This window comes from Macaca fascicularis, chromosome 5, assembly GCF_037993035.2.
Source record: "Macaca fascicularis isolate 582-1 chromosome 5, T2T-MFA8v1.1".
NCBI classification, from domain to species: domain Eukaryota; kingdom Metazoa; phylum Chordata; class Mammalia; order Primates; family Cercopithecidae; genus Macaca; species Macaca fascicularis.
In genome coordinates this window covers 135,630,277-135,774,455 of record NC_088379.1, presented here as the reverse complement: position 1 = coordinate 135,774,455, position 144,179 = coordinate 135,630,277, and the positions used below count along the sequence as shown (strand labels likewise).

Below are 144,179 nucleotides of genomic sequence, written 5' to 3'. Positions count from 1 at the left end.
TAGCCTTTATAAGCATTTACTGCAGAAGCAGGTAAAACATCAATGTTAATTATCCATTCTTCAGTGGAAGCCACAATGCTGTCACAGGATCCTTAGAGTTTCACTTCACCAGCCAGAAACCTCTGTGGCTTGTGACACCTCTGCTTGGATTTTGTTTTTTCCTGCTGCACTTGTTCTGCCCACTAGGCCTGGAAGGCTGCACTTGGCTTATGCTACCAGCCCGGATCCCATGCCTGCCAAGGGAGAGCCAGGCACAGAGCAGTGAGGCGGGTGTGAACCAAGCCAAAGACAACCTTAAGCCTGAAAACCTAACAACCAGTTCTGGATAGGGTCCACAATCAGAGTGAGAACTTCTATCCCCATCTCATGCACCCTCTCTTGATTAGTTCCTTCTGGATGATGCCTTTTAACCAATCAAATGGTTATATCTTTTGATTGGTTATATCTTTTATCCAGACCACCAAGGGGACAAACGGCATGCATTCCCCAATTCTAAACCCATAAAACCTCTAAACTCAGCCATAAAGATGGCTACCCTCTTCAGGTTCCCAGGTTGGCCACTCACTGTCGAGTTTGGGGTCTGGCCACTGCACAGAGCCAGACACTCTAGCTGATGGGATTGAGTGGGCAGCTTCACACATTGTCACAATTGCTGACTCCATGCAAGGTTGTGGCTAGACGGGGCATACCACAAATGGTTTCCACTACAGGCAATGGGGAACACAGTGACTCCTGAAAGCTCAGAGGCACCAGAAACTGCAGAAACCCAAAGAGGGTGTAACAGCATGTCACAGCCCTGGGAAGCACTGAGGTCTGAACTCTCAGAAGGGCCACAGCTCTTCTCTCCTCCTCATCACCCTCAGCATTGTGAACAAGAGGCTGCATGTCAGTCTGTTTTTGTTACAGCTCTTTCAGTCCTTCCACCCACTGTGGCCCACAGCTCCTTAACTGGCCTGGCCCTAATACTGCTTCCCATTGTTTGGGGCAGCCACCCAGCACAGATGGAGAGTGGGAGGGCTATAGTGTTACAAAAGCTCTGGCTCAGGGAACCTTGAAGTCTGGGCCTCCAAAAAGGTTGCCACTTCACTCCTGCAGTTTGAGAGCATGTCACTGCCCACAGCTCAGCAAGCCAACCAAGAGGATGTTAGAGTTCCATTCGCTCTGTTTGTTTGATGGGTCCTAAGTTCTTGTTCTGAACCCAGGAAGAATGAGGTTAGGCGAACAACTGGAGGGTGAGCAAGTCATAGAGTAGCTTTATTGAGTGACAGAACAGCTCTCAGGAGACCCAAAGTGTGTAGCTCCTTTCTGCAGGCAGCTCGTCTTGACAAGTGTAGAAAACACAGAAAGAGGGTGGCTCCCATCCATAGGCAGGTAGTCCTGATGCATGTAGAGGAGACCCAAGGTAAGTAGCTCCTATTTGCAGGCACAAAATGTCTGAGCCTGGCTTAGCCTGGGGTTTTTATGTGCACTGAAGGAAGGAAGTGAGTGCTGATTGGTCTATGGGTGGCCACAGTTGTGCCTGAAAGAAGCACCATTCAGTTGGCCAAAAGTCATCAATGAAGTATTTAATCTGGGTCATGGACTCCACCTGCCAGTTCCAGGCTCAGGCCATCCCTGGCTTGAAGGTGGGGTCTCACTAGGGACCCATCCCTTCCTGTCAAAGAATCTGTCTGACTCCTGCCACTATTAACATGCCCTCCGTGGCACCCAGGCTGTCTGTACTGTGGGGAAAATGCAGGCCCACCCTGAACCATCCTTAGCCCCTTGGTCTTCCTTCTGTGCTTGTTGTTGTCCAAAGTCCAGAGGGGACTGAGGCGGCAGGGGGCTGGCATGTCAGCCCCATGCTGAGTGTGTACACACCTGGCAGTGCTGCAACAGCAACCAGGCTCAGCCACAGCTTTGTTCTGCACTGGAGCACTTGCAGGGAATGGGGAGAGGCCAGGGAGCAGGAGCAGGTGCTTCCAAGCCTGCGGGTTCAAGGGGCTTCCTGCATCCCTGAGAGCACAGGGATTTCTGGGTTTTGAGGCACAACTGGATGGCAACAGCTGTGCCTGGGAGCACAGGCTTTCATTCTACCAACTCAGTAAGAGGTGGGGCTTCCACTGGGATCACCTGTTCCTGACCCCTGCCAGATCCACAGAGCATGCAGCCCTGGCCGTGCTTCCCCCACTGCTGCAGCTGGCATCCTCACAGTGGCCACTCCAGATGGCTACTGTGCCATCAATATTGTATTGGATTAGCCCGATGAACCCCACATACAGTCTGACATCACTTTCTTTTTCAACTGCAATGCCTACTCAAAACCAACAAGTTGAATTCAGGAGTCTGCTCCCCTGATGTGACCAGGCACAAGATAATTTGGGCACCTGCTCCTGATAAAACTATAAAAGATTGAGTTAATTATCTTCTCAACATTTTCCAGAATATTCAAAAACTACTGTATAAGCTTCAGTTATTTAAGAGACAGAGAAATTTCAGATCTATGTCTAAACACCTTTCTCCTTGAAACTTCTGAGACTAGGGAACGAGAGAATGTGGGATCAAAGAGCATGGAGAGAGACTTTACAGATTCAAGCAATTTACTTTTGACCATAATTAGTGAAGTAGTAACTCAACCAATAATCTTCTTATTTCCAGCATCCCTCTCCTCTCTCCAACTCCAATGATGCTCTATATATCCAGAAGTGAGGTTATCATGGTTGACCCAATGAAAGTTTTAGGACGTTCTAGAATCAGCAGTTTTAGATGTCTTGTACTCTAGCTGGCACCTTTGGTTTTGAGTACTTTGCTTTCTCACTCTTGCACAATGGTATATTTCTTAAAAGAGCTCACCTTATCCTGGTTCATCTGCTGCTCTTTGCCAATACAAGAGCTCTAATTCTTGGCCAGAGACGGTGGCTCACGCCTGTAATCCCAGCACTGTGGGAGCCTGAGGCGGGCGGATCACGAGGTCAGGCTAACACGGTGAAACTCTGCCTCTACTGAAAAAAAAAAAAATACAACAACAACAAAAAAAATACAAAAAAAAAAAAAAAAAATTAGCCCGATGTGGTGGCGGGCGCCTGTAGACCCAGCTACTCGGGAGGCTGAGGGAGGAGAATGGCGTAAACTTGGGAGGCGGAGCTTGCAGTGAGTCGAGATGGCGCCACCGCACTCCAGCCTGGGTGACAGTGTGAAACTCTGGCTCAAAAAAAAAAAAAAAAAAAAAAAAAAATACAACTCTAATTCTCATCTGGCTATAATATAAAAGTAAGGGACGTTTTTGAGTGTGTAATGATTTATCTAGATTAATCTAGATCTCTTTTGTTGAAACTGTTTTCCAGATTATCATTTTTATTAGCATTTTAAATCAAATTCAGGGCAAAAAAGCCCCAATACTATTCAATGCTTTATCTATGTTTTTTTCCATAAGGTTATCTGTCACAAGGATATCTTCCTGCAAAAGGCATTTTTTAAATAATTTCAATTTTTATATTTTGGATTCAGAGGATACATGTGAAGTTTGCTACATGGGTATATTGTGTGATGCAGAGGTTTGGGATATGAATGATCCTGTCACCCAGATACTGAGCATAGCTCTCAATAGTTAGTTTTTTCAAACTTTCCCTCCCTCCTTCCTCCCCACCCTAGTAATCCCCAGTATCTATTTGTCATCATGTCATGAGTACCCAATATTTAGCTCCCACTTATAAGTGAAAACATGTAGTATTTGGTGTTCTGTTCCTCTATTAATTCACTGAGGATAATGGATGGTCTCCAGATGCATGTATACTCTTGCAAAGGATGAGTTTTTGTTTTCTTACTACTGTTTACTACTTTTTGGTGTGTATGTACCACATTTCTTTATCCAGTATACCATTGATGGGCACCTAGGTTGATTCCATATTTTTGCTACTATGAATAGTGCTGGGATAAACACACACGTGCATGTGTCTTTTGGTAGAATGAACTATTTTATTTTAGATATACACCCAGTATTGGGATTGCTAGGTCAAATCTCCAAACTGCTTTCCACAGTTTGGAGATTTCTTAAATAACTTAAAATAGCTGAACCAATTTATACTTCCACCAGTAGAGTGTAAACATTTCCTTTTATCTGCAGTCTCTCCATTCTCTGTTGTTTTTGGACTTTGCAATAATAGCCATTCTCACTGGTGTGAAATGGTATCTCATTGTGATTTTGATTTGCATTTCTCTGATGATGAGTGATGCTGAGCATTTTTACACAAGTTTGTTGCCCACTTATGTGTCTTCTTTTTGGAAGTGTCTATTTATATATTTTACCCACTTTTAAATGATGTTATTTGTTTTTTTGCTTGTTGAATTGTTTGACTCTATAGATTATGGATATTAAACCTTTGTTAGACGCATAGTTTGCAAACATTTTCTACCATCTGTTTACTCTCTTGATAATTTATTTTGCTGTGCAGAAGCTTTTTAGTTTAAGTCTCACTTGTCAAATTTTGTTTTTTTTAAATTGCATTTATTTATTTATTTTATTTTTCTTATTGTTGTTTTGAGGCAGGGTCTCACTCTGTTGACCGGGATGGAGTGCAACCTCCCAGGCTCAGGCAATCCTCCCACCTCAGCCTCCCAGGTAGCTGAGACTACAGGCACACATCACTACAACTGGCTATTATACACACACACACACACACACACACACACACACACACACATATATAGTAGTCATGTGGTCTCATTGTATTTCCCAGGCTCGAATTCCTGGGTTCAACTGATCTTCCCATCTCGGCCTCCCAATGTGCTGAGATTACAGGCATGAGCTATCATGCCTGGCCTGCAATAGCTTTTGAGTATTCATCTATAAATTCTTTCCCAGGGAAGAGGCAAAATTATTTCTAGTAGTCAGCACACACTAAAAACGACTCAGATCTCTAGCTATAAGTTTTGAAGGTTTTTAACCGTATGTGATGAACTGTAACAGGGGTTGACCTATTATATCTTTCAAATATTGCTTCATTCTTCATAAACATTGCTCTCTCTGAGAGAGACCTCATCTGCAAAACAACCTAGTTAAAGTTCTAGTGATTTACCTAGTTTCTGAATATGGTAGTCACTAGTCACATATTTCTTTCTTTTAATACTTCATATAAGTGTGTGTCTTTGTAACTGGCATCTAAAAGAGATGGAATCTTGCCCATTCAGGACAACTTCTTATAAAATTCTATTTATTATAATGGGGTCAACCTGAGACATTCCACAGATCGGTGAAAAAAAAAAATGCCCAAATCTAGAACAGTTTTAGTAACACTCATGACATTTGTGCAGCTGTTTTTGAACCTATATCCCAGCACTCTCCTTATAACCACCCTGAATTCCTTGTCATTATTATGCAATAAAATGGAGATTCACTTACTGCCTAGGTAACCATATAATTAGTTCAATAGATTGCTACTGATTCTCATAGAATTCTCCCAAATCTCATTAATTAGTCCATGAGGACTTCATCCTCCCACTCCTCGAAAGCCATGTTTTTTTCAACATTCTATCTATGCATAAATTGTGTGGTTGTGCTGTGTCCTCCCCAAAGTCACTGACCAAGGTGTGGGGATTAGAGAATGAAATGTAACCAGTGCCACTACTCAAGGCACATCCTGGGAGGCTGCATGGTCCTGGAGAAAGGCACATCTGTTTATGATTGCTCTACTTGGAGGGGCATTTATTTTCAGTTACTTATTCGCAGGGTATAAGAAAGAGTCTCCATTTTTGATGTGCTGGTACAAGGCCCTGCTAACAGAGAACCTTTGCTTCAACCCCACACCCTAGCCATCATAAAACCCCCACATCATTCTGATTTCCGGGCTCTCTCAATCCATTTTTAGTTGCGCCTGGGAGATACCATACTCTTCCCGGAAGCCTCATTGTGTGAGTTTTAATGAATATGTTCTCATTCTAGTGGGGCATATATGGTGTCATAAGTCTCAATATGCAAACCAAATTTTGGGTAAAGGTTCATTTTGTTTCTGCAAAGTGTTCACAACATAGGGGGAGCTTTTCTTCATTTCCCACAAATGCCCAGTATATATGCTGCAAATATATTGTGTGGTTGTTCAAGAGAAAATGACTGCGAGAAGTAGAAGCAGAAAATTACAAAAAGGACACAGAAGAGTAGGCAAGAGCAGCAGAAGGTAAAAGCAAGTGTAACTTAAGACAAGAAACCTGTGTTGAGCAAAGAAAGAATCCAGCAATGCTTGCAATACAGGAGTTGCGACAGGTGTAGTAGTTGTTCTGACTGTTGCCAGAGAGAAATTATCACTCACTCTCACATGTCCCTGTAGTGAACAGAAGACATTGAACTCAAGGGGAGGTAAAGCTGATACCACTGATTATGTTGTCGCCATGAGGATTCGTAAGTTTTTCTGAAGACTTTTCCAGAATTTGGTCAGGTGTAAACTATTATATGACTATAAAACTTTTTAGACGTTTTAAGTATTAGACTTAAATGCATTTTTTTCAGTTTTCAGTCTAAGCCCTAAAGGTATGTAATGAGGATTTTTATTTTACCTTTTACTAGATATTTTTTTCCTTATTGCATATCTTTCTATTAAAGAATAAATCTTGTTAAAAGACTGACATAAAAGCCTGTAGGTTTTATTGTAGAAGCAAATTTATTTTCTGGTTCATTTAATGATAATCAAATTATAGGAACAGTTAAAAAGTGAAAGTCAAGTCATTCAATCTAGCACAACCCAGGCAGCCACAATCATGACCTGAGGATACAAATTACTTCTCTTGAAGCTATTGTATGAAGTATCCCTTCCTTTTAGAGATGAAATTGTATTTGTACAAACGAACTTTTAAAAAACCGATCTTCATCCATATATAGATGAAAGAGTTAGATTATTTAGATAAATCAATGAAAGTTAAATGTAATGTTTGGCACTTTATAAACAAAATGACTAAATATTCATTTTTCAACTAGGGAGTGTATTATACGTGTAATCAATGTCTTTTCTATCAGTGGCTATCTACCAATTTTTCATATACCTGAATAGAAATTGGTAATTTACTACATTTCATAATCATGAGATAACAATTTTAAAACATTCAAAGCTGTGACATTTGTGTACCTCTCAATTACTGGAACAGTAAAATTATATTCTAATAAATATAAAGATGTATATTTATACGTCTCTTAGTCAAATTTAGTTGTGCTTTAATTTCCATATTAGTTTTCAACTTAGTTTAGTCATCTATTATGCTCAATGAATGCTGTTATTATTGTGTAGTATGTTGTAAGTTTTTTTTTTTTTTTTTTTTTTTTTTGTGAAGGAGTCTCACTCTGTTGCCCAGACTGGATTGCAGTGCCACGATCTTGGCTCACTACAACCTCCGCCTCCCAGAATCAAACAATTCTCCTGTCTCAGCCACTCAAGTAGCTGGGATTACAGGTGCCTGCCACCATGCCTGGACAATTTTTGTATTTTTAGTAGAGACAGAGTTTCATCAAGTTGGCCAGGCTGGTCATGAACTCCTGACCTTAAGTGATCCACCCACCTTGACCTCCCAAAATGCTGGAATTACACTGTGCCCAGCCTGTTATAGTATTTTTTTTTTAAAGTTAGTCTCATCTGTGGCTTGCAATAATCATTATCCTCATCCTCATCATCATCATCACCATCACTTGCAGGTAAAAAAGTTTTTTATATAGAAAATATTGCTAGTTTAAGATTACCAGACCAGGCATCAAAATATATGATTTCTAGTCGGGTACAAACCCTTCTATAATGTATACTGTAGGTAAAGAGTAAAAATCTCCCACAGTATATAGAAAAATTGGGGTGGGAATTATCTGCCCTAGATAACTATTATGTGCTATTTGTATTGATACTCTTTCTTTACTGGCTTTCCATCTAGTAATTGCTACATTTTGTAACATGAACCTAACTTTAAAAGAGATGCTTTACATGAATACTATTTAAATATGTTTACATCAGAAGATGCATGCTTTATTACACTTAGCTATTTGCAATTCAGCACTATATCCTGCAATATATTAATGATAAGTTTTAAAAGTTGGCAGAGGCAATAATGGATAGAATGTTGAATATAATAAGTGGCCTCTCTCCGAATGATTTAAATCAATACCGACAATCAAGAGAAAGAAATTGCAATGAGAAGTTCTTTGAATTTTATAACTTGGCCTAAAACAATAGATTTAAACAAGATTCAATGACTGATAATAAAAAAGAATCACTCTTCATATAAAATTTATAAATGTATATGGAAATTTATAGCCTATTATATTTTATTGCATTGAATTTTTTTCTCTTACATTTGTGATTTATGAAAAATCCTTCAGCTTAAAATTAAAACCATTACATCTATTTAGTAAGAACATTTCTATGAACCCAGTCATCTCAATTATTACGTGAAAGCTAGAAACTGATATCTTAATTTGTTTTTTGTAGTTGAATTACTTCTTTTGTGTTCAGTTATCTTTCCTGGATGGAGGATGGGTGGAGAACTCAACATTCCTAGATCTGGTTGATCATATTTTCAATTCAGGTGCGTGTGATCGAACTCAGTTAGAAACAACAGAATGTTCCATCACTCTTCTCTCCTTCAGGTTAGCCTCCCTTCCCCCATGGTCTCTAACACAGCAAATTTAAGTCTTTTGGGAATTTAGGGTAGAAACAAATGCTAATTTTACAAATATACCTTAAGAACTGTGAAATATAGCTTTTATGCAATGAAATAAAAATAACTTCTTGAAAGTTTTAATTCATTTTTAGATATCAGAAATATAATTTTAATAATATACAGTTTTAATATGTTTATTCAAGTGTTTCTGATTTTCTGATTTTTCCCCTTCTAATTATTTTAATTTCATCTTTTCAGTCCATTTCTACAGATATACCATGTTATGTCTTCTCTATGTTACTGTTACTTTCCAAAGACATTGTCCTCTACAAATTGTTCTTCTTGCAACCTAGATCTTTGTAGCAATTATATTTCAAAAAAATAATGAATATAATTCTAGATCATCTGCATTTTATGTCTGCAGCATTTCCTCTGAGGCACCGTAAAAGGGTACATCTGCATCATTATAACTTAAAATGATGAATGATAAATCTTTTTATTTCAGGTGTTGCACAACAGAGCTTTCTGAGAAATCATTTGTTTTTCATTCATCAAAAATTTGTTTTATTTACAAAGGATAATACATACTCCATCACTACATTTTGGCCTGAAAAGATGGTTTATATATTCTACTCTAGCACTATTTAGTGTGATGGCAAAAAAGTAATATTTCAGGACACCTAAGATTGTTAAAGCTGTTTATCTACAATTATATTTTATTTAGACATGAATACGTAAAAAGTATATGATTTATATGTAAACTGGTGAGTTCAAGAATAGTATTTATTTACAGTGACTATAATTAAAATAATTGCTACAGGTGGATTTACTTGGTCAAAATACTCATGCTTTACTACTTAATATAAACAATCAATTTTCAATCAAGTAGGACTATTTGCTTAAAGGTGCATTTCTTCTAAACACTATCCAGTAATAATAATAATTTTAACAACTATTCTAATCATGAATCAGCCACCAGGCTAAGCATCATGCATGTATTATAACTTCTTTTATTTTTATAGTCATCTGACATACCGACTACTACTCCCCCTATTTTTCCCAAGGGACAACTGAAGCTGAAAGAAGTGATGTAACTTTCTTAAAGTCACACAACTGAAATGGTTAAAAAGCTTATTCATGGTATGTTTAATACCATTAATATCTAACTCTCACATTCTACATACACATCTGAATCTTACCATTTAAACTAAGAATTCCATTTTATGATTTTGAGCACTGTTTATATGTTAATTTATCCTTTTAAAAACACATACACATATATAGCTTAATTTTAATTTTATTTCTGATCTTTAAAAATATTTAAATAGTAAATTGATTAATTCTTATTTTATTCTTTTTTACCAATAAAGTATATAAATATTAAACAATATTATTTTATGTATATTTTGTTTTCTCAATTGTTTAAACTATTTAAGATATGTTTTCGCCTACATAACTGTGAGATAAAACACAGTGATGTAGAAGCATTGCAGCATTAAAGAGGTATCAATTTCTTCCTCACTTATCCATAAGGCCAAAATTTGAATGTAAAGCAATATTGATATTAAAAATATCTTTTGAGATATCAGTTAATCAACATTGAAAACATCTTTTGAGATATTATCACCTATTCTGGTACTATATGAAACAAAGATCATAAAGTGAATATCATATGGTTTCTCAGAAATAAAGAGCTATATACAAATTATATTTAGTATCGCAGTGTATATTCTTTAAAATTATCATTCCATTAGATAATTTTATTTTCATTAATTTGAAATATCTAGCTTCTTCATTGTGGAAATTTTCTGGGAATATTGGTTGTAATGCCATTTTAAAATAAAAGTTTAAATTCTATTTACATATACCTTGGTACATACTTGTTGGTTTTAAATCAGACACTACTAATCTTTTGACCCACTCTCCAGCCCAAGTAACTACATTATTTTTTATTTAATTGTGAATCATTTTCTGTATTTCCCCAGCATTATTTTTACAAGCTCTCAGAAATAAAATGTATGTTATTAAGTTCTTATATCACTTTCTTCCTTTGACCCTGCCACAATTCTCATTCATCATGCATTCATTTATTCCTTTAGAGCTTTATGAGTGCAATATAAGTGCCAAACACTGTACTGGGAACTAGTAAGACAAAGAGTAATAAGACGCACTCCTTCCCTTAATAATTATAAGTTTCTGAAGAAGACAGACTTAGCAAGTAATAAGTAAAAAGAATTTGAAATTTACTGAAATACAAGCATGTACAAAATTCTACTATATCACAGAAAACATTTCTATATGTAGAGAAATCAGGAAATGTTTCCAAAATAAGTAACATTTTAGTGAGATCTGAACAATTTTCCAGGTGAAGAAGAGGAAAGACATTTCAAGCAAAATAAACAGTAGGTACATATGTAGGGATGAAACCCTGCTCCTTACTGGAAATATGAAATAGTATCTCAGTATAGGAATGAAGGAAACAAGAGAAAATATATACAGATGCCTAAACAGTAAACACTATGCATGAGACACTCAATTATTTAAATAGATTTTATAGTATTGTTAATAATAAACTGCTTAGATAGTATAAGGTGAAAATAATTAGCATAATTAGGAAAAATATAGAGAGGAGTAAGAATTGTTATATAGCTATTACAGTAGTTCAGGTAAGAGATGATGAAGCCTGATTTAATACTTTATCAATGCATATAAATAAAGTGAGTAGAATCTAATGATAATGAAGTGACCAATTTTACAACATTTAGTGACCAATTAATAAGATGATGAGACAGAAATAAAGAATAAAAATGAGTAATACACTATCTCGAGCTAAAATAACCCTAAATTTAGTTTGGCATATCAAATAATGAAGTCACTTGAGATGGAAAACTCAGTAACTCAGAAAATGAAAACACTAGCTAAGATTTGTACATAATCAGTTTTACAGTTATTTGGAGCTTTCAGATGTTTGAGAATGTGAATTTGTCAATTTGGAGTGATTTTTAGGTTTTAATGCCCACTAATTTATTCTTTAATAAATAGTTACTGAGTGCTTACTATACGTGCTAAATTCAGTGATAAATAAGATGGATAGAAAAATGAGATAGATTCGCTACTTTCCATCTGGTAGCTTATATTCTATCTGGAGGGGAAATGAATAATACATAAAGAAGCAAGCAAAGTAATTTCAGACATAGAGATATGCATTTAGAAAAAAGGGAAATTTTCAATATGGTGGAATATAAAAAAAACACAATGATAGGAAGAATTTATTTCAGGCTGGTCTCTCTGTGGAGGTGGCATTCATGCTGAGACCAAAATGACAAACATGAAGGGAAGCACCTTCCAGGACAATCAAGGGCAAATTAAAATATTCTTGCTAATTCAAGAAAATAAAGAACTGTATAGTAAGACGGGTATAATTGTCTTGTGATGTGCAGCCTCGGAACAGTTGCTTTAGTTCGGGTTCCCAGGAAACAGGGATTAGAATTCAGGACTCTACTGGGGAGCTGATCTCAAGTACAGCATCTAAAAGGGAGTGAAACAAGTAGAATTGTGTACAGAGAGAATCTTTATGAATCTTTCAAGAAGATTTTGTCCAAATTTGATTTATAGTTTTAAGAAAGTTGCCCCTGCTACTGTGTTTAGGAATTGAAGGAAGAATTTATGTGGAATATGGAAGATGAATGAGAAGTTGAATATTTGAGCAATCCAGTTGATTTGAGTGATGACTGTTTGGGTGAGGGAGAAGTGACAAAATGGAGGAAGGTGAACAAGATGGCACAGTCCCGATTGCTTCCAGGTTCTTCATCACCAACTTTCCCGCCCCCGGAAAGTGCAGGACAACCGAGCATGCACCAGGTGACGTCAATCCGAAGAGATGGAAACTTACCCGGCCACACCTATGGAAATGCCCCTATCATGCCCTTATCCCGCCCACTGCCCTCCCCCTTCCAGTACCAATGCATAAAAGTCAGCTGCCAGCAGGAGCCAGAGTGACTTCTTCTGCCCCTCCTACTTGTGGATGTGAGAACCTCACCGGTGAGCGCCAGGGGCGACTTCCCTGGCCCCATACCTGGGTACCAGAGAATCTCTCCCGAGAGTGTGTGCATATTTGCAATAAAAGACTGCCGCTTTCTTATGTACTTTGGCCTCATGTTTAATTATTTAGCTCTCCTAAATTAAGTATTAAATTAAGACAATTATTCAATTAAATTAAGTTAAGACAATGACAATGGTTAAGTCAAGGGTAACAGGAGTTGACAGACAATAATAGAAGCTAAGACTAAGGGTTGGAGAAATTGTAAAGGCAAGGAAGCTAAGGTTGGATTTCTAAAGAACAATATTACTCAAAGCAAAACAGAAGTAATAAAAAATAAAAAGACACTAAGAGCTACAAAGTAAACTAGGGCAGAATGGTAAGAGAGTGGAATCATGTAACTATAAGAAGTTTTATGTTTCAACAAAGAGAAAACGATTGACCGTTATCAAATGCCATAGAGAAATCTAACAAGATAAAAGACAGGGTTTTCCACTTGATTAGTTTATCTATGCTAGACTCATGTGTGTGATGGGATGGAAGACACTGTAATCGACAGAAAAGGAAAAGGGAGGTGAGGAAAGGAGTAGCACAAAGTAATTGACTAGCTGTAGGTAAACAAAGGAATGTTTTTTATTTTATTTATTTTTTTAAAGTGGTATAAAGTGTAGTAAGGAATTTTTTAGTTTGTTTTCATAGGTTTGTTTATAAAGAGAAAGTTATCAAAGAGGATTTTAGAAGCACACACAGACACAAATATATACACTAAAAAACCAGTACACAAAGTTGATAAAGGACAGGTTGAAGACAAAAGAATATGTTTCTATAATCAATCCCCCATCATAAATGTTAGCTTTGCTTAGATATATGTGGAGGTAGAAAGGGCTGTAAGTAAAAAAGCTCAAATCAAATTAATTCCATTTCCATGGGGAACTGTAAGACAAAATTGAAAGGGAAAAACGCATTATGAAATGGTTACATCATGACATAACTTGCAGATGGATTTTTCAAAAATACTAATGTGCACATTAAAGATGATTTCAGTTACCTTACACTAAGATTTACAATAAAACATCTTTATAAAACACTCAACCACAAATGAACTCAAAGTTGTGATCCTTACTCTGAAAGTACTTGGTAGCAGAGAGACAGTGCAGATAAAACCTGCGTTTACATACATCAGCTGCCTTGGTTCTTTACTTATTAAACTATTTGAGACATTGAAAAAATTTGTCAAAATTTGCATTCTTTGTCGATGGAGCCTCATTTTTCTATTGCTTGATTACTTTCTCAGTAGTCAACATTGGTTTTCCATGGTCATAACACAAATAAACTAAGAAATAAGAGCTTCTACATGTAACTGTTCATCTGTAATTACCATAGTCATTGTACAATTGCATAATTGGGATTTAGGATAAATAGTAAGATCAATATATGCTTACCCGACTTGGAGTAGTATCCCCAGCTCAAAAAATAGAATTATATCATATTTGTGAATTCCATTTAAATACCTAAAAGTTTACTTATAATAAGAGATATGTACTCATTTTAGTATGGCTTTTTAGTTTGTAATTTTTTAATAGAATCACATTTTTTTCTCAGGCGTATAGCATATTAAAATACGAATCATGAATTGTTATAAAAAAGAAAGTTTATTTAAAATAACTTATGCAAAAACTATATTCATCTAGTTTGGCTTTTATAACCTGGGTAAGCTATCAGTCATGACTGAAATTTTAACTATTTTTCTTCCAATCATTTCTGAGGTTTAAAAACAATTTATATTGTATAATTTATAACATAAAGACTACGACATTCTAAAAGTTTCTTTAACATCAGATATAAAATGCATGGAAGAATGACAGAAAGACCATTACAAATTCTATTTTGGGTATTATAATGGAGATAATATGCTGCAATTTAGTTTAATGAGTTGCAATTAAGAAACTGTTTCAAGAGTTGCATGTGATTTCTTTTAATTATTAGTTATTAGTTGTTCCTGCATAAGTATATTTAAAACTCACATTATTTTAACTGTAGTAAAGGAAAAAATCTTCCATATATTAATATTTCTCATATACTATAGATCATCAAAATTTAAAAAGGAAATACAGTACTTTTTAACTTCTGGCACTTATCAGAAAATAATTTTTAGGAGGGCTATTACTTGTGAAATGGGAAGAACACATACCTATGTATGCAATTTGTGCATATTTTGATAAAAATCTAAAGGACTTAATAATGAATATTTATCTGTCCAAAAAGTACTGCCATTTTGCATAACTAATCGAATATTTAAGATAACTGATTAAATACATGACTTATTCTATTATTTGGCCGGGGCTGCCATAACAGAATACCACAGACTGGGTGGCTTATACAGCAAAAAACAATCTATTTTCTCACAACTCTGGAAGCTACAAATCTAAGAACAAGAGACTAGAAAATGTGGTTTCTGGTAAATCCTCTATTGCTGGCTTGCAAATAGCCTTTCCTCTGCTAGTGCAGGTGGAGGGAAGAGGATATTTCTTTTTTATAAGGACAACAGTCCTATTGGATTATTGCCCCACCTTTATGACCTCATTTAGTATTAACTACCTCTTTAAAAGCCCGATTTCCCAATACAATCACACTAGGGATTACGGCTTTAACATATGAATGTTGGGAGTTGGGGGGGGAGATACTCTTCAGTTTATAACACTATGCTAAATAATCTTTCAGTTTTAGAATGAGAAAATATTCTAAGACACTACAACAATCAAAATAGATACTTCATTTTATCTTGGAGAAAGATGAAAATTCACTGAAATTAGTTTTGATTTTGGAATTTCTAAAAGAAAACATTTTCTACCCTGATTCTGTAGTACACATGCCAGATTGCTTTGAAAATTTTGAAAATATAGAAAATACAAAAACAGTACTACTATATTTCATTTTCTGTTTATATGTATACAAATCATGAATTAACCAATTGCAAAAGAGAATATAAAGTTTTGCAAAATGTGGAAATATCTTAAAGTTTGAATGACTAAAAATAAAATCTTGATTAATCCTCATATGAAAAACTATGTGTAATTTCATAACTAAGAGTAGTTTGGTCACAGATATTACTAAGAAATATGAAATGCCACAATAAAATATTCAATATTCTTAATATTGTAAATATATGTATATATTATTGTCAATCACACTGTATTTATAGTATGAATAACATATGTTATGTAGAAATACTTAAAAATTCACTAGGCAAATTATCATATGACATCTTTTTTCCCTTATATGCATCATCATTACGTGAAAAATTGTGTAAATAGCTGTTAAAATTCTTTCCCCAAAGCTCTACTTGTTTATTGCAGCGTCATCAGCACATAATATTCATGTTATGCATAGTGGGAATTCAGTGAAAAGATAGATGAATGCATGTTTTTATTAAAAGTTTAATTAGAAGATCATAACATTTTTATATGTAAATTCTAGACCCTTTTAGGAATTATTTATTGCACTTTTCATGTTCCTTGATTTTCTAAACTGAGCATTATGTAAAATTTGAGGTGAAAGTACTTGCCCAAGAGACTGTGGGAGGGCCTCACCTAGTAATAGCAGGACAAGCCCGTCAGACACAGCTCCATATCCTAGGATTTCTCCAGAAAGATAAAATTGATATTTACTTCCCTTCCCATATTCTGACTGAGATTTTCAAGTATTTTGTTCACCTTTTGTTTATAATTACCATTTGAGTTAAGCAGTATGTTTGGATGAGTTTTATTCTATCAATACAGGAAACAAACGATGCCATGACAGATGACTTTGCTTAATGTCATGTATACCAACATAATTGGCTCATCTATAACATTTTCTGGTTCCTCAGGACTTATGTCATGAGAAATATATTTGGATAAAAACGTGTACAACAAGCAGCTCTCAAGAGCTTTCATGAATTAAGGCTTGAGAAGAATAATGGAAATGGAAATATGGAAGAAGAATAATCTGCTGAACATAATAGAATAATATTAAATTAGGCCTTTAGGGCTATATAATATTCAATTTAAGCAAAAACAGCTTTAAGCAAATTGTTCTTTAGGATAGAGAAAAATTCAGGGTAGTCCACTGCATAAACTAACCTCAGAAATTCAGAATCTGAAGGGGACAGGGGCTTTCTCAATGATAAAACGTCATAATACTTCTAATAATATGTAATTTCTTGATTTACTTCATTCTCAAAATATGAAAAATATTCAAATGGTAAACAGATTGAATTAGGGAGAAATACAAATAAAAAGCAAGACGACGCATTTTACGCTGAATTAAACAATCAGGTTTGCTACATCAAGTATGTAAACATCGGCCAGGCATGGTGGCTCACGCCTGTAATTCCAGCACTTTGGGAGGCCGAGGCGGGTGGATCACAAGGTCAGGAAATTGAAACCACCCTGACTAACACAGTGAAACACTGTCTGTACTAAAAATACAAAAAATTAGCCATACATGGTGACACACACCTGTGGTCCCAGCTACTCGGGAGGCTGAGGTAAGAGAATCGCTTGAACCCGGGAGGTGGAGGTTGCAGTCAGCCGAGATCACACCACTGCACTCCAGCCTGGGAGACAGAGCAAGATTCCAACTCAAAAAAAAAAAAAAAAAAAAAAGTATATGAACATCATGGTAAATTATCTGCAAACTAAAAACACAAAAACAAAAACAAAAAAGAAATACCCAAAACCAACAATGGTTTTTGTTTTTCACTTCATGCATTAGACCAACAATAAAGGTATGAACCAATAGCTGCATTTTATGATAGTTGTGATGGGAGCAAAGAAATAACACAATCAGGTTTCAGTTTTTAAGAGATTCACTCTGGCTGCTCTGGGAGAATCAACTCACAGAAGTTGGTGGTAAAATAATACAAAGCACATAATGAGTTACGAAGCTAAGTAATTCTCCGTGGGAGACTGAATGTTTCCTTGGAATAGGATGTTACTGACAGAGGTAAAAGTGGGGAGGAAGTGCGTATTTGGTCTGTATTTTAACATCAAACCATCAGTATTTTCTGATAGTTGATGCAAAACATAAGCGAAAATATGAGTTAAGTTCATGCCTTTTCAAAGGAATAACTGGATGAAGAGAAGGGCCATTTACTTAAATAGGGAATTCTGGTGAGGAGTAGATTTTGGAGAAAAAAATCAAGATTATTTCATAGTGAATTACGTTGGAGATGCCTCTTGGGAGTTCTAGTCAACTAAACAGTGAGTCAGTGAGTTTATAATACATGGTAAAGCTGACAGACATGTATTATTACAGTTCTTAAGAGTAATTATTGCAAATGCGGATTTAAAAAATTAGTTCTAAACACAGCTATAGGAAAGCAAACATTTGGTTATAAAGAAAGAAAAAAGCCAGCAAAAGAACATTTTGATGTGCAATAAGAATTGGTGTAATATATTCATTCACTCTATAAATGTGGATACTATGGGTTTTGTATTATTAACTCTTGGTAATTCAAACACAGGCAGGACTGATCAAGAATCTTCCCTTAGATTTCACAGTATAGTGATAAAGATGAATATTTATTATATTCATTGATGAAAACATATAGGGCTCTAAAATAACCAATAATAGAACAGTTCTTCCCTGGGTGAAAGATGAAGATCTTGCTGAGGAAATACGAATAATTTGGAGTTGATCAGTTAGTATAGGAAGAGTAAGGGGGAGGTAGAATTTCTGGGAGGATTTCATGGAGCAAAGCAAGAGTTTATTTATCACCCACGGAATTAGAAAAGTTCGAGTATAAAGTAGAATTTCTTGATACTGAATAAGGTAGAAGTATTTTAGCAGCATGTAACTAGTTTTGCTAAAATGATCTGCATTGTAACTAGGTGGTAAAGTGTCTGAAGATAGTTTCACAGGAGAGGGAATCAGAGCGTTTGATAAATGTGGAAGAAGAATGCCAGTGGAAAGGTTATTGCTGCAGTTTTGCCTGAAGTGCAACATGTTCCTTACTTCCTTATGGGTGAAAATGTAATGCTTGTTTTCGTTCTCATTGCAGAGTTAAAACTCAGAATATGATGACAGGGGCCCCTTAATATTTCTTTTTAAAAGTGTATTCCCTGGGTCCTTGAAATGCTGCTATAAAATTACTAATTAATATTTGGCAAGGAATTTGTAAAAGTGTGTATTCCCAGACATGTCATAAAACACCTTGGTTGGAATGTAAAATCAAGGCTACAGTATGCCTATTAAAAGGATTTATAACTATATTTTAACTTAGAGTGGAGATGGAAAGAACACCAGACAACTGTTAAGAGGTTGAAAGTCGGAAACACGCTCTACTATTTATCAAAAAGAAAGCACTAGGGATATAGAATTTATTTTAAGCTGCTTAAAGATGTTAAAGAATTAAACAAGCTTGGAAATGATATTTTGAAACTGGACCATACTTTGTAATTCAATGAATAATCTAATATGATGAAACTCTATTTGCAATAGAGATGACTATTTATGAAACAATGATAGCATTATATTTGGTAATTTTAATATTACACTAAATTTGGAAGGAAGGAAGTTTCCAAAACAAACAAACAAACAAACAAACAAACAAAAAAACACACAGAAGCACTCATTACTATCAGGATAGACACATACAGCCTGAAGCCTCAGTAGGTAATCTAAATGTCAGTTTTCAACTTCAATGATTACTTATAAATTAAAGTGCTTGGTATAGGAATAAAAATACTTATTACAAAACAAGGCAACAAATATATAACAAAATTTTACCTGGGAATTTGTCATCTATGGCAGGGGTCCCTAGCCCCCAGGCCACCATAGCCTGTTAGGAACTGGGCCTCACAGCAGGATGTGAATGGCGGGTGAGGGAGTATTACTGCCTGATCACCACCTCCTGTCAGATCAATGGTGGCATTAGATTCTCATAGGAGTGAGAACCGTATTGTGAACTGTGCATGCAAGGAATCTAGGCTGCACATTCCGTATGAGAATCTAATGCCTGATGATCTGAGGTGGAACAATTTCATCCTGAACACCCTCCCCCACTGCTCGGCCATGAAAAAATTGTTTTCCATGAAACTGGTCCCTGGTGCCAAAAAGGTTGGTAACTGCTGATCTATAGGATTGAGAATGTTACCATAAATGTTTAAGTAGAATTAAATTATATGTATTTCTATGTACACAAAATAAAAATATACATTTTGTTTAAATTTTGTGCAAGTTTTATTTCTGCCAATTAAAATATCACATTCATCCAGAATTTAAGTTATCAGATGTAAATGGTTATCATAAATTGGATACAATGGAGACTTTAATTCCATAACTAAGTAGAAAAGTGTCACTTTACAAGGAATTTCCTAGTTCATGGTCATGATCTTCTAAGTGTGAAGGAATTCTCATAATGTTGCTACTACTAATACTACTAACACTATTACCATTACCATTACTGCTGCTACCACCACTACTATCACTGATACTATTTTTACCCTAGTAAAATAGTAATTACAATAGCAAACATTGCTGAATGTTTGCAGTGTCTTCAGTACTGTGCTGAACATTTACAAAATGTTGTCTAAATTATTTTTCATCTTAATCATAGCAGGTAGGTATTATTATTACCCTCATTGTACAGCTAATGAAATGTACTCAATTTCATATAGTTAGTGAAGAGCAGACAGTATCTGAACACAAAACTATGTGTTGCTATAATCTACCATCTTCACTATAAGTCTTAACCCTCTTTGATTGGCTGCTGCTGAAAAGACTCAAATCTACTTCATAATGAAAATTTTAAGATGTGTTAGTGGAATTAAATCACAGTGACAAAACAGAGGAGGCCAGTTCAAATCATTGCTAACAAAGTAAATTGAGAGTTTCGTTTTTAAGTAAGCTTTGCTGAAATATTTATTTTGACAATTGGAGTTATTATTTATCAAAAATATGTGTTACTCTCTCTGTATTAAAATGACAAGGACTGCTAGAGAAAGGCTAATGTATATACTAAGACCCAACTACAGAAATTTATAGAGTTTGCTTCAATAGCTCAGCCAATTATACGTGGAAGGTATCAAAACTGATACTGCTGAGTTATCTCTCTTACTCAGAGAGTTATCCATGATGAAGCAGTAATAAGGACACTACAATAGGTATGGTATTTTGAGACTTCCTACAAATTCTCATGAGGATTTATTTCAGACCTTATAATCAAACATATAGAAAATTTTGGAAAATCAAAGGTGAATGGTGTTTCCATGTGAAAGAATGGCCCAAATAACTCTACAGAATTTTTTCGCATATGCTTTGCCACATTCACAGTATCTGAGTTAGAATCATGTATGCTAACTGGTTCCTATGAACACAGTGGAGGTTTATTTCTCCTACAAAGGAATGTATCCTTGGAACTCAGTCCTTTAAACAACCACTGTAAATTATCTTCAGACAAAGTTACAGTCATCCTCCCACTCATGTCAAATTTCTGAAAATTATATTATTTTCTCAAGTAATATATTACTTGAAATGTGTATGTATTCATGGATAAATAACATATGGCTGACATATATTTTAAGAAAATGCTTGTTCATCAAATATCTTTGGCAAAAATAACACTGAAGTTGAATGGTATGCAAATTTTAAAAATGTTCTTCTTTATGAATAGTTAGAAGAAGAAAAAGAGGGGGAGGAGGAAGAGAAGGAGGAAAGAGAGAAAGAGAGGGAGAGAGAAAGAGGGAGGGAGAAAAGAAGGGAGGAAGGAAGGGAGGGAGGGAGGTAGGGAGGGAGGGAAAGAAAGAGAAAAAGACAGAAAACTTGAGACTTTTAGTGAGGTTATAAATGTCCTAGTTCCTCACGCTAATTGATTGAAGGCAAGTCAAGGCAAAGAGTGGAAATCAATTATGTTTTAAAAAGTGTGCTAAAATTCAAATTTAGTCTTACTAAAATTAATATATAATCCAATAATGTAAAATTATAAGAAATATCTATTAATGGAAATATGCCTCATTGATAATAATAAAATTTAAAAAGAAAAATTAAGTAAATATGTAACATCTTAATTAGCTTTTCAAAGTACAGGTAAAAAAAAAATAAACTGACTTAGCACATTTATTTGCTAAGCATTCTACCTTCAAGAAAAGATAGGAAAAGTTGTCATTTTTCTGGAATTAACCTAAAGTAACATGAAAGAATTAGTTACCAACATGTAAATGATGGGTACTTTTAATTTTAATTCAGCTTTTGATGAATTAAATGTTTTTATGTTTTTACTTATCACCCTATGTCCTTTTTAATTAACTGCGGTTAATATCAACATTTCAAGGCATTTACCCTTTCATCCTTCACAGTATTTAGTCAGATGTCTTGTTCAGGCAAGAAAAGAAAAAAAGGATTTTAAATGTGCCTATTAATTTGCTTGTTCAGAACTACATGAATAATATTATCTGTTCTTGTGTATACCAGATCCTTGAGTAAGCAGTCTTCTACAGAGTGCTCTATAGGTTTTTTGCTATATTTGTCTTTAAAGACAATCTAAATCTCATTATTTGCAACTAGAACCATCAGTTATGGGGTCTTGGGTTTAAGCTTGGAGTTCCTTCGTAGGTACAGATCACAGGATATGAACACAGAGTAGGTGCTCAAAGAATGCTGAGAGATCATGTCTCACTTTGGTAGACACTAATATTTTATGTCTTTAATCCATTTCCTAATTTTCAAAGTAATAAAAATTTAAGAACATCATATGATTCCCTTAGCATTGAAGAATATATTCCACAACCTCCTTTGCAGCCAGTGTGAGCATGTTAGAAGGAATTTTGTGGCAGCTTCAGGCACATATACTAAAAAACAGTTGAGGCTATTCCTGGTCCCTCTCCTTCATTTCTTCATCTATCCACTGATTGTAGTATTTGCCACCTTGGATTATGAAGATAAGAAAGTACATAATAAATATGGGAATAGAAAGATTGTGAGTCAGTCCAACCTCGAAATGCATATTGGAAATTTTATAGAAAAAGGAAATAAATGTTTATCTTGTTTGGCATCTTTTATTCAATTTTTAAAAGTTTTTTGTTATTTTGAGTCAAACTAAATACTAACTACTACTCCATTTTTAGTAGCATTATATATCTTCCCCTGAAAGGAAATCAGCAATAATTTGGGGCCCTTATATTTGCTATTTTCATTAACCATTTGTTTCCTGTACTAAAAAAAAAAAATCCTGTAAATTATTTTCACTATCAAATCTATCTAATATCTCCCCTACTGTCCAAAACTCATGTCTAAAACATTTTATTCACGTCTTTTGACACAGTTCCCTATACAGTCGGGGCCTACATTTGAATTACATTGCCTAGTTATATCCAGGTTTTCCTTTTTAACTTTGTGCATCTATCTTGAAATATTTTGAAAAGTGCTCACCATCAACAGTATTTTCTATTAGAAGCATAACAGAATAATAACAGATAACATTCACAAATATTTTCCACATTGATGTCCTTGAATTAAAGTTATCTTATTTAATCTCCACAATAACTCAATAAGGGAAGCAGCGTTTTTATACTGACAATGAAACAGACTTAAAAAACATTAAGTGACTTGCCAAAGATCATATACTTATTAGAATTCAGCAGCACAATAATATATTAATTAAATAACAGTTTATCTTTCCAAAAATTTATATTCAACAGAAAATGGTTCCTAGTACCATTTACACTTTATGGGATCTGATTTTAAGCCAAGACAGTGGCAATAGAACTAGACATGAGAAAGTTTCTTGACCCATGTGTGATTTATAGGGTGACTAAGCTCCTACAGATTTATGATGATAAAAACAGGGTTGGTAAGTATAAGGGAGTAAATGATGAATTGTGAAACTCATAAAAATAGTCCTCTGCAGGTGAAATTATTATTCAAGGAGCTAGAACATGACACATTTTTTAGTTCTATATGTTGATGCCTGAGCATGGAATACTCCAATACTAAGGAGTCAATCTATGCTATAGTTAGATTCTTTAGATACTTTCATTAATACTGTCAAGTGATGATTAAATAGATAATGCAGTGTGATCTAAAACACACTGGCTGATTTGTTCCAATGCTGCTTGTATCTTCACAACAAAAACTGAAACTTGACTTCAATTGTGATTTATTTGTTAGCAGCAAACAGGACTATAGTTATCTGGCATCTTATACTTAAGTAATCAAACTAATTGTTTTTCAGTAATTCATTCTTTTTTTATTATACTTTATGTTCTAGGGTACATGTGCACAACGTGCAGGTTTGTTACATATGTATACATGTGCCATGTTGGTGTGCTGCACCCATTAACTCGTCATTTACATTATGTATGTCTCCTAATGCTATCCCTCCCCCCTCCCCCCATCCCACAACAGGCCCCGGTGTGTGATGTTCCCCTTCCTGTGTTCAAGTGTTCTCATTGTTCAATTTCCACCTATGAGTGAGTACATGCGGTGTTTGGTTTTCTGTTCTTGTGATAGTTTGCTGAGAATGATGGTTTTCAGCTGCATCCATGTCCCTACAAAGGACATGAACTCATCCTTTTTTATGGCTGCATAGTATTCCATGGTGTATATGTGCCAAGTTTTCTTAATCCAGTCTGTCATTGATGGACATTTGGGTTGGTTCCAAGTCGTTGCTATTGTGAATAGTACCTCAGTAAACATACGTGAGCATGTGTGTTTATAGCAGCATGATTTATAATCCTTTGGGTATATATCCAGTAATGGGATGACTGGGTCAAATGGTATGTCTAGTTCTAGATCCTTGAGGAATCGCCACACTGTCTTCCACAATTCATTCTTTAAGTATTGCCAGATTCATCACTTCTTTCTTACACTGACATGCATGATATGAACAACTAACTTTTGGGTAGGGAGATTAAGGAAGGTTTTGAAAGGACTGAAGCTAATGTCATTTCAGGGTGTGGAGGGTAACTCTTTAAGAAAAACTATGTGTAATTAAAACTGTAATATGAGTTGTAGGGACTTGAATGGAGTCTGTTAAGTGAGGGTCCCTGAATCTTGTTCTTCACCAGTTTCTGCACATTCACTTTCTTAGAATATCATACATGTACACATTTATATATGTATATCCTATGATATTGTTTGGATGTATTGAATGCAATTTAAAAACAAGTTGAGACATAAAGTTTATTTTAACCTTAAAATAAGTTCAGTAAGTAGATAGTACTCAAAGTAGTAATGCCCCAAATTTGGTAAGAAACACAAACCTCTAATAGGAAAAAAAGGCTTTTAAAATATATTTTTTAAGCTGACCTCCTCCCCTGAAAGGAAAGAAGGAAGGCAGGAAGGGAGGAGGAGAAGGGAAGGGTGAGTAAGTATGTGTATATGTGTATATATATATATATATATATATATGTATATATATATATATATATATATATGTATATATATATATAGGCTTTGTCAGTGCATTTTCACACTGACTTCTAGAAATATTTTAACGGTATACATGATGTAAATTAAAACTACAATTATGTCATACCAAGCTCATCAATATTGTTCAAACATTCCTTTGAACACACACAGACACAAGCACATACACACATATACACACACACTCCTTGATAGTCAAAAAGTAAAAAGTGGCTTATTTCATTTTTTTTAAAGACAGATTCTTGTTCTGTCACCAGGCTAGAGTACAGTGACACGATCTCGGCTCACTGCAACCACTAACTCCCTGGTTCAAGCCATTCTCCTGCCTCAGCCTCCCAAGTAGCTGGGATTACAGACATGGGCCACCATGTCCAGCTGATTTTTATATTTTTAGTTGAGATGAGGTTTCACCACATTGGCCAGGATGGTCTCAATCTCCTGACCTTGTGATCTCCCCACCTTGGTCTCCCAAATGCTAGGATTGCAGGTGTGAGCCACACTGCTTTTACTAAATCACTTGTTATTAAATTTGAAAATATAATATAGATTTGTTGGTTGTCTCATCTATAAGCTATACTTTCATTATTCTTTCTCAGTGTTCTAAAATGTAATAGATTTTTAAAAATTATTTGTTAAAATATGTATCTTGATATTGTTTGACAGAGGAAGTCATATATGTTGAATTTATTTTCTTTTTTATATTATTGACTCCTTTTATTTACAGTATTTTATGGAACAACATATCCATATCTTTCAGTATTTCTACTATAATTTTGAACTGGATATAATGGTTAAAGAAACATTCAACATCCTAATATGTGAATATTACTTATGTTTCATTTAATAATTTTATAGCCTATTGTAGATTTGGCAAATATAGACTTTATCAGTGATTGGATTAGAGTTATAGTTTTCTTTTTTCAAATTTTTTTTAGTTAACAAAATTGAATCATGTTATGTTCAGATAGACACTACATATACATACGCATATTTCAGCTTCTAATAATTATTCCATTGATTAGATCTCTTTCTAATTCCTATTAGCATTACATTATTAATTTTAACATCATACACAAAACGACCACACACATACATTATTTTTTTCCAAAAAACTGTGGCCTTTTTAGTTATATATTCTTTAAATTCTCTTATTAATAGAGAATCGGGAATTTGACATTAGAAAGCTTAAATTTCTATGTGACTAAATGAAATTAATAGAATGAGTTCAGAAAGAATATCATTTTGTCCATATGAACTATAAATTAACTCAGTTGTGATATAATATACTGTGTTTTGCATGTAATCAAACGCTCTATTAAAAGGATTACTTTCAAGAGGTGATATGTCTCCACACAAGAGGGTATCTATGACAATGTGAATAACAGATACTTTGAAAGGAATGTTAAATCTGAGATTCAAGTCTGTCACCTGCCTAAAAAAGTATCCATTCTTACCTTTGGAATCAGATAAGAGTCATTGTGCTCAGCGAAGCATGAATTTCAAATAATCTATTTTAATTTCCTGAAATTCACACCTTTATGTGTGCTCCCCGATACTTGAGTAACAAGGGCAATTCCACTAAGTCCAGGAGTGTCAATTCTCACAAATTCATAACTCCAAGCGAGCCTTAGAATAAACAGATCAAGTTCTAGTAAGAATTCAGTTGAGATGTTTATTAAAATTGCATTAAATTAAAAGAATACGTCTGGAAGAAGTATTTATAGGGAGATATTTCTTTCCATTTCCTTGGATTTGTCTTCACCTTCTTCATTGACGAGAGGTTATGTTCCCCATGCAAGTCTATCCTAACATTTCTTTTCAAATTTTAAAAATAATTAATAATCTTGCTATACAACAATACTTTTTTATGATATGTTTCCTATATATGAGAGCTTGTGATTTATATATACCTATATTATGCTTACAAATATGTACACTCATAAATTTTAGAATTTACATGTATAAATACATTCATTTGCATATATTTATTTATATATGTGAAACAAAACTTTATTTTAACTCTAATATTTTTTCAGTCTTACAAATATTATACAAAATTAATACAACTTTTTGATCACCTATGCGATTTTCTACTTCAGGTTTTCTTTTTTTTTCTTTTCTTACTTGGCTTGCACTTCCAGAGTAACAGCAAAATAAATTTGTGGCTCCTGGGAAAATGTGAAATGTATGTGTTGGGAGAGATGATCTGCCACAAACCCAGAGCATCCTTGACAACATGTATGCCAAGATTGCAAGGCTTGACCACTTTTTTAAACTGGACCATATTTCATGATTATATTTGGGGTAAACAACTTTGAGAGATGAGATAATATCACCTCTTGAAACCAAAAGCAGGCTTCCTATTGATTAGTCTGAAAGTGGTAGATTTCCCAGGTCTGTGTCCCTCAGCTGTGATGTAAACCCACTGAATGTGCAATATTGATCTAGCCCCTATATTGTTTCTTTGGGACTTGGACGAAAAGGGAATTGAGGTAAATGCCAATGGTTATGTTACTTAAAGTGCTGTCTTTTAAATCTAATCTGGAAGTCTCACATATTCTGTTTACAGGAATATTAAAACAAGAATAGGTTAATGATATGGTTTGACCATGTATCCACCTAAAATATCATCTTGAATTGTAATCCCCACATTCCCCATATGTCAAGGGTGGGACCAGGTGGAGCTAGTTGGATCATGGGGACAGCTTCCTCCATGCTGCTCTCCTGGTAATGAGTGAGTCTCATGAGATCTGATGGTGTTATAGGTGTCTGGCATTTCCCCTACTTGCACTCAATCCATCCTGCTGCCCTGTGAGGAAGGTACCTGCTTCTCCTTTGCCTTTTACCATTATTGTAAGTTTCCTGAGGCCTCCCAAAACATGTGGAACAGTGAGTCAATTAAACCTCTTTCCTTTGTAAATCACCCAGTCTTGGGTATTTCTTAATAGCAGCATGAGAATGAACTAACACAGTAAGTTGGTACCAAGGTAGTGGGGCACTGCTATAAGGATACTCCAAAATGTGGAAGTGACTTTGAAACTGGGTAACAGGCAGAGGTTGGAACAGTTTGGAGAGTTTAGAAGAAGGCAGAAAAATGTGGGAAAGTTTGGAACTTACTGGAGACTTGTTGGATGGTTTTGACCAAAATGCTGTTAGTGATATAAACAATTACATCCAGGCAAAGGTGGTCTCAGATGGAGATGAAGAATTTGTTGGGAATTGGAGCAAAGGTCACTCTTGCTGTGCTTTAGCAAAGAGACTGATGGCATTTTGTCTCTGCCTTAGAGAGCTGTGGAACTTTGAACTTGAGAGAGATGATTTAGGGTTTCTGGTGGAAGTGGTAGAGCATTCAAAAAAAAAGCAGAACATAAAAGTTTGGAAAATTTGCAGCCTGATGATGTTATAGAAAAGAAAAGCCCATTTTCTGGGGGGAAATTTAAGCTGACTGCATAAATTTGCATAAGTAATGAGCAGGCAAATGTTAATCACTAAGACAATAGGAAAAATGTCTTCAGGCCATGTCAAAGATCTACATGGCAGCCCCTCCCATTACATGTCTGGAGGCCTAGGAGAGAAAAATAGTTTTTTTGGGCCAGGCCCAGACCCCCCTGCGCTGTGCAGCCTCAGGACAATGGTGCTCTGTGCCCCAGCTGCCTCAACTCCCGCAGTAGCTAAAAGGGGCCAAGGTACAACTTGGGTCATGGCTTCAGAGGGTGAAAGCCCCAAGCCTTGGTGGCTTCCACATGGTGTTCAGCTTGTGGGTGCACAGGAGTCAAAAATTGAGGTTGAGGAACCTCTGTCTAGATTTCAGAGAATGTATAGAAACACCTGTATGTCTAGGTAGAAGTTTGCTGCAGGGACAGAGCCCTCATGCAGAACCTCTGCTAGGGCAGAGCCAAAAGGAAATGTGGAGTTAGAGTCTCCACACAGAGTCCCCACTGGGGCATTGCCTTAGTGGAGCTGTGAGACGAGGGTCACCCTCCAGACCCCAGAATGGCAGATCCATCAACAGCTTGCACTGTGCACTGGAAAAGCCACAGAGAGTCAACACTAGCCCTGAAAGCAGCCATGAGGGGGGGGGGCTGTACCCTGCAAAGCCACAGGGATGGAGTTGCTCAAGGCTGTGAGAACCCAAGTCTTGCATAACTATGATCTGCATGTGAGACATGGAGTCAAAGGATATCATTTTGGAACTTTAAAGTTTAATGACTGCCCTATTGGATTTTGGAGTTGCATGGGTCCTGTAGCCCCTTTCTTTTGGCCAATTTCTCCCATTTGGAATAGGTACATTTACCCAATACCTGTACCCCCATTGTATCTAGGAAGTAACTAACTTGCTTTTGATTATACAGGCTCATAGGCAAAAGGAACTTGTCTTCTTTCAGATGAGACTTTGAACTTGGATTTTTGGGTTAATGCTGGAATGAGCTGAGACTTTGGGGGACTGTTGGAAAGGCATGATTGTGTTTTAAATGTGAGGACATGAGATTTGGGAGCTGCCAGGGATAATAATATGGTTTGGCTGTGTCCCCAACCAGAATCTCATCTTGAACTATATTCCCCAAGGTACTGACATCTTGGCTGAGAATACTGCTCAATAGATCCCTCTAGATTGCCCCTCTCAAACCAAGGTGAAGGATGTAATGAGGCTCAAAAAATTGTATAGAAGTGTACTGTTCCACTTGAAGCTGACCTTCTGTGACAAAAGGTTCTGAATGTCAAAAGGAAATGATAGAGAATAAAAGTAAACTTTTAGCTTCTGTAATGGGACACATTGATTTTGTGTCTATTGAAAGAGAGCAAGAACCTTGACACATAGGGAGGAAACATCTTAGAGCAGGAGGTGTGGAGATAGAGGTACTATTAATGTTTCTTTATCTGCTGGATCTAGCACCACAGTCTAGTAAAACAATTATATGGTTTCCATAAATAAAGCAGCTGCTGCAGCTGACAATCTGATTTTCTGTGGGGGTTGTTATCTCAGTTCACACCTGTTCCAGTATTTGGTGCTCCCTTGTTTGTGACTGTATCCCTCCAGTATTGAAGGCCAGCTTTTAAAATCTGTTTCATCTTCACGTTGTCTTCCTTTCTGTATTTGCTTCAAGTCTCTTTCTCCTCCCTAGAATGATACATATGATGGCACTTTGAGCCTGACCCTGCTTAGAACAGCAGCACAAAAGCCTAGATACATGAAACTCCATCCTATTTTCCAATTCAACAGCATATCCAGGTTCCAAACAATATTGGGGCCAAGCAGTATTACAAGAGAATATCAGTTTACCGAATTCTAATTTTCCATGACAAACACACATGGTTACCAAAAACAAATCCAACTGCTGCCACAACAAACAAGCCCCAAGAGTGTCAAAACTAAAACAGGGTGTTTCCTCTCTTCATTGGTTGGGCTTGATCAACCTGCAAACAAAAATTCCTTCAGCATTTCTCACATTGAGAGGAGCCAATCCCATTGTCTGGTACTCACAGAAGACATCCACTTGCCCAGACACACAAAAAATATCCCAAGGAAGGTCCATACTGAAGCAGTCAGGATACTTTCTTCTTTCAGTCATTTCAGTTTTTCCAACATGCAAATGGAAATTTATTTAAAAATTTCCCTAATTGAGAGGAGTAGATCCTGCTGTCTGGGCCCACAAAGGACACTCACCTACCCGGATGTAGATATCAAATCTCAAAGGCATTTATTTTGAGGCAATCGGGAACGTGGTTGGGACCTATTGTGGCAGGGCCAGAGAGAGATGGAAAATCACCTCCAGGTAAAATTGGGTAAGCAACTGCTTAGGAGGGATCCTGAGACTCCTGACCCATGACAGGCAAGTCACGAGGAACTTGTTCCTGGCCAAGGAATTAAAATCTGTTATGAAAACACCAGGGGTTCAGTCTAGAACTTACTGCTTATTGCACAGAAAGTCAACCACTGAGACAACAAGCGCTGCCAAGGAGGAAGGCTTTAATTGAGTGTTGTCATCGAGGAAATTGGAGCTCAGTCTCAAATCCATCTTCCCGACTAAAACTAGAAATTTATATAGGATCGAAGAAATGTAAGGATGTGTAAAGAAAACAGGAACTAGAGAGGGGTAAAGAGCAACGCTGATGATTTGGGCAGTCAGCGTCTGATGCAGTGATCTGGTAATTTTCAGTTATTTGATACTTTTTTTGAGAAGCCTGAAGGTCATTCCCTGAGGAAGGAACTCAGATAAAACAAATATAAGTTTTAAGCTTTAAGACCAGAAGTGTCTTCTATGTTAATAACAATAAAAAACTGTCTATGGGACTATTAACTAGGTTTCACAGAGATTAGGAACTGATAATTTGGGGGTTCATTATTCAGGCTACCACAGCTAATGACTCTTTTGCAGATTTTTATTGGTGACTTAATAGCCAATCAGAGAGTTTTCTATCAAGAAGTAAAACAAATGTTCAATTAAAGTTTAAATGATGACTACTAATTAGCCATTTCTTAATTTTCATGTTCTCTAAAGAAGAAGCAAAAACAGGGTTACTCTGTTGTCTGGGCTGATAGGATTAATTATTGTTGGTACAGCTTGATCAATGTGCTTTATCATATACATTTGTGGATATATATACACACACACATATTTACATATACACATATTTGTGTGTGTATATATACACATTTGTACATATACATACATATACACATTTGGATGTATGTATACCAATTTAAAGCCCCTGGTTCAAGAGGATCTATAGTGGATAAGGACTAACACAATCTCAGCTATTCTACTGTACTCAGCCAAATATTGATCACAGCTAACTTTGTCCTTGTTTCTAATAATTTCTGAATCCATAATGTTGACTTTGCCAAAACCAAATGAAATATAGTTGATCAACACAGTGCTGTGCTAGGGGGATTAATGTAGTACCGTGCAAGGGTACAAGACACAGCAGGTAACAACCAGCCCAAGCTGGTCAACAATTTTTATAGATATGTATAGAATATATACAATTTATAGTATATGTATCAGGTTTCTTCTGGTTTCTGTTAATGATCCAGGTTCCCCTGCCTGATTCTGGCTATGTAATCAAATGTACATTTTAAAAAAATTATTTATAATTTCACTGAATACTTGCTGTTCAAGATCTGACTTCAGGTTGCTTTCTCCACTGGGTCACTGCATTCCATCCTCTCCTGCTCAGGACAAACATGTATTTATTTCTTATGTCTGACAAAATAAAGCAATAAACAATGAAAAAATGTCTTTTTGCCATACTTTTTCTTCAAGTTTTTGCCATCTTATTTGGTCCTCTTCACAATGAAACTCATGGATAGAAGTGCCTATAGGCGTTGCTTCTAATTTTCCTCTTATCACTTTTGAATCAACTCCAATAGGATTTCAAAATCTCCCTTCCCCATACCCATTGGCTCTCTGGCTTCATCCCTTTCCCTCTGTCCTTCAGCCTCACTCACAACTTTCTTATTCCTGGTACACAATAAGCATGATTTACCTCAGGACATTTGCTAGCACTTCTGTCTAACTTGTTTTTTTATACATAAACTGCTCTGTCATTTTGTAAGTCCTTGCTCAAGTATTAACTTCTTACTGAGGTGTACTACAAGTAATTTAGCAGATCAATGTTTTTCATCCTTTTCAGTAAGTTGGTTTGCTTAATATTCTGTCTGTTTTTAAATAGTTGTATTTAGATCACCTACTCTGATTGTGATTTTATCAATTTCTTTAATGCTGACAGATTTTGTTTTTTTTTTACTGTATTTTTTCATGTTACATTGTTTCATTAATAGATTTCTATGGTTATTATTATCTTCTATGTGGCATCTTCATTTGTTATTCGTTGTCTCATATTTACCTATTATAATGAATTTGGCTAAATTTTTGTGTGCGTGTGAGTGTGTGTGTGTGTGTGTTTCTTTTAGTTATAATTTGCCCGGTCTATTTTTATGATCCCTTTATTTTTCACCAGTCCACATGTGTATGTTTATGTGTGTGTTCTGTTGTGCTGCTTATAAGCAGTATATCAGAGGATCTTTAGAATTTTTTTTACTCTAATCAGGACTTACAATTAATTAATTTACATTTAGTGGGAACATTATATATATATATAACAAATTATTTATTTTTTGTTCCCTTTTTGTCAATTTTTTAATCTTCTCTTTTATCCCCTTATCTGCCTTTTTCTTTCTGCTTCATCGATGATTTCTAAATTTTCCCCTCAGGTTTACATTTCTTATTAAATTTACAGTCTTTTATTGTACTTAGTGAACATCTCCTAGTGTCATCATTTGACCACATGCCAATATGTATTTTTATTATAAAATGTATACATACTTTACACATTCATTAAGACACTAAATACAAATTTACACATGGTTATAGAGAGTAGAATAATAAACATTGGAGACTCAGAAGGGTGGGAGGGTAAGGGGGAGTGAAGGATGAGAAATTACTTAATGGGTACAGTGTACACTCTTCGGGTGACGATTACACTGAAAACTCAGTCTTCACTACTATGCATTATATCCATGTAACAAAACTGTACTTCTTTCCCCTATATCTATAAAAATAAATAAAGGAAGAAAAAAATGCATCATACCAATTTAAAGCAATTGCTTGTTCTTTACCTATTTGTAGTTTATTAATATACAATTTAACATTGCTTCATGTGTTGTGTTTAATTTTATCCAGAATTGTTTCATCATTTAATTGTGAATTTGGCTGACTATCTTTATCAGGGTTATATGTCACTTTGCAATGTGGTTCTACAGGTTCATTTGGTGTATCCTCCTTAAATCAAAAATAAAATTCTGAGTCCCTCAACAAATTGAACAGATGCCCTCTTGGCCAAGGGAATTTAAAAGTAAACCTGAAAAACTAGTTCAGGCCACAATGGGAAGTGGGAATGGGGTTCAGACAGACCTTATAATGCCCTTTGGAATTCAGGTACAGCTGAGCAGCATTCACATTAAAACAGAGATCTTAACACTGACCAAAACAATTCTTTGTAGCTATAAGATGTATCACAAGATAACAGATAGCAGACTTTGATAAAAATGGAAATATTTTACCGCAAAATATATTTCTTCGATGTATTCCAAAAGGGTCCTGCAAAGCTGTCTCCTGGTGGGAAGATATCTACATTTGATAGAGAATCCCCTTCCCTTTCCAGGACTTATCTTGATCCAGGAGAGATTAGCTATGGGTCTGGCACCTTTTTAAGTCTAAGAAATATTTACCATCTATTGTCTCTCAAGCATGCTACCCAGAGGCTTCATCTGTGTAATAAGAACCTTGGTCTCTACAACCCCTTATATTACACCCTACATTCGTTTCTATTGATCCTAGGTTTTAGGTAATAACTAACTCATTCAACCAACTGCCAATTCAAAAAAATCTTTGAATCCACCTTTACCAAGCAAACCAATGTACACCTTATGTACTCCTTACATATATTAACATGTACATGTCAGACATTACATATCTGTTTGTAACTCTGGCTCCCTAAAATGTTGAAAATCAAGCTGTAATGCAACCATCTTGGGCACATGTTCTCAGGACCTCTTTAGGCTGTGTCATGGGCACATTCTTAACCATGGCAAAATCAACTCCTCAATTAATTGAGATTTGTCCCAGATACGTTTTGGCTTACATCTCTCACACCCTCTTTTCTCAGTCACTCTCTTCAGCTCCTGCATATATTATGATCCTCCTTTCTTGTGGGTGTCTCCCTTCTAAACCTAGGCTCATTTAAGTTGGTTAGAACCACTGCCACATTAAGATATTGGATATATTTCATAGTGAGTACACAGATAGTGGGTAACACAGCTTAGTATGTATTGTACCCATGCCTTTAGGCCTTATTTGCATAAGGCACGACCTCTAGTAGTCATTTACTATAATGACTCATTTCACTCATTTACTATAATGACCCATTTAATGAGAATATAGTAGTGAGACTAAATCTTGCACTTGAATTTGCATTTGGGGTATTTGTGCTACACATTTCTTATATGAGCAAACTCTTAGACATCTCTACCTATTGCCACACACAGATGACTCCAATATGTAATGCGACATTACATTTCTTGTCCATGAAGATTTACTTTTGTGCTTGAGTTTCTTTTTCTTTTATTTGTTTAAAAAATGCAGTTTTTCATTTCAATTCCTTAATGCACTAATATAAAATAACTCCCATTTTGAAGGAGCCCAAATAAGTTTCTAAATTTTGTGTCACCTTATTTAATTTTAATTTATTACAGTGTGTATAACAGAAGAGTGCATGTTCTGTGTTCAAATTAGAAAATATTCCCAATCAACTGTGGTATCTACATCTTTCTGCTTTGCAATGCATAAAATAAGAAGATTAGTAAGACATGACACTGCTATTCTGAGAAACCACAATCCAATATTTGGAATTAAATAAAAACAAATTACTATAATGCAAGGGAGAGCCATATAATAGTCACAAACAAAATTTAATAGATAAGATTGTAATAGATTAGGGTGTTGGTTGGAATATCAGCAAGAATGTTTTTGGAAGGGATAATAATTCACATAGGAAAATAGAGTAACGCATTTCATAAAAATGAAACAACATGCATAAAAGCAAAAGCTTGGACAGGCATTCTGTTTGCATTGGCAGTAGTCAAGCCATATAAATTATAGGAGTATCAGAAGAAGAAGCTTAATGTTAACTTGGAGACTTGAGCGCTAGACTGAGAAATCGATTCTCAAAATTGTTGACAAATGGTATTGTCTGATAGGATATGAGATAATGAGAATAATTGTAATGAGAATAAAAAATCATTTAATCTGGTAGTGTAGGATGTAGGAAGACACTAAAATAGCTGGAATTTTAAGTTTGTAAGGCTGGGAAATGTCCACTGACATTTAAAAACAATAATATTCAGGTTTTGGAAATATGTAATTTGTTGTTTGAGAGTTTTTCCTCAAACTTTGTTAAACATTACTGTATGAAAATAAAACTTAACTAAGTATTTTACATAAATTTTATTATTTACTGTTTACAATAACCCTATTAATTCTACTACTGCCCACAAAGTAAACACAAGTAAGGTTTAGAAATTTTATATGTCTACTAATGACAGAACGGTGACTAGAAGTGCTCAGAGTACAAAATCCTTACACTTAAATGCTTTTTCCAGTGCCCCTCTAGAGTATTTGGGGATAGAAAAAGTTATGGTTACGTGTCTTTTATTTGTTCATTTTATTTTTTTTAAACATATAGTCCTTCATTTTGGGATTATAACAATCTCAGTCTTTGAAACTATATTAAATTTAATGATGAATTTGAAGTCTGGATAAATATGCTTAGCAAACAGGTTCTTGGTGGAAAACTATCTAGTAATGATTATGAATCAAAACTATTCTTGAAAATTATTAACATATATAAATATTATTATAATATATATAGTATATATAGATATAAGTATTAGTATTGTTAGTATTAAAATAGAATAATAATGAAATGATAATAACAACCACATTTCTATAATTGAGATAACCCATATTCTGTAGTATCCCAGGTTAATTTGTAAAATTAGAATGAAATCATAAATGAATTCAAAGTTATTGTGCTAGTAAGCAACGTTAAATTTGTTGATGTAATGTTCAATTTAGTGATTCTAACTGGCATTTACTTTCTTTAGAATTTTCTTCTTTTCTGATGTATAGATTATAAAATGAAATGATGTTTAAAAGGTAATCAAAGCCTGCGTTCTTAATGTAACGTGTTTTTATATGTGGTTAGATTCGTTCTATTTTATTTTATATCATATACATTCACTATGCATACTTTGATTCTACATTTGATGAGTATCATAATATAGATTATATTTTATGAAATAGCTTATTCTTCTAATTTAAGTTTTTTATATTTAAGTAATATGATATTTTAATCTAAATAAAATGATTTCACATCATATTGATTTTAATTATAAGAATTTTTATGCATGGCCAAATAGCTGTCACACTGTCAGTATAAAAACATATACATTGAATGAATGGGCTTAAATAATAAATGAGGATTTAAATATGTACAAAAGATCACTTTACAAAAACATTAATTTTACTATTATTATATACTCTATTTTTATATTTATCATTTTAAATAAATTCAAAGCAGAGTCAATTTTCTATGACTATCTCACCACTGAGCTGTAGAGGTAGTTTATTTATATCTCTCTACTCATTGACAGAAACTATGTTTTCTGATAAAATGTATACATTCTTTGAATGTTTTAAACTACTTACATTTACATTTTGAAAAAATACATATTAAAACCTTCATATCTCTGGCATCCTATGGTGTATCCATATATCTTACAGGGGATCAATATTTCTTGACCGATGAATACTGTTTAGAGAATTATATTTATCACTTTGCTTAATCAAGTTCACCCACAATTGTATCATTTTCATAGAACTTATATTTAATAATTAATCTTGCCAAAAAAGATTTGCTATGAATCTATATGTGTTAGAAATTTGAGTAGACAATGTACAAACAAATAGATTGAGGTTTTAATGGAATACAATACATTAATTGAATATTTTGAACATTTAGAGAACTTTGGGTACAAATTACCAATGTGCTTTTAAAATTATTTTGTTTAATTTTCATTCTCTTTTGAGAGTCTATTATAGCTACTACTTCAGTTCAAAATTTGCACAAGTTAGCTTTTATTATGAGAAACAGAATTTAGGAGGTTAACCCAATGTTCTCTTTTTTTAATACAGATTACATGCGATCAGAAGAAAAAAATTGCGGAAGTCCAGCACAAATGTTCACTTTCTAAATTAGATACATCACTGAAAATGTCTGATTTTATTGATTCAACAAACATTTAGAAATGTAAATATAGGAAAGTATACTTTGTCATTAAGAAGGTCTGAAAATTAATGCGGCAAAACATGCTCATAATGATAATATAAGTTTATCAGTGCAATTATAGATGTATCTCAAAATGCTGTAGGAGAACAAAGGACTGAATTGACTAACTTTCTTTGGGTGGAACATAGAGAAAGACAAAGCAGAAAAATTTCATGGAGAGGGTAGAATTTATGGAGCCTAGAGAGTTTATCCAAGGGTAAGGGTGTTAGATAAATTTCTGTGGGTTCTGAAATATAATATGTTTAGACACCAAATTAGTCCACTCTTATAATTTCTTAATTTTTATTGAAGGCAGTTAGGAGCAAAGGTTAGAAAAACATTGTATTTAAACCATTATCACAGTGTTACTATTGAAAGAAAAATAAAATAACATATAAACAATATGGAACCTATGCACAATAAACAATAACTATTATCAGTCACTCGTTAATTTACTCAATAGTCATATATTGAATGCCACTGTGTTCTTGGCAACATTCTTGGTGTTGCAAATATGGTTTCTGGAATAGGCAACATTCTCTGCACTGGGAAAACTTATTTTTATGGGTGAGGAGAAAAAAATAAGAAATCGTAATAAATTACACAAGAAGAAAATAAAAACCAGAAAAACAGTTATGGAAGACAAGAAGTGGAGGGGGCTTTTATTTTTAAACAGGGTAGTCAGAGAAGTTCTCATTAAAAAAGTAGCATTTGAGGAAAGAACTAAAGAAGGTGATAGATAAATGCAGATACTTGGGAGGTGAACATTCCATTCCAGGCAGAAGTAAAAGCAGTGAACACCTATAATACTCAGGAGTGATTGGCATATAAAAGTAACAGCAAGGATGTCAGCATGCGTTTGCAGCAGAATGAACGATGAGGATAACTATGAAATAAAGTTAGAAAGATAATAGTATGAAGAAGCAGATGGTACAGAATTTCGGGGGTCATTTTAAGAGCCTGGTGTCTTACTTGGATGATTTTGGTAAGCTGTGGCAGCATTTTGACTAGAAGAAAAATGATACGATTTTTATTTTAAATGAATTATCCTGGCTGCCACACTAAAAGTAGAATGTAGGTGCACTTTGGGGGAGTGGGCCAAAGTTGGAACTAAGATTGGAAACAGTAAGAAGAGAAAATATTTCAACGAGAATGAAGGTGGCTTAGGCCAGTGTTACCAGTGGAGGTAATGAGAACTTGTCAGAATCTGGATCTTTTGAAAGTAAAGTCTATTGAGAAAGAAAGACAGAAAATGATTTAAGTGTTTTAAATTAGGGAGAAAAATTGAATTGCCATTAACTGAAATTGGGAAAATTGTGAATGTATAGAATTTAAGGAGAGGCTGAGGATTTCAGTTTTGAACAGATTAGATTTGAGTTTTGTAACAGAAAACAAACATTAAAAATAAGAGGCTTAATCCTTCCTGTTGAAACTAAAAAAAAAAAAAAAAGATATCTCACCTCCATTCTCTTGGAGTACTTGCTTCAGAAAATATGCACATTCTCTCTTTCTTTAAAATGTATATTAAACTATTTTAAAAGTTAAATAAGTCTCTTGCCAGCTTCAGGACTCAAGATTGCCTTTCCTAAGGACCCAGGAACCATTTTTTTGAATATAATCACCAAGGAATATAGTGCTCCTGTCTTCTACTATGTGTGAGAGTGTAGGGGCCTAAATTCGGAGGGCTTTTCACTCCAAGTTGTGAAACTACCTCTTACCATAAAGATATAAGCTTTTTTTTTTTTCAGATAAAGTGAATAACCTAACACAGATGCTCAACCCAATTACCAAGTGAAATTAGTGTAAACTATGTATGACAAATGGTGCATTTAAGTCCACTCACTTGAACACTAGTTATTGTTTATCTTGAGAGCACGTATGTAATGGGTAGTATCTTCTTGGCTAGACAGAAGGATGTAATTTCTTTCTGTTTTTGAGATCTCTTAGTGGATTGCCTGTGGTGCACATCACATTGTGGCTTAATGATTATTCAATAACAAAACTGTTTTCTTTCTCTTTTTATGATTATGGAAATGCAACAATTCCAGAAAGCAATATGGGTTGTTGAGTAGTGCCTGAGTTGAGTAGACTGAAGGTCTGTGGCTATGCAACAGTCAGGTAAAAGGCCCTGGATTATAAAAGTTTCATTTTTAGGTATCTACTCTTCTGGAATATTAACGGAATGGACCACCCTCTTCAAATTCAAATTTTACTTACCAATAAATATGGATATTGTGGGGTCTAAATCCCATCAGGATCACCATATGCTTAGAAAATAGGGAATTTCAGAAATGTTGCCTTCAGATCTTCTGCTTAAAGGGTATTATCTTCTCTCTGTTGCATTTGGAATAGATACATGAGAATCTGGTCTTGCAATGACCTAAGAATGGTTCTTTGGATTTGAATAAATTTATATATTTGCCAGGGCCCTGAGACAGGCCTCATCCCAAGCAAATGAATTACTAGTATTTACATAATGACTATCATTCTAATAAAAAAATAAATAATTTAGATAGCCAAAATAAAATACTTCAAAAAGTGAAAGAGAAAATGTGAGAATGAAAGTCATTTCGCTTTTTGGACAATCCTCCTCCTTTTTTCTCAGATATCCTTGCTCCCTCTACTTTTGCTGTTTATCTGTATCCCTCCTTGCCTTAAACTGACTCAGGGAACAGGGAAGTGATCATTCCCATAAGTATAGAAAAACTATGAATATTAGAGATGCATGGAGAGACCCATTGAGAAGGGTTGCTAGTGGACATACTTGAAGCCTTTCCATTAAAGAAAAGCTAAGAGAAGTTGCAGTGGTATACCCAAACAGCATGGGAGTTCCTCACTGATATCCACCCCCAGTATGTTTAGGTTTCCTCACAATTCACTGGCTCAGACAGGGGCATAAGTTGAAATCACATTCTAGTCTCAGCAACTAGAATTATATCTTAGCTCTCTTGCCAACTGTCGAAATCCAAGAACATGTATTCTAAGGAATAGGTACTAGCATGGCCAGGACAAACTATTACTCAAATATTATATTTATCTACTCAGTTTTGGGACAATCTAAAGAAAATAATGAAATAAAATAAAAAATAAAGACTGTTATATTCGGCTGTTAAGTTACAATTTTACTCAAGAGAATAATTCCTACAGTATCCTACCTATAAAAGGAATACAGAAAGAAGAAAAACTGTATGCCATTATTGCAAGAAGCCAGGATGTTGAAAGACGGGTTGTAGAAAGAGACTATGGAAGATGCAATATTTTCAGGGATAAAATAATTAGAAATTCCTAGAACAAAACTTTTAGCTAAAAAATGGGTCATAACAGACAAATTGAGGGAATGTCACAGGTGGGAACTAGTGAGCCACATATGTCAGTTACTTTTCCTCAGGCTAATCTAGCATTGCTCTTTCAGATAAATACTGATGCTATATATTTTGCAATTTTCTCAGAACTTTCTTCCCTTTTGTTTGGTAATAGACCAACACAGATTGTTGGTATTTTGAGTCAGCCTTTGACTTTTTCCTTTACCTCTGCAGTTCTCACACAGACAGAGCATCTGACTGAAGAACTGGGGTTCTTACATTCTCCTAATTCTTTCACAAATCAATTGAAAAAGACCTGCTGTGAAATTTAAAGTCTGCCATATTCTCTACTCCAGATGGAGTAGTTCTGGAGCTCCTTTGGGAAATGGCAGCTGATTTGATCACTATGCACTTGACTTCTGATAGAAAAGGGGTATTGAAGAAAGTAGCAGTCTGATACTCTTCTGAAAAAGTACCCCAACTGAAACACACTGGTGCATTGCTTTGATGTAGGGAATATTCATACCGGCTTTATTAGAGATATATAACAAACAAAAACGGTATACCAGAAGAATAATCTATGGCTATATGTAAAACAATATCTTTTGTTGAGAGCTTAAAGATAATAAATTGGTTATAAAAACTTATGAAACCAAAGAATAATTTATAAAGACAGTATCTACCTTAAAATATCCCCATACTTCTAATAAAAAGACATTTGATAAAAATAGTTGACCACCATATATATTTGTACATTAGTCATTAATCCCTATGGTTACTAACTCTGTAACTATTCTGACTTCTCACTTTGATATCTTTGTCTGCAAAATTTTCTTTGTAATTGATTTCTGTTCTGAAATGTTTTTCTTTCCTTACTTCAGCAGAACAGTCTAAATTATTGTTTGTATTTGCTTGTGAAGGAGTTTAGGAGCTCAGTATTTATGGCAAATAATTCCTCAAGAGTTTCAAGACTCTCCTACTATATTCTCTAGTCATTAACCAGAGAGAGATAGAGAGACAGAGAGAGAGAAAGAGAGAAGAGAGAGAAAGAGAGAGAGAAAGAGAGAGAGAAAGAGAGAGAGAAAGAGAGAGAGAAAGAGGGTTGTCCCACCAGAATGATCTATACAAATTCAAAATTTAGATGATTTATTGTCAGAAATGAGAGAGGAATGCAAAACTGATATATTGAGACTTTTGGCTTTGTTAGAATTCTTTACTTCACAGGAGCATAAAGCCATCCTAAACAAATTGTAATACTGCCCAACCCAAGTAAAATATTTCAGTCATCTGTTGTCAGCTGTATGCCACACAGTGTTATGACCTAGGAATCAACTCATTTTGCAGAAAAAAATGGACTACTACTTAAAAAAAAACCCTAGACAATTTTTGTGACTAGTGAAGAATTGTAGGCAGTAGATTTCACCTTTCGTAGCCTGGCCAAACCTCTAACAAAGCAATTGCAAGATCTCTCCTGATCTTTCAGTTTTAGCTCTAGAGTCTGAAAAGCCTTTTGAAAGACTAAAGTTAGTTATAACCTCTGTCCTAGCTTTTGAGATTCCAAATACAGAAAAACTCAGTATGATTTATCTGCTATTCCTAAATATATTGCATATCTGGTAACGTTTACTGATGGGTCGGGTACTCAGGATAAAAGTGGCCCATGTAAGGCTTCCTCCACTGTGCTGACTTATAAAACCTTGAAAGAACATGTTTTGTCTGCAATTAAGTCTACACAAAAAGATGAGCGAATAGCAGTAACTAGAGTTGTAATTCTTGGTTCTGGATTTTATACACACACACATACACACAGATAGTGTCTGTCATGCAACAGAACAACATTTTTAATATGACTTTTTTTACTTCAAGGATAACTAATGTATTTCATGTAAAACTGATAGCTGAATTGTCAGTGGATTTACAATTGCCTTCTCGGATATCAGCAATGCATTGGAGAGCTCACAGAGGACAGAAGGATAAAGTTTCTAAAGGTAATAATTTCTTGGGATAGAGCTGCAAAAGCTTCTGTTAAGATATGGTAGAATTTAGAAGTTCCCTATTTAATCTAATAATATACTTCTGTCCATTAAAAAATGCTTCAAAAAATAAAATGAAAAAATTGATTATAAAAGGAGCTTCAATAATTTGACTAGAGGACTGGCCCAGTGGCTCACACCTGTAATTCCAGCACTTTGGGAGGCTGAGAGAGGAGGATAGCTTGAGCCCAGCACATCGAGACCGCCTAGGCAACATGACGAGACCCTGCCTCTACAAAAAAATTGAAAAAATTAGTCAGGTGTGGTGGCATGAGCCTGGAGTTCCTGCTAATCAAGAGGCTATGGTAAAAATAAGCAAACAAACAAACAACTGACCAGACTATGGGAACTGCCTAAAAATATTTCCCATACCTTCATCTCTATTTACTTCACTAGTATTTTATCATCAACAAATCAACTGAATAAAAGAAAGATTTTAAGAGCAATAGACTCTTACTATGCCTACCAAAAAATAACAAAAATTATTCAAGATATATTAAAGAGACATGCTATTTGTCAACAGCATTTTTTTGCAGGTCATTCCCAGGATAACCACAGGAAATTCTCACTGATCAATGTTACCTGATGATACCTGTATGACAGTCGGGTTTTATAGAGCTGTAGATCCAATTTTGGATAACATAGAGCTAAACTTGTTTTCATAGAGCCAAATTATCAAATTTGATTGTGTGTGATTTTTAGATGATATAAAGTCTTGTTCTCTTTAAAAGACAGTTTTTTCTTTTCTTTTTTTTTTTTTTTTTTTTTTAGACAGAGTCTTGTTTGGTCACCCAGGTTGGAGAGCAATGGCGCAATCTTGGCTCACTGAAACCTCCGCCTCCTGGGATCAAGCAATTCTTCTGCCTCAGCCTCCTTAGTAGCTGGGACAACAGGCACGTGACACCATTCCTGACTAATTTTTTTTTTTTTTTTTTTTTTTTTTTACTTTTTAGTAGAGACGGGGTTTCACCATGTTGGCCAGGCTGGTCTCAAACTCCCGACCTCAGGTGATCCGTCCACATCAACCTCCCAAAGTGCTGGGATTATAGGCATGACTCACCATGCCCAGCCAAAAGACAGTTTTAAGACAAAATAAATGCTCTCTTAATAAACATAATTAATGCTTTTGAGATACCAGAACACACTGACTAGAGCAGAGGAAGACATTTTATTTCTACCGTTTTGTAACAATTTTTCAAAAATTTGCAAATTGCTATAAATTTCAGCCTTCTGGACAATTAAAGTAGTGAATCAAACTCTTAAAAACTGAGTGGCTAGGAAAAAATAATCGTTTCAACAAACGATGCTAGACAACTGGACATCCATTTTAGGAAATGCATCTAGACACAAGCCTGACACTTTTCACAAAAATTAACAAAGATCATAAACCTAAATGTAAATGTAAAATTATAAAACTCCTAGAAGATAACATAGAAGTAAATCTGGAGAAACTTGTGTGTGAAGTGACTTATGAGATATAAGACCAAAGCCATGATCAGTGAAATAAATAACTGAGAAGCTGAATTTTGTTAAAATTATTAATAATTATTATAATATAACTTTTGATATACAAAAAGTACTGTCGAGAGTATGAGATGACAAACTACAGACTGGGCAAAAATATTTTTCAAAGACATATCTCATGGAGGATGGCTATCCAAAATATACATAGAACTCTTAAAAGTCAAAGATAAAAAAAATGAACAAATCTATTAAAAAGTGAGCCAAAGACCTAAACAGACACCTCACCAAAAGAGATATACTAGTGGAAATAAGCATATGAAAAGATGTTGCACATCATATGTCTTTAGAGAACTGCAAATTAAGAGGACAATGAAACACCACTACATACCTGTTAGAATGGCCCAAACCCGCAACATTAACAATACCAAATGCTAGCAAGGATGTGCAGCAACAGGTTCTCTCTTCTTTGCTAGTGGGAATGTAAATGGCACTGTTACTTTGGAAGATAGCTTGATAGTTTTAAAACATGTTAACATACTCTTACCATCTGATCCAGTGATCATGTGCTCTTGGTATTACTCAGATAAGTCAAAAACATGTCCACACAAAAAACATGTATATGAATGTTTATTGTAGCTTTATTCAGAATTACCCAAACTTGGAAGCAACCAAGAAGCCCTTCAGTTGGTTTAAGAATAAACTGTGGTGCATCCAGATTATCAAATATTATTCAGCACTAAAAATAAATGAGCTAACCAGATGTGAAGACATGGAAAAAATTTAAATGCATATTACTGAGTGAATGAAATTGATCTGTAAAAGCATTATACTATGTGATTCCAACAATATGACATTCTGGAAAAGTCAAAACTATGAATCATCAAGAACGTCAGTGGTTCACTGGGGTAAGCAGGAGGGATGAGTAAATATACGGAGAAAAAGGAATTTTTAGGGCAATAAAACTATTTTGTGTGATACTGCAATGAAGAATTTCTATTCAAATGTTATTATACATTTGTCAAAATCCATAGAATCTACAACACCAAGAGCAAACTCTAATGTAAACTATAGAATTGAGGTGCCAATGATGTATCAATGTAGTTTACAGATTGTAACAAATGTGCCACACTGACGTGGGATGTTGACTGAGGAAAGAAGCTGTACATGAAAGGGGTGGGTATATGAAAACTCTGTACTTTCCACTTAATTTTGCTGAACTTAAAAATGCTCTAATAAATAAAATCTACTAAAAATGTCACTAATATTATATAACACACTGTTAAGATGGCCTAGAACTTCACCACTAACCTTGTTAAAAAATGGACTGATACCAGCAAACAAACAAAAATCTTTCCTTTTAAGTTTATGTGTGGACAGCCCATGGGTTTGGGACTCAGACCATGTACTGTGCCTAGTTTAACTGAATCTATTAATAATCCTGTTAAACACTTGGAGTGGCTTATTTTTCCCCATAGAAACCCTAAGGTAAGTCATAAGCACATGAGACGACAAGCTGTAAGAAGTCTGCCACATTGGTCGCCCAGGAGATGTCATCTACATAAGTGTGTTCTGCATGAAAGATCAGTTGTCACTACAATAGAAGACATTCTTCAATGTGTTGCTGATCACTCAAAACAAGAAAACACAACAAGACAGCTAGATTTGGGCTTCCCATGGGAAGCAAGCTTCTCAGGAGTACTGGACTATCGTTCCCAGTTCCCCAAAAGTATTTAACATTTAAGTTCCCTATGGTAACTGGTACTGGTACCAAACTTAACTGAAAGGATGTATTCCAGCAACCCTCTTACTATTCTCAAAGACTACTTTGCTGTCCTATTTACAGTAGAGTTATTTAAACTAGTTTAAGAATCACACTTTACTAGAAAATAAATACGTCATTTGTTACATTACTCCTTTCTGTATCCCAGTAATAATCCAACAGTCTCATTTCTGGTCAGTTATAAATTGCACTCCCATTATAAACACTGTCTGGGCTTATTGTCTTAGACTTTTTTTTCTGTTACATTAACAATATACTCTAGATTGGGTAATTTATAAAAGAAAAGATATTTCTTTCTTACAGTCCTGGAGTCTGGGAAGTCCAAGAGCACAGGACTGGCATCTGATGAGGGCTTTTTTGCTGCATCAAAATATGAAATAATACATTACTGATTGAGAGGATCAAGAACATGAATGTCAGTTTAGGACTCTCACTCTTTTTTTATAAAGTCACTTGTGCCAACATGGAGATGCTACTGATGACCTTTTCTAATCTTCGCTACCTCAAAAGGTCCCACCTCCTCACATTTTTATGGTGGCAGTTAAGTTTCTAACACACACACTTTGGAGAACATATTTAAATCAGAACATTTATAAATTCAGCAATCTGACTTGATTAACTGATTAATGACAGTGAGTCATCTTCATTAGCAATTTTTTGATAATAAAGTAAAAGTAATTAATATTCATCCAGGTACTTCAGCTCTAAATTTGACACAAAAATGTTTTATTTGAAGGAAGATGTAGGAAAAGAAAATATCTAATTAATAGACAAATTAAAATCTGATAGCTCAGAGTAGATACTGTAAAAGACAGCTCTAATGTCACCTGATTAGCATTAAGATGCAAGTTCTGGCCGGGCGCGGTGGCTCACGCCTGTAATCCCAGCACTTTGGGAGGCCGAGGCGTGCGGATCACAAGGTCAGAAGATCGAGACCACGGTGAAACCCCGTCTCTACTAAAAATACAAAAAAAAAATTAGCCGGGCGCGGTTGTGGGCGCCTGTAGTCCCAGCTACTCGGGAGGCTGAGGCAGGAGAATGGCGTGAACCCGGGAGGCGGAGCTTTCAGTGAGCCGAGATCGCGCCACTGCACTCCAGCCTGGGCGAGAGAGCGAGACTCCGTCTCAAAAAAAAAAAAAAAAAAAAAAAAAAAAAGATGCAAGTTCTCTCCAGTACCATACTGAGAAATAAACAAAGATGAAATTCTATTATTCAGAGAGGTCAAATTCACTGTTAAACTAGGGTAACCATTGTTTTAGATCCAATGCAAAACAAACAAGCAAAACAAAAAACAAAAAAATCTATAGGGTGAGTGATATGGTTTGGATCTGTGTCCCAAACCAAACCTCATGTCGAATTGTAATCCCCAATGTAGAAGGTGGGGCATTGTGGGAGATGATTGCATCATGGGGGAGGTTTCTCATGTAAGATGTAGTACAATCCCTCTTGGTGGTGGAGTCACAATAGTAAGTTCTCATGAGATCTGGTTGTTTAAAAGTGTGTAGGAGCTCCCACTTCTCTCTATCCTCCTTTTCTGATCATGTGAAGGGTTGGTTCCTCCATTGCCTTCCGTCATGATTGTACGTTTCCTAAGTTGTCCCCAGAAACTGAGCAGATGCCAACATCATGCTTTCTGTATAGCCTATGGAACTGTGAGCCAGCTAAACCTCTTTTGTTTATAAATTACCCAGTCTCAGGTATTTCTTTATAACAACGCAAGAACAGACTAATGCATTGACTTTGTCTTCAAGACTTAAAACAATAAGAGCCATTTACATTAAACATTGGAAATCCAATCTGTACCTTTCAATGAGGTCTCATTATAAGGCTCTAATACTAGATGACTATGGATGTCTTTGATTTTCACATACGAGAACAATTATTTGGGAAGATGGAACAATGGCTAAATTGACTAAATTGTCACGTAGTATGATGGAACTTAGGGGATTGACTGAAACTTAGGATGAATTTACTGGGCCTTGCAAGAAAAAAAAAAAACCAAAAACTTTTAAGTGAACATTTAAAAAGTAATATGGTTTGAATGTGCCCCTCAAAATTTCATGTGCTGAAAACTTAATCTTTAGTGGAACAATGTACAGCCTAATAAAAGATTATTGATTTATAAAGACAGTTCCCTCATTGATGAATTAATGTTGTCATGAGAGAGGATTATTTATCTCAATTGCAGATTATTATATTATTATTCTAAAAGCAAAGTTGGTCCCTCAAACTTTCTTTTCACTCACAATTGGTTGTCTGTTCACTCTTTTGCAATGGAGCAACATAGCATGATGACCTTCAACCGATAATGACATCATGGTCAAACATTGCATTTTTTGAACTGTGAGCAAAATAAACTTCTGTTATTTATAAATTACCTAGTCTGTGGTATTCTGTTATAGCAACAGGAAACAGATTAAGACAGAGAAGGCAAATAAATACTGTGAAATAGGACTCTTCTTCAATCATTCCCTTCAAAAATATCATATATATATGATATATATATATATATTTGTGATAAAGGTTAAAAGATGAGTCTACTAAAAATTCTAAAAAGGATAAAATTTTTAAAGGAATATGCAATATCTAAAGTAAATGGTGACATCAATATTCAAAGTGTTAGGGAGAGTGGACTAAAAGTGTATTTTCTTCAAAGATAAATATCAGAATTAAATAAACAAATATAACTATAAGATGGTTTTGTAAGCCTAGTTATAATCATAAAGCAAAAATCTGTGATAGATACACACAAAATATAAGACAAGGAATCAAAAACATACCGCTAGAAAGAATCACTTAACTACAAAGACAGTAAGGGAGAAAGAATGGAATGAATCAACAAAACAATTAGAAAGCAACTATCAAAGTAGTGCTAGTAAGCCATTACCTATCAGTAATGACCTTAAGAATAAATGCATTAATTTTTTTTAGTCAAAAAACATAGATTGGTTGAATGGATTAAAAAAATCAACTACATCCTGCCTACAAGAGACTCACTTCACCTGTAAGGACACATATAAACTAAAAACAAACAGATGGAAAAAGATATTTCGTGCACATGAAAACCCAAAGAGAGCAGGATTAGCTCTACTCATACTAAATAAATAGACTTTAAGAGAAACACTGAAAAAAGAGGGAACTAACATTATTATATAATGATAGAGGTGTCAACTCAGAAAGAGGATATAATAATTGTGAACATATACATATTCAACATTGGAAAACTTAAACATAAAGAGAACATATTGATATATCTTAAGGGAGATATTGACTGCAATAAAATTGTAGCAGAGGACTCTGATACCTCACTTTCAGCAATGTACAGATTATGCAGCCAGAAAAATCAATAAGAAAACTACTAATGACAATATAGACCAAGTGGAACTAACAGACATGCACAGATATTAGAATGTACATTATTCTCAACAATGCATAAAACTTTTCCCATAACACATCATTTTATGGGTTGCAAAACAAGCCTTAACAGATTTTAAAAGATTCAAATTATATCAAGCTTGTTTTCTGACCAAAATAGTATAAAACTAGACATCAATAACACAAAGAACTTTGAAAAATTCACAAATACATGAAAATTCAACAACAGGCTCCTGAACAACCAATAAGTCAATGACGAAATTTAAAGGACAATTAAAAAGTTTCTTCAGATAAACAAAAATGGAAACACAACATAGAAAGACCTATCTGATACAGTAAAAAGGAATTTAAGAAGAAAATGTATAGTATTAAACATGTGCATCCAAAAAAGGAGAAAGAGCTCAAATAAATTACCTGGTGTTGCACCTTAAGGAACTATAAAAACAGGAGCAATTGAAGCCCCAAATTAGTAGAAGAAAGGACATAACAAAAATAAGAGTAAAATACATGAAATAGAGAATAGAGAAACAAAAAATATTTTTATTTAAAAATATACATAATTGGCAAATTTTGAGCCAGGCTAATTATGAAAAAAGACAGAAGATTAATAAAATCAGAAATAAAAAGAAGATACAACAACCAATGCCACAGAAATACCAAGGATCCTAAGTGATAAGGTTTTGCACTGTGTCCCAATCCACATCTCATGTTGAATTGTATTCCCTGCCGTGGGAGAAGGGCCTGGTGGGAGGTGACTGAATCATGGGGTCAGATTTCCCCCTTGTTGTTCTTGTGCTACTGAATGAGTTCTAGCATCATTTCATTTTCCTGCTGCTGATAAAGACATACCTAAGACCTGACAATTTCCAAAAGAAAGAGGTTTAACGTGGACTTTCAGTTCCACGTAGCCAGGGAAGTCTCACAATCATGATGAAAGGCAAGGAGGAACAAGTCATATCTCTCATGGACGGCAGCAGGCAAAGAAAAATGCTTTCACAGGGAAACTGTCCCCTATAATACCATCAGATCTTGTGAGACCCACCTACCACCATGAGAATACCATGGGAAAGACCTGCCTCTATGATCCAGTTATTGCCCACTGGGTCCTTCCCACAACACATGGGAATTCAAGATGAGATTTGGGTGGGGACAAGCCAAGTCATATCAGTTCTCTTGAGATCTTGTTGTTTAAAAATGTGTACCCTTACCCCTTAGCTCTCTCTCTCTCCTGCTGCCATGTGAAGATGTACTTGCTTCCTCTTTGTCCTTCCACCATGATTGTAAGTTTCTTGAGATCTCCCTAGCCATGCCTCCTGTACAGCCTGTGGAACTGTGGGTCAATTATATGTGGTTTCGTTATAAGTTACCCAGTCTCAGGTAGTTCTTTATAGCAGTGTGAGAATGGAATAATACACTAGGAGACTATTATGAACAATTATATACCAGAAATTTAACAACCTGGAAACAAATAGGTAAATTTCTTGACACATACAACATATCAACATTGAATTATGAAACAATAGAATATCTGAACTCACCAAAAACGAGTAAGGAAATCGAATCAGTAAAAAAAAAGCCTAACATCAAGAAAAAAGAATAAAGAAATCTCAGATCTGATTGCTTCACTGCTGAATTCTATCAAATACTTAAAGAAACATATAACCACAATTTTTTTTAGATGGAATCTTGCTCTGTTGCCCAGGCTGGAGTGCAGTGGCATGTGATCTTGACTCACTGCAACTTCCACCTCCCAGGTGCAAGTGATTCTCCTGCCTCTGCCTCCCAAGTAGCTGGGATTGCAAGTGTGTACTACCACACCTGGTTAATTTTTGTATTTTTAGTAGAGACAAAATTTCACTGTGTTGGCCACACTGGTCTTGAACTTCTGACCTCAAGTTATCCACTTTTCTCAGCCTATCAAAGTGCTGGGATTATAGGTGTAAGCCATAATGCCAGACAAAAAAAGTAACATCAATTTATCTCAATTTCTTCCAAAAAATTAATGTGAAAAAATACTTAGAAATTCATTTTATGAAGTCCATAATGAATTGATATCAGAACCAGAAAAGGACAAACAAATAAAAAGGACCACAGGCCAATATTCTTCATGCATATAATTGAAAAAATACTCAACAATATAACAGCAAACCTAATTTGACAGCATATTAACAGGATTATTTACCATGATTAAGTGTGATTAATCCTAGAGATGCAAGGATGGTTTTCCAAAAGCAAACCAATAAACTTGATAAGATACATCACATTGGTAGATGGAAAGATAAAAACCATATGGTAATTTCAATACATTCAGAAAAAGCATTTGATACAATCAAACATCCTTTCATAGAAAAAAAAATGCAACAAATTAGATACAGAAAAATTGATCATACCTCAAGACAGTAAAGGCTGTATATGACAAACCCACAGTTAACATCAGACCCAATGGGAAAAAAATTAAAAGCTTTTTCTCTAAGATCTGAAATAAAACAAGGATGCCCATTACATGACTTATATTTAACATAGTTCTGGAAGACCAAGGCAGAACAATTACAGAAGAGAAAGAAATATAAGACATCCAAGATGAAAAAAGAAAAGTTATATTGTCTCTGTTTGCAGAGCAAAAACAACAACCTGTTTTAAAAATACACAAAAGGCCTGTTTAGATATTCCCGAAAAGACATACAAATGAACAGTAGGTATATGAAAAATTCTCAACATCACTAATGATTAGACTAATGCAAATCAAAACCACAATGAGGTATCACTTCACTTCTGTTGGAATGGATATTATAAAAAGATGTGAAAGAGAAAAATACTGATGAGTATGCAGAGAAAAGGGAACCCTTGCACACTGTTGGTGGAAACATAGACTAGTATAGCCATTATGGAGAACAGTATAGAGGTTCCTCAAAAAACTGAGAATAGAACTACCATATGATCCAGCAATCCTACTACTAGGTACATATACAAAGTAATTGAAGACGGTATGTCAAAAAGATATCTACACTAACATGTTTATTATATCACTATTCACAAGAGCCAAGATTTGGAATCCCTGTAATTTTTCATCAACATACAAAATTGATGAATAAAATATATTAAATATACACATTAGAATACTCTTCAGCCATTAAAAAAAAAAAAAAAAAACAAACAAACAAAAAAAAAAACCTCCTGTAATTTGCAATTATATTTATGAATGGAAGTGCTTTATGTTAAGTGAAATAAGCCAGACACAGAAAGACAAATATTACATGATGTCACATATGGAATCTTAAAATGTTGATCTCACTAAAACAGAGTGTAGAATGGTGGTTACCAGAGAATGGGCCAGTTGAGAAAGAAAGATGGGAAGATATTGATCAAAGGATAAAGAATTATATCATGTGCTGCATAACAATGTTTTAGTCAAAGAAGGAGTCACAAACACAATGGTGGTCCCATAAGATTATAATACTATATTTCTACTGTATCTTTTCTATGTTTGGGTATGTTTAAATATACAAATACTTAGCATTGTGTTACAATTGCCTACAGCATTCAGTAAAGTAACATCCTATACAGGTTTTAGCTTAGGTGCAATAGGTTGCACCACGTAGCCTAGGTTTGTAGTAGGCTTTGCCATGTAGATTTGTGTAAATACACTCAATGTTATTTGCACAATCATAAAATCATCTAATGACACATTTCTTGGAATTTATCCTCATCATTGTGTCACATGACTATAGTTAGATACAAGGAATAAATTTGAAAATGCAGAGCATGGAGACTACAGCTAATGACAACATACAGGCTGAGTATCCGTATCTGGAAGATGATCCAAACTCCACAACTTTTTGAACATCAACATGACTCTCAAGGGAAATGCTCTTTGGAGAATTTTGGATTTCGGATTTTTGGACTAGGAATGCAAAAGTGGTAAATATATAATACAAATATTCCAAAAATTATTCCAAAATTAAAATCCAAAATACTTCTGATCCCAAGCATTTTGGATAAGGGATACTCAACCTGTACTGTGCTCCAGAAATGCTAGAAAAGTGGGTGTTAAATGTTCTCACCAAAAAAATGAGAAATATGTGTAGTGATGCATATATTAATCAGCTACTTTTAAGCATTCCACAATGTATATGTGTTTCAAGGCAACATGTTGTATGCAATAAATACATATAATTTTGTCAACTTAAGAAAAATAAATTCAAAAAAAGAAAATTAAATAAATAATACAGAATTGTAAATAAACAAATTGTGAAGTATCATATTTGATTTCTAATGAGAACTTGCTTTGATATGAGTTCCCAGCTAAAGACTGGGATTTTTTCTTTTCAATCAGTAAAGCATGGCTTTCATTTATTATAACATTTATAACAAAAAAAATAGATTTTAAGGCTTCAGTGCTAAATGACTCCTGAGGCTGGGATTGGGGAAGTCTTCATAAGCAACTATCAAATTATACTTAAACATTTAAAAACGAAAGCAATAAAGACACCATACAAATTCATAAAATTAATCTATGACTTGGAGAAATCTTTGTGAATTACTAATGAAGAGTGTTATTTAAGTTTTAACCTGTGGTATAATATATTCAAAGGCGATTTCTTCAACTGAAATCATGTATTTTATTTTTTAAAAATTTAGTGATTCTATTATTCTATCATGATAGTAATTATTGATTTGTTTTGTTTTTACTATTGGCTTGGATTTTAGACAGCTGCAGCTTCCCCCAAAAAACGTAGAAATAACAATAGAAATAATTAGAAACATTATAGTGTTACTATGTTATAATAACACAAAGAAGAGATTGCAAGGGCAAATACAAACTAAAAATAAGAAACTAATTATCCCTGTTCATAGTAATGAAAAAGACTGTCCCTCCCTTTTCATAAAGCCATTACTTTAAAAATTTAAGTTCTTTCATTATTTGAAATGTATGTAGGTCTTTGTAAAAGCTAAATAATCCTCTTCCAGCTTCACCACCCTAGGTTGCTTTTCTCAAGGACTTTGAAACCATCTCTTTAAAATGTAATAATCAAGGAAAATAGCACCACTATCTCCTACTTTCTGTGGAATCTTAGGGACCTCACTTAGAAGGACTTCATTTTCCAAGTTGCAACAGTACGTCTTGTCATAGAGATAGGAGAAGTATATTATTCCTTTGGATAATGTCAATTAGCTAACACAGATAATCAACCAATCACCAAGCAAAATTAGGATGAACTGTGACTAATGGTGCTGCCAAGTCCTCTTACTTGAGAACTAATTATTATTATTGTTTTAATCTTGAGAACTTACATGTAATGGGTGGCATCTGCTTGGCTGTATAAAGGATGAGATTTCTTATAGTCATTGCAACTTCTTAGATTACCCCTGATGCTTATCACAATCTGGCTTAATAATTATTCAATAATAATATTTTTTCTCTGTTATCTTTGTGGAGAGGTTTTGGGGGCTGGTGGGAGATTTTGTTTTTAATTATATTTCCTTCAACAGTTGTCCAGTAAGCAGTTGCATATAGGATTTTGGAGTCAGGGCACCTTCCCTGACTACATATAGAAACAGTGTTTCCTAATATGCATACATCTATGTATTGAGGCATTGTTGTTCTATGAATGGTATATAAAGTCAGAAGCCTGGCTGAGATCACTAAGGGATGTAGTCTTGATATATCAAATCCTAGCAGTGGGTTACTTCAATATTAAAAGGTTTTTAAAAAGAGAATCCAGCCGTAAAGTCAGAGAAAAAAACAGCTAATAAGGTAGAGAGACGGCGAGAGAAGAGTCCTGAAGCCAACTGAAGAATGTATTTAAAGGACTATCGTGGATTTAATTGTGTAAAATGCTGCTGTTAGATGGAACAAGAAGATGTTGACAATGAAATATTGGATTTAGCTACTTGAGATCAGTAGTAATCCGAATACAGCTGTTTTGATAGTGAAGGCATGGGGGGATCAAAACCCCACTTGAGTAAATTTAAGAGGATAGTTTTAGCAAGGTGGTCAGTTGTCGGTTGGAATGTTTGAACTAGCTCTTACGAAAAAAGAAAATAAAACACAACACCTCAAAGAAGCCACATCTCTTTCAAACACCACATCAAGTAGTTTGAAATGAGCTCTGATATCTTAAAATTTACTCTGGTGGGAGTAGGTATTTATACTGTGAATCTCAGAAAACACTTCAAATTAGAGCTTTGTTCTGCAGAAAGCTGGTTGTTAAATTATTTACCAGAGTACCACAGAGTGAAAATCAGATGAGAGTGAATTTAAAAGATTGAGAGAAAAAGCAGCAAGTAAAAATAATGTTCTCAAAAGGGTTTGCTCTAAAGAGGGGCAAAGAAACTGCAAAACTGGGGAAAAAAAAGTGTTACAGAGGTGGTTTTTGCTGTTGTTGTTCTTTGGTGTATTTGTTTTGTTTGCTATATAGAAGAAATAAAAGCCATCGACAAGCAGATTGAATGCTTCAATCAAAAGGATAATAACATGACACAGAAGAGAAAACGAATAATTAATTTCAAGAGTAACTCCATGGGCCTGAAGGAAAGAATGGGACCTAATGGGTAGGAAGAAGGTAGGACTGGTATCAAACAGGAGCCTCTGAAGTTATCAGTCATAATGCCAAAGTGGACAGAGCATCTTGGCATTCCTACAGACAGGTGAGTAGATAAAGCGAGGAGATAAAAGTGGTGGAGGATCTCTTCTGTTTAACCTTCATAATTTCCTCAAGAGGCATTAAATTTTGAACATATAAGGCATGTGTCTATTTCATTCTTTCACGCAACTCTACCAAAAAAAAAAAAAAAAATCAAGTTACCATTTAATTACCTGAACACATGCATTAAAGTATATCACATTCAAATTCTGACCCACTCGGTTAGGCTTATATACTTAAATAGGCACAAATTGTGTCCTTTCTTCCGGTAGTCCATTAAATGATTTACCCAGAAGGTCCATATGATATAACTTTAGTACAGAGCTCAGAAGTTCTCTAACCTGTGTTAAGCTAATTTAACTCATGCCAAAAAGTAACAGCACCAACAATGCATTTTCTGACTCAATCTATCAATGGTCAATGAAAATATGGTTCAATGAAAATATGCTTCACTATGTTTGCTATTAGTGACTGCTTGGATCAAAGTTATATTTACTAACATATTCTCTGGACAGATGTCTAATGTCAATTTAAATGTCGATTGACAATAGAAGAAAATTATATTTTTTGGTTCTATTGTGTATGTTGTTTTGCCCAAGAATCTATGTATTTATACACACATTCATATATATGCACACAAAATACATATATATCACACATGTATATTCACATATATAAATGGAATTACTCATTTTATTAAATTAGTTGTACATAAATAATACATACATAAATAATATGTACACAAATAATAAGCTATTTTCTCTCTCTTACATTATATAAGACTTATGCATATTGAATATTTTAAGGAATTAATTGGATTATATATTGTGTAAAGCTTTTACAATACATATTTGTATTAATAAAGATAATGCCTTTTGCTGAATATACTCAAACTGTTTTGTTGCTAGAAAAACAAATCTAAGCTCAAATTTAAAATTTTTTTTATATCTTTACATCCATAAATTCAACAAGTCAAAAGGGGAAGGATGAACAGCTGTTTTAGTCATTACCTATACAACGCTTCAATAACATCCTATTTAACTGACAGAGTGACAAGCCCAGCATCTTTATTTTATCCTCATAATTTAATTTGCAAACAGCTAGCTTTACTCCTTTACCCTCCAGACCCAGTGTCAGCCTTATTGAATGCAAATTCAATTCTCACCAAAGGCCCTCAAGGGTAATTACTGGTCTGTGGTGAACAGTTTTGCTGAAAGACATTGTTTGGTGAAATCCAAACAATGTAGTGATGAAAATTCCATCTCCTTGGATTTACATTTCACTACATTTCACTCCTCTAGCAAAGCAATTTAATGATTTATTTTCTTTACTTTTACATAGACACAAGCATCAGTATTTTTTTTTTTCAATTATTCTTAGTGCTTTCCTGTGGTCAGTTTATAAAGCACACTGCAATTTTAGAATTTTCAATTTGTTTATAAATTTGTAAGTATAGAATTATATTAATATTTATTTGGATTTTTAACATACAAAAACAATTCCTGAAGTTATTAAATAGGGCTTAGTGAATTTGTTTGTGGAACTGTTTACACAAAAAACAACTGATTAATAACTGCAGGAGAAACTATTTTATTTACAACATGCTTTGAGAAAATGAGAAAGCCATAGATTGAGATTTTGAACAAAGATAAAAGTGATACTTTTGTTCTTTTTAATCATGCAGATTCTCTCTGAACCTGGAAGTTAATTTCAAGATTGTCACTTAAAAAAAAAAAAAAAAAAAAAGAAAAAAAGAAAAAAACCCCAGAAAGTTAGCCTTGGTACTTACCTGAATTAAATAAAAATGATTCTGTCTAAGGCTTTTACATGACAAACACTTTATTTATTTTCCCAGTAAGGTATCCAGTCGCATGTTTATCTGAGGAACTCAACAAAGATAATCACAAAATCACTTTGAACTCATGAAAATAAATACATGGTAGTTTTTTTGTTTCTTTGTTTTTTTTTTGTTTTTTTGTTTTTTTGTTTTTTTTGAGGCATAGTCTTGCTCTGTAGCCCAGGATGGAGTCTGTGGCCCAGACTGGAGTCTGTCGCTCAAGCTGCAGTGCAGTGGCTCGATCTTGGCTCACTTCTAGCTCCACCTCCCAGGTTCACGCCATTCTCCTGCCTCAACCTCCTGAATATCTGGGATTACAGGCACCTGTCACCACGCCCAGCTAATTTTTTTTTATTTTTTATTTTTTTGTAGTCTTAGTAGCAATTGGGTTTCACCATGTTAGCCAGTATGGTCTGGATCTCCTGACCTCGTGATCTGCCCACCTCAGCCTCACAAACTGCTGGGATTACAGGTGTGAGCCACCACACCTGGCATATATATATATATATATATATATATATATATATATATATATATATATATAAAGTACAGTCTACTAGAACCTTTTCTTTCCTGTCATCCAAAATTACATTTCCTCTGTATCCATCCCAAAATGATAAGAAACAGGGTGTCCTGGATCCAGACAGGACAGATAGAAGTAGGCATTATTGTTTTGTTTTGTCTTCCATGGAAAAACTCAGACACAGAAAAAAAATAGCATCAAAAAAGTTCATACATCTGGTAAATAACAGACTGGGATTTGAACTGAAATGATTTTCTAATCCATTAAGGGAAATAGTCAATAGAGAAAAGAAGAAATAAAGGCATTTGAGTGTAACGAAAGTAATTTAACTCCTGAAAATGAGTCAAATAATTAATACTAATTAATTATATTTTTAGAAAAGAGGAGAATAATAAAAGTCAAGGGAGGAGAGTAGTACAAAACGTGCCTGTGGTCACTTACCGGTGACTATTCTACAACCAAATCCAGAAGGTTTAATGTCCCCTCAAACATCAACTTCAGGGGAATATTGGGGAATAATGGAGGGATCTCTTGGCAGAATTACCTTGGTAGTGAAAACAGTCATTATGAGGGAGACTGCCAAAACATAAAAAAAAAAAAAAAAAAAAAAAAAAAAAAAAAAAAAAAATCACAAAAACAATAAGGACCTCAACAAAAGTAGAGCAATGGAACACAATGATAAAACCAAGAAAGTAAATGGTTTTACACCATGATGGTGTGGGGTAAAAAGTAAGAGATTGAGAGTCCGAGAGCCTATGTTTAGATCTCAACTCCCTCTTTCCAACTGGGCTATCAGGAGGATGTACTTAATCTCTTTATGATTCAGTTTTCATGTATGCAGAGTGAGAATGATAATATCTAAGTTTCATTGCTTTCATGTATATTAAAGGAAAGGATGGCTATAATCATCTGGTATAGGCTCCAGACCAAATAAAATGTCAATCTCTATCAGATATTCTTATCAGTAGTACTATAAGTAAGTTAATTGATAATTTATTCTTGAATACTTGACAACTGATAAATAGCAATGTTTCAAGCATAGGTGTAGAATGTTAGTATAGTTATTTGCTTATGTTAATTAAAATTTAAAAAACAATCATGTCATTTATTTGCCATGCTAACTTTAATATTGTATGTAATATTTTATATCCTATGTTACTGAGTTGAGTAGGGCATTTGTAAATAAGATGATTGTATTAAAACCTCAAGTTTGTGTTAGAAGTACTATTTCATTATGATGCTTGGGGTTTTGTTTTTGTTTTTGCTTTTATTTAGTTACTTTAAAAAATCTAATAGCATGATCAAATAGAGAGGACCCAGGTTTGTTTATCAGGCAAATCTGATGTACCACCTGCCTGACCCTGGAACGTTTTCTGCCCTTTTATAAGTATCTGGGGATAATGTAAATCAGTTCCTAGAATTGTTGTGATAGCTAATGTACTAGGTAGTCATACAATCCCAGGGAGTGGTTTAATGCTCTACTAACAATTGCAACTAAGACCAAACCCAAGAAAACTGATTTTCATATATTACAGGGATAACCATCAACTTTTAGGTCAAACATCTTTCCTCAGGGCTTGTTGAAATGGTGATGGAAGTTGACACAGATGAGACAAGTACTTCAGACTGTAAGTAACATGGGTTAATGCACTGTTCCTAAAAAGGGGTCATTTTCACATATAATTCATGCATGAAAGATGAAGAGTTTCTTCTCTCTAAGGTAGTGTCAGTGGCCTCAAGACAAATATTGAGAAAATGAGTATAAATATATTTTCTCATCAGCTCTTTTTAATGTAGCCAAAAGGCAGGTTCAGTCATTCACCACTTGCAGAGTTCAATTGACAAGAGCAAGGTCTGGTATAAAGAAAATGACTTTTTATTCTAAAGCTGGCCTAGGGGAAGAAGTGCAGGCTTTCTGCGTTAAGGGTACCGTTTTACTTTTGGAGTAGAAAGCAGGCACTTTTAAAAGTCAGGGGACAAAATGTGCAAGTGAAGTGTCCTCGTACGAGCTTGGGTGCCTTACCTACTTGACAGTTGGGTCAGTGTCTTCATGGGCAAAATCAGGTTTTAAAAGTGGTCAAAAATTGTAGCCGGGCATACTTTGGGTTGTAAATTCACTGTTACCTCTCAAGGCAACCTTCTGGTGGGTAAGAGTTTAGCTCTGGAGGTGCTAAGCACATAGATGAAATTGCCCTGTAGGGAGTGCCTGGGGAAGAGGAGGTAAAAGGCTATACATAATTGCATTTCTAAAGAGCTAAGTAGGAAGTGGGGAGAAGGAGTAAAGAGAGAAGAAGAGAGAAAAAAATTAAAATATTTTCTTAAAAAATAGGGTACTCAGTTATACTAACAAGTCTTTGAGATAGAAATTGATAACTTGGTTTACAGTAAATTTGTATAAAATTCACATCTAGCAGCTGACAAAAATTTAAATCCAGTTTATCTTTACACAACTTTTTAAAATTTCAAGGCTGTACAACGTGCTACTGTGACTGAAAAAGATACAGATTTTAATAAATAATTGTTTTTTGTTTTTCTCTCTTTTCTGAAAATATGATTGGTCACATGCTATGTATATGTGTGTGTGTGGGGGTGGGGGGTGTGTGTGTGAATAACAACAGTCAAAATTAGAGCCAGAAAATTATAAAACAATACGTATTCAAATCCCACAATTGTCTCAATAAATAAAGTAAAACGTTAAGAATTTATACCTGAGTATGCCTTTACTGCATGATTTTGCACATTGGGTTGAATGCCTTTTATTTGCTCCTACAGATTCCTATCTACTCTGACTCATCCTGCTTGTATTAATCCATTCTCTCCATTCTCTCGTTGCTATAAAAAACTACCTGAGACTGGATAATTTATGAAAAAATAGGCTTAATCTACTCACAGTTCTTCAGACTGTACAGGAAACATGGCTGGGGAAGCCTCAGGAAACTTACAGTCATGGTAGAAGGTGAAAGCGAAGCAGGCAATGTCCTCACATGGCACAGCAGGAGAGAGAGAGTGAAGGGGGAGGTGCTACACACTTTTAAACACCCAGATCTGTGAGAACTCACTCAATAGCATGAGAACAGCAAGAAGAAAATCCATCCATATGATCCAGTCACCTCCCGCCAGATCCCTTCTCCAATACTTGGGATAACAGTTTGATATGAGATTGGGGGGGGGGCACATATTTTTAAAGGATATCACTGTTCTATGTCATAGGTGACACATATATACTATGTACTACAACAATGGCTCCTGAGCACTCCTGCTTTCTGATGAATTATAGCAATAGGAACCAAGCAGATGTTCAGAATAAGAGAAGTGAGTAAGGTCAGAGTATTTGTTTCCTTGGCTCCTTTCATCTCTGGCTGGCTAGGTCCCTCCAAAAGGATCACTTATGATGTTTATTCCATATACCTATAACTTCTCCTTCCCCTGGTCTCTTAGGATACAGGGATGGTAATAACTTCACTGTACTGCTAACCTTTACTGTACTAAATCCTTAAAATATAGTAATTTGAGTGCACCATCTGTTTTCTAATGGGGCCCTGATTGATAAACGTATTGAATGTATTGTTTAAAGATAACGCAAAAAATAATTGTGTGTTATGTGTTTAAGCATTATTCTACCATAGAGCCTAAATTATGCATGTATTATATATTATTTATTATATGTTAAATATATTGACATCATACATGGTATGTTAAATTTGGGATACAATTACCAGCACATATTCTTTTTATTTTATCCAATTTCAAACATGAAAAAGTGAATTCTAAATTTCTATTTTTGAATTCATTTCAATGGAGCACTGTTTTGTTCCTCAGAAGAGATGGTTGGAAAAGTTTATGTTCACAACTTAAAGTTTCCAGTTGTTTTTACGTTTTTTCTTTGAAATTAAAATACATTTGAAGCTGCTTTGCTTTTGAAAATGGCAAAGCATTAATATAATATCATTAGCCTCTTTCCTTAATATACCTCTCTGTTTTTATTAATCACATATGTTATTAGACTTGTACCCTAGTACTTTCAGGTAATATATAAAGAGCAACTTTAAAGCAATTCAAACACATCAACCAGCAGGAAGCTGAAATAGACATCCTGATAGGCTAGTCCCTTAAGGAAAAATATTGGGGCTGCTTTGTTTCTCCAAAATCCTCAAAAAATATAGAAAATAGGACTACTACATTTACTTTCAGAACAAGAAAAGGGCTTTCTATAATAAGAAAGTCAGTGTACTATATGCTATTAAAATTATCTTTTTCCATAAATTTACTGAAGCTGAAATTGATTTTAATCAACTTTCAAAAAACTTAGTACACATATCCTAATGGCCTATTGTATTTATTTACCCAAGCCTATGCTTTTGTTCTGTTCTGTCGCATACAACCTCAAGGGCATTGACATTCTGATGACATTGTGATCACTAGACTTTAGATGACTCTCTACCACTATCTTATTTTTCATCCTTGTCTCATTTCCCAGCCACATTAGGATGAAGTGTATAATAGCCTAGGCTTCTTGTGGATTGTTCACTTTATATGTCAGGAAACAGCCTGTGTTACCTCCAGGAAAAGAAGCCCTTTCTTATCAATGCCATAATTGCCATCCCAGTCAATATTAGCTAATTGAAATCCCAGTGATTAATTATCTATCCTTTTAAAGCCTTTTTCTTATCTCAGTGAGCTTTTGAAACCATGCCTAGGAGGTCTATATCATTTTCTAGTAATCTTTTTTTTTTTCCTTTCTCTTCTAGTTTTAATTTTCCTGTCTTTCATCTTCATAGAAACTGTCTCTACTCAGGTGTCTAAGCTACATGTGTCATTTATTTCTTTTGTCACCGTCTCCTTCCTCATTCATATTGCCATATATCTTTCTGTCTTATGGTGTCTATCCCTTTAATAGTACATATTTATCATGGTATTTTATTCCTTCCCTCTGACTAAATATAGTTTACAGAAGAGGCACAAAGAAAAAAGGAGTTTGATTAGCTAGTGACCGTTCTAATTGCTTAGATGTTAGATAAATAAGGTATCATGAAAGTTGGTTTTATCAAATCATCAAAACCTAGCTTTTCTTAAAAACAGTTACAAGTTCAAGGACTTTGAAACACAAAGCTGTAGGTTTATAAGCAGAAGAGTCAACTATATTTAATTTATTAATGTATGAAACATAGTTTTGTTGTTTTGATATTATTCTCATCAATAGTATACCAACATTAGTTTTATTCTGTGAATAGTTCAACAAAAAGGTAGGTATCCAACTGAATTGTAACTTCCTCTAGGTCAGGACCTAAAAGTAAACTATTATTTCATCACAATAACGCCTCAGAGAGCAAATTCGTTTTCAGTGATCAATGTATATTTACTGAAAGCGTTAATGGGAAGAAATATAGTTCCTTAAAATTTACCTAATATAAGTAAAAATTGTGAAGTTCTGTTTTGTTTTGTTTCTGTGTATGAGGATGTAAACTAGGGAGAGACTGGCAAAAATGATACCTCCTGAATGCCCCCTTTTCCCACAGGCTTTATAGGCTAAGAGCCATATTCAAAGGGATATAAATAACACTTATTATTCTAATATTACTTTGGTGTCATTTTGACATACCCATAGAATTCTGGAGATAAATGACTGTTATAAATACATAGTGGGAGGGTTCAATACTGAGAATCAGTTTAAATGTCATTTGTCATTTATTTGCTGTAATAGACATTTAAAATCTGACATTTATGGTAATGTGTACCAAAAATGAGTTGTAATGCAGAATATATAGTAAGACTTGAAAAAAGACATAAATAAAACAGTATTAGGATTCTTAAAAACTTCACGTCTTGAGAGATTAAGAGTCAGGTTTGAGATTCGAGAAATCTTTCATTCAGTGAATGATGCTAGCAGGAAGCTTTCTGACTGCAATACATCCCTTCACCTATCCCAAAGAAAAAAAGTAAAATTGTTGTTTATTATTTCAAGTCAGAGAGATATTTTTAAAATAGTGCTAATAATTTAATATGTGTCCCATGAAATTTGGAGAAATCTAGGAGGTCAAACTCTGTGTCACGTCTGTGTTATCTGTAAAGAGAAGTTGGAAGAATCAGCATAGGACGTTAGAATAGAAGGTTGATATTTAGAATGTAGCTACACTCCCAGATTCTTTTGGTGAAACGAATGCATACTTGTTTTTGGTGAATCTAATACTGGTCACTTGCATATGCTATGCTCAAAGACAGGTTTCTCAAGGCTGAGCAGAGGAGTAAGACAAAATGCAATGATACTGTTTCACCACTACAAGGGTTCTGTTGATGAGAGTTCCCAGCTAGGGAGGGAGGAAGTGGAGGGAGATCCTGCAAACTCCATGAGTGATTTGTGAAAGAAGGAATAAGCCTAAATTCCTGTCAAGTCCGGATAGTTAAATATCAGATGTGGGCATTACCAGGCAAAAAAAAGAACTTTGTTAAACGTTATTCTTCTCTTCCCTTTTTGCTCCAACAGTGAAAAGGTAAGAACTCGAGAGTCTATGAGCTAGAGAAATATGAAACACTAAGCAGAAAATGAAAGAAAAATCAGCTTATACCCATGCTTAGATAGGAGTGCAGTATCAATTCTAAACCAAGTTCCAAAGTTTGAATGTTGTATACGACTGGACTTTATAGTTACTGAAGTAATATTGTAGTGCCTACGAGTGACCAGAAACGCAGTGGAAATATCCAATAGCCTGTTGCTAAGGCAAGCTAATTTATTGAGTGGCTTTAAAGGCAGAATGGCTTTCAAAGTATGCAGTTGTATTAAAATTATAGACCACAACTTGTTTATTGTTAAGAATTCCAGTTACACAAGTTACGTGACCTTGGGCAGGTAACACAATTACTTTGATTCTATTTTATGTCAGCAAATGGTGACAGATATGATGATGAGTCCCAAGATCTGGTGACCAGCTGAAAAAAGCCTGGCAATAGTCACAAACACAAGTTAAACACTTATAAAATATTTTAAAAATGTTACACTTCTATTTTATAACTGAGTATAATCTGAAAAGATTATAAAGAGAAATTGCAAGCAAATAATTAAGATTTTATGTATAATATATAGGATCAATAAGACTTAGTTCATAAAAACACTTTTATTAAATATAGCAAAATGCAACCTCAAGAATTGTATAAAACTGCCCGAACTCTAATCTTACATAGAAAAAATACAGCCATTTAAAAATAATTTTTGAGATAAAATGTGAAAATATGTTAACATTTTAACACTGGGAGAAAAGTTCACTGAATGTTCTAGTAGAGTTGGTTGAGAAATATCTTACTCTTCAATACCTAAATAATTTGAAAATGTTACTACCTTTAAAAAGCAACTAGCATAGCACAATATGTACTTCTACAAAATGTTATGTACTGCGGATTTGGAAAAAAAATGTTATTGTTACACATACATTATATTCTGAAATACTCAGATCTAAGGAAATCTAACAGTAGCCTATTTGGTTTCCATATTCAGAAGTAAAGATAAAATTTCCACAGAAATGCTCAATTGTAGCTGGGCTGTCACCACTAGTAAGGGACATAATTGAAGCAATACAAAAGACTAGTTATGAAGGGAACCATGAATGTTTGATAGTGACAACTACAAGTGATTTTTTTTCTTTTCTTTCTTTTGTTAGTTTTAAAGGGACCTAGGTGTGTATATAGAGAGGGTTCCCCCTTTTTTGTTGTTCTCGATTAGTGATAATTCATCAACAGTGCAAAGAGTTATCTTTTAACAGAACACAATCAACAGTCTGTTTATATTAAACAGGACAGTTGTAAAACAGAGTTCTATTAATAAATACAAAACTCTAGAATAATATCTAAGTTAATTTTTCTCTACTCACTAAAAATTATTGATGGGAAAGTGGTATTTGGTAGGTTGGTTGGGAGATATATCAAATGACAAAAATGTTTTGGAGAAATTACTAAGAATAAAATTGTAATAAAGTATACATGAGTAACAAGGCAACAAATATAATTGTAATCTGACAAATTCAAGGAAATTTTACTTGATGTCATGTAGGATAGGATCTACTACATACTACGTCCAATCAACACGTAATGCAAGTATCTAGCAATGTAAAAATATTTTTATTTATTGAAGTATAATAGTAATGTATATATTTGGAATGCAGTATGTAAACTCAACCAATTTTTCTTTTAAAAATATAAGAAAATCTAAATTAGTTCTGCAGATTTTTTTCTACGTAATTCAGGATGACTTTGATTACAATAGTGCTTTAGTCTGTTTTCCATTGCTATAAAGGAATACATGAGGCTGGATAATTTATTTTAAAAATAGGCTTATTAGGCTCATTGTTCTGTAGACTTTTCAAGAGAAGCATGGCACCAGCATTTGTTTCTGGCGAGGGCTCAGGAAACTTCCATTCCTGGTAGAAAGGGAAGGGATGCAGGCATCACATGGTGAGAGGAACAAAAGGAGAGGGAAAGTATCAGCCTCTTTTTCGCAATCAGATCTCATGGGAATTGATATAGTGAGAATTCACTCATTATCCCTAGGATGGCATGAAGCTGTTCATGAGACACCTGCTCTCGTGAGCCAAACACCACCCACTAGGCTCACCCCCAACATTGGAGATCAATTTCAACATAAGCTTTGGAAGGGGCAAATGTCCAAACTATATCAAATGGCCAGAAAACTAAATTCAAAATATTTGAAGGAAAATTATTAATATATCTTCTGCTGGGGCAGTTTCATAGAAGGGTGAGGATGACATGTGTATCTTATTTCTTTTTAAATTTATTGACACAGCATTAATTGACAGGACATTACACTTGGATCAGGCTCCTCTTCTGGATCAGTAAGACTGGTATGGCTCATGAAAATTTCTCCATGAAACCCAGGCTTCACTGTTTAGAGAAGAGGGGATCCACAACAGAAATTTGGGGAGCTTGTTGACCAGCCTTAGGGACATATAATCTAAGCTAGAGTTGGAACATAAGCCAAAGCACATGACCTAAAAGTGAGGAAGACATGATTCTCTAGGAGAAAATAATGATGCAATCAACTTCGTCAATAAATAAAGGTGTCAAGCAAACACACACACACACACACAAGCAACAATTTACTGCTGCAACAATTTAGACGTGACCCTATAATTGGTGTGCATTGTGTATTAGTGTGCATCACTTCAAATGTTTCATGTTTATTCATCCACGCTTTTCTCATTGGATGCTGGAGAAAAATAAATGAAGTTGACGTCTGTCAATTGAAGTCATTTCTACAGGATGAGGAACGAAAATGAGAATGTTTATGTGGCATTTATGAAGTCGGGTAGCTAGTTAGTAGCAGGATTTTAGTCAAGTTCTGTCTGTACTCTAAAATACAAGGACTTTACATTATTCTGTACTGTCCCCAGTAGGCATTGAATCAATTTTGAATGAAGCAATAAATAAATGAATAAGTAACTGCCTGAAATAAAAGCTGTAGTTTCCCTGAAGCAGACAGGAACACCACTTCCATGACCTAATCTAAACCACTTGTTTGCTTGTGAACTATATACTCTTGAAAAAAGAAAAAAAAAAAAAAAAACTGAATGATCATAACCACCATCTCTTCCAGTGTAGTCACTCTAGCCTTGGTAAGAATAACTAAAATTCAGCAAGATTGAATAAACCATAACAATTGACCAATGTCAAAATAAAAAGATAGAATCAAAATGTTCTTTATTAGAAAAACTTAGGGAAAGAAGTTTGCTGGACACAATGAGGATGTGATCATAGCATACATCCATTTTTATCAGCAGCTTAAAGTGATTGATACACATTTATTCTGCGAATATTGATGGAAAAGAAGTAGAAAAGTACAGGTAAGTTTGGTTTTTGTGTCGTATTTTTTTAATCCAAGGATACAGTGGAATCAATGTTTCCCTACACTTTTTTCTCCTTGTTTTCATACTCAAACACTATTTCTCTTCATTTTACACCTTTAATTTTCAACCCCCGGTAGGAAATTATTTATTCAGTAATTTCTCTAGAATGTAGAAAGCAACCAAGTAAACCCTATGTGATGAGTCTTTGAGACTCAACAAAGAAACAGCTTATTTTATTTATTTTTAATTTTCTTTCCTTGCAGCTCCAGCTAAAGGGTGAAGCTGCTTATTTTAAAGAAGAACTTTAGGGAGGGTGGCTTGAGCTCAGGAGTTTGAGGCTACAGTGAGCGGTGATCATGCCACTGCACTCCAGCTGGATGACAGGGTAAGGCTGTCTCTAGAAATAAAAAATAAAATAAATAAATAAATAAGTGCTTTAGACTACTTTTATGAAATACAAATGCTACATAATTGCCATGGGGGACAAATTTTTAAATTAATTAACATGTGTATTCTGAACATAAAGAAAGTATCATTTTGTCCACAGCTAATAACAACAAGAGTTAAAATCATCTAGCTAAAGATCTATCGCTTATGGAATCTTGAAACTTTTGATAAAGTCTTTAGTGACATTCATAGTCATGGTCCTCTTTGAATTTAAGTTATAAAATTTCATAATTCTAATAAATAATAATCTGAGCTGCGATATGATAGGTAGGATTTTATCTATTCAAAGTAAATCATATGTGGAGTGCAGGATTTCACTGAGTTGCATTTCTATAACTTGACACTACATGCTGCTCAGGGTTTTTGAGAAGGTCTCAGGCTGTCTTATTTAATGATAACCAACTACTATAAGATCTTATCACTCTATAGCACATGTAATTTGTACATTAATTTTTGAGAGTTCTTTTACATGCCTCTTATGTGCTATCAACAAACATTTTAAAAAAAAAAATCAAAGAAAAACAAAGCACTCTTCTGGTCATTTTGTTTGAATTGAAAGAACATACACCCTGAAGACGTTTGCAGTTTAATTGACATGTAAGAGATGCATAAAAGTCATCTGCCAATATGAGACTGTATTAGCTGTCAAGTAAACGCAGGCACAGTTTGAATTATAATCTTTCTAAAAGAGTACAATCACTTGAGAATGGACTCCAGGATAGCTATCTGGCAGTGTAAGTGATTCAGCTTCATGGACAAGGGACCATAGTTGTCAACTTTCTATGCATGAAATCTTGTCTTGGCTATGTATGATCTGGAGAAAATTATTGACATCTCTGTCCTTCAATTTCTCATATTAAAATGGATACTTATATTAAAAATAGCCTATATCATTGTTATAAATATTAATTATATAATAAAAACCACTTAACATAGTTAGTGATCCATAAATATGAACAGCATTATTTGGAAGATGAGAGAGTTTCAGTAGCTTAAGAATGGGAGAATTTATCTTTGTCTCTTTAAAGCACTAAGCTTCAAACACTATAATGTGTTGAAGTAGACCTAAGCCAGTTGTAACCTTCTTTTATATTAGGTATCTTCCTACAAATGTTTATTCTAAGACAAAAACAAAAAATATATATATTTTATTGATCAATTAAAGTGCATCTTAAAATTTATAAAACCTTCCTAGATAGACTCATATTTTCTAGAGATTTATCATAGTTGGTAAAACGGTGGTTATTGAAATGGTGGCTAAGAGATATCCTTGCCTCTTTTGCATTCCTAGAATAATAGTGTAGTTATTTTTGTGGCATTGTGCTAATATGAATGAAACAATTATACTGAAATTAAGCTTTTGTGTTAGCATGATATAATATAGGCTAAAAAACACTGTTAGCTTGAAAATTCACCATTACAACTTTATTAATTGTTTAAAAGCCCTAGAATTTTCTTTTTATTACTATAGGAACTCCATTTCACAAAGTTATTATATACTGCTTAAGGAACAATTAAAGTGATTTAAAATAGAAAACAAATATGATCACAGTCTGTAAATTCGGAAAAGTATTTTATAAAATGCAATAAAAAATTGTGTCATAAAGTTTTGAGGGCTTTCACTAGTTTCATTATAAGACTATGATCCATGGACTTGAAAATATTGTATACAAGAGCTTGAGATATTACATTTGCCTTTCTGCTCCCTGAAATATACATTTGGAGAAGCTGGTTTAGGATAGATCTGGCAAATTAAAAAAAAAAAAAGTGTGTATGTGTGAATGTATACTTACATACATATATTTGTGTGCATATTTATAAATACATACACATACACATTCATATCATTTATAGCATATGTTGAAAGTATTTACCAATAAATTTATTTTATTACCATTACTCTACAGATTTCTGAGTCTTTTTTTAAAAACTATCCAAGCTGTAATAGAAAGACTGCAGCTATTCAACTAAAATGAATTCCCCTATTAGATCCATGAGATTCTAATTTATCAGTTTTTTCATTCAATACTGTATAGATGTGCATCAAAATTTTATAAGAATATTTTTATGTGAAAGATCAAAATCGTGGGGTTACCTGATATATATTTATCTCAGAACCTTTTAAAAAACTTAAATAAGGCCGGGCGCAGTGCCTCATGCCTGTAATCCCAGCACTTTGGGAGGCCGAGGCAGGCGGATCACCTGAGGTCGGGAATTCGAGACCAGCCTGACCAACATGGAGAAACCCCGCCTCTACTAAAAATACAAAATTAGCCAGGCACAGTGGCGCATGCCTGTAATCCCAGCTACTCGGGAGGCTGAGGGAGGAGAATGGCTTGAATCCCGGAGGCAAAGGTTGCAGTGAGCGGAGATCACGCCATCACTCTCCAGTCTGGGCAACAAGAGCAAACTCCATTTCAAAAAATAAATAAATAAATAAAATAATTAAAAACATTAAATAAAAATATGAGATATGAAATTTTGTTTGTTCATGTTTAGAGACATAGTCTTCCTGTCCCCCAGACTGGAGTACAGTGGCACGTCATAGCTTGCTACAGTCAAACTCCTGGGCACAAGCAATTCTCCCACCTCAGCCTCCCAAGTGGCTGGAATTATAGGTAGGCACCACAATACCCAGTTCATTTTTTAAAGTTTTTTTTATAGTGGCAGGATCTCACTGCATTGCCCAGGCAGGGGTTGAATTCTTGGTCCCAAGCGATTCTCCTAGCTCAGCTTCCCAAAGTCCTGAGATTACAGGTGCCAGCCACCATGTCTGGCCTTATTGAAACATTTTGAATGTCTTATTTTCAAACAATTTTAAAATAATAATTTTAAAATAATACAATTATTTTGTTGGGTTATTTCATTAAAGAGTTCAAAAGAAATTTCTGTTGAGTTTTAATAATTTTTCTCCACTATGAGAAGAAAGAAAAAATATTTATTTATTCATGGGTAACATTGATATGGATAATAAGTATAATAACATTTTAGGAATTTAAAAATACACTTATCTTTGTGAAGAATAAAGTTATACCTGTTAGCCACAAGCAAATCAGAGAAAAATTCACTACAAGATAGAAATCAAATTAAAAATCAATACGCAAATCTCTCTCTCTCTCTGTCTCTCTCTCTCTCACACACACACTCGCTCTCTCTCTCTCTCACACACACACAATAAGTTGTGTAAATATAAACAGGACCTTTGCATTGGAAAGAGTATTACATGTGGCAAAATGCTGAAGAAAAAACTTAAATTGATTTTTCAGGATATGTATTTAAAATAATAATAAGCACTACTGAAAACTCAAAATAATATAAGTAAGTTTCAGTTGGTTTTTGATAAGTCAGTTTGAGTTAAGATTATAAATATGTGGACAAGTCCAGGTTTGAAAATGTGGCAAGCAAGGCCTATCCAACTGTCAGTGTAGAATTGCAAAATAATTAACAGAGATGTATAGAATGTTGTCTCTACAGCTCATGATAAGAACCAAGAGATTGTTGTTCCTTAGAGCCAGTAGTCCAGAAAAAGAATGAAACATTGATCAGAGATAACAAAAAGTAACCTGGGAGGAGACAATAAAGTTCTTTAACACCTTTGCATCTGTCATTCACTATACCTAAATGAGGTGTCCTTCAGAAAGTGATGGTTGTTGCTTCACTTCTACCTTCCAAATCTAATGGAAATTCCTCTATTGGTCATTTTTAACTGGAGACTATTTGGAAGGAAATTCTGGATGTCATACTCTCAGTTTCATCAGATTTACCCACTACAGAATCACTACTGTCTATTACTTGTCCACTTGGCTAATCCATACCTTTTACAACCATACTTAATTTCCAAATAAAATAGCAAAATCACACTACCACCTTATATGGTACAAATATTAAAAAGGTTTGGCTTTTACCCTAATTGTATAATAGAAACATTAAATATAATATAATGGATTAGAATAGTAATAATCGAGCTGGTGAAACTGTATTAATAATGGACATATTCTGAAAATTTGGAATCAGACATGAAGAACGAGAGATCAAGAATGACAAATTAGAAGGCCAAGGCAGGTGGATCACTTGAGGTCAGGAGTTTGAGACCAGCCTGGCCAACATGGTGAAAACCCATCTCTACTAGAAATACCACAAAATTAGCTGGGCGTGGTGGCACAGGCCTGTAGTCCCAGTCACTCCGGAGGTTGAGGCACAAGAATCTTTTGAACTCAGGAACTGGAAGTTGCAGTGAGTCAAGCTTGTGCCACTGCACTCCAGCCTGGGTAAGAGTGAGGTTCTGTCTAAAAAAAAATTAAATAAATAAAAAGAGAAAATAAAAAAAAGACAAGAATGACAGCAAAGTTTTAAACCTAAACAATAGAAAGGACGCAGTGTCCATTACTTGGAATAAAGAAAACTATGGAAAAATTATGTTGGGTTGGAAGAGAACAAAAATTCCACTGTGCATGTTCTAAAATTGAGATGAATATTCCATGTTGCCATGTGAAGTATGTGGTTGAATATCCGAATCTAGAGTTCAGTACAGAGTTCTGGGTGGAATCATAAGAAGAAAGATTTGGTGGGATCACCCAGAGAGTGACTATAGATAGAGACTAGGACCAAGTAGGGTACTTCAAATTTAAGAGGCAAAATACATAAGGTGAATCAAACAAAAGTTATGATTAAAAATCTTGTAATGAGGTAAGAAGGAAGGCAGAAGAGTAAAATATCCTAAAAAATATTCACTATTAACTGTTTTGTTTTCCAAAAAATGAAGGAATGAACAACAGAAAATGCTACTGACATGGCAATAAATGCACAGTCAGAGGCATGACCATTGGATTTACCTATGTGAAGATCTTTTGTGATTTGCAAAGATCATTTGTGGTGGGGCAATATGAGTGAAAGCCTGATTGGACTGGGATCAATAGAGAATGAAGGTGGAGGGGACTGAAGATAATAAATTACACTACTTTTTTTTCAAAGGACATTCCTGTAAAGGAAAACTAAAAACATAAGGAGGAGAGTGTGTAACAGGAATGGGTAGTTTGATAAAAATATATTTTTGATGGAAGAAATAACATCATAGGAGACTTCTTTGAGGAGGAAAAAGTGATGCAACCTAGAGCACAAGTGGTAGAGTTGACCTTAGTGAGAAAAGAGCATGCAATATTCAACAATATACATCCTCATTTGTGTAGGAGCTTCATTTTATTTTGTTTCTTCATTGAGCATACAGTCTTTGTCTAACGTGGAGCCAGATGTTTAGCAGGTACACAATAAATATTTGTTAAATAAAAGAATAGTAGTAAGATGGATGGTAAAATATATTAATACAGACAATGAAAATATGTTAGTAGGTAACATTTTATGGAAAATCTCCTGTTGGTACTTCTATTTTATGAGGGAAACAGGAAACATGGTCAATACTTCAAAGAGAGAATTGGAGAGGATGTTTTAGAAGTTTCAGGATAGACAAGTTATAAAATATGAAATGTACATTTTTCCTGTATGAAATACTCAAGTTATATTGCCAAATGAAAAAACAAGGGGGGGGGGGACTAAAAACATTGCTAAAATGAACTCTGTTCATGAAAACTTGAAAGTCCACTTTATTTTATTCTTACTAAATATATATAATTATTTTTAGTTATTTTTAGAGTGAGGCTGAATTTAGGGAACCTAATTACGGCTACTGGAGAAGATACTTTAAAAAATTAAATACAAACTGCTCTATATGGTTTGAGAATTTATCTTTTCTATATATATAAATTTTTTAACTGAAATTTGAAAAATGTTGACAAAAAAAATTTAATGGAGCCTGTACTAAATTTTAAGTACAAAAGTAGCAAACATTTTGGACTATTTTGTAGATGTGATTGTCCTTTCACACTTTCTCCTCAAAAGTGTCTTCAGTTTTGAAGATGAGCATCTGAGGCTCAAGGAAGCAAGATAACTTGTTTGCAGCATACCGTTAGTAAGTAGTGCTATTCAAATCACAGTTGTTAGTAGATAATAAAGCATTTTTGAATAAACACACTATTTGTTTTTGGAAATACTTATAACAGCATTTTAGATAACTGTAAATAAAATAGGACATTTTAATATATGCTAAATTTGTAAGTTAACGAAATATAATTCAAAATATGAACATCATACAAATTTCAATTAAGTGTATATACTATTATATTCTACTTACCAATGCCAACACCCAGATCGGAAATGTAGCTGTGGAAAAGAATCATCTTTTTGTTTCCTTCTGGTGGTCCTGGGCTTTCAATTTTTGTTTTTGTTTTTGTTTTATCTAAAGATCAATAGTAAATTATAAAACCTTTCTAATTTCCATTTCTGATGCTTAGGATTCCTTTTTTGTATCGTTTTAAGACACTGTCACCCAGGCTGGAGTGCAGTGGTGCGATCACAGCTCACTGAACACTTGACCTCCCAGGATCAAGCAATTCTCCCACCTCAGCCTCTTGGAGTAGCTGGGATTACAGGTGTGTGCCACCTATGCCTGGCTAATTTTTGTATGTTTTGTAAAGATGGGGTTTCCTCATGTTGCCCAGGCTTGTCTCGAACTCCTGGGCTCAAACAATCCCCTCCCAGAGTGCTGAGGTTAGGTATGAGTCACTGCACCAGTCCTGACTGGTGTTTAAAGTTTAAACTGACTAAAGTATCAGGTCAAGGCTAAGGAAAGAAAAAAACAAAAACAAAAACAAAATATCACAGTAATATAGTCTTTAAATTAAAAAAAAAAAAAAAAAACTAAAATACATGTTGCATGTAACACTCAGAAATACTGAATATTCAGAAAATATTCAGACTTTTTCCAACTCCACATATTGAAACATAACATTTCTTAACTAGTTCACTCAATTGTCCATCCTTTAAAATTAGAATTAGATTTATATATGCATTTTTGTAAATGCATTCTTGCATTTTTAATCACGTTCAGGTCTGTATTAGTCTGTTTTAATGCTGCTAATAAAGATATACCCAAGACTGGGTAATTTATAAAGAAAAACAGATTTAATAAACATCAGTTTGGCCTTATCTTCATGTCTTGTATTATTTATATGTTACGTTTTAGAAGATCAGAGGTCTCTGAAGCACTTAGAATTATTAAGTACCATCATAAGGTATGTGGATTTTCTGTACTCATCATCATTAGTAGTGGTTTAACTTAGGTTTGGTTATTGAAAGAGCATATGCAAGCACTTACCTGGTAATCAAAATTAAGACTTGATAGTGAATTTTTTGTAAGGCAATTATGGAATACAGTTTTAAGGTCATAAATCTTAGACTATAAAAATCAACAACTAATATTGTCATGAATCTGAAAAATCATTTCTTTACCTTTAACTTAATAATTATAATGCAGAGAACGACCTTGATTTACTGGATATTTGTAACTATTCTAATCACCTATCAGAGTAATCCTGTAAAATAAAACTGTAGGATATGAAATTTGTATCCTGTTTTTCATTAAATAATTTTTCCTTTTTGTTTAAATTATATAAATCTAGTATTTTAGAATAGCCAATCCTTGCATTCTTGCATTTTTAATCACTTTCAGGTCTGTATTAGTCTGTTTTACTGCTGTTGATAAAGACATACCCAAGACTGGGTAATTTATAAAGAAAAACAAATTTAATAAACACAGTTCCACATGGTTGACGAGGCCTTACAGTCATGATGGAAGGTGAAAGGCACTTCTTACGTAGCAGCAGGCAAGAGACAAATGAGAGCCTGAGAGTCAACGACAGGGGAAACCCTTTATAAAATCATCAGACCTCGTGAGATTTACTCAGTACCATGAGAATAGTATGGGGGAAACCATCCCCATGATTCAATTATCTCCCACCAGGTCCCTCCCACAACACGTGGGAATTATGGGAGCTACAATTTAAGATGAGATTTGGGTGGGAACACAGTGAAATCACAACAAGAACTTACGATGCTATAACTCTCTTTTCTTAAAAATAACTAAGGAGAAAATGCTGTATATTAAACCCTTCATAGCTTCTAAAGTACACAACACAGCTGTCAAAATGAGAAATAAACAACAGATAATTAGAAATAAAATAAAACTCTATCTTCTCTCAATGTCCATAGGTACGCAGATACACGTAAAATGCAAAATAAATCATAATACTGTATCTTAATATTAGAATAAACATCCAAGTTTATTTTTTTTTAATTGTACACTCTGGTAATGAACTTGTAATACATTTTTTCTTCAGTAGGGAATACAAGTCTCAAGGAGCTAAGATATGTATGCAAAATTACAGAATCACTCAATAGCACTGTGGACAGTATATTTTGTAATCTAGACATAATATTTCTGAATATTTATTCTTATATAAATAGGATAGTGTTTGTTGTAATTTACCACTCTGGCATTAGACAATAAAATAAACTAAAAAATCAACAGCCTCAATGTTTTTCATGTGAATTGTGATATGCAGAAGAAAGGCTCCCAAAAGATTTCCATGCCCTAATCCCTGAAACCTGTGAATTTTCACGTTGAATGTGATATGTTACATGCAAAAGGAACATTGTAGATGATTGGGGTTAAGGGCCAGGAGATGGAGAGAACAGCCAGAATTTTCTGAACATGCAATCTAATCACATGTATCCTTAAAAGCTAAGAATATTTCCTTGTTGTAATGCGAGGGGAAATGTGACCACAGAAGGGTGAGAGATGCAATGTGTCTGGCTTTGAAGATAAAGGGACGGTATCACAAGTCAAGGAATCTGAGTGACCTCTAGAAACTGGAAAGGACAAGAAAATGTATTGTCTCCTACAGCTTCCATAAAAGATCATGTCCTGCTGATGAAACGGGAAAGGTTCCCTTGTCCCTCCTCAGGGCGTGCAACAGGGGAAGTGGCTCGCTTCTTCAGTGCCCCACTGCTCAGACCTCTAGGGGAGCATACAGACAGGCAGATTGTGGGGCTGCGACCCCGCAGCGGCATCTGGGAGTGGATGTTTACAGTTTCTGGAGCTCCAGTGGCTGTGTACTACCATGTGCTTTTTTAGTTTTGCCATCTATGGGCAGCTTGTGTTAACCAGCTCAATTAGACCCTCTACCTTGTCACAAGGACAGAGGGCTTTGTGTATCCCGGGTTCTTGCCTTGGTGTACCAGAAGAATCAGATCACATGTGGGATTGGAGAAAGAGTGCAAGGTTTTACTGAGTGGAAGTAGCTCTCAGCAGATGGGGGAGTCAGAAGGAGATGGTTTTCCCCTGGAGTCAAGCTGCTCAGCCACCCGGGCTCTCCGCCTACCTCTCTGGCCAAACTCTGTGAGTCCACAGGTGGATGGCCTGCCACCGTGCTGGCATCTGTCCGGTGTGCTCTTCTACCAGCATGGTCCCCTCAACATCCTCTCAACATCCAACTCCTTGTGTCTCTGCCAACTAGGGTCTCAGTGTTTTTAAAGGCACAAGATTGGGGCATGGTGGGCCAGGGTGGTCTTGGAAAATGCAATATTTGGGCATGAAGGCAGGAGAACCTGTCCTCACCTAGGTCCATGGGCAAGGCCCGGGCATGGAGTCCTCACCAGGGACCTGCCCTTCTCTACCCAGCACTTCCCTGGCCCTCTTCCATATCACTGACACCTGGAGAACAATATTGGGATTAAAGAAGTTCTTTAAACTGGATATTAAGTACAGAGGCCCTTCTCTTTGTTACATAACCTCTGTTTGCACAAATTGAAACTAATTGGGAAAAAGTCAGTATATTCTAAAATAAAATTAACAATTCAAATTATTTGTAAGTATATGGAAAACCAATTGACATAATCAATCAATATCTTGATGTATGATTGCACAGAAAATAATAGTTATTAAAAGTATTTTATTTTGTACTTGTACAGTGATTGTTTTCCCTGCCTCAGCTACAATGATTTTACTGTTAAACCCTTTATTTCCCATCTTCTTTTGGTTAACCTTGCCTAGAAATTGAGAAAATAATAAAAATGCCATGTTTTTAATAATCAAAGTATAATATAGCAGAAAATTCAAATTATTAGAAAAATTTTAATATAAATGTATTAATATATAAATATTAATTTATTATATGTGAATTTTATTCATTTGTTTAAATAGTGAAAATTGCCTAGACAACATGAGCAAACAAACAAAAAGCACTGGAAAAATTCTATATCCATAAATATACTACTACAAGAAGACCACATTTTTAAATTACAGCATGAAAATAAGAAATCTACCTTGGAGGTTGGGCACAGTGGCTCATGGCTATAATTTCAGCACTTTGGGAGGCCGAGGTGGAAGAATCACTTGAACTCAGGAGTTCAGGACCAGCCTGGGTAACAGAGTGAGATCTCATCTATACAAAAATTTAAAAAATTACTCGAGCATTATGGCAGATGCATGTAGTCCTAGCTAATCGGAAGGCTAAGATGGGAGGATCGCTTGAATCCAGAAGGTTCAGACTGCAGTGAGCCATGATCACACCACTGCACTCCAGACTGAGTGACAGAGTGAGACCTTGTAAAGGAAAAATAAATACATTTGGTAGAAGAAGTCGATATCCATACTCAGCCTCTTCTTCCTAGCTTCTTCATGCTTTTCTTAAGGCTAAAATTATGTTATGTCTAATATAAATATCTGCAATTTTGGGGAAAGCAAACAATTTCCTCCTATAGCATCAATTCCACAAACATATTTCTACTAATGAATAGAAGAAATCTCTTCTCCCTTTTTTGTGCATTGGAAATGCTTCTGTGACTTCTTGGTGATCATAATTAAAATAGAAAATGGTAACAAGAGCAACACTATAAGAACAACAACCACTAAAAAAAACCCAAATTAGTTAAACCTTTACATACTCAACGTACAGACTGCAGAGCACACACTTTTTCAGGGGAAGTGTTTTTAATTCTAAAATTATTTTTTTCTATAGGTGTATTAGATCTTTTCACTCTAATTAGAACTTTTTGTTTTCTTTTATTCAAAACTTTAAAAATTCAAGTACGGATTTATAGAAAATTATTTTACTCTAGCAAGTAGAATTTTTTTTTTTTTTTTTTTTGAGATGGGGACTCGCTTATGTTACCCAGGCTAGAGTGCAGTGGCGCCATCCTGGCTTACTTCAACCTCCATCTCCCACATCAGCCTCCTGAGTAGCAGAAGATGGTGCTACAGGCCCGCATTACTATGCTCAGATAATTTTTTGTATTTATGTCGGGACAAGCTTTCCTCATGTTGCCCAGTCCAGTCTGGAACTCATGGGCTCAAGCAATTTGTCTGCCTTGGCCCTTAAAATGTCAGGATTAAATGCATGAGCCACCACAACCACCCTAGAAGTAGATTTTTTAAATAAACTCTATGATGTGAACAATTGAGAGCATTGTGCATTTTTAGGTTTTAGTTTTTCAATTTGTATACATTGTGTTTATAATTATCTATCCCACATTATTTGCACATTACTTAGGTTTTTCCTATATTTTAAAATGGGTGTATTTCTTTTTTCTCAATATCTAGAGATAATGTGAATATTGATTCCTTTACCATTTCGTTGAATAATTAGAATCAGAATTATATATATTTTAGTTATAACAACATTACCTCCTCCTTTGTGAATTAAGAATGCGATCATGGACTTTGCATGCTGGAAATAATGTATAAGCACCCTCATAATTAATTATCAAGGCTATTTATTATTTAGAAGAAAAGTGCCAGCACTCAATGTCCTTAAACATAGTATTTAAAAAAATATACTGAAATTGCATTATTTACTGTATCAATCTGTCTTCCAAGTAGAAACATAGTAAAATAAACTGTCAGAGAATTATTTTCCACTCATGTAAAATAAAACATTGCATGTCATTTTGGGATATGTAAATGACCTAAAGAACCTGTAAAATAAATATAATATGTACAAAGGCAATACCACAGTCAAAATAATGTTATTAAAATAATTTGTTTAATATTAAGCAGTGAAAAACATTTGGGCAGTATGTCTGGAGGAAAAAGAGTGGATGAAAAATTATAGTTTATCAAATACAAATTTCAAAAATAGACTTATCCATTCTGACTAACGCAAGACCTAGTGTTTTACTATGCTATTTATTTTAAGCATTTAAAAAAAAAACATTAAAAATCCCTCCTAAGCCTAGGAAGCACATATAATACAGTTCAACAAATTTCATAAAAATTGATTTATCTATAAAATGTATTTGTATGGAATTTTCAATATTGTATTAAATTTGCAAATTTGTTCATATTAAATCTCAGTATGTATTTTTTATTTGTATTCATGGAAGAGTTTTCAGTGTGAAATACCATGGTTTCAACAGCCAGCAAATTTCAGATTCTCTTAAACTGAAGAATTGTCTATCATTTTCATTAAAGGTAAACCGGTATAATTTCAGCTTTTGAGGGATAAACAATTATTTTCCCATTATGATTTGTTAGACAAAGACAAAAAATGAAGAACAGTAAGAAGATAAAAGTAAAGATGTGAAACCAAAAATAAAGAGTAAACAATATATGTGTTTTCAAAGAAAAATTTATCTTTAAATTAGTTATTGTGTTAAGAATTTTCATTAATTTAGTTTTAGAATTTTTGATCCACTTTCACTATTTTTAATTATTAAAGGGCAGTTAATAATTGCTTTAAGAAAGAGTAATTGAAATTATCAATTACAAAAACATATTTTTAATTTTACTGCTGAAAACATTTAAGTGAGTTCAAATTGCTTTAGAAGAATAGCTAAATTCTTTAACATGAAAAATGAAGTTTGCCTGACAGTTGCTTACTTATTCTCAGTTCTGTATAGCCCCTATATTAATCTCTGCATTCAAAATACAAACATCTAAAAATCTCCTAACTACAGAAATATTTCCATGATGAAGCTAGTAAATCATAAACAGTATCACAACCTGAGACAAGGCAATTATTAACCTTATCAATTTAAAATATGCAGGAGTGGTAGTCTTTTCGCATTCCTTTTTATTTCACTGGTCTGGTACCTAGAAAAAGGAGATATATTCTGATGAATTAAATTATTACATATAGGACATTTTCTCTCTTGCCATATACTACAGTCACTAGGTTTCTTAAGGTTCTGAAGAGAGAACAGGTCACATCTGGGAATACTGCTCAAATATATTTACATAGGGATATGAATTTTTCCATTTTTGAAATGGTGTGCAAAAAATGAAAAGGCTCAACAGCAGGTACAGTCTGTAATAGAGTAGCTTTGCCATCTGGGCTATATGACATGGCAGACACTATGGCCCTAACAACATCTGTGGTGAGAAAAGGTATGAAGTTGAGTTAACGCAATCCTAATTAGGAGAAACACAACATAAACCCCATGAGTGATGAAACAATACCAAGCTATCAGCAGGAGATTATTACACACCATTCAAATACACCTGACCATGGAACGCCAAGTGACTACACAGTCAGAACTGAACATCACAGGTTGAGTTCTTTTAGATCACCAAACCATAATGTTAGGTGAAGTCATCAACATTCCATATTAAGATGAAAATATATACTTGAGATTCAGCATAAGGAGGCTTCGAGGGCACAAGTAAGTTATACAAACAGATGGGTACTGTTTTTATTTTTCAATAGTGTGCACTTATGCTTGCCCACTAGGTCATCCCCATGACCATATGAGTGCATTCTTACGGCAAACTGATGGAGAAAAAGGTTAGGTTCAGCTCATGAGCAGATCGACAGAGAATGTCAGTGGGAACAAAACAGAAACTGCTGCTGCATACAGCCCAATCTGTGCCCTGAAAGAGGGTAGAATAGAGAAATTTTTGCAATAGGCAAAACTTTGACTAGGGTCCCTAACTAGCCACTCTGTACAGTAAAAGAAATAACTCATAATAAATGTATACCGACTTCTTTTTTAAAATTTGTACATTTATAGGGTAGAAGTACAGCTTTTTAGCATGGATACGTTGCCTAGGGGTGAAGTCTGAGTTTTTTTGCGTCACTCCCACATGTACCTATTAAGTAATTTCTCATCCCTTACCGCATTCTTACCCTCTCACTCTTCTGAGTCTTCAGTGTCTGTTATTCAACACTTTATGCCCATATGTATGCATTCTTTAGCTTCCACTTATGAGTGAGAAAATGCAGTATTTCACTTTCTGTTTCTGAGTTTTTTCATCTGAGATAATGGCCTCTGGTTTCATCCATGTTGGTGAAAAATATGTAATTTCATTCTTATTCATGGCTGAGTAGCTTTTCATAGCATATATGTACTATATATATATATGATGTTTACTTTATCCAGTCACTCATTGATAAACACTTAGGTTGACCCCATCTCTTTGCTATTGTGAATAGTGCCTCAATGAACATATGCCTGCAAGCATCTTTTTATATAATGATTTATTTCCCTTTGGGTAGATACTCAGTAGTAGGAATTGCTGGATTGAATGGTAGTTCTATTTTTAGTTCTTTGAGAAATCTCCATATTGTTTTCCATAGAGGTTGTACTCATTTGCATTTCTACCAACAGGTATAAACTATCCCTTTCCTGGCATGCTCACCAACATCTGTTATTTTTTGACTTTTTAATACTAGCCATCCTGATCTGTGTCAGATTGGTGTCAAATTAGTGTCAAATCTCATTGTGTTTTTAATTTGAATATTTCTGATAACTATTAATGTTGAGCATTTTTTCACATGCTTATTGGCCATGAATATGTCTTCATTTGAAAAAACAAGAAATGAGGAAAGGATTCCCTATTTAACAAATGGTGCTGATAAAACTGACTGGCCATAAGTAGAAAGCTGAAACTGAATCCCTTCCTTACACCTTATACAAAAATTAATTCAAGATGAATTAGAGACTTAAATGTTAGACCTAAAACCATAAAAACCCTAGAAGAAAACCTACGCAATACCATTCAGGACATATAGGACATAGACATGGGCAAGGACTTCATGTCTAAAACACCAAAAGCAATGGCAACAAAAGCCAAAATTGACAAATGGGACCTAATTAAACTAAAGAGCTTCTGCACAGCAAAAGAAATTACCATCAGAGTGAACAGGCAACCTACAGATTGGAGAAAATTTTTGCAATCTACTCATCTGACAAAGGGCTAATATCTAGAATCTACAAAGAATACAAACAAATTTACAAGAAAAAAACAAACAACCCCATCAAAAAGTGGGCAAAGGATATGAACAGACATTTCTCAAAAGAAGACATTTATGCAGGCAACAGACACATAGAAAAATGCTCATCATCACTGGCCATCAGAGAAATTCAAATCAAAACCACAATGAGATACCATCTCACACCCATTAGAATGGCGATCATTAAAAAGTCAGTAAAAGACAGATGCTGGAGAGGATGTGGAGAAATAGGAACACTTTTATGCTGTTGGTGGGACTGTAAACTAGTTCAACCATTGTAGAAGACAGTGTGGTGATTCCTCAAGGATCCAGAACTAGAAATACCATTTGATCCAGCCATCCTATTATTTGGTATATACCCAAAGGATTATAAATCATGCTGCTATAAAGACATATGCACACGTATATTTATTGCGGCACTATTCACAATAGCAAAGACTTGGAACCAACCCAAATGTCCATCAATGACAGACTGGATTAAGAAAATGTGGCACATATACACCATGGAATACTATGCAATCATGAAAAGGGATGAGTTCCTGTCCTTTGTAGGGACATGGATGCAGCTGGAAACCATCATTCTCAGCAAACTATTGCAAGAACAGAAAACCAAACACTGTACGTTCTCACTCATAGGTGGGAATTGAACAATGAGAAGACTTGGACACAGGAAGGGGAACATCACACACCAGGGGCCTGTTGTGGGGCGGAGGGAGGGGGAGGGATAGCGTTAGGAGACATACCTAATGTAACTGACGAGTTAATGGGTGCAGCACACCAACATGGCACATGTATACATATGTAACAAACCTGCACATTGTGCACATGTACCCTAGAACATAAAGTATAATTTAAAAAATAAGCATAATACATTTATGCTTTATTTCTTAAGGAATTTAGACTCTGTATGGATAGATACAGGTTCTTGTGGGGGAAGCTTTTCCAACATGGGATAAACATCTCAACTTTAAGCTCTACCTGCCACCAAATTACTTTGAGTTCCTCATATCAAGAGAACACTAGAAAAAAAAAAAAAAAAAAAAAAAAAAAAAGGGCTCACCATCCCGGCAGAGCTAATTGGCACTTATCATCAAGAGGAGACAATCCTGGGTTTTTGCAAAGAATGCAGGAAATAAAATGTTTGGCCTCAGGTGGTCTACTTTGGGGTATCTTTTATTACTCCTTGCCTAATCTTTATAAAAAGCGGCCAGCATGTGCATTGTGTCCAGGATTGATGTTTTGGGACACTAACCTTATATGTGGAGTTTTTTTCCAAACCAGACTGCTAACTACAGTCTGACCAATATGGCCTGAATATTCCCTTCAGCTTGACTGAAATTTAGACAGGCTTCTTCTTGACTATAGGCCCCTGGCCTCCTTTTTTACAGTATTTACTTTAAAAAACTTAAAATTGCAAATTATTTCTCTGCCCCTGTGAGTGTAAATAATTTCTCAGCTTCTTGCCAGTTTTAACACCCAGGAGTTCTTTCTCAAAAATCTGGAATCCATCTCTTTGAAATGTAATCATCAGGAAAGATAAGACCTCTGTCTCTCAGGGTCTATGAGTAGGTAGGAGCCTAACTTTGATAAAAGACAATTAATATAGACAGATAGCCTACTCACATTGACTAGTCTTCCCCCTTAGATCCTCTAATACTTTTGCACTAGCTCACATCAGCATTTGAAAATCTTCTTTTCTTTTCTTTCAGTTGAGTTGGATTTCTCTCCCCTGTGGCAATAGCCTTGACTCCTCTTGCAATCGTTTTGGGTAGTCTTCCTTGTCATTTTTAACAAGTGTTTGGTGCAATTTTTCTTTGACAAGTCCTGGAGAAGCATATTCTACATGGGTTGAACTTACACTAAAAAGCAAGTGAATATGAGTGGCACAAGTTGACAGTAATGGATATTGCAGGGCAGCATGTATATCTACCTTTTCAATCGGCACTCGTTTTCCCAGCTTCCTGGTGTTGACTGCTGATTGCTCATAGAGGCATCAGTCTCTGAGACACACCTTCATACGAATGTAGCTGCCTCCTGTGTCTAATAACTGACCAATGAGAAGTTACGTATCCAAGCTTCTTTGCTGTCATTTGGGACAAGTCTGAAGGGTCACTCTAACTCCAGAGATCCTTTATTGCAACTGTATTATAGTTTAAACGTCTCTCTCTGGGTGTATACTTCCTTTTTTCCACTCTCTTACAGGTATTACTCCTAAGGGAACTTCCCAGCAAAACTCTAACATGCAAATTTCTGTCTCAGAGTTTCTTAACAGAGATCACAATTTAAGAAATTCTTCATATGCAGGCATTCTTTAAACGACATCCATTTTTCCTATTTTTACAATGTGAAACTTCACCCCAGCTGTGAACCTGGATTACATAACTTATTTTCTTTATGGAGAAAACAGTGTTTCATATTAAAAATGCTGATATAACTAGTCAAATAGGGTTATATTTATCTTCTTAATTTTACATTGACAACAGTTTTAACCAATAGTTTTGTTAGTGATAGAATTTTTTTTTTTTTTTTTTTTTTGAGACGGAGTCTTGCTCTGTAGCCCGGGCTGGAGTGCAGTGGCCGGATCTCAGCTCACTGCAAGCTCCGCCTCCCGGGTTTAGGCCATTCTCCTGCCTCAGCCTCCTGAGTAGCTGGGACTACAGGCGCCCGCCACCTCGCCCGGCTAGTTTTTTTTGTATTTTTAGTAGAGACGGGGTTTCACGGTGTTAGCCAGGATGGTCTCGATCTCCTGACCTCGTGGTCCGCCCGTCTCGGCCTCCCAAAGTGCTGGGATTACAGGCTTGAGCCACCGCGCCCGGCCAGTGATAGAATATTTTTATAAAAACACTGTTGCTCTTAGTATTTATTTAAGTCTTTCCCAGTTTTGTTACATGCCATGTATGTGTTTTTAACATTTTTGAAAACTATAAAATAGTAATAAGTTGTACAGTCTTTGTTAATATTCTAGGAAAGGCCATTTTCTACTGCATATTTTCAAACTGCTGTTTTTACTAATTATCATGTTTTGTACATTTTTATTCAAATTGTTTTAATCTTTTAGTACACTCAGACATCTTATTTGTTATGTAACTGTTTGAGAGTGTTTATTTACTCCTGCTTGCTTAGCAGCAATGCCAATTTTCTTCTCACTGGGTTGATTTTGTATGAGGTGCTCTATTATAAAAGCAGCTGACAAGCTGTCTTGGTGCTCTGAAATTGCCTAGTCTCATAGCTTGCCTTTTCTGTCTAACATCGGAGTATGCACAAAAGTTAGTAGTCTTTGTCTCTTCATTGTTTTTTTCTTGGTGATTACTTTTCCCGGAACAGGAAATTTGATGGAATCATTTAGAGTTTAGGAGTATCCTAAATATTTACCTGTGTTTATTTTCACTTTTCCTGTTATAATGTAACCAATGATCCAAAGGACCCTGTGTTTCAAAAATTTTCTATAATAAATCTTTCAATGTGCAGGACATTGTTCATAGCAAGTACTCCAGATCTTTAACAAATACATTCTTGGACAGACATGAGCTCTAAAAATATTAAGCTTTTCTATATTAAATCTATTATATTTAAAAAAAATACTTGACACTGAATTTTATTACTAAAAATTGTCCTCCAGGGTATAGCATTTATTTGTCCTCACCCTCTCCCCAGAATCCCTGGGAGTATTTCTGTCATTGTGGAGGTAATAGGGGATCTGGGGACAGGGTGGGACATACCATGGAGACTAGGTGGTCACAGAGCGTGCACACACACACACACACACACACACACCCTACAACTACAGCTACCAAAATAACCAGCATGGTGTTGGGACACTTCCCCAGTGGGGGCTAAAATTACCCATGGTGACTTGTGACCTCCTCCCTGAGACAGGGATGGCCAGGCAGGTCATGTAGGGAGGGAGGAGGACATTTCTCCATATTTAAATTTTCTATAATAAATCTATCAACATGCAGGACACAGTACACAGTAAGTACTCCAGATCGTTAACAAATGCTTGCTTGGACAGAAATGAACTCTGTAAATATTGGCACATCATTATAATATATTTTAATCTCTTGATGCAAACAATTATACTTAGAACTGTATTTTTGGTTAGGTAAAAATTTATCTGACAATTCTGGTGCTACTTAGAGTTCATCAAAGCTTAGAAACCAAAAGCTTGATTATTACATCGAAATATTGTCTAGAGCTCAAACATAAATGCTTAAGAAACAGCTCTGCAAAAGCAATCTAATTTCAAATCTAGTTTCTGATAAGGCCCATTTTTTGAGAAGCTCTCCTGCTTTACTAAAATATATGATTCTTGGCTTACACAAACCACCCAAAGTGAGAGAGAGAGAGAGATCATGGGCACATTTTAGCCTCTGGTTTCCTTTTTCCAGAATTGCACCTGAAGCTCAAACACATTATCAAATAGATTTGGCATCAATACTACTCAAGTGACTGATAACAAACTCTCTTAATGTCGAAAGTCATTGAATTGTTCTGTAAGGAAGAATAAAGCCATACCTAAACATATTAAAATATTATTTACTTTGACAATAGAAGTAGTTCCAAGACATGAAGTACTGCTATATTAGAAAAGAGAAGCAATCAGTATTTTTCATCACCTAAGAATCTCTATACCACAAAAAAAATCTATCACTTCTAATGAAATTGGTAAGTACCTAGGAGGCAAATGTCTTTTTTTTTTTTTTTTTTTTTTTTCTAGTCTGAAAGCTGGTTTAAAAAGAGCAGATGTAGTTAACTCACATTCCCATTAACGAGAAAAACTTACCTAATAGTGAGTATATTTAACAAGTCTTTTTTTAAAAAAACATTAAATTTTCATTAAGATTTCAAGGGCTATTATTGTTTTATTTTAACTAGATCTGTAGACTCTTCTTAATATTAAAATGGGAGATAATAACACATTTATTTTTATTTAAATTATATAGATTATCTAGTAAAAATATTACTTAGCCTTATTTGTCTAAAAGATGGTTATATTTTTGAATTTATATATAGGTATTTTTTTAAAAAATTACAAAGATCGCCTTCGATTCCTGCTTACAAATGATTATCTAGTACAATTTATGCTTTACTTAGTGTGTAACTGGTTTATCATTATCCGTGGTATTAATTACAGATCATAGTTTTTAGTGAATTTAAGTATTCTTTTAACAAAAGCAAATGAAGGCACACGTGTGTAACTTTTTTATTTTAAGATATTTACAGCAGGGCCCAGTGGCTCACACCTGTAATCCCGGCTCTTTGGGAGCTGAGGTGGGCGGATCGCCTGAGGTCAAGAGTTCAAGACCAGCCTGGCCAACATGGTGAAACCCCATCTCCACTAAGAATACAAAAATTAGCCTAGTGTGGTGGGCAGGCGCCTGTAACCCCAGCTACTCAGGAAGCTGAGGCAGAAGAATCCCTTGAACCCGGGAGGCAGAGGTTTCAGGTAGCCAAGACTGCACCACTGCACTCCACCCTGGGCAATAGAGCAAGACTCTATCTCAAAAGAAAAAAAGAAAGATATTTACTAGAGATTATCTATAACTATCCCCCTCCATGGTAACTTGGGTACAATTGGAAACTACATTAACACTTTCTGGCTGATAATATCCTTAAGGAGTAATTTCCGAAATAAAAATTATCCCTAAGTATTGTTTTAAATAGTAAAGTTACTAAAGAGTAAAACTCCATATATCATTAAAAAAAAGTATTTAAAATGAATAAAAATGTAGCATGTTATAATTTTTCAGGAAAGTAAATTGGTTATACATTTTTACTTCATAAAGCTAGGCTTTCAGTTGCTTTTCTACATAACACTTATTTCAATTTTAAATTACACATTTATCTGTGTGATTATTTGATTAGTGTCAGTCGGTCTCATTAAGAAGAAAACTTCATGAGAGATAAGAGCATATCCATATTGTTCTCTATTTGTCCCCCAAATTTCTCTTCCTGGCACATGGACTTAGTTTAATATATTTACTAAATAAATTAAATAACAGAATCTGAAAAACTGACTCTTATGAAATTATTTTTATATGACCAGGAACTGGACCAATAGAAACAAATGTAAAACATAACAAATTATCATATGAGTTTAATGACAATATGATGCACAATTTTATGTGCAACCTTATGCTTTAGGATATTCTGACACTAGACAATTTCAAGTATGATGGATAGATAGATAGATGGATATATAAATATTGATATGTTTACATTTCTGGATTTAACTTTTCTAATTTCAGAGGTAAATTTGAAATCAGAATTATTTGGTTTTCTAACCTTTCTGTAATAATAATTACTAGCAATTTATAACAGAATTTTGTATTGTCTCAATTAGATTTTGCTTTATAAGCATAATCTTTTTTTTTTTTTTTTTTTTTTTTTGAGACGGAGTCTCGCTCTGCCGCCCAGGCTGGAGTGCAGTTGCCGGATCTCAGCTCACTGCAAGCTCTGCCTCCCGGGTTCTCGCCATTCTCCTGCCTCAGCCTCCCGAGTAGCTGGGACTACAGGCGCTGCCACCGCGCCCGGCTAGTTTTTTGTATTTTTTAGTAGAGACGGGGTTTCACCGTGTCAGCCAGGATGGTCTCGATCTGCTGACCTCGTGATCCACCCGTCTCGGCCAACCATAATCATTTTTTATAAGATTTCAAAATGTATTTGATAATACATAGCCAGAAAATAGTGAGGCTGTGGCAAATCTTTTATTTCCCCCACATATTTGATAAGGCCTAAAGCATACAATTGGGGCAAAGTTTGAAGCTATTAAAACAAACAAAAAAAATTATAAAATTGTTATATAAACATAATTATCCCTTTGAAATGTAACTGTTTTTCAGTCATTAAAAAGTTTTATTATGTTCCCGTAAGAACCAACATTTTATATAATTATATGGTTTACAGCAGATATTTCTGAAAACATATATAGATATAAGTTACATTACTACATGTCTTATGAATTCATTAAGCTAAATTGTAGAGATTGATAGATTCACATTTTCTACTTTTTTTCTCCTGAACATATAGTACTTTTTTCATTAATTTTTACAATGTTTTCTAATACATTTATCTGAGATTATAGCATATCTGTATAATATAATCAAGTTGTACACCATGATGTTATGGATGTGTATCAAATCTTTTGTTTGATTATCATAAATTTTTTATAAACCAGTTTTATTTGTTGCATAAGTAATATGAGCACTTAGAAGAGATTTCTTTTCATAAGTATATGTATTAATCTTCTTGGGCCACCATAACTGAATATCATACACTGGGTGACTTAAACAGCAGAAACTCATTTGTTCGCAGTTCTGGGTGTTAGAGGTCCAATATCGAAGAGCTGGAAAATGTGGCTTCTGGTGAAGCTTCTCTTTCTGACTTGCTGATGACCCCTTCTCGCTGTGTTCTTATGTGACCTTTCCTTTGGCACACTAGTGAAGGGAGAGGGAGAGCGGGAGGGAGAGAAAAAAAAAGAGAGAGAGAGAGAGAGAGAGAGAGAGAGAGCAAGCTCTGGTTCCTCTTCCTCATCTTATAAAGACTTTGGTATTATTGGATTAGGGCTTCAATCTCAGGACCTCATTTAACCTAATTACCTCCTGAATGACTCTATCTACAAATATAGTCATGTTGGAGGTTAAGGCTTCAAGCTATGAAATTGGAGGGAGAAACAATTCAGTCCGTAACAATATACATTCCCTTTTATCCCCCATCAGTTGTTTGTAAAGATTTGAAATGTTTTTTTCTTTTCTTACTGCTTTTTATGTTATGTTTTTGTGGCTGTTTGAGTGTATAAACTACAGCCACCTAGGTATAGCCATTGACCTATAAAAAGTATTATGTACAAAATGTTTTTCATAGTAGACAACAAGCTTACATAACTTTAACTGGTTTGTATATATTTTTTCTAATTATAAAAATATAAAGGGTTTTTTGGCTGATTTCATGACTAATAACTTTTCAATATGAAAATATGAACACAATTTAACTTTGCATTTAACTAAGCCATTGCTATGGCAATAATATCAGAAAATATAATCAACAGCACTTTTAAAGTCATTTCAGCATTTCTCATTAAATGGGATAGTACGATGTATTTCTAAGTCTATTCAGTTACTAATAGATCAACTGCAGTTTTTCCTCTGCTGTGAGACAAATGGTAAAGAGGAATCATAGAGCTTTAACAATATTTCTAGTATGACACAAGATTAAAATATCAATAAAACTTTTAACACTGTATTTTCACATTAAGTGAAATGTTAAAGTTTCCATTCTTGGATAATCTCCTGCAGGTAATTGTGCCAGATTGCATTCTGATAATTTTCTACCATGGCAAATAAATATTATCAGTTAAAGTTGTTTCAAATTTCAAACAGAGCTGTGTGACTGTGGTTGTTTACCGGATGTCATAGGATGTCACAAAGTCTATCTCTTATAACTCTGTCTTATTGATATTATGATGCTTATCATTTAAGTCAATATATTATGGTTTCTGGCAGCTGGGCCTGGCTTGTGTATCTGTTTTTAGTTTAGTTTTGTTTTTTTTTTTTCTTTCTGACTAGGCTTTTCTGATGGCAATACAAAAGAAGCATTTGTAATTTTATCATATATTTTATTAATATACTAATCATATTCTATAAACTGCATAGAATTATAAAAATAAAACTTATTTAGTTATATACTATATTTTATACCACATGCAATCAATACTTTGATAATAACAGGATTAAAACACAATTAAGCAGCACTATTCACAATAGCAAAGACTTGGAATCAACCCAAATGTCCATCAGTGACAGATTGGATTAAGAAAATGTGGCACATATACACCATGGAATACTATGCAGCTATAAAAAAGGATGAGTTTGAGTCCTTTGTAGGGACTTGGATGCAGCTGGAAACCATCATTCTTAGCAAACTATCACAAGAACAGAAAACCAAACACCGCATGTTCTCACTCATAGGTGGGAACTGAACAATGAGATCACTCGGACTCAGGAAGGGGAACATCACACACCGGGGCCTATCATGGGGAGGGGGGAGGGGGGAGGGATTGCATTGGGAGTTATACCTGATGTAAATGACGAGTTGATGGGTGCAGCACAGCAACATGGCACAAGTATACATATGTAACAAACCTGCACGTTATGCACATGTACCCTACAACTTAAAGTATAATAATAATAAATAAATTATAAAAAAAAAAAAACACAATTAAGTCAAATACTATTCTAAAAGTCTTAAAATTGGAATGGACTTTGTATGTCATTTATTGAAATATTTTATCCCATGCACGATAATGAATCCCCATAGTATGACATGATGGAATAAATAAAGAACTAGAAATCCAGTGACCTGAATTTTAAATTCTGCTCCACAACAGATTAAAAGTAAGAATTTGGGCAAAACTGTTAATCTCATTGAACCTCAGTAACCTCATTTATTATTAGCATTACCTAGTTTTCTGAATCTTATTCTGTGGGCATGATCTCTCTCTGTTCATCCAATCAGCGATGTACTGTTGAAACGGGGCACTGATGCAAGAGCGGTCTGTCTTTCCTTCACAGTTCCATTCCCTTTACTAAGGATCTCCTTTTTTCCTTCTCACCAAGGGCCTCTAGTTATCAACACACCTGGGGGTCTGCTTGGGAGGATCTTTTGAGGTCTAAGAGTTATTTGGTACTGAGTCATTTTTAATGTTATATTTTGTGAGAATAGACTTTAGACTAACAAAATAGGATGTGTATGCGTATGTGTGCATACCCAAGTTCATGTGATCTTAATATCCTCTCATCAATTGGTCATTAATGGGAAAGTGATATAGATTGTTAACTGCAAGCATTTTATATGTATCAGCTAAGACAATTTTTTAGAAATAAAAATAAATGACATTTTTTCTCAGTGTTTTAATTTTTGGAAACTCTGAGGCACAGGATATTTATAATAACGACTATTTGAACATAAATAATTTTATGCTCTAATTTGGTCAATGATCACACTGTTTACTAAAGACAGGACCCTAATCCCTTTTAGCCTGCAGGATTTCTGCTAAGAAATCTGCTATTAATCTGATGGATTTTTCTTGGTAGGTTACCTGACACTTTGCCTCACAGCTCTTGTTTCCTTCATCTTGACTTTAGGGAACCTGATGACTACGTGCCTAGGCGATAATCTTTTTGTGATGAAATTCCCAGGTGTTCTTTGAGCTTTTTGTGTTTGGATGTCTAGACCTATAGCAAGGCCAGGGAAGTTTTCTGGATTATTCCCTCAAATATGCTTTCCACACTTTTAGATCTCTCTTTTTCCTTAGGAACATCAATTATTCTTAGGTTTGGTTGCTTAACATAATCCCAAACGTCTTGGAGGCTTTGTTTATTTTTTTTAGTTCTTATTTCTCTGTCTTTGTTGCATTGGATTTATTTGAAAGTCTTGTCTGCGAGCTCTGAGTTTCTTTCTTGTACTTGTTTGATTCTGTTGCTGAGATTTTCCAGTGCATTTTGTAATTCTCTAAGTGTGTGTTTCACTTCCATAAGTTGTGATTGTTTTTTATTTATGCTATACATTTCACTGAGGATTTTTTCATTCATATCATGTTTCTTCTTTTTAAATTTATTTAAGTTGGACTTCATCTTTCTCTGGTGCCTCCTTGACTGCTTTAATAGTTGATCTTCTGAATTGTTTTTCTGGCAATTCAGGGATTTTGTCTTGGTTTTAATCCACTGCTGGTGAGTTAGTGTGACCTTTTAGGGGTGATAAGGACCCTTGTTTTGTCATATCACCAGAATTGTTTTTCTGGTTCCTTCTAATTTGGATAGACTATGTTAGGGAAGATCTGAGACTCAAGGGCTGCAGTTTGATTGTTTTGTTCCACAGGATGCTCCCTTGATGTAGTGCTCTTTCCTTTCCCCTAGTGATGGAGCTTCCTGAGAGGTAAACTACAGTGCCTGCTGTTTCTCTTCTGAATCTAGACACCCAGCAGAGCTATTGGACTCCTGGCTGGTATTGGAGAGTGTCTTCTAAAAGAGTCCTGTGATGTGATTTGTCTTCAGGTCTCTTCTGAGCCATGGATAGCAGCACCTGCTCTGGTGGAGGCAGCCGGGGAGTGAAGTGGACCCTGTGAAGATCCTTGGATGTATTTTTGTTAAGTGCGCTGGTTTTGTGTTGGTTGACCTCCAGCCAGGAGGTGGCGATTTCAAGAGCACGTCAGTTGCAGTAGTATAGGGAGGGTCAGGCAGTGGGCAGGGCCATAGAGCTCCCAAGAGATTATGTTCTTTATCTTCAGCTACCAGGGCAGGTAGAGAAAATCATCAGGTAGGGGCAGGGTTAGGCTTATCTGAGCTCAGACTCTCCTTGAGGAGGGCTTGTTGAGGCTGCTGCGGGAGAAAAGGGTGTGGTTCCCACGCCAATGGAGCTATGTTCCCAGGGGAATTAGGGCTGCCTCTGCTGTGTCACACAGGTAACCAGGGAAAGGAGATAAAGCTGGCAGTCATAGGCCTTATCCAGCTCCCATTCAGCCCATAGTCCAAAAGGTCAGTCTCACTTCCACTGTGACCCCCCACAAAAGCACCAAGTTCATTTCCAGGCAGCCGGTGAGCAGCACTGAGAACTTGTTCCCAGCTACACACCTCCCAGCTGAGAAAACAAGCCGACTCACAGTTCCTCAGTTGTCCCACAGAGCCTGCAGTGGCAATCCACCACCTTCAAAGGGTTTGTGTGTTCTCAGTTTTCCGGTATGTTCCTGCAGTTGCTGTTGGTGCAAAATTTCACAATGTGGTTGTCTACACACTGCTCTGTTCGTCTGAGTCAGAGCTGAAAGTTAGTCTTGCCTCCTCTCTGCCATTTTCCTGCATTGCCCCATATTAACGTTTATGGAAGCAGTCTTCCTATAGTCCTTTGTAGCCAATTCAGGTAAAACACAGTTGTTATCTATCTGAAAGAAAATTGTTTTCTTATAATTTACTGTTATGCATAACTAAGTTTATTTCTCTTAAATAAACTATATTGGAATTAAATTCATGATTCTATAATGAGATTAATATAAGATTAAATGTATTTCTTAATGAATTAAGAAAATTATCTAGATTTTCTCTCTTTTTTTGGTGGTAAGAGCACCCGAAATCTATTATCTTAGCACATTTTCAGTATACAGTATATATTAACTATACTTACTTATCATGCTGTACAATAGATACCTAGACTTATTCATACTACATAACTACAATTAACAGAAGTGATGATTATACAACCTATTTAGGGAAGAACATTTAGTCAATCTATTTAATGCTTTTATATATATACACACACACACACACACAGAGACACATATATACATGGACTATATATATATATTCACACACATATATATGTGTTTTAGATTTATATATAAACTCATAAGTGTATGTGTGTGTATATATACATCTAAGACTGGAGTTATAGGAATAGAGCATGTTTAAGATTAATGGAAATAATGCACAAATAATATGAGTTAACATATGCTCCATACCCAGTTTCCCTTATGCTTAACAACTTACCAGAGTGTGATACATTTATCAGAACAAATCAGTCATTATTGATACACTGTTATCATTAACTTAAATCTACACTTTGAGATTGACTTAGTTTTTATGTAATTCATTTTACCTGTTCCTGGATCTCAGCTAGGTTACTGTGTGACATTTAGTCATCATATGTGGTTAAGCTTCCCTAGGCTGTGACAATTTCTCAGACATTCATTACTTTTGATGATCTTGACAATTTTGAGTTATACTGGTCAGGTACTTTGTCAAATTCCTCTCAATTGGATTTTTTCTGATGTTTTTCTGATGATTAGAATGGAGGAACACCACAGAGATAAATTGCCATTCCTGTTTCTTCACTACAAGGGTACATGCTATCAACTGTCAATGTTACCATCATTGGTGTGAACCATGATCACCTACCTGGCTAAGGTAGCGTTTGTCAGGTTTAATACTCTAAGGCTGCTTTTTTTTTTTTTTTTTTTTTCCTGTCTTCACACTGTACTCTGTTTAGGAAGTAACTATGTGAGGTATACATGTAAGGAATAAGGAGTTATGTTTCATCTTTCCTGATGGGGAGTATTTCTACAGGGTATCTGAAATTCTTCTGCATAGGGATTGGCCTATTAGCCCCATTTATTTATTTATTCAATAATGTATTTATATCAGTGAGTATTTATTTTATAATTTGAGTTATTATTTAATACTGCTTTATTATCTTCTGTCTTAAATTGTTCTAGCTTTGGTTTCTGGGGGCTCATTCAGTTGTTTATATATCCCTTCGACTCTGAACATGTGTGCGTGAACATATTACTTCCTTACTTTCTGGAACTACAGAATGTCACAAACTCATATTGCAAATTCCTTTCCCTGAAATTAGCCCTTTCTTCAGAAAGACACAAGAGTCATATTCGAATTGGAATTAGAAACCAATATCTGGGCAATTTCAGTGCCCGGATACTGGTTTCTAATTCCAATTCGAATATGACTGGGATGTTTTTATTTCAGGTATCTCAGCTATCTGAGCAAGGAAATAGATGTGGTTATACACAGAGCTATACATATTTCTGTGTGTATCTATCTGCAACTGCATTAAGCAATTCATTAATTCGTACTGGTCTCCCCAGCTCCACTGCAGTATCATACAGGTCATTCTAGCATTCCTCCCTCGTATATAACACCCCACTCCAACAGTGAGAAACATACATTTCTCTACCATTGACTTATTTGCTAAATTTTCCAAAACAAATCAACAAAATACATGTCTAGTAGCATCAGAATTCTTAAGCTGTCCTGTGTAGAGAACTACTTTAAAACTATAGAACAGTACATATGTACAGTTTCTTTTTCCTTCAGTTTTACAGTCTCTCCTCATTTCCAAATTTACTCAAGATAGCACCTTTTCTGCTTAATTCCATCACTGCATTATTTGTATGTGGTAATATAGTTAGATTGTTTTGTCAGAGTCTGCATTCCTATCATTGAGCGTTCAGACTTCTTTGTACATTTCGGGTACAAGTTCTTTATCCAATGTGTGGTTTGCAAATATTTTCTCTCAGTGAATTATCTGACTTTACCTTCTCTTAACTGTATCTTTAGCCGTGTTCCACAAATTTGGATATATTGCATTTTTATTTTCATTTAGTTCTTATTAATTTTTTAATTTCACTTGAGACTCTTTTTTTGTTCTATGTGTTATTTAGAAGCATAAAGTTTAATTTTCAAATATTTGAGAATATTTCTGATATTGTCATTATACCTTATAAGGAAGCTTTATTACAAAACCATTGAACTAAAATCTGTGTTTACAGCTGAGGCCAAGGTGATTATTCCAAGATCCTTTCTACCACATGATTTTAGCCAAGGTATATACATTCTCTCATCATTCGTTTCTATCTTTGAAATATAATTGAATGGTACAATCTTAAGACCTTTTCACAAGTTATTAGCAAGTATATTTTTACACTTTTTTCTTAATAATTGGTTCCCACTCTGCCTCCAAATCTAATATTCATGGTATGCCAAATTATTGTGTCTGGACTTTGCTTACTTTCTGTATCTCCCAACAAAGCTATATCGCTGAACAAATATAACACAAGCCTCTTTGGCAAAAATGTTGTCATTTTTATTTTCTATTGTTTATAAGAACACCTCAGAGGTTGCTTCAGGGAGAAAGGTAGATCTGTGAACTGTATTAGCTGACCATTCCTATTCAGCATAACAGACCATTTAATTGTACAGGATATACTACAGGAGATTTTATTTTTAAATGATTTTTACCCCTAAATGTGAAATAGTAAAAGCAAAAGGAAAGGACAAGAGGATTAAAAAATGTAAATTAAAAAAATTAAAAAGGAAAGAGAAGAGAAAAGGAAAGAAATAAAGGAAAAGTTTACATTACACTTTGCCTTCCTGCTTCAAAATTTTATGGTCCTATCATAATTTTTAAGTGCTACACTTAAATTTTAAGTTTTTAAGTTTTTAAATTTTAAGTTTTAAGTTTTGAAATGCACAAAAAAAGAGCGAGATAGCTTAAAATTAAAATTGTTTTCATTAAATGTTGGCAAGTTTTTTTCATATTTTAAAATTCCATTTCATAATTTATTTTAAAAAGATAATTTTTTTAGAGGATTATTCTATGATAAAAAATACTGAACCAAACTGATAAACTAGCGAGACAATAAATATTCAGTCTCTTTAATATAGTGTAAAGAATAGTGGACCTATATCAAAATGTCTGGCTTAGATTCATGGCATTCCCATTTAACTATAGTCTAATTTTGAATCATGCATTCAACTTTCTTAGCCCAGTTCATTATTTACCAAATTTGAATGACCGTACAAAATCTATGTCATTTTGTTTTGAATCCTTACCAAATAACCCTTAAAATAATGTGTGTCAGCATACTTTATTCACTGTGATGTGCTATATAAATGCAACATATTATTAAAACAAAGCCATCATCTCAGCAATGTACATGAAATTATTATGCCCTAATATATTTTTGTTCATAAGACTACTTTACTTTAAACATAAATTATAGCTCACACATAATGGTTTAGACACGAATTTTGTGGTCATTCCAAATATTCATTTTATACAAATAAACTTTTTCATGATGACATTTCTTATCAAATATGTATATACTTAAATTAGTTTTATATTTTAATTTAGTAGTAATTGCCAAATCACTTGAAAGATTGGGAACTCTAGCCACTAAGTATGCACACAAATCTTTATTGTCCTTCAACGTTCCTGTCACCTGTGCACCTAAGTGAATTCTTTCATTAATTTATTTAATATGATTTCTGGCAAGTTAATTTTAGATCTTTAGTAATATAATTAATAAGTTGTTTGCTGACTACTTTAAATTATTTTAATCTTTATTGATTTGAATTATAAATTTATCAGGTGAATTGTAAATTATGGTATAACTAAACTTTTGTTTTCTTTAGGAGGTCTGAACAGATAAAACAGAGTTAAACTTGATGCAACCATTCTGAGAGTGATAATTATTTTTTAAAATAGTAAAAGACAACATCCAATTCAATTACTTTTTGCAATTTCATACTTTATCTTATCCAATTATGAAGATCTCAGAGTCTTTATAAAGTTGGTATAATAATTTCTTATTGTGGTGACTCTTTAAAACAATGTCTATAGAGAATCTAATACAGTAACTACATAATACATTGTAAGAGAGAATGAATACCTCAGATATTTAGACAACTAAATTGATCAATCTAGATAAATGTATTTTTTAAAAAAACTCGTCCTGAAGACATTGATTCTACTTTTCTAATTTTCAATATTTAATATAGAAATGTGACTGCTATTCTTTGGTAAAATTATGGCAGTAAGATTTTTGGAACTGTTCAAAAGTTTGAAAAGAATGCAGTAATGTATGAATGACTTAAAAATAATTAGCTTTTTCAATAGAAACTACAAAATACAGACTTATAAACATATATTCCATGAATTAATGTTACATTTATCATATAGGGATTTTGCACTTTCCACATTTTCAGTACATACTCAAAAGCATATGAAACACACATTTTTACATTACAATGTAAGTGATAATATAAAGCATAAAAATAAAAGCATATTTATATATTCAAGTATTTGAGAAAATATATTAAAATATTCTCCTATTCAGAGTATATTAGATAGTACGTTATCTTTAGTCAAACCTGTGTCAAATACAAGAGAATTATCAGTCACCTTGATAGAGATGTAGAAAGCCACTTGCAAAGTAAAATGATTTCTGAATTTCTTTTTCTGGAAGCTGCAAGTACAGCATGTTGTTAGTATATAAATGAGCAGCGTGGTCAATAGTACTGTTTATTCCATACGCATCCCCTACTCTCTGTCACAGCTGTATCTTCCCTGTGGATGCAGTATACTTCTCTGACTTATAAACATTGGATTTGTACAGGGAGTTCTTTGTTTGTTAGAATGTAGGCGTAAGTGACAGCACTGTTTCTGAGCACAAGTCTTAAGAGGCTTAGAGAGTTCCACAATCCTCTTTATCCCCTGCCATCCATTATGAAAAGACCATATCATAAGGATCCATTGACTGTTTAGCATGGGTCAACAAATCAGACAGGTAAAGTCTTGAACACAAACTGTGGTCTGTAGTCTGAAGACAAAGTGAGTTGACCCCACAGGTGCCTTAAATTCTCATATAACCCAGACTAGTAAGCAAGAAAGCAATAAGCTTGCTGAAATCCCCTGATTTGAGGGTTGCTAATGATGCAACATTATCACTGCAAAATCTCATATAGATATTATTTTGTAAGTTGAGAACATGACAAGAGAGATGACTCTTGGGGAATCTGGCTGTTTTAGTGAACTCATAGGTCAGCACTGTAGTAGAAGAGAATCACCATTCATTATGGCAGTAGTGCTCAATGTGACTGCTTATTAAAATTAACCAATAAACTAGGGTGATTTAAAATAAATCTATGTTTCACAACCATCCTCACAAGTTTTGAGTTAAATAGTCTGAATGGGATTCAGGTATTGCTGTTGTTACTGCTGGTGGTGGTAGTAACTCAGATGCCTTTACTAGTCATGCAGGACTGGGAATTCCTGGCCTATGATGTGTGCCCTCAGATCTACAGAACTATAAATTCATTTTTATTAATGGATGCTGAATTTATTGGTAATGATTTTTATCAGCCAAATTCATGAGAAATATATATAGACCAAAATTAATTTATTAATTTTCAATATAAAAATTGTATACCAATTGGATTAGCTTTACTGCCTTTATGAGCTTTATGGTCAATCATTTTAATTCTTCTCTCACTGGCCCAGTTGTCACCTACCTGCTTGTCCCAACTCCAGGTAAGTGTAATTTTTGATTTATCCATTTATGCAAGTTAAACAATAATCTTCTAATTGAATGTACTATTAATGCAAAATTATCTTTAATGGCTCTTTTTGGTTTCATTGTGAATACGTTAAAGGCCTAAGTGTAATTTATTTTAGCTATTTTTCAACTTTTGATGAGAAAGAAAAATAGGACCTCAGGACTTTCTGATGCCAGGTGTCTGCTGAGTCATTGAAAACTACTGTGGTAAGCATCTAGAGCCATAAAAATGTATGAGCATCAGAATTCTAGAAAATAAATGTTCCAAAAATAATGAGAATCTTAGAATTTTCACTTCAATATTACATTTGTAATGAGGCTTACCCTACCCATTTTAGCTAAAATTGTAAAACTTTTCCTCCTTTTCTTCCTTTCCTTGCCTTATTTTTATAATTAACACATACTTTTCCTCTTCTAACAAACATAATATAAAACATTAAATATACCTTCCCTTTTGGTTTTCTTTTACACCTAAGAAATGTAATGGCTTTACACAGCAACAATCACTTCTTATTTCTTATGATACTAAGTGTGGACAAGAAAGTCATTCTTCTCTATGTAGTCTTGGCTGGAGCTGCAATCATGTAGAGGCTCAACCAGCTAAAACATTAAGGTGATTCCTTTGCAAAACTGGCAATTGTTGACAGCCAGTTGGGAGCTCAGCTGAAGCTTTCCAGTGGAGTATCTCCATAGTCTTCTACCTTGACTTCTTCTTTTGGATGAGGTTTTGCCCCAGTTGCTGATATCTTATTGACCCAGTATCAGAAATTAGATGAAGTCATTTTCTCTGCATTATTTTAATTTAAACAAGTCACAGGGTGATATGGTTTGGCTGTGTCCCCACCTACATCTCATCTTGAATTGTAGCTCCCATAATCCCCACATGTCATGGGAGGGACCTTGTGGGAGATAAATGAATTATGGGGGCAGGTCTTTCCTGTGCTGTTCTCACAATAGTGAGTAAATCTCATGAGATCTAATGGTTTTATAAAGGGCAGTTCCCCTGCACACACTCTTGCCTACCACAGTGTAAGAGATTCCTTTGTTCTTCCTTCGTCTTCCACCGCAATAGTGAGGTCTCCCCAGACATGTGGCAAATGTGATTCCATTAAACCTCTTTCCTTTATAAATTACCTAGTCTAAGGTATGTCTTTGTTAGCTGTGTGAGAACAAACTAATACACAGGGCCTACTCAGATTCAAAAGAGAATAATATTCATCTCTTTATGAGAGTAGTGGCAGAGAATTTCCAGGAATATTTAATCCATTGCATTTATTGATTATATTTCAATTTTACTAGAATGTAAGCTTTAAGAAAAAATAATCTTGTCTGTTTCATTCACTGTTGCCTTGGAAGAAGGAATAAGAGATGCTTAATGAACACTTTTTTGAATTGATTTTTAACATATACAACTAATCTGAGGATTAGTATTGAATTTACTGTCTAATATTCAGAGTTATCATAATGATTCACTCTCGCATTTAAGTCCCAAGTAAGGTTACAATTTATATAATATAATCTATGGATAAGAAAATCCATGTGTGGTAGGTAGACTTTGAGAAATTACAGACAGCCACAATCTAAACGGAAGTTTTGTCTTTGTATTATCAATTAAAATAGTATGCAAAAATAAGTTAATTGGATAAACAAAACTGGAGGAACCCTGGTTAATTTGATCAAGAAACTAAACAGTTTATGAAACAATAATAAGTTCTGGAGTCATTGAGAGCATTATTAATATGCAAATGTGAAATAAAACTAACTGTAGATTTTCTTAAGCTAGTACATAAAATCTCAGAAAAGAGTTTTAAAACTTGCATTTTTGAAGTTAAATAAACCAAAAATGATTATTATTTTTCATTTTTATAAATTGTTATACATTTCCCTGTGATATGTATATAAGCAATAAATATATGATTCTTTGATTTATGGAGTTATGAAAGTCATCTTCTATAATTGTGAAATGCCTAACTTTTGAGGTATGTGTTGATAAATAGCCCGGAATTTAAATAAAGATTTAGCATTCATCATCTTAAGAAATAGGACCTTTGATTTATAAATATATTCATAAAGCAAAGCGGCAAAAGTCATGGTTGAGTAATTTAAAAAGGTGTTTGTTCTCTCTTTATTGAATACCATATGCCATATAGACAAAATTCCCATGATTGCATATTTCAATTTCCATGAGAATATAAACAAAGAGAGATAATTACATGTAATTGATCGTTATATGTAACGTTATTACCACTTGCCACAAACAATACTCTGTAAAAAGAGGCAAACTTCTTCCAAAAAATGAATAGATATATACAATTCATATATAAAGGCAAAAATGACATTTTCACATTTTTTTAATAAGATAACTGTACTACTACACTGTGAAGCAGTATGGTGTTATATTTTTTATTTAACTTTTAAGTTTGAGAGTACATGTGTAGGTTTGTTACATAGGTAAACATGTGTCATGGGGGATCTTGTGCAGCTTATTTCCTTACCCAGGTATTAAGCTTGGTACTCATTAGCTATTTCCCCTGATCTTTTCCCTCGTTCCACCCTACACCTTTCAATAGGCCCCAGTGAGTGTGTCGTTCCCCTCTATGTGTCCATGTGTTCTTATCATGTAGCTCCCACTTACAAGGAGGAACGTGCGGTATCTGGCTGTCTGTTACTGCATAAGTTTGCTGAGGATAATGGCCTACAGCTCCATCCATGTCCCTTCAAAGAACATAATCTCATTTTTATTTTATGGCTGCAAAGGAAGGCTTATATACTGTTGGTGAAAGTGTAAATCAGTTCAACCATTGTGGAAAACAGTGTGGTGATTCCTCAAAGAACTCAAGACAGAAATACTATTTGACCTATCAATGCCATTACTGGGTATATACCAAAGGAATATAAATCAATCTATTATAAAGACACATGCATGCGTATGTTCACTGCAGCACTATTCACAATAGCAAAGATATGGAATCAACCTAAATGCCTATTATAGTAAACTGTGTGTTAGTTCCTTCTAATGCTGCTATGAATAAATACTCACAACTGGGGACTTTATAAAGTAAGGAAGTTTAATGGATTCACTGTTTTACAGGACTGAGGAGGTCTCAGAAAACTTACAATCACGTCAGAAGGAAAAGCAAAAACGTCCTTCTTCACGTGGTGGCAGGAAGAGCAGAATGAGAACCGAGCAAAGGGGGAAGCCCCTTAAAAATACCATCAGATCTCGTGACAACTTACTCACTATCTTGAGAATAGCATGGGAGAACCACACCCATGAGTCAATTACCTCCCACCAGGTCCCTCCCACCACACATGGGAACTATGGGAACTACAATTCAATATGAGATTTGGGTGAGGCACAGCCAAATCATATAATACTGTATAAAGAAAATGTGGTACATATACACCACGAAACACTATGCAGCCATAAAAAGGGATGTTTCCAATTTTTAATGCTTCATGCTTACATATATGCAAATATTACTCAACAAATGTCCAACATGTTGTGTCTAAGGAAACTGCAAAGAATAGCAATAGGTAATTGTACTAGTTTGTTTTCACAGTGCTATAAAGAACTACCTGAGACTGGTTAACTCATGAAGATAAGAGGTTTAATTTATTCACAGTTCTGCAAGGATGGGGGAGGCCTCAGGAAACTTACAATCGTGGCAGAAAGTGAAGGAGAAGCAAGACATGCCTCACATGGTGACAGGAGAGAGAGATTGAGGAGAGTAGTGCCAAACATTTAAACCATCAGCTCTCGTGAGAACTCACTCACTAACATGAGAATAGAATGAGGGAAATCAACCCCTGTGATCAAATCACCTCCCACCAGGTCCCTCCCCTGATCCGTGCAGATTAAAATTCCACATGAAATTTCGTTGGGACACAGAGCTAAACCATATCAGTAATTGTTAAGAAAAAATATTAACATTTGCTTTATTTTGCTTTTTGTCTTGGTGCATTGGAGTATGTGTATATATGTGTGTGTGCATATATATACATATGTATTTAAGTGTATGCTTATATTCAAATATATTTACATACAAACTAATCTAGTAAGAGATCCATCATATGAATGTACACCTACAAAATAATACTTAATGTAAATCATCTTGAAAATATAGTTATTCTCCTTTTTATCATAATAAATGTTTAGATCAGAAGTCATTTGATGAACATATTTTTAGAAATGTTATACCAAAATCACACTATTTTATTTCATTTGATGATATTTGTAAAGAGGATAATAGATTTCATTAGAAATCAGCTAATGGGCAATGTATTCAATTGTTCTTGTAATTCATATCCTCTGTATCATCAATTACAGTGTTTGTTACACTAAAAATAAAATTTATCCTATCTATGAGTTCATATATTTTATAAACATGCTCCAATTTTTAATTTCTAAAGAATTTCCTGGAGTTAATTTTTTAAATTCTCAGTTATATTTATGAAAATCCTCTATACTTATTTATTTATCTTAATAAATAAATGTACAATTAGAGAATAACTAGTCCTAAAAATAAATTTATGTGAAAGAATTAATGAAAATTACAATACATGGAGAACCATTTTGTTCTCTGTACAATAATTTTTTTAAACATAGAAAAATAATTCAAAGTACTTTGGGATATTTTAGAAAGTATACTGAGAAAGATGAAGATGTGAAGTCAACAGCGAAAACTATCTAAAACATAGTGAAATACGTACTTTCAGGATAAGGACAGATATGATTTACATATTTTTAAAAAATATATATGATTTAGTTAAAAGCTGAATACCTATTCTGTTCAGTATTGAAATGGGAATTATTTAGGGTACCAGAGATATTTTTAAAATGTATTTTGTGTTCAATAAGGTTAAGATCTAAATGTGTCAAAAAAATGTCATTTTAAGATGCAGATAATGTATTACAAAATGTAACTTCATTAATTTTGACAAATGCAACATTTGCATTTTTGTGCATGCAACTTTAGTATTTGTCTCTAGTACCATAAATATTCACGGAGCATCTACAGTATGAGGAGCAGTTTCATTCTCTTATGCCAGTCACCAGATATGCAAGTAGAGTACATGACAGACACAGTCCCAATCTCTTAGGACTTAGAGTTCAGTAAGAGCTGCACAAATATATAAGTAATTAGAGTGACACGGCAGCCCATAGGATGGATACCCAAGTCAGAGTAGATGGAAGAGTTTGTGGTGACTTCCTAGAAGGATGCCTAAATTGAATATTCAAGAATAAGGAGAATTAGGTAGATAAAGCCTCCAAAGTGAAAGATACCATTGTATGTCCATGGGGCTGGACTGTTGCGTGAGAAGAGTGGAGAAAAGAGAGAAGAATGTGAAGTTATTGAACCGTGAAGGACTTTGCAATTTGTGCTAAAAGGAGTTTATATACCAATATTGTTTGACTCTATGTCCCCACTCAAATCTCATATCGTAGCTCCCATAATTCCCACGTGTTGTGAGAGGGACCCGGTGAGAGATAATTGAATCATGGGGGTAGGTCTTTCCCATATTGTTCTCGTGATAGTGAATAAGTCTCACAAGATCTGATGGTTTGATCAAGGGAAACTCATTTTGCTTGACTCTCATTCTCCTCTTTGCCTGCTGCCATCCATGTAAGACATGACTTGCTTTCCCTTGCCTTCAGCCATGATTGTGAAGCCTCATCAGCCATGTGAAATTGTAAGTCCATTAACCCTCTTTCTTTTGTAAATTGCTCAGTCTCAGGTATGTCTTTATCTGTAGCATGAAAATGGATTAATACACATAGTTAATCCAGAAATCAATGGGAAGCCATTTGTATTTTTAAGCAAGAGATAGAGGTATTAACCTCAATTTTAATTAAGTTGCTCGTGGTGTGGAAAATAGATCAAAAGAGTTCAGTACTTGAAATTACTGTAATATTACAGGCCAGAGATAATAATGGCCTGAACTAGGCAAGTAACAACAGGGATGAAAAGATACAGATTTATTTAAGAACAGTTCAATGCATGCAACTACTAGACTTATTAGCATACTCAAATATATCTTCTGTATATGCTGTTTATATTTTTTAAAAAATATTCATGGGAAATGAGACATGTGGCCATAGAGCAAGTATAATTTGTTTCATATATAAGAATTAATCAAAAATTATTTTTATATTTTTACCTGCTAGATGAGCCTTATTTGAGATTATAATTAGCCACTTCTTCACAGTTACTTAAAGATAAAAATCCGAAAAAATTTAAATGTTATAGCTAAGTACAAATATAATTATAGTAGAAGTTGTTATTTTCTGTTAATAAGCATGTATTTATTACCAGATGAGAAAGTCTCCTCAACTTTACTTAGAGAAGTCAATGATCTCTCTGTAAGATAAAAATTAAAGCTTAAAAGTGTCACTGCTTATGTTATTCATCTAGTATTATGAGTAAAATGAATCAAATTGGAAAATAAAAATATTTGAAAGCTTAATAGATGAACTAATATGCTACTCCTCCTCCCCCTGCATATGGTGATTTCTTCATGGATTTAGCTCTTTTAAGTACTTTTATTTTAGCAACATGAAGAAGAATAGGAAAATGCCTTATTTTTCTTAAAAGATAGATAAGAAAGAGATGTCATTTTGCCTCTGAAATCTGTAAAAATTGTTTTATCATCACACCATATTAAACCCTGCAGTTTCTCAATCAGATTTCTGTAAAATATCTTATCTATACACCTAAAAGTATGCATTTTCTTTGATCTGTTTCATTCCTTTATGCATAAGCTTACTTATCTAACCTTTCCACAGGTATAAGAGTGGGCAAAGAAGAAGCACATTTCTTCTCTCTTGTGCTTTCTTCTGTCAAGGAGAAAGTAGATCCTGAGGATAGGGATTTTTAAGAAGTGAATTTTCTGTTCTTCCAACTCAGTCACAGTTTATATGTATGGTTTTTCCTGGTGAAGTTTTAAAATAATGTACTTTTGCTGAGATTCTGGTGAATTTAATTTCTTTTACTATTTTTATATTTGTCAATTCTATTGTTACATTTTCCCTAGAATTATAAACAGATTTTTGTTTTCCGCTGAATCATAAATAAATTGTTTCCATGTATCTACACTTAGGCTGAGTTATACTGAGCCATAGTATAGCATCAGTGGGTTCCCAGTGATGAGACAGTGCATAAGGATGTGAAGCATTATGTCCGAATAGACTATTCTGCAATCACAGTAGAAAGTGTCTTCTGTAAAATGCAAAATATACCCTATCATGCACCTGCATCAGCTTCATGAAGAAGGAAGTTAGATGATAGTCTACTTATTTGTATGAATATGTTATAATTTCTATTTTATGGTCAAGAAATAAAAGAACAGTTTTTTAATAGCTTCCCTGGGCACTCGTAGACATTTGGCTTATTTACCATAAAGATAGACAAAATGTAGAAAAGTTGACTAATAATAAAAATTATAATGAGGAAACTATTTTAATAAGCTTAATTGGATGTTAACGTCTTAGTAGGAGTGAATCTATTTACTTTTTTATTTAAAATTTTTGTTGTATTTATTTTCATTTCTGTATAAAATTTTACAGTTATGCAATTTATCTTGCTAAGTATCCCAATATAGAAATGATTTATTATTAAAACCCTTGGAATCTCTGAATGCAATCTATATATGTACATGTTTTTAAATATCTCTATTTGAAGGTATTCTTCTGTCTTATTGATACACAATCAATGAATAAAAAGATCACTTGGGAAAACTAGATCATCTTGCGTTTATTCTGAATTTTAAAATACATTTTTTTCTGAGTAATATAACTTCTTAAAATGAAAAAGAGTAAGATAATAACTTATTTTTTGAACCAGCACATATAACATGTAACTACATAACTTAGACCTACTTTTTGCTGAACACTCCAAAAAGCATTAAGAAATAATGTGTGGCACTGAATTTCCCAATGAGATGTATCAGACAGACAAGTGAGGTAGGAAAAGCTGAGGCTGTGGACTAGGGAGGCCTAGGTTCCAATTCTGAAACTCTCAGAATTCTGAATGATTCTACCTTCACTGTAAGTGAGACTGTGTATAAGTCCTTTAAGATTCCTGCTTGTAAGTGAATTTCTCAGGTGTTACAATTAGGGAATCGTGTGGGATGGTTTCTTTGAATTAAATTAATACTTTTAAGTGATGAATCTGACTTGGCTTCTAGCACAAAAATATGTTAATTTGTCTTTCTTTTCTAGATTGGAAATCCCCTTGAATAAAAACAACTTTTCTCAGTCATTAGATTTATCAGGAAATTAAATTATACATGAATAGTCAGTTATAATTTTATGTCTTTGAATTAAAAACTTATGATTTTTCTTTATAGATCTATTAGCTACAAAATATTTTCTTCAACAATTGTATTTTTAGCCATAAGATGCATTTAATTTTTAAAAGAGTATTAAAAGTCCAGGCATGATAAAGGCCAGGAAAGACTGTAAAGATTATGCTAAATCCTAATATGTGATAAAAATAAATCAGTAAACAAATAAATTGTAAATTATACGTAATCTCACAAAGTTTAAATTTTTTCAATAACAATTTTTTGATCTATCACATTCTATTTCCTAAAAGATAAAAACCCATTACTTATCTTGAAATTCAGGAATATTCATCATTTGTTCAACCTACTTTTTTTATTATAATTATTATTATTATTACTGAGATGGAGTCTCACTCTGTCACTCAGGCTGGAGTGCAGTGGCATGATCTAAGCCCACTGCAACTTCTGACTCCAAGGTTCAAGCGATTCTCCTGCCTTAGCCTTGTGAGTAGCTGGGATTGTAGGCACCCGCCACCACGCCCAGCTCATTTTTGTCTTTTTAGTAGAGACGGGTTTCACAATGTTGGCCAGGCTGGTCTTGGACTCCTGACCTCAGATGATCCACCTGCCTCGGCCTCCCAAAGTGCTGGGATTATAGGTGTGAGCCTCCGTGCTCAGCCCAACCTACTTTTGTTATTTTATCATTTAGTGTTTCAATCCTATTGTCTTGTTTCAGTATCACTATAACTAATGGACATTTCTGTGGCTTTTGCCTGTTTTGCCTATGTATCTTTGGAACCTTGTTCACATGCTCCTTGTGTGTGATGTTTCCAATGTCTTCCAAGACTGTGGTGACTTTAAAATATGGCTCCAGATACATTGGTACTCTTCCCATTGACAAGTGAGACTTATGTCCCCTCCCTCCCCTCCCATAGTATATAATCAGCCTTGGTGACTGCTGTCAAATCAATTAAGTTCAGCAAATGTGATTCTGTGATTTCCAAAGTTTGTCGTGAAAAGTCATGCCACTTTTAACTGATTCTCTTGAACCCTTCCCTGGTGGCAGGCTCTCTATTGAGATGCTCTTTTTCAGACCTACATACCTAGATGTGAGAAGTCCAGTGCCTGTGGAGGAGCCCTGTGTCAGAGTTCAGGTCAACAATTCCAGTTGAATAAACCTTTCAAGCCATTCAGGTTCCATGCACCAGACATGTGAGTGAAGAGGTCTCCAGATGACTGCAGCTCCAGGGAAAAGGACTCAGCCAAAGCCTTTGTCTTCCTAGTCAGTGCTCTAGACACTGGGGAGCGGAGACAAGCTACATCTTCTGGACCACTTTCTCAAGATATGGGCATCTACTCTCTTGGGGGATAGTTCTCTCTAAATATTTCCATGTTTCTGTGTGGTCCAGGTCTTGTGAGCAAAGGTCACTGAAGCAATGTTTACATAATAAACAGCTTTGGAAGCTATAGAAAGTCTCAAAAACTAGAAACTCCCTGAGAGATGTAATACTTTTCTTTCTCCTTCCTGGAAAAATTTGTTTATATTCCACGCCCAGGGACTCCGTCTCAGCCCCATCTTATCTCAAGGTTATGTGCTTAGTGAGTAATCTCTGTTTTTTAGAAGGGAAGATGGGCAGGTGTATCAGCAGACCTTACGTAAGTTCTGATTCTTATAATTTTGGAGTTTCTTCCTTGTGACACAGACCTATTTCATGTGGAGGTGACATCTGGCTCTCATTATATTGCTCAGTGGGGATTGGGGCTCTGGCTGCTGCATTTTGCAATGAATAAAGTATCTATTTCAGTGATCCAGAAAGCCTGTGTCTCTGTGTCTCCTGTCAACACACACACACACGCACGCACACACACACGCGCGCGTGCACACACACACACAGGGGCAGGCTTGTTTGCAAATAGGTGTAGTGAGTATGAGAAATTTGGGGGCTGATGAAGAAAAAAAAATATAACCATTAAGTGACAATAGCACAATGAACTTTCTTTGGGTGGCACTTTGGCCGGTTTGTATGAGAAGTGGAGAGCTCCCTCAGGATGAGACCTTCAAAAGATACACCACAGGTGCCACTATCTTCAATGAGAGGAAGGCAAAACCACTCTTGGGAATAAGAAAAACCAGAGAAAGGACTTATAAGTCTACATGATGTGTCTCAGCAGCATGATGAGGAGTTCCTACATCAGCGAAATTTGAAGGGCAGCAACATTTTGGGGTTATTTATAGCGCTGGGGTTTATCTTATTTATAGTGATATGGTTTGGCTATGCTGCCACCCAAATCTCATTTTGAATTGTAGCTCATGTCTTGGGAGGGACCGAGTGGGAGGTAATTGAATCATGGGGGAAGGTTTCCCCATGCTGTTCTTGTGATAATGGATAAGTCTTGCAAGATCTGATGGCTTTATAAAGGGACATTCCCCTGCACCCACTCTCTTGCCTGCTGCAGTGTAAGATGTGCCTTTGTGTCCCCTTCACCTTCCATCATGATTATGAAGCCATGAAACCTCTTTTGCTTCATAAATTACCCAGTCTCGGGTATTGCTTCACAGCAGTATGAAAATGGACTAACGCATATGGCTAGTAGGTCTTGGGCACAATTTCACAGGGTATGAAAAGCAGACAGGTTCAAAATGCTTACCTGGGCTATATTTTTTAAAAAATTGTTTGTGGTTCACACCTGTAATCCCAGCATTTTGGGAGGCTCAGGTGGGCAGATTGCTTGAGCTCAGGAGTTCAAGACTGGCTTGGGCAACATGGTGAGACACCATGTATACCAAAAAAATACGAAGATTAGTTGGGCATGGTGGCATATGACTGTAATCCCAGCTACTTGGGAGACTGAGGTGGGAAGATTGCTTGAGCTTTGGAGGCGGGGGTTGCAGCGAGCTGTGATCATGCCACAGCACTCCAGCCTGGACAACAGAGTGAGACACCATTTCAAAAAAAAAAAAATTGTTTGTGAAAACAATTGAGTTTGGCACTGGCAGACTTTTGACTTAATGGGTCCCAGCCTGCTGTGAAGAAGTAATCATAGGGCCAGTCAATGTACAGGGATCATCTTTGACTTTTTAATATCACAGTCAGGTAAGATCTCAGATCCTTCACAGTTTCTAACTTAGAATACCCTTGAATCGAATCTGAGTGAACATGTGGCTGCTTTGACAGATAATAGGAGAAGTGATGTTATATGGCTTCTGATACTGGGCTATAAAAGGCCACACAGCTTGTCTCCTGGTCTCTGGAAAAGCTTGTTCTGCAGACTCTCTTGCTCAGGATCTCTCTCAGAAACCAGACACTAGAATGTAAGAAGCTCACATCAAATGAAGCCATGTGTAGGCACTGTAAATGTCTCTAAGCACCAACACATGAGCGAAGAAGTCCTCAATGCTGCCGAATGATTCTCAGTAGCAACACGTGAGCAAAGAAACCCCAGATGATCTGTCCTTGGCTATATTAATTTTCCAAGGAGGGGCCCCATATCTCATGTAGCATGTAACAGAGACAAGACACTGGCACTGCACCTTGTCTGAATTCTTGCTTCACAGAATCTGTGAGCATCATAAAATGAGTGTTTTGTTCACCCACCAGCCTTGAGGTGGTATGTTATGCAGCGATAGATGACTGGAAAAATAATAAAGATTAAATCCTATCTCTCTCAAAACCTTTGCATAAGAATTCCCTCCATAAGGGTTTTCCTTGATTTTTAAACCTCTAAAGCATCTAAACGTAATTTAAACCAACATTGCTCATTGCTGTCATCACATTTTATGTGCGCAAATGCCAAATATTTCTATTTATATGTTCTTAGAAGGCAAACCATATCAAAGAGTTTCTTTCATTTCACTGTATTAATACTAAATAATCATAAGAGTGTAATAGGTTAATTCAAATGAAAGAATTCAATAAACCATTGAAAATATTACATAGGAAATGGAGTTAGAAATATTGAGTATACATACAAATGTGACCTAAATTAACCATTAGTAATTGAGCAAGTCATTGCATTATATAATACTATATATTGATGGCATAAATGCAGTTCATTAAAACACATCAGTAGTAAATAACTAATACGGAATAATGATTTAAGGCTGAGATGATTTTAAATATTGTTTCCTTTTCATGGTACATTATCCATTATAGGGTTTGAAATTATATCTTGGTAGGTTTTGAAAACACAATCATTTAAAAATAATGCCGTGTTTTACAGCCACATATTTAAACTCCAAATTTATCTTTTTAATTTTACTCGTATATATAGAGATGTGGAAAATATTCTAATGCTTACATTATTTGTTACTTGATTCACACTTGAAATAAGCACTATTTTTATTGTTTATCAAAAATTTTGAAATGTAGAGATTTAATGATGACAAATGATAATATTGCTAATTTTTAGAAAAAAAGTCAAATCATTGGTGAAATATTTCAATGTACTCACAGTGTTTAAGAAATAGAATGATTTTATTAGTTCTCTATTATTTTGCAATAGACTCTTTTTGCATCCGCTCTAATATTTTGTTTTTGTTTTGTTTTGATTTGTTACTTTCTCCTGTGACTCTGAATTTGTCTTCTTTTCTATTTGGACAACTAATGAAAAAGGTATTCATGGGCCTATTTTAAAAAGTCTCCTTTGAGCTTATGTTATATTAAATGGTGACTCTTAAATACGCCATCCCTTTGAATTCAAAAGGGAGTACAGATAAATTAAGCCTTTTTCATTTAGACTCTATTGACCTGATTCTACTATAATGTATTTTTGTAAACACACATCTGTTGTTTATCATAAAACACTTAAAGTGTATTATAATTAGGAATATGCCGGTAATTTATTTGCTCCTTAACCACCTGCCTCATACAGGACCATATTTTCTCACGATATAATATTCTCTTATTATAAAAATAAAGTCTATATAAAAGAACATTATCTTAGGTTTTGAAAAGCATTTTGGTTTTAGTGTGATACATATTTTCAATAAGCGCTTTTGTATCATGTTGGTAGTTACCTAGCAAGTAGAGACTATTGTGTTTTTGAAAATGTTCTATTTTAATGAATGTTTTAATTATATAACAAAATGACCATCTTGACCAGTTGGAAAGGTCACTTATTATTCTTATTATTCCTGATAATTACACAGCCTTTCAAAAACTTTTCTCAACTTTTCTTCATTGAAAAATTATTTTATTTATCAAAAACAAGTGTTAATAATTTTATTATTTTTAATGAGTAGAATCTATTGTTAAGTTAAAACTCAGATATAAATGATTACTTTTAAAGGACTTGTCTCATAGATAAAATCAACATTACTTACGGAGTTTAGTTTATCTTTAAGACTTAATAATGCTAAATAACCTAATAGATTGAGCACACACTTAGGATACCAATAAATAAAAGGATCAAAAATAAGGGGGAAATCATTGTTCAGAGGTCAAACAGTTTAAAAATGTTATATTACGAGAGAATTATTTATATGAACTGCTTAAAACCTATAGAAAGTAAACTTGTCCCTTTTAAAATTCCAACTGATAAAATATTTGCATCATTTACTTATTGCTTGTCTGACAGGGAAAATTTTGGAGTTCTGTCTCTTTTTTTTTTTTTTTTTTTTTTTTTGAGATAGAGTCTTACTCTGTTGCCCAGGCTGGAGTGCCAGTGGCGTGATCTCAGCTACTGAAACCTCCACATCCTGGGTTCAAGTGATTCTTCTGCCTCAACCTCCCAAGTATCTGGAACTACAGCACGTGCCACCACACCCAGCTAATTTTTGTATTTTTAGTAGAGATGGGGCTTCACCATATTAGCCAGGCTGATCTCAAACTCATGATCTCGTGATCCACCCACCTTGGCCTCCCAAAATGCTGGGGTTACAGACATGAGTCACCGCACCCGGCCTGGAGTTCTCTTTTAAAGAAAGTTGAAATACATTGAAAAGAGCGACTACATAAATCAAAGGTTTATAATCTTAGAATTTAGGAATTCAAACAATTTAAAAAGTACTAAATTTAGATTATATTATTTTCTACCTGGATCTGTAATTTGACATGTGGAAGTGAGTGTGAAGACCAGAAAGTTTTATTGATAAGCAGTATGAGAAAAGTACTAATTGCCGTAGATAAAAATGTGAGACAACATGTGAGAATGATTGTGTCAGTTTTTGAAGATTGCTGCTCTTGATGAAAATGGCCCATCTTGATATTGAAATTTATACAATTGATACAATTCACTGATCTTTTCAGATTTCAACATTTTATTTTAGCTTATATTTATTTGGGTATATAGTTTTACTTTTATGCACTTTTATCATAGCTGTATTTTCGTGTGTCTACCACTATAGTCAAGATACCGAACAGTTTCATCACCAAAAAGATCCTTTATGTTTCCCTTTTATGAGCATGACCACCTCCCTCATGCCCCTGGCCGTGTCTTTAACCCCTGAGCAATCGCTATTCTCTTCTCCACTTCTAAAATTTTGTCAGCAGCTCATGCCTGTAATATTAGTACTTTGGGATGTGAGGCAGGAGGATTCCCTAAAGTTTTACACAAGTTGTTGCCTGTATGAACAGTTTGTTCTTTTTATTTCACAGTAGTGTTCCATGGTATCTCTGTACCAAAATTTCTTTAACCACTTACCATTTATGGGTTATCTGGGCTGATTCCTGTTTGGGGCTATTATAAATAATAATAATAATATATTTTATAAATATTTATGTACAAATTTTTGTGCAAACACAAGTTTTCATTTCTTGGGGTTAATAAATTCCAAAGGGTGTAATTATTGAGTCATATGGTAGTTACATGTTTAGTTTCATAGAAACTGCCAAACTGATATCCGCAATGGCAGCACCATTTTGCATTCCCACTGGCAATGTATGAGTGATCCCATTTTTTCACATCCTTGCCAGAAGTCGGTATTGTCGGTTTTGTTTTTCTTTCTAGCCAATCAGATAAGTGTGTGGACATTTTTTGTTTATAAGATGGTCTCCTTTTTCAAGCGGTGGAACTAAAAACCAAGACATACATTTTTCACATTAATATGTCACTAGCATACTGTGAAAATAATAAGCAATACTGTGAAAAACAAGCAACTCAAAATCTAAACTGTTAGAACTCCTAATTATTTTGAGCCTTAAAGGAATGTGATTATGAGGCCTGAGTAACATGATAGGCAGCTGTAACCTAGGCAGCTGTAACCTTTGTTCCTCTGATTATAGATTAGCCTTCTTCCTTATCTACATTATTTTCTAAAATGTTGCAAATGACTAAAGGGCACCAGGGAAGACTCCTTCCCTCTTCACTGTTGATTCTCATTAGAGATGAACTCCCCTCTTACTTTTCTCTCACAAAGACTTCATGGCTATCACATTATCTTAGATAGAATTTTAAATACATTCTTTTAAGATGAAAAAAAAAAAAAAAAGCCCTAAAAAAACAAGCTATAAGGAAAGGAAACAAATGACAACTAAAATGTAACTCATAATATCATAGTCTCATATCGAAATATTTATAATCTTACTAAACTTTGTTTTCTGCCTATATAAGCAAAAATTTGTCATTTAACTTTAGAGTGCTGCCCATGTTTATCTGGAGTCTTTGCCTCTCAGATGACCATGTCCAGCTTTTTGCTTGAATAAACTCTTTAAATTGGATTCTGATCCTGTTGATTATTTTAGGCTAAAAATATCATCTGGCATAGAATAAGTACACAATAAATAGTTGTTGAAAGAATAAATAAATAATATGACTTTTTCTTATGAATAATGTTCTGTTGGAATTAGTCTTTCTTCTGTGTTCTTTAAATAGCAACAATTTAAAATATCCTATTAGATCCAGGTATGTGAATTAGTCTTTGTGTACAGCAACACAAAATTGTTACAATGACATTTTCTTATATTTGAAGAATTATCTTTATATGAAAAATTAGACAAAAAATGTTTCTTGTTCATTCACTCATTTAATAAATATTTATTAATCAAACATCTGTGCCAAGGACCATTCTTGGCCCTGAGAAAGACATATTTAAAAATAAAAATCCCCATTTTCATAGAAATATCTTGGTGGCAGAGTCATAAAATTAGCAAGGTTTGTGTATATACACACACACATATAAAATGTATGTGAATATAAATATATATTTTATAAAATTTAAATAAATTATTTATACGTGTATTCATATGTATGTATTTGTAGAAAATTTCATATACTAGAAAGTGGTAAGTAGAGAAATTAAATGGGAAAGGAATATATTATTTAGGAATACATTCAGCGGCAAGTAGCAGAAACATTTGACAAGAGTGGATTAAAATACAAATTTTCTCAAGTTAAGTATTGGTGACATTTACTAAAAGTTCACGATGCCATCTCTTATGGCTTTACAATTCTCTTAGCATTCTGATAGTGTTCAAAGGTTATCACTGTAATTCCTCAGGTCAGAATTACATGCAGAAAAAAGAGGAATTAGTAACTGTATCAGAAAAGCTGAAAGGTCCAAGAATGCTACAGATGAATTCCATTTTCACAATTTTGTCTACAGCAAGTTTAAATGGCTCTGAGTAAAAACAGAAGTCTTTGTTTCTACTCAAAGGAAATTACTGAATTACTACCACCACCCCTACTGCCACCATCACCACTTCTAAAGTATATATTGAGCACTTAGGATGTACTGCACTGATCGTAATTAAAAAAAAAAAAAAAAACACCCACAATGAATTGTATTCAGAAAGATTAATGAAGGACCTAGAACAAGTAAATGACTAATCCTAGATTACTTCATCCCAATCTGCCACCAGTGGGCTTCCAGATCCCCAGATGCTGTTCTCCAGTTCATATGTAGGAATCAGGGTTAAAATGTATGCTCTCCCTCTAGAAAAGCTAATTTCATCAAATTTGAATGTGAAAAAGCTATAATATAAAATGAACTAGGGCACTCCAAAGTCACATTGGACTCTGCTATACATGGGAAAAAGAGCCCTCATTTTGTGAAAACATTGATATTTGGGGGTTGGTTTGTATAACAGTTAGCTTACTTGTGAATAATAATATTACCTATTCAACAGAGTTGTGAGAATTACATATATTAATAATTATACTTACAAGAGGTATGCAACACATGCTCTATATATGCATTTGTTTTTTCACAAAGTCAAAGTAAAAGCATTAAATATTTCCTAATTAAATGTATGATATACTTTCCAAAACCTGTTTTTCTTGGCATCTGTATTTCATGTTAATTGTATCATCAATTTTAGTTCTAACTAATTTCTTACATTCTCTTCTTACCCACCTCACCCTCAAATTCCTAGAACTTTATTAATGTCAAGGATTATCAGCCTTGGCACCACTGACATTTGGGGTTATGTAATTTATTTACAGGTGGTGGCGGCGGGGTCTGTCTCATGCATCATACAATGTTTAGCAGCATCCCTGACTTTTACCCAATAGATGTCACTAGAAGCTTCTCAGGTGTGACAACTCAAATGTCCTCTGAGGTAAAATACCTCATGTTGAAAGCCAGTGGCCCAGAATGAGGAGAAACTGGGAAACACCTGTATTTTTTTTTCCTTAATATATTTCACACAGCACACTGTTGCCTATAATGAAAGCTGCTCTAGTTAATTTAAACAAAAATATATTTACTGCAATGTATGTATAATTGTTGGAAGGTGGTTCAGTATCCCAGAAAAGATTCTTGAAACAATACAGCAAAACTTGTCCACTAGGGATTTGGTATCTCTCATTATTTGAAAATTGATAAGTCAAATCACTGGCCAAGGTGCTAGGTTAAGGCCATTCCATCTCAGCCTTAGTTCATGATAGCAAAGTAGCTAATCCATGTTATGCCCCTCGCAACCACAAAACCAGAAATAATACATTAGGATCTCTTGTATAATATCACTATGGAGAAAAAAAAATAAGATGTCTCCACATGTGGGCTTACCAGCAGAAGAGAAAATGCGTTACTCTATCCCATTTCAAACCTTCAAATTTATACGGCTACTTTTGCTTAGGGAAGTTAGGTCAAAGTCGGAACTGAAATAAGTGAGTATGGGAAACGGAGTCTTTAGTTTTATAACTTCAAATATGGAGGAGTACATGTTACAATAGAGGTGTAATAGAATAGAATGATCCACTTGGCAATATCTGCCTGCCAGTCTGTTACAATAATTCATAATAATTCCTTACCTTTACAATCTGACTCTAACCTATATTCTCAGGCTTTTAGATACACTTTTCCATTTATGAGACCTATATTCTAGTAAAACTTCCTTTTAGCTGCTCTGCAAATTCACTGAGTTCCCCCAAATACCTACTTTTGTGATTTTGTTCTTGGTTTTATGTTTTTCTGTTACTTTCTTCTACTTAGGCTCTACTAATCAACTTAAGAAAGCTTATTTTTAAGACTACAGATTAAATGCCACCTCACTCATAATTTCATATTTACTGGCCCTACCAGGAAGTATATTATTTCAGGTTTATATTTATATTATTATATATTATTTCAGGTTATTATATTATTGCACAGATTGTGTACACTTTCATTAATAAAGTTATCATGTATGCATTTCTCATGCATATCATATCTTCTTTATTACAGTGTAAATTTACTAAAAAGGGTGTTCATGTAGAAAAGTTCACTGAATAAATTTATAAAAAAGAACAACTGGCTATTTGGGACAGATATTATTTGTCTACTATATTAAGCTACTGAAGGCACATGCTAATAAACACTATAATAGTAATAATCTTTGAGCACAACTTTTAAAGCAACAGAAGCCACTATATTTTAGATCATGACTATTGCAAATAAAACAATTATCTGGATAAGTATTAATTAAAGAAATAATTTTTTACTATTTAACTAAAAATGTATTTCTTAAATATTAAAAATAATAATTTTTCAAATATTTGCCTACAACCAACAGGTCATTATGAGTTATTCAATGTGGAATTTAATTAACTTACTCTTCTTGTCATAATATAAATTACTCTTACCTGGTGTATCAAACTAGCTCATGTTCCAATATTTTATATATATTCCAAAAGAATTATTTATTATACTCTTACTGTGAGTAACAAAAGTAAATAAAATAGGTCCAACCCAATGAGGACAAATAGAGGCTATTTCTTTAGTCCTTCTATAGCAAGTGATAAGCCAACATCACTTGAGTTTTGCACAAACTTATAGGCAGGCAGAGGAATAGGAAAGCTTTACAGTGAAAAAAGGGGAAGGCTTCATTCAGTATGTACTGATTGGAGGTTGTTGCCATGGGAGAAAAATGCATGTTAGGCTTTCTCTGGTTTATTCTGGGTTGAAAATGAGGGCAAAACATAGGAAATTCAGCAGCTGTTGAACAAGTCTGGATTGTTCTAGGCACATTGTGATAAACGCTGTGATTTGACTTTCTGGCCTGATTACTGTAGCATAGTGGTTTGACCTCCTGAGTCTCTCGATCAGATTTCTGTTGTATATCATCTGACTATTGTCTATTTGTATATTCAGTCTCTTGCTGCCGTAATTACACACTTCAATATCTGGTTGTCTTTCTTTCTTTCTTATTTTCCACTTTTCCACTTTTATTTTCTTATTTCAACCAAAATATATTAATGGAGCACCTAGCATATGAATGACACCATGCCAGACAGTGGCTATATAATGACGACTATCATGTCATAGAGCTTATACTTCACACAATTCATGTGCAGGATTTTTTCTAGCAGAGGAAGGGCTGTACTCAGATTTAATCTTATAACTGTGGGTTACAGATACAACTGGTATAGCCAAATGAAAGGCATTGGTTAAAAGGGGAGTCCTTCCAACAGACAGCAACTTATTTGAAGGCCTGCAATGAGAAAAATACTTTCTTCATTGGAGTAAATGCTAGATCATTAGTACACATAGAGCATTGTGGCTTAAAATGAGAGTGTTGAATTAAATAGGGCCAGGTTACATTTGTGAAGAATTTTAAAAACTACCTATATAAAACAGAGGCAAAGCTTAGGAAAGGGCTCTCATTAAAATTGTGTCTGACTAAATTTCTCACTAACTACAGTGAGAAATAATAAGTTACAGTCGACTATGCAGGATTAATTCTCTTTCTCAAATTCATGTGGCAAAGACCTTTTCGGATAAAGTTAAAAACTTGAACCAGGTATGTAAGATGACAAAAACAACAACAAACAAACAAACAAAAAAACACTTTTTTTTCCCCACAGATAATGCTAAATATGTGTCCCTGGGTTCTTCCCGAAATTAATCTACTGAATAATTCTAGTCTTGATTATACCCATATTTTCCATCAAACTCATGCCAGCAAACATAGACAACCTCGGAGCTTCTAGGGCCCAACATAGTAAGCAACTATGATATTGTTGAATAAGGTAGGCAGACATTTACATAACCAGTATTGTGGGAAATAATCTTACATTGAACTGTAATCATATGGCAAGAAGTACCAATCATTCAACAGCTAAATCCACATTCTGGCTACTAGAGGCAGGCCACATCAGCTCTATAAGTATGCCTTTTGCAGCCTGATTTTAATTATAAATGTTAGTGCCTAGGATGTAGGTAGAACAGTTTTTTTTTGTTTTTTATTTTACTAATTAGTGAAAACCCATACATGAAAAATAGGAAAACAGAAAAAGAATATGACCAGTTATATCATCAAGGTCACTGCAACCACAAATAAAATGCTGGGAGTAATTAAAAAGAATTAGGCAGGCAGATTTAAAAATTATGAAAGAGGAATTGCTGTTAACTGGCATTATATTATAAAGATAATAAAGTTGTATTTGCATTCTATACTGTCAGAAGTCTTACTTTGTGCATGTGTGACTTTTGTAATTAAGAACTATATTATGAAAAGAAAAAAATGCCATGTATAAGAGGTTTTCAAAATTATGAAAAGTACACTCAGAATGATCCCTTTTGTGTTAAAATGAATATATATGTAAACATGTAGATAAGTGGCTATAAATATGTATATTTATAGATATAGATGTGCATGAATATATTCATGTATTTATGAATGTTTTTATAAATAAATATATAGGCCAGGCACGGTGGCTCATGCCTGTAATCCCAGCACTTTGGGAGGCTGAGGAGATAAAACCCCATCTCTACTAAAAATAGAAGATCAGCTGGGTGTGGTGGCACATGTCTGTAATCACAGTTACTCAGGAAGCTGAGGCAGGAGAATTGCTTGAATCCGGGAGGCAGAGGTTGCAGTGGAGCAGAAATCCGGCCACTGTACTCCAGCCTTGGCAACAGAATGAGCCTTCATCTCAAAAAAATAAAAACAAAAATAAGTAAGGAAATAAATAAATAAATGTGTATAAATAGATAAATAGAGCAATAAATAGATCTGTTATGTGTGTATTAAAAAAGATCTGAGAAAACACACCACAGACTGTGATATGGTTATACATGCAGAGTCAAAGTATAAAATAGAGATTAAGGAAATTGGAAAAACTTGCTTCAATCTTTCAATTGTCTACATTTCTGTATTATTTTAATAATATTTAACTATGAACAATAATGTTCTATAATCTAAAATAAACAAACGTGTTAAATGAACATATGAAGGACAGACATAATTGATTATGTAAAATGTCTAAGGAGAAAGAAAATATACAATCTATTTGAACAGAATCAGTAATATATTATAATAAGTACTGGGACATAAAAAATAAAAGATGAAACCATAATGAGATATTAAAGATTGTTGTTCTGTAGAGTTTCAATTGTGTTTGTGAATTTTCTAATAGAAACTCTTGTCTTAAGATACAATGATCATTCTGCATCCTGTAAAGGGGAATGTTTTCCCTGTAGTCTCTTCACAGGCATATTTTGTTTATCTATTTCATTTTTAAAATATATCCCCTAAAACATTGATACATAAAATGTAGTAGAAATAATTCAGTTAGTGTTTGACCTTGAACATATGAATAAAACCAAGATATGCTGTCTATATTTGTACACAGGAAAAGAGCTGATCATATTTTAGTTATTCTAAGAAAATAATGCCATGTAAATACCCTTTCTTTTTATAGAAAACTACTGTATATGGATTTCTTTGACATCTTACTATAAGCTCTCGTTGCTTTTGTAGTGAAAAACCAGCAATGTATTTGAAAGGTCATTCAGGACTAGGCACAATAATTTCAGCTGATCAAATCAATTATTTATACAATGAACTACAGTATGGTTCCCTCTAGAAATTACCTTATAGCTACTCACTCCCACTGAACTCTAAGAAAAGTGACATTTTGAAATACAAAGCTTGTTCTCTTCACTGAGCTTAATACGTATCGGTATCTCTCTGTGGCTCTTTTCTCTATTGAATAGCTGTCAGTCAGCAAGAGAGGGCCCATTCCCTAAGCACACTGCACAGTGGGTTTTCTTGACATGATGGAAAATTTTCCAGTTGGCAAAAGTAAAGATTGAGGGAGGTAAAGCTTTGGACTCAGCATGAAAGGTAATAGAGCTATTAACCAAATACCAAATTCAGAGGTGCTGGTACTGCACAACCAGACAACTAGGAGAGCTAAGAAGCAGGTTTAATGTTCTATTGGGCACAAGTTTAGCAGAGTGTTTGGCAGATTAAAGAATTCAATAGAGAGGGAAACATCTTTGAATTAGAGCTTTCGGTATGGAATTAGTGTTATTTTAAACTAATAATATTTAGTACATAGAGTTTTTCACATAAAGTGAACAAGATAGCATCCAGATATTGGTATAATTACATAAATAAATAAATCACTATCTTATACTCTATCTAGAATAAAATAATTACATCTATAATCCTTACATTTTATTATATTCTCTGCTGTTGTATTTATTATAACAAGACTAATATTCTAATAATGACTAGAACAACAATGTTCAGGAGATAGTTTTACTTCTATGTTTGTTTCACTTTTTATGCTTAGGTGAAATTGCAGATCGCTCCAAACCTTTGTTTTTTATAATAATAATTAAAAGAATATGCTTATATAATCATTGGAGCCTCGTCTTGTTTTAAAGCACATACAGATATCAATTATCGATTCCTGTGTGAAAAAGCAATCATCTCAAATCTTAGCAGTCCAAAACAAACCTTTATTATTGTAACATTTCTGTAGATCAGGAATCTGGGCACAGCTAATGTGGGTCCTCTGGCTCAGGGTCTCTCATGAGGCTATTAACAAGTGTTGACTTGGATTGTAGTCATCTCAAGGCTCAACTGGATTTGGATGGGCTTCTAATATTTCACATGGCAGTTAGCAGGATTCAGTTTCTCGTGGGCTGTTGAAATGTGGACCTCAGTTTCTTGTTGACTAGTAGCTGGAGGCCATCTTCATTTCCCTGTTAGTTGTCTTCCTTCAGAATGTGGTTAGGGAGGACTAGGAAGAAGTCACATTTTCCTTGTAAGCTAATCTTAGGGTGACATTCTACCACTTTTGCAGTACTATTTGTCATAAGTCACGAAGTTCAGTTTATACACAAGGGCATGAATACCAGGAGACAAGAATCATTGGGAGCCATCTTAGAAGCCACCGTAAAGATTCAATAACTGTAGGTTGGCTTCTAGTAAAATTAGGAGTTTAAGATAGTGAGAAAATGTGTATAATTATTCCAGATAAACCCAATCAGGTAAAAACTGGAAGAAATTAAATTAAGTATCAGATTCTTACCTTAATTTTTAAATTTTTTTTGGTTTGCTTTAAAATTGTGAATATAAAATTGTGAGGTTGAATTTGTAAAGGGCGTTATTCATTTATAGGGAGTGGCTCATTTTGTAAACTTCTCTGAAACACTTTAAAAAAGAAAATCTTTCAACCAGCCCTTGTAGGTTAACACAAAATATGTTCTTCAAAATAAAATTGTCTTGAATTCTGGACAAGTGGTCCCTAGAGCTTTGAAGAGATCACGTGTCCAGCCAGTTTGATTTATAAACAACAAAGTGTAGTGACAGGAATATCGTGAATAAACATGAGCACCATCCACAAGTCACTGTAAAATACATGACATCAGACTAACATATGCACCCACTTGTATCTGTTCACATCACTATTTTGAGGCAAAATAATGAAAGCAAACAAGCAAAAACATTGTAGTCCAAGAAATAACAGAAACAAAAGCAACACAAGCTTATGCACTTGACAATGTACAGTTCTCTGAAGTAAAGCTGGTTTTATTTGTATTTCGTTTAAACTATGTCAAATAAAACTTTTAGCAGACTTTCTTGGCAAATAAAAGTCTATAATATATTGTGTCCAAGAGTTGATTCTTTGAGGTTGATTCAGCATCAAGGAGCATATCTTTATGCTATTTTATTAGCTAGTTAATATTTATAGTGGTGAACTCTTCACACTGGCAGAAAATTAATAAAAGAGGTAACAGCTTGTTTCAATTACCATTATTTCTAACAGTTCTCCCTGCTTTCATTCTTGTTTATCTCTAGTCCTCGTCAACATGGCAATTGAAATGATCATATTACAATTTGTCAGTAACATGTGTTTTGTTTTGTTTTTCCCTTGGAGAAGCCATTTGTAAAAATCCTACAATGGCTCCCATCTCACTCCAAGGAAACACATATGATTGAAGGGATCACAAGAACTTGCAATATCCACTCTGCTCTCTGTCCAATATCTTTCTACTTTGCTCCACATTTTGCATTTATTTCAGACACAGGGGCCTGTTCGAATTCTCTAGAATTTAGCCGGGATATTTTATCTTGCCTTAGGCCATTGTTTTTGTTTACTGTGCCTCAGGATCCTTTCTTCCTGGAAATTCATATGAGCTCCCTTCGTTATCTACATTAAGCACTTAATTAAATGTCTCCTCAGTGGGGTCTTGCCAGTCCATCCTATTTAAAACTGAACCCTACCTCCCAATATATATCCTGATTTCTGCTTTATTTTTCTCCATAAGTTATCACCAGTTAATGTGCCATGTACTTGTTTATTTTGTTTTGATTTCCTATCTTACCACATGTCCACTGCAACATAAGCATTATAAAGACAGAACATTCTGCCCCTTTGCCTCATTGATAAGTAAAAAACTAGAATAGTGCTTCATACCAAGTAGGTTTTCAATGAATATTGAGAATAAATATTGGAATGAATAAAGGGCTTGACCATTGCATGTGTATTAATTTGGGGAAATGGCTTTCAGTGTTTGAAATGTGCCTGTGTCTGTCTATTTTTTTAACCAAAGCATAAATGTATCATCGGTATCTTCTCAATGTAATAACTATTTGATAAGGATATGTAAGAATAGGTATTTGGGGTATGTTTATATTAATAGCACTCAGGGCCATTGGAAATATTTCCTCCTCCTAATTCTTAGCCTAAACTCTCTAATTCTAATACGTTTGTGTGTATGTCCTTGTCAATCTAGCTCAAAAACATAACTGTATTCCCTCTCCCTTACCATCTCCTGAAAAGCTCCCCTATCAGCTAACACTAGTAGAACTCTTCCCCACAAGTACAAGATGCAAATGTTCTACTCATATCAACATAATCTTTTAGGGAATCCAGAAAAACAATCTTAATTTAAAAATCAAAGGGAAAGTATAAAATTCAAAGATTCAAAGTAAGTAATCCTTTATTTTATGTGCAATTAGGAAAAAAGTCAAATTTTTATTTAAAAATTTCAAAGCAAGGAACTGAAATGGTCCTTTGAAAGTTTGTTAATACAATCCCCTGCCTTTAAAAAGGTTAAGGCCTCAATCACTCCGGGTAACTCCTACCTTTGTAAGCATTATTCTAATTAAATGACAGAGTGATAGAGTGCCTGCTCTGTCATTAATGAACCACTTTACATTTGCCAGTTAACACTGTACTTCTTTGGTAGTCCTTTCTTGGAAGATAATAACCTACAATGTCTTCTTTCTAATAGTCTCTTAGTTTTCTAATTCACTTTTCTATCTTAAAGGGGATATGATCTTTAGGGTAGATGAAAAGTTTTTTTCTTTTTTATTTCACAAATATTCCCAATTTCCAGACAGTGCAAAATGGTAAATAGAAAAAAATACATAATAGTTGTTTTTAATTCATTGTGTAAACATGAGGTATCTTGGTTCTAGGATAGATATATGAGGGTAGTTAAAATGTTGGGTTTTAAAGTCAGACGAACCTGGGTTGAATCTTTAGCTGATACTAATTCCATGTTTTAAAAATATTTATTTAACCTCTCTACTGCTTAGTTTTCTTATTTGAAAAACTAATAATATAATATATCAAGTAAATAATATTAAGAATATAATAGTACCAAGTAAATATTATAAAGTAAATAATTTTGATATGGTAATTAATTGGTATACTATTAGTGAATTTCAGAAAGTTAGTCTTGAGTCAGTCAACAATAATGCATTATTATTATTACGCTATAGTAGACACAGTGTCTTTGCTCAAGCTCTAAACTCAAAAAAAAAAATTAGATACTTTTCATGAGTAAAGTTTATTTATTCAGAATTTCCTTTAAAACACAACAGAATGGGCAGGGTTAGGTGCTTGATGCAGGTATCGTTTGACCAGAAGACCTAAATAAAGTGAGATAGCAAAGCTTGAGATTGTTTCAGAGGAAAACATTCCACACAGGGAAAAAAAGGAAGGGTATAACCTTGAATTAATCCAAGTAATCAACTAATAACACAATGATAACTAATTCCGGAGACTTTGAGTTATTAGGATCAAGTTTTTTTTTTTTTTTTTTTTTTTTTTTTTTTTTTTTTTTTTTTTTTTTTTGATAATTTTAACAGCTTTCTTGAGATATAATTGAAATACAATTAACTGCATATATTTATAGTACACAATTTGGTAGGTTTTGACATATGTATATATCCACTAAATCATTACCATAAATGAAGAAAATGATCAAAACCAACACCTACAAGTTTCATAATGCTGCTTCATCTTCCTTTGTTATCTCTTCTTTATGTCTCTCCTTTCCCTAATCCCAGAGGCAATACAAATCAGCTTTGTGTCAGTATGCATTCGTTTACATTTTAAACAATTCTACATGAATTAAATAGTATTGCATATTCCCTGTCATTATCTGGTTTCTCACTTGGAATACTTTATTTTGAGATATTTCCAAGTTATCACATGTATCAGTAGTTAACTTATATTGATTGCTGAGTAGTATTACACTGTATAGATATACTATACTTTACCATTTATTCTCTGATAGACATTAGGATTGTTTTCAGTTTTGTTTTTGTTTTTAAGAGGTGAGGTCTCACTATCTCACCCCGCTGGAGTACAGATGTGTCATCACAGATCACTACATCCTTGAACTCCTGGGCTCCAGGGATCCTCCTGTCTTGGCCTCTCAAGTAGCTAGCATTGCAGATATCCTCCACCATACCAGTTAATTTTTTAAATTGTTTTGTAGACAAAAATCTCACCATCTTGCTCAAGCTGGTCTCAAACTCCTGAACTCAAGAGACTCTCTCAATTTGGCCTTCCAAAGTTACAAGAAGACAAGTGTGAACCACCAGGCATGGCCCCATTTTCAATAATGACTATTGCAAATAAAGTTTTTATGAATATTCATGTGAATTTTTATGAAAATAATTTTTTTCTCTTAACTAAGTCCCTAGCATTGGAATGGCTGGAACATATGACACATATATATTTAACTTTTTAAGAATCTGACAGGTGACTTTTTAATATGCTCTAATAATTTACATTAACAACAGTAGAGTATGAAAGTTTCATTTTCCACACACCTCATCAACACTTAATATGTTCAATATTTTTAAATTTAACATTTCCAGTGGGAGTAAGGTGATATTTCATTTAGATATTAATTTGTATTTCCTTAATGATTAGTGACTTGTGTCATGTTTGTGTCTACTTATTTTCTATTCTTTTGTTTTTTTTTCTGATGGAGTGTATATTCACATCTTTTGCCCCTTTTTAATTGCAGGTATCTTGTATATGTCCTGGGGATTCATTCCATTAAACTAAATGACCCTTAACAGATTTTTCCTGAGTAATTCCATTTCTATCCCTGGATTCAGCTGAGATAGCTAACTAGATCCTTGAGTCACATATAGAATCTATTCAAGGAGCCCTCTGTGTTACTAACAATCTGAAATTTTGATCTTTTGAGAAAGTTTTCTAGACATGCCCTTGACTTTCTCTTCACAGCCAATTTTCCTGACAGTGACTCTCCTAATTTTAGAGCCTTTTGTAATCTAAATATTTCCCAAATACCGGTTTCTTTTTGTTACCAATTCTTCCCTCAATCAGTTTATTCTTCTCACATTTCATGAGCAGCAGCAAGGACAATTCAGACTGCACCTTCAACATTTTGCCTGGAAATATCCTCAGCTAAATATCTAAGTTCATTGTTTGCAAGTTTGTTTTTTACAGGACTGCAGGACATCATTCAGCTCTGCTTTCTGTCACTATATAACAAGGATCCCCATTTCTACAGTTACCATGAACTTTTTTGTCATTTGCATATGAGCCCTCATTAGCAGTATCTTCAATGTAAGTATTTCTTACAATATAGTCTGCTTATTATGACTTAGTTTCTAAGAAGATACATATGTATTATCTTCTATCATCCTAACATTCAAGTCTTCAATAGCATAGTCATTAACACACATATGTCTAAATTCTATTTGAGGTAATGTCACTCCTTTTCTTTCTATCATGCTCCTAAAAATTCTTCCAGCATCTGTATATCACCCAATTAAAAAGTCACTTCTGTGTCTTTAGGTATTTGTTATAGCAACACTTCCTGGTACTAAACTGTACATACATTTTCCATTGCTAATGAAATTGCCAAAAATTTCATGAGTGTAAACAATACAAATTTATTTTCTTGCAGTTCTAAGGATCAAAAGTTTTCAATGAGTCTTACTGGGGTAAAATTAAGAAATCATCAGAATCATAATTTTTTTGGAGTTTTAGGGGATAATACATTTATTTAATTCTTTCAGCTTCTAGGAGCTGCTCACATTCATTGGCTTGTAGAATTCTTCTTTCCCCAAAGGCAACAATGGACATTTAAGTCTTTATCTCATTGCATCATTCTTATACTTACTCTTCTTCTGCTTCTCTCTTCCACATTTAAGCACCTTTGTGATTACATTGGACCACCCAAATAACTTATGATACTATTCTTATTTTAAGGTCAGCTGATTAGCATCCTTAATTTCAGATGTGACTTTATTTATTTATTTATTTATTTTTGAGACAGAGTTTTGCTCTCGTTGCCCAGGATAGAGTGCAGTGGCGTGATCTCTGCTCACTGAAAATAGAACCACTGTATTGTTCCACATTCCCATGTGTGAGTCCACATTTAAAGGACATAAAATCACTATCTCAAAGGGATATTTACACTTCCGTATTTATACACCATTTATGTTTAATATTGTTATTGATATGGTTAGATTTAACTCTGTCATGTTTCTATTCTTATTTTTCTGTGTTTTTTTTCTTTTTCCTCTTTTTTGCTGCTTTATTTTTAATTTAATTTTATTTCTTCTATTGACTTATTAGTTATAAGTCTGTTTTGTTATTATAGTGGTTGATTTCAGGCTTATAATAAAGACATATTATTGCCTACCTTCAAGTTGATATTATACCACTTTACTTACAATACAGCTTACATTAGTAGGATACTTTTAGTTTTTCATTCCTGAGTGATTATATATGTGTGTGTGTGTATATTATGTGTGTGTGTGTGTATATATATATGAGTGTATATATGTGTGTGTGTATATATATGAGTGTATATATATATATGTGTGTGTATATATATGTAATTATAAATATATCCCACAACATTTGTTACTATTTTTTTAAGTAGTCAATTAACATTTAGATAGATTTTAATAAAAAATGAAATCATATATTTACCCATGTAATCAGCATTGTATTTATCATTACATTGTGTGATTTTATATTTCCATTTGATGTCATTTTACTTCTATCTGATAATTTTATTTTCACATTGTTTTGTATTACATATCTTCTCAGGATGATCTGTCAGCTTACATATGGCTGTGAAACTCCTTATTTTGTGTTCAGTTTTGAAATGTTTTTTGCTGGGTTTAGAATTACAGATTACTTTGAATGTTGTTTCTGTAAACTAAAAATGAAATTCTAAGGCCCTCAGCCACCTGAGTGGCACCCATCTCAGCCAAGGGTGATCCAAAGTTAAACTGAATAATTAGTTAAAGCCATGACGGGAAGGAGAGGTCAACCAGAAGGAAGTATCAAAATATTTTTTATTTAAGATCTATTCTATGATTTTAAATTCCTCAAGCCTAGCTACTTTAAACATATTGCCAATTTTCTGCCCACCATAGGCATTTCTGGTCACCATTATCTGTCATTTTCATACTGCTCCAACATGATCCTTTGTATACATGGTACTGTATGCTCTATAACAACACACTTCATGCAGTTTGAACACCCCAGCCTCTTTCAGGCTTTATCTTTTGAGATGATTTGGCTCTGTGTCCCTGCCCAAATCTCATCTCAAATTGTAATCCCCATATGTGGAGAGAGGGACTTGGTGGGAGGTGATTGGATAATTGAGGAGGTTTCCCCATGATGTTCTAGTGATAGAGTTCTCATGAGATCTGATTGTTTGATAAGTGTATGGTTCTTCCTCCTCCATGCTCTCTTTCTCCTGCCACCATGTAAGAAGTGCTTTGCTTCCCCTTCTTTTTCCTGAGGCTTCCCCAACCATGTGGAACTGTGAGTCAATTAAACCTTTTTTTTGTTTATAAATTACCCAGTCTCAGGTAGTATCTTCATATCAGTGTGAGAATGGACTGATACATCTTCCTTTAGTGCCTACATTTCTTTAGTGATCCTTCACTATGAATATAAAGATCATCCTATAACCTTGATTTCCTGATTGCATAGCACATTCATCCTCTAGGAAATCCTTTCTGTGATCCATTCTATTTGAATCGATCATGAGCTCCATTGTTTCTCTACTGTTCTATAAATTTGGTTAACACTGATAAAACTTTATTTGCCTGATGTGCTATTATGTTATAAACTCCTTCATGACAGTAGTGATATCTGTTCAATTTTGTACTCCAAAACAAAGCAAAGTATCTCATACAAAATAGGATTCAAAACATGCTTTAAATGAACAAAATGTTGACTGGCTGAGTGAACAAAAACTAAATATGCTCATTCCCAGTCTGATAATTAGTAAAGTACAATAATCCATATTGATAGACTCTAGGATTAAGGTGAAAAGCATGGATTTTGGTGAATAAATAGAAGTAGATAAAATTTTTTCAAGATGCTGTACTTAGAAAAATCAATTAATTGATGTTCAATTTATATAATATTTATGATATATGACCTTAGCGAGGTCAAAATTGACCTTTGCCCTGATAAGAGAGCTTTTAGTAAAAAAATTAATAATACATACATGTTTTTATACAATATTTTAAAAAGAATTATTATACACGTAAGACAATAATCTTTTATATATTTTTTATTTTGTGTAAACGGTGGTGAGTTTTTAAAAATAGTTTTATTACTTCAACTCATAGATTTGTGTCCTGCTTTTTGTATATAAATACAATGAATTTCTTAAATGTATAAATAATCAGTGAAAATGGAAAGAGTAGAACCTCTTTTTGGAAGCTTTGTGTAACTAGTATGTTTTCTAAACAAATATTTTTAGGGGTCAAGGGAAATCTTCCCCACTGCTCTCTGAAGGTTTGCTGAAAAATCACCTGACAAAAGGCAGATTAATAGGAAAAAGGACATACAAGTTAATTAACATGCAAAAGTGTGTTAGTCTGTTTTCACACTGCTTTAAAGAACTACCTGAGACTGGGTAATTTATGAAGAAAAGAGGTTTAATTGACTTGTAGTTCGGCAGGCTGTACAGGAAGCATGGCTGGGGAGGCCTCAGTAAACTCCAATCTTGGTGGAAGGCAAAGGGAAAGCTAGGCATGTTTTCTTACGGTGGCAGCAGAGACAGACAGTAAAGGGGGAAACCATCAGATCTTGTGAGAACTCATTCACTATCATGAGAACAGCCTGGGGGAAGCTGTCTGCATAATCCAATCACCTCTCACTTGGTTCTTCTCTTGACACACAGGGATTACAATTTGAGAGGCGATTTGAGTGGGGACACAGAGCCAAACCATATCAACAAGGAACCACAGATTGATTACTGCCTCCCCAACCAATTACAGAAGCTATATATGATCTTGAGGTTACAGAAAGAAATTAAGCTTGGGAGCATGACAAAAATTGGTTATGGTGGTAAATCAGGTTATAGCATCAAGAAAGATTATGGAGGGGAGAGAAGAAGAAGCCTGGCTGGCAAATGTGGTCTGGTTATGTAGCTGAAACCTCAGAGTTAGCAGCACTCAAAGAGAGTAGATGGTAAATGTTTCTTTCAGATCTTTAAAGGTGTCAGATTCTCAGTTAATCTTTTTGGATCTGGACAAAGAAGGGCCTCAGAGAGGGCCTGGTTTCATCAGTGCAGATTTCCTCTACAGATGTAAATCTCTCCTACAAAATGCAAATTTTCAGCGCTACTTCTTTGGAAGGCCCTCTAAGTAGCCATCTCAAAGTATATTAAAATATATTTTAGGGTGAAATATTTGAGTTTCTTTCACTAGAGAGAAAAATTCTTTAAAATATATTAAATATGCATTTCCCAATAAATAACAGGATCAATTTCAGTACATCAAAATAAATGTTTGATAGTAATTTATATTTACATATCTTTCATTCTCAGTAGAAATAGCACACTATATATTTTTTTCAAAGAATAATCATAACATTTACCACTGCTGACAGTGTATTTTTCCATATCAATTATTATGGGGAATGTCCTGGCATTCAACATGAAATTTGAAGACTGACAAAAACAAGCAATGGTTGGAAAGAACTCCCTATTTGATTAATGGTGCTTGGATAACTGCTAACAATATGCAGAAAATTGAAGCCGGGCCTCTACCTTTCACCACAGACACAAATCAGCTCAAAATGGATCAAAGATTTAAATGCAAAGCCTCAAACTATAAAATTCCAGGAAGACAATCTAGGAAATACTCTTCTTGACATTAACCTTGGCAAATAATTTTTTGGCTAAAAAAAGGAATTGCAACAAAAACAAAAATAGACAAGTAGGACCTAAGTAAACTAAAGAACTTCTGCACATCAAAACAAACTATCAACAGGGTTAATAGACAACCTACAGACTGGGAGAAGATATTTGCAAACTCTGCATCTGACAAAGGCCAGAATCTGCAGGGAAATTAAACAATTCAACAAGCAAAAACCAAATAACTCGAATAAAAAATGTGCAAAGGACATGAACAGACTTCTCAGAAGAAGACATACATACAAATTGCCAACACACTTATGAAAAAATGCTTAACATCTCAATAATCATCAGAGAAATGCAAATCAAAGTCACAATGAGATACCATCTCACACCAGTGTCTTGTCTATTTTTAAAAAGTCAAAAAATGACAGATGTTGGTAAGACTGTATAGAAAAGGAACCGTTGGTAGGAAAGTAAATTAGTTCATCCACTGTGGAGAGCAGTTGGAGATTTTCCAAATGTAAAACAGAATGATCATTTGACACAGTAATCTCATTGCTTGGTATATACTCAAAAGAAAATAAGTCATCTTACCAAAAAGACACATGCACTCACATGTTCATCACTGTGCTATACACAATAGCAAAGATAGGGAATCAACCCAGGTGTCCATCAATGGTAGATTGAATAAAGAAAATGTGGTACATATACACTATTGAATACTATGCAGCCATAAAAATAATAAAATCCTGTCCTTTGAAGCAACATGAATGGAGCTGGAGACCATAACCCTTATCAAATTAAAGCAGGAACAGAAAACCAAATACTGCATGTTCTTACTTATAAGTGGAAACTAAACACTGAGCACACATGGACATAAATATGGGAACAATAGGCACTATGGACTACTAGAGGGTCAGGGGGTGGGTGAAAAATCTACCTATCAAGTACTGTGTTCACTACCTGGGTGACAGGATCCACACTCCAAACCTTAAGCACATGCATTATTCTCATGTAACAAATCTGCACATGTACCCCCTGTATCTAGAATAAAAGTTGAAATTTTAAAATATTAGTTAAAAAGATAGAAATGAAATACATGGTATGTATAAGAAATGAATAACTGGTTAAAGAGTACTGTAGAGACCAAGGCAAAAGTTTCCAGTTACTCTCTGAAGTGTCACTGAAAATCACTAAGAAGAGGCAGATTAATAGGAGAAAAGACATACACATTTATTAATGCATACACAGTAGCTTTCAGAATAAAGGCCCAAAGATACTGGAGAAAGTGTCCATTTTTATGTTTAGATTCAACAAACCATAAACAGCCATGTAGAAATGTAATTTAATAAAAAGGGTATGATCTAATGCTGGTAGACTGAGCAGGGAAACCCAGCAAAGCTTGTCTGTCTAGATTCTTCTTGTTCTCTCTGCGCATGCATTTCTTCCTTCTGAATATGGGACAGAACTCCTTCCCCTTCTGAAATGGAAAGTTTATGACATGCAGTCAAATAAGATAGGTCAGACGATTTCTTTATGGCCAGGTTTCACACAGAAAGGTGGAGGAAAAGTTAGATTATATTTTGAGCTTTTATGGCTGGCTCTGGGGAAAAGGGGTCTGGTTTCTATGACCTACCATGGATAAAAGGGATTCTAGTTTCTATGGCTGGCCTCAGGGGAAAATGTGAATGTGAGACAGGAGGGCAGAAGATGAGAGAAAACCTTTTGTTTCTGAGGCTGCTTCTGAGGCCTTTGTTTTGGGGTGTTGTTTTCTGAGTTCCAACTGTATGCAAAATTAAAAATAGTAGCTAAAAATAGAATATACTATTAGTGTCCATTATAAATTCAGTATAGATATTAATATGATTTATAATACCTTCTTCTGGGCAATAGAAGACAATCAGGGCATCATGAAAAGCTCATCTATAAAGTGATTTGTACTGAACCCATAAAATATGATACATACAGGTTAGAAATAAAAATAACATCAAATGTCCCCTTTACTGATTGTCTGAATCTTTTTTTTTAGTAAATAATCACTAAGTATTTTATAATTTTGCTTCGTGTATTAGTTTGTTCTCACATTGCGGTAAGGAAATACCCAAGACTGGGTAATTTATAAAGAAAAGAGGTCCAATTGACTCAGAGTTCCTCATGGCTGGGGAGGCCATAAGGAAACAATCATGGCGGAAAGCATCTCTTCACAGAGTGGCAACAGAGACAATGAGTACAAACAGGGAAAATCCCAGAGGCGTATAAAACCATCAGCTCTCTTGAGAGTCACTCAATATTCTCATGAGAGAACAACATGAGAGAAACTGCCCCCAATGTCCAGTTACTTCCACCTGGTCCTGCCATTGACACACAGAGATAACTACAATTCAAGGTGAGATTTGGGCGGGGACACACAGCCAAACCACATCACTTCATAAAGGTTTTATTGTATATTTTTTATTTAATTCTAATAGCAATAAAGCTATGTAATTTTTACTACCAATGATTATGAGCTTGCAAAAAGCAACCTGAGACTCCATCTCTTAAAAAAAAATATGTGTATTAATTGGGCGTGGTGGCACAGGCCTGTAGTTACCGCTAGCTACTTAGGAGGCTGAGGTGGTAAGATCATTTGATCCCTGAGGCTGCAGTGAGCCATGACTGAGCCACTGCACTCCAGCCTGGGTGACAGATCAAGACGGTAGCTCTAAATAATAATAGTAATAATAGATTATTCAACTTGATTTTGTTACTTTTATGTTTTTAAAGTCATAACTACAGAAACTATAAAGTTTTAAAATTTGTTTTAATGAATTGTTTAGATATTAGAGATTTCCCAAATCTCCAGATAGTTGGAAAGAACTCCCTATTTGATAAATGGTTCTTGGATAACTAGCTATCTATATAGCTAGTTAATGCAGTTATAATTTTAAACAGTTAATGTAGTTATAATTTTTTTTTACAACTGAAATACTTGAAGAATATTTAGTATTTTAAAATAAATGATGTTCAACAACTTAAAAATATAAATTTCAGCTCAAATTGGTTTAAGTTCTAAATTATAGTAATTGAATGCATTTTATTCTAACATTGCAATGTAATTTTTTTGTAAATAGGTTTAAAGGACAGTAAATACATATATCTGTGTCTGAAATTACTCTAATTTTTAAAAATCATAGTAAAATCGATTTAGTTGTTTTGTTTACTTTTACTATTATTAGGGAGAAATATATTTTCATACCCTAAAGATGACAATCTATCCCTCTGAATCTCTTATTTTGGTACCAAAATAAAAATATTTTACATCTTGCTCTTACTTTTGTAACATTTTGAAGCACAAATTTGAATTAAATAAAAAAGGTAATGGCTTTGTGCTATAGTTTAACATTTTTAATCAATTGAATTTAATCGGTCATCAATTTCAGATCTATGCACCTGAAAGGGACCATTTTTGCCAATCTTTCTTTCAGAGAAGTGAGAAAACAAGAATCCCAAAATAGTATTTTGTAAAGAGTAATTAATTTACTATTTTCCTCTATAAAATTCAGTAGGCAGTCTTACCCTCCACCCTGTGACATTTGCTAATGCCAACGCCACTATTTAAGAATTGTTAAGGAGAAAGCAGTAATTAGTTCTCATTTCTTTTATTCTAAAAGATCTGAATGTAACTTCTAAGTTATCGCATCACAGTCACATTAACCTTTAATTAAGTATTTTATGCTAATCCTGATTTCTTGACTTGCCATTATTGGCATACAAATGTAAGCTCATAATATAGTCACAATTTTCTTTAAAACAATGAAGATAGACTATCCATGGACTGATAAGTTTTTTGAAAAAAATCAGGCAATTTCAGTTGCCTCACAGTTTTTCTTCTCTTTTCTTCCTCTTCACACATGGTCTCACTCTGTAGCAGAGAGTGCAGTGGCACAAGCTCACTACAGACTAGGTCTCCTAAGCCTCAAGCAATACTTGCACCTCAGCCTCCTTAGTAGCTGAGACTACAGGCATGCACTACCACACCTGGCTAATTTTTTCCCCCACTTTTTGTAGAGACATGGTTTCGCTATGTTGCTCACGTTGGTCTTGGACTCCTGAGCTAAAGGAATCCTTTGGCCTCATCCTCCCAAAGTGCTAGGATTACAGGTGAGAGCCACTGCAGTTGACCCACAGGAAGCTTTTTTACAATTTATGCATGGTTTTAATAGAAATTATTCAGAATCTCTTTTGTATCAGAAGAATCATGAAGATCTAAAATAACCAAATGAATACTTACCATAGAAAAGCCTGCAAAATAAGGGAATAGTGGATGTTTAAATTGAAGCTATTGATTTAGGATATATTGTTTAACCTTTAAAATTATGTAAGCACAAATCATAAGGATCAAAAAATATATTATCTCACACATGGTTGAACTTGATCTATAAAATGTGAATTGTTCAATGAAGCCATTTTATTATAATTTTGAAATTAAAACTTTTGTCTAAATAATTGTCAATTCTTTTGACTACTAAATTTGGGTTTTAAAAAATATGCATTGTATTACTTATTTTCTGTTTGTTTCCTTATACAAGTACACTAAATAGGTGGGAGGGGGATGAAGACTACACATTGGGTACGGTGTATACTGCTTGGGTGATGACTGCACCTAAATCTCAGAAATCATTACTGAAGAACTAATTTATCTAACCAAACACCACTTGATTCCCCAAAACCTATTGAAATAAAAAATAAATTTTAAAAAAAGTATACTAAACAGATTGTAATTTTTTCTCATTGAATGCCACAATAGTACTTCCAAATTCCAACAACAGACCTTGAAATTTCTAGTTTGGGTATTAGGGTATCTAGTTTGGGAATTATTAGGTTAACTCAATAAATTTCTCCTCATTGATATAAAAATTATTCCTGTATAACATGTAGTATAGATCAATCTTGGACTAGATGCTGATTTTCCTGTCTTGTCATCAGTCTCTGCCTTACTTATTCAATGATTATTTGACTTTCTGGTAAAGTAATTACTTCAGAATAGAAGGGGATGAAGTAGAAAAATTATTCCAACAAATGTCTTACAAAATACCTTTCCATTTGTCTTTTACAATGAACCAGGTAGAAAATGGTGATTTCATGAGGATTTCAAGAGACTCTCTTCATGAAATATTTCCATATTAGCCAGACAACAAAATGTCTCCTAATGTTCTGTCAGAGTAAAATTAAGTCTGAGACAAAATTCACAAAAACTATTTATTCATAAAATTAAGACAAGAGAGCCCATGTGCCAACACAGCTCAGCAGGGAAAGAATAATACATTTTATAGAGTGAATAGATAAAAGATTGAGACAGTCTTTGATTGGCAAGCATTCTATTAAAATGCAAGTTTTGGAAGTGGAGGCAGCTTTCTTCAGTTACATTTGGCAGTCCCCGGTTGGCTGCAAGGAGGCAAGGGAGCTTTTCTAGGATGCTTCAAAAGGGGAAGGAGTGTTCCATGGTAAGGGTGGAAGATTTTCTGTAGCTAGCTATTTTATGAAAAGTAGAGGTAATTGGGCTCCTTTTTTTCTGTTGTCAGGCTTTCACTGTTACAATGGTCCTTATTAGGGGGATGGCTATGAGGTCAAGCAAATTAGGTTCAGATTTATTTTCTTTTTAGGCCTTCTTCTTTAGGAACCATTCAGTATCCACTGGTGAAAGGAGATTATATTTAAGGAATTATTACTGAACTTCTTTTATTTCCTTGTGTGAAAGGGAGTAATAATATCAATATTATTTGAGCAAATACAGGATTTGTAAAAGGACGAAAATAGACATGCTAGTAGCATCCCAGTTTTCCCCTAGCCTTCTACCATTACTACTCTTTTTATATTTTGCTGTTTACTTCCCTCGCCCTCTGAACTTATACTAGCCCATAATTCTCTCAAGCTGGCAAAAAAAAAAAAAAAAAATCCAAAAAATACTGTGGTGATGGTTTTCAGGATTGCACCAATGGTCCCGAGCAAAGAGCCCAAATTTAGGACCAGCTTTCAACTGTAAGTTTCAGCTAAAGTGAAAACTGCTGCTTAAGCCAAAACCACAAAGATATGAAATTAACTTTCCTCTTGCTATAAAAATGCTGACCCTTCAGTGGGGAATCTCTGGGTCTTTAGGTGCTACCTGATGCATTTTAGCTAAATAAATCATTTAACCTCTACTTTAGTTACTTAAATAACTTTATTTCTGATAGACATGTAAACTCAATCTTGTCTGGTACTAATCTTCCTTCCACCATGGAAAATCTGGTTTTATCCACATTCACAATGCACCTCAACATTCCTTTACTTCATGGAAATTTGTGCTTTTTTTTTTTTTTTTTTTTTTTGAACTGGTTACTGCATATTATATGAGGAAATAAACTGTTTAATATATATTCTTTATTATGCTGTAAGCAAGTCACAATTTTATCTTTCTCTAAAAATTACCTTTTAACATCTTTTTGTAGCCTTTCTATATCCATCAGAATAGTCTGTGAATATATAAAAGTCTAATGTCTTTAAATGATGTTAAAGGAGCATCTTATGTGTGAACTTCACACATAAGCAAGGATAGTAAATACAATTTAAACGTTTATGTCAGAGCTAATAAGATTGATATACAAATAGACAGACAAAGGGACAGATTATGTTCCACTAATTGGTAACCTTCATTCCCCTGAGTTTTATCAATTGGTCCTCTGAAAATTAAAAATGGATGCTTGAATAAATAGAACTATTGCACTCTTATGACTGCTAGTCATACAAAACAGATAAATTCAGTATAATAGGAAAGAGTTCACAGTAGTTCAACCACATGTAGTAGTTGTGAAGAAGAGAACATTTGTGACCAAAGTGAATAGAAAAAGATAAAAATATACTTGAGAGCTAGTGCTGAGCAGCAAAAGGGTGAGAAGGGAAACAAATCTCTTCCATCTACATTACACTCATATCTCCACTGGACTCTATTTCTCCTTCCAATTCAAAATGTCTGTCACTGGGAAATACAAACCACCTATTGTCAGAGTCTGTTGATGCCGGTTAATAACAATGTTTCTCTTCTACTAAATGCAAAGTAAACACTAAGATAACAGTTCTTAGGTACTTTTTTCATCTTGGGTAATCTGACGATTTATTTGACACCTAAAATTTTATTGCCATGGACAATATCAAAATGATGAATCTTGGATCCATGTACTATAGGTGTACCTGTCATAGAACTGATTGTTACAGACTTTTCACATGACATGCATGAAAGAGTTTCATTTTAATTCATTTTCTATTAATACATTATTTCCTCAGAATGTTCTTTATATACAAATAGTGTTTGTACTATTCTCACAAGTACTGGGAATTTTTACGAAACCATTCAACTCTTGTTTCTTTATTACCTCAACAAATTTCCATTAGCTAAGAACCTGAAAGTCTCTGTAGAGAAGACTTAAGAAAATAAGGAAGGGTTAAAAGAGAAGAAAGGAAGAGAACACAGCAAGAAAAGAATTGAGTAAAGTATAGAGGACATTAGCGACAAACACAATAACAACAGCAGATTAACAAGAAAGCATGTAGTGATTCACAGATTACCTGACATTAGAATTGATTAACTCTAGTTTGTAGGAAAATACTATAATAAATATTAGAAGACCAGCTTTCTATTTTGGTTTTATTGCTCACTATCTATGTTATTTTTTAACACATCATACACATTCTTACATTATGTCTCTTCCATAGTAAATATTGAGTTTGGAATTAGTGATTTCCAAAGTTAATGATACGAGTTGTGATAAAGTTTTTACTTGCTTGTCATAAAATTAGAAAGACAAAAAATACATATTTTGTTTTATTTTTTAGAGACAGAGTCTCTCTCTGTTGCCCAGGCTGGAGTTCAGTGGTACAATCATAGCTCACTGCAGCCTCAAACTCCTGGGGTCAAGCAATCCTTCCACCTCAGCCTCCCGAGTAGCTGGGGCTACAGACACACACCACCACACTTGGCTATTTTTTAAAAAAAATTTTTATAGAGATGGAGTTTCATTACATTTCCCAGGCTGGTCTAGATCCCTTGACCTCAAGTGGTCCTCCCATCTCAGCCACTCAAAGTACTGGGATTAAAGGTATGAGACATGATGCCCAGTCTGTTGTTTTATTTTTAATAAAATTAAATACATTAAATTTCAAAAGTTTTCTCTGATTTTGAAATTAGTCTTCCATATCATAGAGAGAATCATATAATTTAGGATTAGGTTTGCCTGAAGGTAATGTTAAATTTGAGATATTTATTAAATATGTAAGTGGAATTGTCAATAGGTAGCTGGACCCTGTGTTTGGTTACAGATCAAATGCTTTTCTATTCACTCTTCATCCCCCAAACTATGCCCTGAGATAGGTCTATCCTCATTTGCTGCTACAGTTTGAATGTGTCTCCTCCAAAATTTAGGTGTTACTAATGTGATAGTACTAAGAGATGGGGTATTTAATAGGTGACCAGGCCATGAGGGTCTCTCCCTTGTTAATGGGATTAAGGCCCCCATAAAAGGCTTCACATTTTTGGCTAGTTTGTCCTCCCATTTTACATGTGAGGACACAGCGTTCCTCTCCTCCAGATGATGTACCCCTCACCAGACTACCAAAC

The 144,179-nt window shown here is 34.4% G+C and overlaps 1 long non-coding RNA gene across 1 annotated transcript; it reads left to right on the top strand.

Moving 5' to 3' along the window:
- The first annotated feature begins 60,432 nt into the window (after nt 1-60,432).
- LOC135970817 (uncharacterized) lies at nt 60,433-112,301 on the top strand. Its single transcript, XR_010586667.1, has 3 exons — nt 60,433-60,525; nt 69,009-69,130; nt 111,590-112,301. It is a non-coding gene; the product is annotated as an uncharacterized lncRNA (long non-coding RNA).
- The last annotated feature ends 31,878 nt before the right edge of the window (nt 112,302-144,179 follow it).